General features: G+C 37.2%; 4 protein-coding genes, 1 long non-coding RNA gene and 1 other non-coding gene across 6 annotated transcripts; 1 reads left to right on the top strand and 5 right to left on the bottom strand.

Moving 5' to 3' along the window:
- Positions 1–6,713: 6,713 nt before the first annotated feature.
- Positions 6,714–14,269, bottom strand: LOC115926481 (protein dispatched homolog 1-like). The gene is made up of 5 exons (XM_030991231.1): positions 13,893–14,269; positions 13,379–13,557; positions 10,618–10,741; positions 9,858–10,056; positions 6,714–9,271 (listed from the first exon to the last, which is right to left on the bottom strand). The coding sequence occupies exons 2-5, from the start codon at positions 13,516–13,518 to the stop codon at positions 6,714–6,716; spliced, it is 3,021 nt and encodes a 1,006-aa protein (XP_030847091.1). The 5' UTR covers positions 13,519–13,557; positions 13,893–14,269.
- TRNAS-UGA lies at positions 12,724–12,805 on the top strand. The gene has a single exon. It is a non-coding gene; the product is annotated as a tRNA-Ser (tRNA).
- A 5,230-nt stretch (positions 14,270–19,499) lies between the features above and the next one.
- On the bottom strand, positions 19,500–49,512 carry LOC591890 (GATOR complex protein DEPDC5). Its single transcript, XM_030991230.1, has 29 exons — positions 49,326–49,512; positions 48,180–48,267; positions 47,548–47,603; positions 46,975–47,144; positions 46,119–46,317; positions 45,441–45,572; positions 44,795–44,974; positions 44,033–44,110; positions 42,598–42,732; positions 41,943–42,004; positions 41,238–41,378; positions 40,287–40,480; positions 39,692–39,791; positions 38,611–38,767; positions 37,692–37,922; positions 36,113–36,445; positions 33,763–33,948; positions 30,775–30,965; positions 29,921–30,010; positions 28,825–28,916; positions 28,207–28,378; positions 27,559–27,771; positions 26,865–27,076; positions 25,789–25,924; positions 25,134–25,328; positions 24,006–24,159; positions 23,223–23,455; positions 22,393–22,667; positions 19,500–21,339 (listed from the first exon to the last, which is right to left on the bottom strand). Exons 1-29 carry the CDS (start codon positions 49,366–49,368, stop codon positions 20,772–20,774), a joined length of 5,016 nt encoding a protein of 1,671 aa, XP_030847090.1. The 5' UTR covers positions 49,369–49,512; the 3' UTR covers positions 19,500–20,771.
- Positions 49,513–67,307: 17,795 nt separating this feature from the next.
- On the bottom strand, positions 67,308–69,810 carry LOC115926815. Its single transcript, XM_030992211.1, has 2 exons — positions 68,340–69,810; positions 67,308–67,404 (listed from the first exon to the last, which is right to left on the bottom strand). Exon 1 carries the CDS (start codon positions 69,705–69,707, stop codon positions 68,757–68,759), a length of 951 nt encoding a protein of 316 aa, XP_030848071.1. The 5' UTR covers positions 69,708–69,810; the 3' UTR covers positions 67,308–67,404; positions 68,340–68,756.
- Positions 69,811–70,558: 748 nt separating this feature from the next.
- Positions 70,559–73,978, bottom strand: LOC100891598. The gene has a single exon (XM_003729270.2). It carries the CDS (start codon positions 73,976–73,978, stop codon positions 70,559–70,561), a length of 3,420 nt encoding a protein of 1,139 aa, XP_003729318.2.
- An 84-nt stretch (positions 73,979–74,062) lies between these two features.
- On the bottom strand, positions 74,063–75,345 carry LOC115926814. The gene is made up of 2 exons (XR_004065278.1): positions 75,095–75,345; positions 74,063–74,159 (listed from the first exon to the last, which is right to left on the bottom strand). It is a non-coding gene; the product is annotated as an uncharacterized LOC115926814 (long non-coding RNA).
- Positions 75,346–106,053: the final 30,708 nt, after the last annotated feature.

Below are 106,053 nucleotides of genomic sequence, written 5' to 3'. Positions count from 1 at the left end.
GCCTCTGGAGGTGCTGATTACTATGGCAACCGAAGAACAGAAGTCTCAAGTAACGCCTTGCTGGAATGCTCCTCAGGGAGTGGAGATTATGCACACAGTGCAGGCAAGTATTGAATCCAATGACCGGGGTAATAATATGTCTGTAAAGCGCTAAGAGACATATTAAGCGCTGTATAAAAGCAGAGTTAAGCAGAGTTAGTTCTTCAGAACAAATATTAGGATGAGTGCTCTTCAAGGACTTCAGAAGGCTCTGTCCCAACGAGGATAGGGCATCTGGAGGTACTGGTTACCATTGTAACATAACAGCATGTTGCCATAGCAATGAAAAAGAATCAACCTTCTTGCAGATGATAACAATTTTAAGAGTATTCATGTCAGTCTCACGTTGACAAGTATTGCCTTGATGTCCAGAATCATTTGTAGAGAAATATACCAAAACGCATATACATGTAATAGTACAAGAACAAGAGGCTGTTAATTGAGTTATGTATATATCTATATCTTTTTTTTGTTTACTCTGGATTCATAATATTTATGTGCCTTTGTATTTATATGTTCATGTCAAACCTGCCTTGAATTATCTATTGCCAAGTACCTGTAGATATCTGCCTGTAAAAGAATTTCATACGTGTATTATTCTGTTATCTTATTAATATGTTTGGCAACCTACATTGTGTATTTTGATACTGAAGAAAAAGAGGATGGCAATATGTGTACAGTTCATATGGGACTACAGTATGTCAGAGTCTCTTTTCAGACATGTATGGGATGAACCAAACTGGTAGTCTTGTAAAGAAAGGAGGGATATTATTCTGAAAGATATGTTCTATTTGTTGGTAAATTATATGTAAATTCACCCAACGAATCTACATTATTTCCATGTACATTTGGGGAATCATTTTTGTCTCGCCTGCATAGCAAAAGCGAGACATATGCGCCGCTTTTCCGGTGACGGCGGTTGCGTCAACATCTAAAACTTAACCTAAGGTTAAGTTTTGAATTTTTAATATAATTTTGAAAGTATAAGTTCTTATTCAATGAAACTTGAACTAAACAGTTATCAAGTATCCCCAACCATGTGAGTAGAATTTTAGGTCACAAAGTCAAGGTCAAAGGTTATTTCAGGTCAACCATCTGAGAATATGTTGTGGGATCATCATCTAAAAACTTAACCTGAGGTTAAGTTTTTGAATTTTTAATATAATTTTGAAAGTATAAGTTCTTATTCAATGAAACTTAGACTAAAGGGTTATCAAACATCCCCAATCATATGAGTAGAATTTCAGGTCGCAAAAAAGGTTCAGTAGAAATATGTTAAGTGAATCTCTATTAGCTATGAATGAAGAATTTCTGAATCTTTTGTGTCTCGTTTAATGTAACATGTAGTGTAACCGTCGGGAAATCCCAATCTGTTGTACAATTTAATTATGTTTCTTGTCATGTTTTTCATAAATAGGCAATATAAAAAGTCAGTGGCAGTACATGGGTGTTTGTATGTGCCATTTTCTCATGTATTCACACTTGGTTGATATTACTGTTCTATGCACAATTCAACTACAGAAGCAGTACTGTGCTACAAACATTAATTATTTATGATACTGTTTACCTTGCTTTTGTTCAACAAATCTTGTAACTTAATCAGCGTACAATCAGTGTCTACCACTTTAACTAAATGTACATGTTCATATATAGTAATTATTAGCATGGAGAATAATGTTGTTGGTGGTATTTGCAGATTCTGAATAATCGGTGTTGCATAGATTTTATCTTTGTAATTGGTTCAAAGTGAATTTTGTTGTCTTTCTTGTTGTACTATGTTTTTCTTATTGAGTGCCTTGATCCGTTGTATTTCACATATTTTTTTATTCTGGATATTATTATAATATCATTGTTATAAAGTATGTTATTCATACTATATTTTGGCCGCAAAATTATTACAATTTTCTTGCCTACTCAATAAGTGTGGTTTAACCATCCTTACAAATTACATGTGAGTATTGATTTAGCCGGGTTTTGTTTCTTCTCTCAATCATACGGCTGTTGTTCTCGTGTTGTTTAGAGAGAATTTTAGCTTGATTATATATTTTTCTAGAAATCAACTTTTCAATTTGTTACGGTAATGATATTTGGTACTTGATTGTGAACTTTGTAAAGCAAATGATTTGCACTAATAGAAGCACACTTCAATGTACCCCGATTTGCTTTATAAAAATAATACATGAAGGTTTAGATCTGCTAGCATTTTCATTACCAACATTTATTTGTACATGTGTATATCCCTTTTTTCTGTCACTCCTCCCCCAACCCCCCCCCCCCCCTCCCCTCTCTCTCTTTCTCTCTCTCTCTCTCTCTCTGTATAACTCTCTCCCTCATTATTGTCACTGTTTTTCTCCTTCTTTCTTGCTTTTTCTCTATTTGTCTCCCTTTCTCTCTCTCTCTCTCTCTCCCTCTCCCATCTTTTTCTCTCTCACCCCTCTCTCTTTCTCTATCTGTCTATCTCTCTCCCTCATTTATGTCGCTCTCTTTCTCCTTCTCCCCTCTATTTCTCCTTCTCCCCTCTATTTCTCCTTCTTCCCTCTCTTTCTCTTTCTCCCTCTTTTCCTCCTTCTCCCTCTCTAGTTTTCTATTTGTCTTCCTCCTGCCCTCCCTCTCTCTCACTCTCTTTCTCCCTTTCTGTAATCATGTTTGATGACATGCATTACAACCCACTCTATTTAACTAACATGTGCATGTCCCTGATTTGTGAAGGAAAAAAAATGTGAGTTTTGGTCGTGTATGTTTGTTCTCTGAAAGTACATTGTAAATACGTCAAAACTGAGCAAACACAGGGTATTCAAATACATGTAGTATCTCCAACTGCATTTTCTACATGATCTTATGGACTTTTTAACAATGACTTTGTACTATTTCTACTTCTGCCTATTCAGTTACACTTCCCATCATTTTGTATTACGTGTAATGTAGTTTCAAATGTACTGAGTTTTCATGATGTATTGATATTTCATTCAGTGAAGGATTTGATTAAATCAAGTAGCATGTTGTACATGTATATATATAAATAAAATCAATAAGATTAATTGGAATAATATTACCTGTAGGTGTGAAACACTGTAAGATAATGAAGTTAGTATAAATGAAGAAGAATTGATATGCCTTTAAACACATATATTTCATATGACAATTGTTGATATTTAGTGTATGATAAAGAAATTAAAATCTGGATCTTTGCTACACACATGTACAGTAAATGTTTGATTGATAAGCAAATTTTTTTTTGGAGGGGGGAGGAGAGGGCTTCGGAGGAACAATTTCTGTTTTTCATAGAAGGTAAATACTATGACTGTCTTGGTATGACTAAACTCTGTATCAGGTCACATGTTAACAATATAATATGTGCCAGAATGAGTGAATATTTCACTCACTTTCATCTTACCATGAATATTTTCTTTAAAATTACAAATTGTCAAGAGAATCTGTGAGCACTAAGTCAACTTGAATTCTTCTGGTGTAAAGAATGAATATTTATCAGCAATATACTTTTGTGTGTGACATATTCTAGTACTACCACTGTACATGTACATGTGTATCTGTGTTTGCAAAGGATTTATTCTCTGTCAAGGGCAACATTTTCTATTCCATAATTTGCACAACAGGATACTTAGCTCATTCAAGATGGACATTTGTTAAAGCCCAAGTCCACTCCAAAAATAACTTACTTTCAATAGAACCAGAAAAATCAGACAAACCAATCAAAAAAAGTCTGAACAAAATCGGATAACTAATAAGAAAGTTATGAATTTTTAATGACATGAAAAACTTTGAAAATCACTACAAAAATTGGCAAATTACTCATGAGTCTGTGACGTATGGTCCTCACTATCCACTAATTATTTTCTGTATATTGATGATATAAATTTCCTATTTCACCCTAAGAATATTATTTCTTCACACCAGCATCCAAGTTAGATTGATAGTAACAGGTTTTTGTGTGGATGCACAAATAAAGAGTAATTTGTGTCCAGTTAAATCATGAAAAAATGAATTTTGATAAACTATTTATATAAAAATCAATAATTATGAAATACAGTATTCAGAAAATAGTATCACTTCTTCAAAATTCATAAAAGTTTTTGGGAAATGTCATGCACGCAATAGGATACAAATCATATAACCTGGGCAAAGGCATGGGGAAATCTAGTTTTGGGGGATAAAAAGGGAAATTAATGGGATTAAACTATATAAAGCAATTGATAAGTTGTGAGGACATGACGTCACAAACTGATAACCATCTTGGCAATTTGTGTTGCGATTCTAATTGTTCCATAGTTTTACATACTTTTTCTAAAATTCATAACTTTCTTATTAGTTATCCGATTTTGCTCAAACTTTTTTTGATTGGTTTGTCTGATTTTTCTGCTTTTATTGAAAATAAGTTATTTTTGGAGTGGACTTGCCCTTTAATGGCTGAATTGATTAGTTTTCTTCAAATTGGCAACTGTTGTAATCGATTGTATTGTGACAATCTTCTAATGATAAAAATGTTGTATCAAGAAAGAAATGGATATAAATTATGTCACAATAAAAAGAAAAGTACCTGCCTAATATTGTCTGTAAGGTAATTACATTGATTTTGAACTTTGTATCAATTGTGTTGCCATTTTAGAGATCTTAAAATTATTTTGTGTTTAAAGTATTTAAAAATTCTTGGCATCAAATGACTTGTTAGCACACATGCACACGTACCCACCTGCAAAGAAGCCACGGGTCGTGCATAAAATCTGCTCAAGGATCAGGAGACTGTTTCATAAAACTTGTTACCAATAACAAATGATTAAATTCGGTGACAAATTAGCACCTCCGGCCAATCAGATGCCACGATTTCAGTATCTTATAACAGTTATTGTAACTTGTTATTAATAAAAAGTTCTGATGAAACAGGGCCCTGGCTTGTGTATTTTATAGAACTTTGAATCAATAGTTACTGAGGCAGTTACCACATGAATGTCATTTGGTAATTTGTTTTTAACGGGTTATAAGTATGCTTTTATGTGTTCTGTTCCTCTATGAGACGCTACCGGTTTACAACTTTGAATTCTTCCATCATGGTTTCAGGATTTTTACACTGCTCGATGATTGATTATAATAAAAATGGAGATTACTTGAAATACATTGATTAATTATAATTATATACCTATGTACATGTTTTCTTCATTTTAGTTCACCTTATGGTGCCGTCTTTCTATTTTTTTTGTTTTTTGATTTACCCCATGCATGTAATTTACACAAAGTATCAAAGATGATTATGGTGTGATGTGTTGTGCTGAGAGTAGACAAGATAAGATCAAATTGATATAAAATCTTTTTTAATGCGTACATAGATAGAAATATAAAAAAATCATTAATGCATTGCAGCCTCACAATCATTTATGTTTCAAACACAATGGCTACTACTTTTGAAAAATCAACTTATTGAAATGTGCAAACACTACATGATTTCTCTGGGGCATACGATAGGGTATTGAAATCGCCCTTTAGTCGATTTATCAAAAATAGTTGCGATCTTAATATCTAAGCAAATTAAGATGACAGGATAAGTAAAGCAATATAATATTTATTTTACTGATTGTATTAAAGTACAATATAAAACGGACCAAGTACAATGGTTTTGTAAAATCATTCAATATGTGCATTATATTTTCATCTAAATATATTTTTGATTTGAGAGTTCAAACCTTAACAGTACAAACGGTATAAACATTACCTAAACATTTATTATATATTTCCCAAGAAGAGACATAATTATTCCTCTATCCATTTATAGTCCTTAACCCGTCATGGTTGCATGTTTCAGATTTTCAAGTTACACATGTACAGGCAGGCCTGCACTTTAAAAACGGAGTTTAATTGCATCTGTGTAATTTGTTAAATGAAAACGAATTTTCCATGAAACATCTATAATGAGGTGTAGATATATATATATATATATATATATATATATATATATGACGTCAGACTGTCTTTCGTAGACAACAGAAAATGATAATTTTAAAGTATACCAATCTCCCAAACATGTTTTGCTCTTGATGTGATGGGTTCCATGTAGCTATACTGTATTCAATATATATATATATATATATATATATATATATATATCTATATATATGAGCTTCAATTATTACTTCTACAAACAGAAATTGTAATCTAAATACATTCCCACCTAAAGTATTCCAGGTAAAGTTTACTTTGCGTTGGTTTTTATTAAATCTAGATATACACAAATATTTCCCTTTTTCAGATGATTGGTACACAATAAGTATATATATAATTATATAATTATATAATTATACAACATATCAAATTTTCCTTTGTATCTCTTTCATGAATCATAATATGCAGAGACGAAATATATATAAATCCTATCTAAGTGAATTCACTAATGTTGAGACTTTGAGTATGATCTTTTGTGAAGGCCCCGCCAAAATACTTCCTTTAATAAATTGATCACGTTATATTCAAGGTAAAATACATGAAGCTATCTATAATGGGGGAAATAGGAGCTTATGAAGATAGGATGTTGCAATGCAGTGCACAACTTTACAGTAGGTACTCGAGTAGTCATATTTGCGATCATTGCAGTAACTTGATTTTTAAAAGAACTTCCAATACATGGGTTGAATAATTGTTTTGATCATAAAAACAGCTTGAAAGTTCACTTAAATAACGGGAGTAATCGGCTTCCCATCACTCTTTTTACAAAAAGAAGACAACTTGCCGTGATTTTTTTCTGGTCCAATCGTGCGGCAAAGCGATATGAAGAAGAAAGTTCCAGTCGCCCAACTACACACCATGATGATCTGGAGAGCGATGCCGAGCTGGGTAAAGATGATGACATCGGCTGGGAGCATGAGAGACCCGGCGACGAAGCTGGATAACGCCGCCATCGAGTTGGCGCGCGAGATAGTCGAGATGGAGTAGTGGCTCCGAGACCGACGATCGGTGTCGGGGCCGTGAAGATACGCGACGCCGTAATGCAACGTGAAGTCTACCGTCAGACCGACGATCAGTGCCATCATCGACGATTCGAAGACGTTAAGCTCCCAGCCGGCGAAGACCAGAGCCGCCAATGCCGTGATCACCGCGCCTCCGATCGACAGGATAATCAGGAGCACCATGATGATGTTGCGGCTGGTTAGGAGGACAACACCTGCAGCAATGGCGATGGACAAGGCCAGGGAAGTCCGGGCTCCTCTTGCGAAGCCTAGGGTGTTGTCAAGAAAGTAAGGTTGTTTGTCACTGAAGGTCACAAACCAACCCTTTCGGAGTCCTTCCGGGGCAGATTGCATTTGGTCATTGACCCAGGATGAAGCATTGTTCCAAAACTCATTCGTCTCTTGAAACTCGAATCTTTCAAGAACGGAACTTTCGAATTGCACATAAAGGGCACTTATCGAGTTGTTAGGGCCGAAGCGCGGACCAGGAATTGGCGAATTACAGGGATACCTCTTGCAACGATCTGCTATAAATAGCGGTAGACATTCATCGAAGAGAACTGATGGCAAAGGAAAGGTGTCTTGATTACAGCATCTATCTATCTGATCCCCTTCAATTGCAGGTTGTACACAAGGTTGTTGCATGAATTGCCCAAAGGATTCAATAAAGCAGTCTTCGGTGATCATCGTCGGTCTTTGATAGAAGCCCTGTCGACGCATCTCCTGGCAAAAGTTTAATAGCCACTGTTGACTGTCTTGGCTTGACAGGTTCAATGGTGCTTCTAAGAGAACATGACCCCTGTCGTCGGGGTCCCAATGATCCCCGTTGTCTAACGGAATGATTCCCCAAACTACAATGATCGGGAGCTGAGAAACGCTTGCATTTTCAAAGTCGAATTTCCACTTAAGAACTTGATCGTACCTTTCGATGGGATGCGCTGGTTTATAGAGCATTATATCACCACCAGATGGTAGAGATAGCCCTGGCTTGAAGAAAACAACAACTAACGACCCAATAAAGAGAATGGGAAACAAAATCAGCCAGACGAAACGAAATCTTAGAACAAACTTCGGTAGATGAACCCTAAAGAAAGAATGAATGATATCACCCAATTTTCTCTTTGTCTTTGCGAAGAAAACTTTATGCTTTGCAGAAGAGGGTTCGGACGTCACCTTTCTCCTGTGGATATACTTCTCTGATATCATGACTGCAGGTGGAAGCCAGATGATCGTAAGACAAAAGTTTGCTAAGATCACCATTCCGGAGTAGATGGAGAAGAGACGAACAGTTGTAACATCACTGAAGGCGGTCACAAAAAGCGCAGCGGCATTGGTGAAACTCGTGACGAACATGGTGAGTGTGGCCTCCTTGAGAGTTGTCCTCAAGTCGTTCACTCGAGACTGGTCTGTGGATAGTTTTAGATTCTTCCTCCAGATGTCCATGAATATGAAGGCATCATCTGCACCTACAGCTATCACAAGGATCACCGCCAGGAGCGACATGAACGGGAAGAACGCGAAGCGAAACACAACAAAATGGAAGAAGTATCCGAGCATCAGCGACAGTGCCATCTGCAACAGGACCAGGATGGCTGTGAGCAGAGACTCCATGTAGATCCAGATGATGGCCACAATGACGGCACATCCTATGCCGACGTAGAGGAAGTCTCCTCGGAGTGCATTGGAGTAGGTGCTTAACTTGACCTTCCGGGTATCCACTCCGATGCCTATAACCATGGTAACCCCATCATCCAGAGATTGGTGGTAGATGTTTTCCAGGTAGATCATCTTCAGTGCGTCTGCATCATCACTCAAAGGATACAGGTGAAGGTTTAGGGTTAACTCGGCATCACCGGTGTTCAGAGACGATGAGAATGATCCAGGAGTCAGAGCATAGAAGATAAAGTACACCGCATCATCATATCCGATGCATTCAACAGGTACCCGCGATGAGCAATTCTGTTCTTCACTGCACCCGGGTTGCAGATCGCCGGAACTGTAAAAGGGTGCGCAGTGCTGAAGGAGAGCCATCATGCGATCAACGTCATCACCCGTGATGCCAAAGCAGGAAACCCTGTTGTTCATAGTCACGATGTAGTTGGCGAGAGACCATGTGGCACAGCAGGAACCCGATGCGTCTTTCTTACAAGCTGTTTGAAAGTGGGACGTGTTGCGAACGATAACGTCATCATGACGACACATTGAAATCAGGTGCTCCCGTGTGAGAAGGTTGGGGTTAGATGGTGATGAAGACTCGCAAACCATTCGAAATCCACTGAAATCTACGTTCATAAGAAATTAGAGGAAATGGGGATGGAAATTAAAAAAAAGCAATAGATAGATAAATAGAGTGAGGGGAGAGAGAGAGGGGTGGGTAAGAGAAGGCGATGAAAGACGAAAAACAATCGATGATAATGGTATGGAAATCCTCGTCCTTGCCACAAAAGAATTTAGATTAAATTACCCAAACATCGGCACATACTCAAAATATGATACTAATAACTAAACATTTATTAGCTTCTCGTCTTTGTATTTTCGATTTACCTATTGACACGTTTCTGTATTTCACTACTGAATTTTCCATCATCTATAACACTTTTTTCACTTTCTTTAATTATAGGTCATTTTTTGTTGTTGCACTTTTGCTATTACGTGATGGATGTCACCTTTCCACTATATTTGTATTTCTTTTGTAAAATTGGTGTGAGGAATTGATTCAAATTCCAATCAAAAGTCATTCTCCAAAGCACGATCAGAAGAAAATTGTTGATTCGTGTTGGCCTGTTCCTTCCACATTCATTTCAATGCAAGCATTACAAAGAACATGTTACGGTACATTAAATTACGATGTTATATTTGTACCAATACCTGGAGTGCCACAAAAGTTAATAGTGCCTTCTGGTTGTGTGATGTCTTCGACGGATTGTGTTGATGACTGATCATCGAGTTCATCCACGGATGCGATGTCGACTCCGTTTGGTAAGACAGAAAAGAGTTCTTCCTCTCTCAGAAGATTCTCAAACGCGATGAGGCGATCGTGGATAGGGGTTCCTCTGGCTTCAACGCCCTATGAAGAAGAAAACAAGAAATAGTGGTGTAGCCAGTCATATGGAGAAAAACTACGGGGTGGGGTGTAGGGGGTGGGAGGGACGGGGGAGAGAGAGAGAGAGGGAGAGAGAGAGAGAGAGAGAGAGAGTCGTATAACGGGAGAAGGGAGAGGATGCTACAACCCCTAGCTCTCAAACCCACTAAAAGTGGTCTTGCCTGTCAATTTGCCTTTCATATATCGAGGAAAACCGGGGCCGCCCCGCCGCCACCCCTACCCCATGGCGATGCACCCTCTTTATTCCTAGACCTTTACCATGTCACAATCATTAAGCAAAGATTCGAGTAGGCGAAAATTGATTGTGATTAAATTATTTCCAGTTTTGCCTATGAAAACATCTATTTGTCGACTTGTACATTGAAATCCATATCTATATATTGCCCACCAATAAAAAAAAATGAAATAAAAAAATATGCAAGCTCAGCCTATCCTTTTATCGCCGGCATGAGCAATAGTGTTGGGTAAATATCATTTTCATACTGTCATAAAATCATAACGTAATTAATATTAATATTCTAATACCTTTGATGCATCATCAAAAGCAGGCGAACCATATAAAGAGACAACCGTAGCACCCATTAATATGAGCAGCACGAACTCAATGACACAGACTGTCACGGGAAAGCTCCAAAAACACTTGGCCAATCTGAAATGAAACATGAAGAATAGGACAGAAGAATGGAAGATGTGATGACACTTCATTTCTACTATTGAATTGAAATGAATTCATTTCCACATTTGCATTAAAAATACAGAAACACAGTTATATACAAAAGAAAAAGTAAACAAACATCAAATACATGCAAATTAAGAAGATAAAAGGGCAAATTTACACGACTTAAAAAACATACAATGTAAATGTGGGGGGATCCAACTATGATTCCGTACTGTTTACAAGCATTTATAGCAGTTTAAAGACAGCATAAAGCACACCAAACAACGATACAAGATATCGATATTAATAAAAGGCAAGAATGTTATTGCACTTATACAGATAGTGACATAAAAACTCAGATGTTCTTCCTATTTAAGTCTTTTTCTCTTGCGTATTCACACAATTTGATTCCTTGGTTTTGTTGCTTCCCCAACAAGCCAACTTTTCTCCCCTCGAAATGTGTTCAGAGAAATAATACTTCAACAAAGTATACAGGCATCAGTCAGTCACTCTATCACTCCCTCGCTCACTCAATATCACCCACTCATGCACTCACTCACTCAATCAATCAATCGATCAGTCAATAATTTAATCAATCTCTCAATCTCGTATAACCACTCACTCAATCACTCAATTAGTAAATCAATCACCTAATCAATCAATTAATCAATGACCCACTCACTCAATCAATCAATCAATGACCCAATCAGGCAATCAATCAGTCATCCACTCACTCACTCACCCACTCATGCACTCACTCACTCACTCACTCAATCAATCGATCAGTCAATAATTTTAATCAATCTCTCAATCTCGTATAATCACTCACTCAATCACTTTATAAGTAAATCAATCACTTAATCAATCAATAACAACCAATCATTCACTCACTCACTCAATCAATCAATCAATCAATGACCCAATCAGTCAATCAATCAGTCACCTACTCACTCACTCACTCAATCAATCAATCACTACCTTACTCAATCAATCAATCAATCAATCGATCAATCAATAATTTAATCAATCTCTCTATCGTGTATAACACTCACTCAATCACTCAATTAGTAAATCAATCCCTCACTCACTCACTTAATCAATCAATGACCCAATCAGTCAATTAATCAGTCACCCACTCATTCACTCAATCACTCAATCAAACACTCCCTTACTCAATCAATCAATCTATCAATCGATAATTTAATCAATCTCTCTATCGCGTATAATCACTCACGCAATCAATCAATCAATCAATGGCCCAATCAATCAATCAATCAGGCAATACATGATAATAATAATTGGATGATATATAGCGTCTTTTCCAAAGGATACAAGGCGCTGTCTCTTAGACTATCAACCATTTAAGAGGAGTTGTACATATCAGTTGTTTTTTGAAGAAATCTAGTAAAATACAGTTTCTGAAGAACGAGGAAAGTGATACAATATTCGGGGTAACAATGAGATAATACCACATCACAACAATATTGTACCAATTCAATACTTTGGAATATATTTGTTTTTATAATTAAGAACATCAATATTTTCCCCATGCATAGTGATATAGTTTTCAGAATAACACCCGTGTCATCTATACAGCTGAAAAAATTCCTTACATTTCGATAAGTTCTAAAACAGAAGTTACTTTGAAATTTCTGTGGTCGAATACTGAGTTACAACATAACAAAACTTTACTTGTGTAATAACTCCCCTTTCCAAATAATTTTCATCTCTTTTTTTTTAATTTACGTAGCCCCTATTAATTTAATGAGAGAAAAAGAGAAATAGTTACATGGTTTCCCTAATTTGTATAACTATTTTCAGAACTACATAGCCTGTGTAATGTAAATATGGTATGTTTAGTAAAATAAGATGTAACTATATATTACAATTTCTCTTTACCCCCTAGTTTCCCTGATTATAAGCATGTTAAGTTTGGTTAAAGAGAATGTTGGTTACTGAATTGTACACAAACAGCTGCGATGGCCGAGTGGTTAAGGCGTTGGACTTGAAATCCAATGGGATCTTCCCGCGTAGGTTCGAACCCTACTCGCAGCGTATTAAATGTGGTTTCCTTTTACTTTTTATCTCTGTCAATGTCATTTTGACAAATATTTCGTTATACGATGACTGCTAAGTATGCTATTGTAAGATAAACAGTATTGGGATGTGATAATTCCATTGTAATTTGATTACCATAAATTCATTAGGGTTTTGTTGTTCGAATGATTTACAAAACCTTTGGTATGTGTCATTAAAAAAAAAATCCAATGTAACATTAAGTTGACAGTGCAGTACAGGCTCATTTGATGCAATATGTTGTGTTAATTTCTTTAGTAATGTTAGTAATGTTTGATCTTCTTGGTGATTGAAGTTACGTTAATTTGTTCAGTTATGTTAGTAATATTTTATTTTCTTGGTAATTTAAGTAATGTTAATTTCATTAATAGTATTGATTTTTCTTGAAGTAATCTTGATTTATGTACAGCGCTTTGAAACTTTTATGTCACAAGCGCTATATGAATTGTTCGTATTATTATTATTATTATTATTATTATTATTATTATTATTATTATTATTATTATTATTATTATTATTATTATTATTATTATTATTATTATTCCAACTTACATGCCGAAGAAGGTGTTGTTCCTTTTAGGTAGCCCGCTTTCGTCCTCGTCACTTAAGCCATCCCGCCATTGTGATATAACAGAGGGAGGGGAAGGTGGAGGGATTGAAGTAACCACGATTGATGAAGCTTGATTCGGCATGTTAATGGAGTCTTCTGTGACACCTTAGCAGAAGAAGTACTAAAGTATAATGATAATAAAGTCAATTTTATATAGCGCATAATAATACATTCTCTATGCGCCTTATAAACAGTCAGTTACACAATATATTACATGATTAATCTAAAGATTTAAATATGCATGAATTAACATAAATATATATCGTATATAATGATGAAAAAAATCAGATATAATATAAATGGTATAATCTTATGAGCACAATTATAATAGTTAAATAATTACGATCTTATTGTAGTCAGGAAATAACATTACTTGACGTAAACGAGTCATATAATTAACAGACTATTGAACGAACATAAATGTCTTCAGAAGTGATTTGATATGGAAGTACTCACAATCCCAAAGTCTTGGAAATTGAATGGCACTGATGGTGTCGACTCAAGCCACGGTATGAACATTTAAAGAAATTGGTAGCTATATCAAGCAGAGCGTTCCATTTCGCCTTAGCAATCCCGCTCTGAGCGTTACACCTTAGCAGAAGAAGTACTCACAATCCAAAAGTCTCGGAAATGAAATGGCGCTGGTGTCGTTTCAAGCCACGGTATGTTTATCTGAAGAAGTTGGTAGCTATATAGCAAGCAGAGCGTTTGATTTCGCTTAGCGATCCCGCTCTGATTCTCAAACACTCATATATTTGATTCCAACAAACTATTTTGCTGTGTGGGATAATAGAATAAAAGCATTCATGCTCTTGCAAGGGATTGCTAGTCTGGGGGGTGTTTCACAAAGATCCTAAGTTTAACTTATTCTAAGTTGGACTTAAAAATTATGGAAAGCCATTAGCATCTTTGAGAATATTTTGTAAAAGTTATTTTGAAAGGCATTAATTGTTTATTCAAATCATTCATATTTTCTATCGTCAAGGAGATTTCATGTTCTGGATGTGGAATTTATAAAAAGTCTAAAAATCTTGAATATATTTCATTTTAAGACTCCAACGGCTGTCCATAATTTTTAATTCCAACTTAGAGTTAAGTTCTACTTAGGATCTTTGTGAAACACCCCCCAGATGGCTTAAATATCAGTGAACCAGGAAGCTAATGCTCCATGAATAATTTTGTTTGGCATAATATTAAGACCATTGATCAATATCATGCGTTATTTGATTGCAAACAATACACACTGTCGTTGCCCCCCCCCCCCTCCTCTCTCCCTCTCCCTCTCTCTTTCTTTTTCTCTCTCTCTCTGGTCTTTTCTGCCTCCACCTCCTCTCTCTTTTTACTCTCCTCTCTATTCTCCACTTCTCTCTCTCTCTCTCTCTCCGATCTTTCTGTCCCTCTAATCTTTTATTCTCCTCTCTATTCTCCACTTCTCTCTCTCTCTCCCCCTCTCTCTCCCTCCCTCTCTCCCTCTCTCTCCCTCCTTCAAATAAATTATGTTCCACTTTCTCTTTCTCTCTCCCTCCTTTTCTCCCTCTCTCCCTCTCTCTCTGGTCTTTCTGTCTCCACCTTCTCTTTTCTCTATGTCTGTATGTCTGTCTCTCCCTGTCTCTTTATATAAATATATTTCTTTCTCGCTCCCTTTATTTTAATTTTATTCTTAAGGGTCTATTGTTGTATTCAGTTTCCTTCAAATAAATAACGTTCCACTTTCTCTCTCTCTCTCTCTCTCTCTCTCTCTCTCTCTCTCTCTATGTCTGTCTGTTTGTCTTTCACTCTCTCTCTCTCTCTCTCTCTCTTTATATCAATATATTTCTCTTTCCCCCTCACTTTATTTTACTTTTATCCTGAAGGGTCTATTGTTGTATTCAGTTTCCTTCAAATCAATTACATTCCACTCGAAACTTCAAACTTCAAACTTGAAAAATAGCAACGGTTTCGATCAAAGTAGTGCAGATAAGTGTAAACATAAGATGTCAAGCGAAATGAATGTAGGTCTCAGGTTATTGAATGATCTCTGTTAGGTTCAAGAGCTCCTTTCTCGAACTTTGGACTTTAATACTTGAATTCTTTGTTCATTTTTTTTTCCTGTAATGTCGAGACCCAAGAAACGATTTTCATCAAAAAGGGCTGAACAATGGAGATCTGGTCTGGTCTCGTTTTATCTATATTCAGTCAACGCACGAACTTTGGTGAAAAACTGAAAATATATTGTTTAAATCTGTTAATCTCCATTCTATCCCTCTCTTTCTCACCCTCTCTTGTTTACTCCTTCCTCCCATTTCACATTTTCACTTTTTCTTCTTCATAGAAAAACCTTTCTCCTTTGCGTTATATTCTATTTCACATAATCCTACATCAACTTTTTCATCAACATTTCCCTTGCACATTACAAGTTTTCTTCTTCTCCGTCTTCTTCTCTCTCTCCATCATCATTATCTCTACTTCTGTCTAGCTAAGTCCTCCTTTCTCTTACCCCCACTCTCTCTACCTATCTCTCTCTCTCTCTCTATATATATATATATCAATCACTCAATAACTCAAATCTACATATATCTAATGTATTCATTTATGTAGCTCACTCCCTCTCTCTTCTTCCTTCCGACTTTTCTCTCCACTTTCTCTATCTCCTTGTATTTGATTTCATCTTCATTTCAGTTTCATTTGACACATTCTCCATTTGTAAACCTGCATGTATTATAAATGAAAAATCAGTCTTCATTTCTTTAGGCATATCATATAGATATAATTCTTTTTTGTATTTTTAAACATAAATATATATCTTTGTCTATACATTGAATAATAGAGTAATACTCGTGTGTAACAAGTCAACCGCTTCACCGAGATGACTCTACATGTACATATACATATATAAAATATTAGTATACTAAGGAAGTTTTATGTCTTGATAAATATGAAGTACATGTAGTACATTCTCCACAAATTACTTCAATAGCCCGGATACGTGCACTTAAAAACTACACAAGTCTGTTGATCCTTGAGTGTACTTATTAAGTAAATATATCTGGGCTATTGAAGACATTCATGAAGAATGAACTACGTCACCATGTACTTCATATTTATTCTAGCCCTTGTAAATACAATATGAATATAATAGACCACAACGCCGACTATCCATGAGTGAGTTTTAACTAAAGAAATGTAAAGTTGAATAATACTGACCTACTGTTTGAACAAGACTGTGTCATAAGGTGTTTTTAACCTTATTTTCCTTTTCCTTTTGATTCAAGAATAAAGTTATGGAAAGGAAAACAGAGATGAAGAGGGAAAGAGAGAGGTGTGGGAGAGAGGCAGAGAGATTGAAACAGAGAGAGAGGGGAAGACAGAGAAAGAGACATGCACATACACACAAACACACACAGACAGAGGGGAGAGAGAGACACAGAGAGAGGGAGAGAGAGAGGGAGGGAGGTTTTTTTTTTCATGTGAGTCTATCAACTGCAAAGCATTGAAATATAATTACACAAATTCAATGGCACCAAAAACAAAATATATCAGAATAAAAATAATGGGATTGTCAGTGATGACTAATTGATTGTCAGGTAATACTTGGTTGACTCTTGTAAAATACTCATTAAAGGCATACACATGTTTCATCTACATGTGCGACAGGCTCAATTCACTCCAAGCAGCAAAAAGCATTTGTACAGTAGATCTAACTCAGGGTTAGAGTGTAGCATTGCATTGCTAGTAATAACAGAACAAAGAAATCACTTGGTAGACATGATTATATGCACATTAAAAGATGGCATTTCCATTTGTTTTAAGTCCCAACAATCAATGAATCAAGAAATGTAAATGTACATACAACATTCGCATATTGGATTTCATTTTCTGATAAAAAGTAAAACTCCCAAACTTTTTGTGCAAAACAAATTTGCATTCACCAATGCAACCCCTGTACAAATACCCTTGCAAATGAAACTATTTTTTAGTCAAACATTTTTGTGGTAAAAAAGAAACATGCAATGATTTGCAGCAAAAAAACGTTCATGTTTTTCAACCACTCATGATATTTGCAAACAAATTCTTTTCTTTTTTTTCACTATCAAAATTCATCAGCACCTATGGATCAAGAAAACATGGACAACTGCTTTGATTCATTAAGGATACAGCGAACTCCTTTACCATTTCAATCTTGCCAACTCCCCCACCCCCCCCCCCTCCCCTCTCCCCCGGCCCCCTTCAATCTCTCTACACCCACAATAAAAATTACAGCACAAATTAAATCAAAAAAATAGTATTGCTTCAGCACCAGGGTATTAAGAGGAAGGGAAAATCAGTTGCTTGACACTTGACCTCCATGTAAGTAAGAGTTCAACGACCTCAAAATATAAAATGTTTGACACATATTCACAATATGTTTCCAGGAAAAGTAACATCATTCTGTAGCACTAATGTCACATGAATTTAAAAATCACATGGCTGTTCTAAGAAAGAAAGAAATGTCTGATATTGGCACCAGATTTAAAGAAAGGGAATGAGTTGCTTTACATTTTTTTGCATGCAAGAAGAGTTCGCTAGATTGATCATATTTGGCATGTATTAATAGTCTGTTTCAAGACAATTAAAACTGATCTGTATCACTAATGTAACATAAGGAAATATTACATGGTTGTTCTACTAAAAGATGTATAATCATTGTATACAGGCACCAAATTTATAAAAGGGGAAAACGTTGCTTTAACTAAAGCAAGAGTTCAATTGACTTATTATTATCTTTGCTATACACTCAAGATATGTTCCGAGACAATCAAAGTTGTTCTGCAGAACTAATGTAAACAAGAAAAGAAAAGTGGACAGAACATTGTTGTTCAACTCAACTAAACAAAAGTATTAAATTGAAACCCAGTTCAGAGGAAGAGAACATCAATTTCAATTCACTTATTTTCTTTGGTATTCACAATATTCTTAAAGACAATCAATAAACAGAATAATGCAGCAATGATGTAAAAAAAAAAAAAAAAAAAAAAAAAATGATACAACTGCTCTACTCATCAATAAAAATCTCAATAATGTACTGTTATGGCAATGTCCAATATGAAAATTAATTCTAAGCTGCAATAAACTTATGGCAAACTCAAATTGAAGTACTTTTATGAAAATAAATTGTATAAATTATTCTTTGTCTTAATTTAACAAGCAATAGGCAAGATCCCTGGCTAAAATCTCATTCACACAACAGAGTAATCAGCAAAAAAGAACAAACAAAGAACAACAAAATATAATTATTGTATGCCAATGAATGGGAATTCAATGGGCCTTGCGCTACAAAGGCAGCCATGCTGATTTCAGTCATCAGTTTGTAATGAGATACAGATTTGTGACATGCACTGGGCTCATATAATTGCATTTTGCTGCAGTAGTTTTCTTTTCAGGTGGTTTACTGTGTCATACATGTATCTGTACAAGTCTTCTATTAATCAATTAAATTTCATTTGAAGAAAAAAAATCAAGAATAACAATTTGGTTAGATGCTGCTTATACGTATCTGCTTGCATGGTGATGTAGATATACATGGTGCAGCCGTAAGCCTACTGTATAACAATTTGGTTGTTTTCATTCACTTTGGTCTTGGATCATGGCTCATTGGCTCCATGGGCAAGAATGGAACATACATGTAAACTGTATACAACAAAACATGTGCAGCATCATAAGCGTAGAGTCACATCGAGATCCCAAAAAGGAATATACAATCAAAAATGCAATAGACATGACTTACATGTACAATACTAACAAATATATTATTAAGTATTTTGCAAGTGGTGTCTTTGGCAGACTTACAAAGACAATGAAATGAATATAAAGCTCTTGTACCTATTAATTAAAGCATTTTGTCCGAACTTCATGTACAGTTGTGGCAAAGTCAAGAAGAATCAACATCAAAAAGTAATCTGAACTGTATTTCATATTCCAGGCCAATTGACATTGAGGAAAGCCAAAAGACAAAAGACAAAAGAGAAGTGAAATGAAATATAATTTTGGGGTGGACAATATTTTAAATAGTATTATTAAATCATGAATTTATCGATTTCATTTTTGTTATCTGTACACAAAAAGTGATAATTTGATAATTTGAATTTCAACTTATTCAAGATGCAGGAAGACAAGACAAAAAAAAATGTGTAAGTGTGCACATCAGAAATATGCACGCAAAACAAGCAATATTTACTGTTTTTAATGTTTTGATAATTGCACTCCAACATTCATGCACATACATCATATTTGGTATGAATAACAGGAACACTTGCTTCAACTTTGTTTCATGTGATTTCTAAAAAAAAGGTTACAAATCAAAGACACACAGAGGTTTATAAACCATTCAAAATTATCATGAATCTCTTGTTATGTTAAAATTTCTTATACATACTATTATAAAATTGTATTTATTATGGCTAATCATATACATGTACGAATTCTGAAAATAACTCCTATGGTTCTATCTTTACAAACAAAGTCCAACTGTGATTGCAATTTGTGTCCTAATTTATGTTTCAACTCCTGTCCAAATTTGAATCCAAACATACGTTTAAAGTTGTGTCCAAACGAATATGGGCTAAAGTCAAGATTACCGGTAGGCACTGAGGTACGGTGGTTCATTCATTTAGCTGTCAGGTAGAGGGTTCAAATCTCTGCACAATACAGATGTCCTTAGAAATAAGACATTACATACAGAGTATGTTCTTGGAGATGGCTCAAAGTAATACTACAGCATTTATCATGCGCCATTGGTCTAGTAAACTATTTTGAGTCGCAGAGGGAGATTATAACCCTAGCTTTAGCACAGCTGCCATTGTGGCGCTCTAGCATTTCAAGGAATTAATTCCTGCCAGGTACCCATTTACATCACCATGTCTTGCCAAAGGATATTAGTGATGCGGCAGGAATCGAACCGCACACCTTGTGATCGACAGTCCGGTGACATATCCACTGCACCCCGACACCTCTACATAGTATTGAAATATGACAGCCTTGTATGATGTATTCATCATGTTTTTGCATATTGAATAGTAATAAAATGTCAGAGAGTTTACAGGGATCTTAAACAACCATCAGTACATTTGTATACTTGTATGTCAGCATTAGATTTTTAGTATTTAGGTTAAAGCTCCAGTCCTAGAACCAGTAAACCTTAGGTGAAACTTTAGTTAGATTTTACATTATCCAGCTCTGTGGAAAGTACATGGCGATTGGCTTCCTGGCACTGGGAATCTATGGACACATGCTTATTCTTTTATAGCTTTGTAGATAAAAATATATTCAAGCATATTGTCCACATTGTCAAATAAACAGCGTTCTTCCCAGGATAAAGGATCAAAATGTCAGAGTCTCTGTATTCTCAAGCCAGAAATCTGTCAGCTTACCCTTTACATTCCGACTCATGCTGATCACCTCTCTCATAATACTGTCATACACTTTCTCGTCCCCGCAAGCGCTACAGCGCCATCGCTTGGTCAGCATGTGGTTCATGGACCAGAGGAAACCTACGTTGTCGAACCGGCCATCCACGTGCTTCTCGCGAACCTCCCTGATGCTCCCACTCCGCATCGTCCTCCTCTCTTCCGTGAACGCGACGTCAGGCTCGTCGTCGTCCATGGTGTCGACGATGTCGAAGCTGCTGTCGCGTCCCACCATGATGGGGATGCCGCCGCTGGAATTTCTCCGTCGAGGGGCCTTCACGACCTCGCAGGGTGAACTTCGACCCTGGCCCGTTGGGGTCACGGAGGGGATGACGGGAGTCTCGTCCGGGGAGTTGATGAGAGAGACGAAGCATACTCCTGATTTGTGGATGTATTCCATCTGGTGACCACGCCTACTGGAATGGAAGCCAAACCCGTCAAAGGTGCCACGCCCCTTATCACGTATCAAGGTAAAACCAAACCTGGAAAACAAGAATGAAAATAAGATGTAGTATACAAATAATACACAGCTTTGAGGGCATTAGTAAAAATTACCCACACAAGGCAAATTTGGAAGGTCTCACACGCCCGAGGCGATAGCCGAGGGTGTTTGAACCGTGTCGAAGGTACCCAATGTGGGTAACTTTACTAATGCCTGAACAAAAGGATGTGTAATATTTTTTTAATAAAATGATGTTTTATAACATTATTTTAAAAATGACCAGTCATTCGTTTTTGCTAATGAATGGTCATTAGTAAAATTGCCTGTTAGGCAAATAAATGCCTGGTCACATTGAACACTCTCAACCAATCAAGTGATTAGGATCTGCTTCATCATCTCATCATAATAACTATCTGTATCTTCCATTTATCTAATACAACTGTTCAGTACTTGCAATCTTATCTCAGCAATCTGTTATTTGTGAATGGTTTAGGGATAGGGAAAATTGTCAGGTAAAGTGTTGAAATCCACGATTGAAGTCGGAAATTAGAAAAGCTATAATCAGACTGCAGCATGACAAGTCTACTTCTAAAGAAAAGCATTTGTGAACTCAATTTCCTCCCAGGTACATTGTTAGTCAAATAGTGGGTTAAGAAATCATAAAAAAGAATAATCTGTTCAGAGCCAAAAGAACGTTAAGTCTGCTTAAGAGCACATAAGTTACCCCCCTTCTGGCTCCAAACAGACAATATCTAAATCTCCATAATTTAAAGCCCCACTGTACTACTTGTACCTACTTGCTCCCTCTATGTAGAAAACAATGCCTAAGCAGTGCCCATTGGTCCCCCATGATCCTCTTTTTCTTATGTTAATTGAGAGCTGAGTTGATGAGATAGCCACCTGTCAGTGACCATGCTGGGTGGTCTAATCCTTCCTGGCCCAACTAGTACAGACAGGCTTAAAGTCAAATACCTTGTATATTCCTTATCATGCAAATGACTATTATACTTGCATAACATCCATTCCCCCCCCCCCCATTATATTAACTGTTGCGAAATTTGGAAATCATCTCCAAAAGAGATTGCAAACTCACTTTTTCATGATGAGTTCTTGGAAGAGGTCTATGGCTTTGTTCCCCGGTTCCAGGCCCAACCAGCTTCCACCACCCCCGGCGACGCCCTCCTCATCCAGCATCTCACCACCGATGTGCCTCCGGTTCACGTCGTCCTTGAGGGACTGGATATCGAGGGGTATGAAGAGGGGGCAGCGCAGGGGGTTGGCAAACTCGGGGTGCTGGTGGAAGGGGTCGGTGGGGGCGGGGACGAGGTGGTAGCCGAACGTGTTGGCCTTTCTCGACCAGCCTTGAAGCTGTGGGGCAGAAATGAGACAAGGGGAAGATTGGAATATAAGAATATTTCTATTTTGTCTACCTCTCATTTGATGGTTCTTCTATGGTTTTAAACACAATGATATAGTTTCTCATATATAAATTTTATATTTTTACAATGTGTGACCAAAACAAATTTCCATGTATTCTTGTGAATTTGGATGTATAAAAAGAATTGAATCGAATTGAACAAATTGAAATGAAGAAAACATTTAAAGTACATGAGATTTAATCAATTATTAAATATATTTCAGATTTAGGTAACGAAAAATAGATAAAATTTAGATCATCCCTTACTTACTATCTCATACATTTATAATAATAGATAATCACTTTCAATCAAGCACATGATTGAAAAACTTGACATCATGAAAATGTTGGTGCCAAACTCATACAACAACTGTCAACTAATTGTTTGTTCTCGTAAAGTTTGTATCGTACATTTCACAATAACAGGGATTAGAACTCGAATGCAAAGAAATAAATGTTCATGTTACCACTAGCACACACTGTCCAAACAAAGACTTAGTTTAGACTCTTATGATGCAATAGGATGATCTATACATGTACATACACATAGGTGTTTGGTTACAAATGCTTACCATTTCATTCAAGAGGCTGGGGGTGCAGACTAGCCACTCCACCTGGAGATCGAACGCCCGATCCACACTGTACTGACCATCATAAGTCACATGACACCACTCTACACGGTCCGTCTTATTACAGTCGATCTCCAGCATGACGTTCCTGATCTCTTGGGGCTTAAACGCTGTGAGAAGAGAGAGATGGTAGAAATGCAAGGTCACGGTTTTCTCCATTGGTAACAAGATTCACCTGTAATTCACACCTATTATTTCAAAGGAATTGAGATGTACATTTTTATTTTGTTTACTAACAAAAAAAAGGAGGGACATAAAATGCATTTAGAGTTACTCAGAAATGCATGGGCAATTGAATAGTCAACATGTACACAACACCTCTTTAATACAATTCAAAGCAAATAAGCTATCACCCAACAACAAGTTTACAGCTAAAACTTGTCACAGAAAGTGTTTGAAGAACACCACTACAAGTAATGCAGATGCATCACTGCTTTCCATATACAGTCAAACCTGTCTATAGCGACTGCCCAAGGGAAACACAAAAAGTGGTCCTTGTAGACAGGTGGTCTGTGTAGTCAGGTGGTCACTAAAGCAGGTTTGACTGTATAGTAAGGGAAAGATTATGACCCCTGCCATCTCCAAATTATGCTCTAACCAAAGGACAGTTGTTTTGCAAAGATAGACATGGAAGTTTAACATTTCTGGCTTGTAACTCACCTCGACTACTAGAAGGCGCAGATCCAAAGCCGGGCGTGCTACCCGACATCTCACGCATGCTCCACGGCGATATGGGATGGAAGTCCTTATCTACACCACTGCAAGGCATCTCATTGGCATTCTGTTTCCATGACAACTCCTCCATCACAGCAACCTGGAAGGTACAGTAGAATGACATATGGTGAATAGACGATTACTTGGTGATGGCAGTTCTTGTTAATTGGCATGAAAAAGCCTGCAGGACGTGACACTGCGTGATGTCAGTTGAGCATGAAAAGTAGCATCCTTCCCTTCTTCCCTCCCTTCTTGCATCCTGTCTCCCTCTTTCCTCCTCAGCCCTCCTCACTACTTTCCTCCCCTGGATCCTTCTCTATTTTCCTCCTCTATATTCTTCCTCCCTCCCCCTATCCTCTGCTACTGTACCTCCTCTTTCTTCTCCTCCTCCTTTTTCCTTCCCCTGCTCCTACCTTCTTCTTCCCTCCTTCCTCTTCCTTCTCCTCCTCCCCTCCGTCCTCACCATCACCATCAATAATAATAAGAGTTCGTTCTTATACATCGCTTTCCAGGACCCCAGGCCCTCTCAAAGCGCTTTACAGAGATATCTTATTACCAAAGTTCTTGGGAATCAGGTTTTACCCGCACACAATATATGCACATTCTCCACTCCCTGGGGAGCATTCCAGCCAGGCGGCATTCACCATCACTATCACCATTATCATCATCATCATCACCAGCACAAACACTAGAACTTGCATCACCACCACCATCATTATCATCAAAACCCCATCATCTCCCTCAATATCATTATAATCACCGGCATCCTCACTATCATTATCAATACCAACGACCATCATTAGCACCAAGTCAATTTTGTTGTTAAACAGTGAAACCTGTCTACAAAGACCACCCAAGTGAGACCAGAAAAGTGGTCTTTATAGGCAGGTGGTCTTTATGTACATGTTCCTTTAGTACATGTTTCAATGAGAACCCATTTTCAAGGGAAACAAAAAATGTGGTCTTTGTAGACAGGGGGTCTTTCTATACAGGTTGCCATTCAAGTGGGTCTGACTGTATATACAATACCAACACGAACTACCATTATCAGCACCAAGTCCATCTTGTTCATACCTCAAACCAGTGGCTAGTGAAGTCATTGTTGATGGGAAGCTGAGGGATGTAGTCACACCACAAGTGTGATTTGGTTGCATCCGAAAAGGGAGGTACATTCTCTGGAAGCATCAAGCAGTAGACGTAGAAGCCGTGGAGGAAGGGGATGTGAGGTAAGCCGGATGCATGCTGGATCAACCTGTTATCTGACATGTTCTGAGTAATAAACACAAACGAGAGGCAAAAATAATAGCGCTATCACAGATGAAATCTCATTTTAATATCATCAGTTCTTGCACGGTAATCCACTATTTCATGACTAGCAATTACACATACATGTAGCTAAGATTTAGAGAATTATACTTTGCAAGAATGGTTTTCGCTTTTACATACATGTACATGTATGAACATGCAGTGTGCTAATTTACACTGTTACAGGGGGAGGCCGACCTTCATATGAATTCAGTAATAATAAAAGTGGAAAATAAGAGAAACAGAACAGTGAAAGTTTGAGGAAAGTGGAATAAGGGATAAAGAAAGTTATGAATTTTTAAATTTGTACTCGATGAAATGCAAATTGGCAACTATGTGATTTGCCTCTTTCATTTGTTTTGGATTAAAAATAAAGAATAGATCTATTTAATATTATAGATAAATTTAAGGCACAGGTACTCACCTTCAACAGATCAAAAGCTTCTACATCGGTGACCTCGTCGCTGAATGACCTCTGAACCCAGGTCATAGCCTCACCAGACATGAAGCAGTTTGGGGGGACCCCTTTCTGTCCAGGGGCAATGAACCTCAACCCTTTACTGGAAAAACGTAGAAAGGAAAGAAAAGAAATTGTCATCATTGCTGGTTTTCAATTTATGAACCCATTGCTTACTGGACCCTGGTAGTTCCTGTATAAAAGCCTATGGGTATGAAAGATTCAGTAGTCAATAAGTTAAGTCAACATTTCACTGAGCCTTCATCTTGGCTACGGAAAAGGGCTTCAATCTTATTCAGATCATTATCAAGTAGTGTACTATAGCAAGCAAAGCCTTTTGCCTAAATATTAACATGAGCGTACAAGTCTATGAAATCTGATGCTGGTTTGTGAATATTGGTTTTTGTTTGACCAGCAAAGTAAAGTACTGGCTGCTTTTGTGGGCAGGTACATGTATATGACCTTGGCAGGCATATGACCTCGTGACCTTGGGCTACTCCAATGGTACAACAGCTGAGGGTTATTTGTGTTTCTGTCTGCCGGCTGAAGATGATGTCATTTTATGAGGTCACAATGAGCAACTGATCAAGTCATAATAACTCTTTAAATATTATTTCTTACCTTACAAATGTGGTAAAACTTACTACTCAAAGGTGGAGGACATAAAATATTTGCAAACACTCGCTTCATTTGAGACACCTGCAGAATCTATGGGGTCTCAAATATCGCAAGAGTACCATTTCTTCTGATCTAAGCCCTTCTGGAATACTGTAAACGATGTTATTTTTGCACGATTAATTTTTCGCGTTGAGCAACCCCAAAACATATTCGGGGGTCTACAAATTCACGTTGCACGCAATTCAGCCCGTTCAAAACATGCATAAGAAGTCATGCTTATATTTTTGCGAGTTCTAAAATTTGCTCTTGCCGATCTTAGCGCAAAATCCGTGAAAATTAATGTACCGCAAATATTTCCACGTTTACAGCAGTTGAAACTAAATTGGAACTCAAGTTTCAGATGAGATGTGTACTTGTATACTGACCTTGGATCAGCCATAGCCTTAGCAATGACTTGTAGTGGAGTGCATATTGTAAGGGATTCTTCACTGGTAGTGGCGACAGCAGGTGCATTAGGAGGGTGTGGCGCTGGGCTACCAGTCCCACTAGCATGTCTCTGTCTATCAGGCACCGGGGAGGACCTACTACCAGGGTGTGTCAGGTCCCCTGCGATGGGTGTCTGGCGACCAGAAGAAGCCTATTGATGGTTTTGGATGGTTTCATGGTGATATAGAAAAACTAAATTATGTCACATTAATGATAAATATTAATATTTGTACAGCACGTATACTTGGAAAGCAGTTTTGTTAAACTGAATGTACCTACCCTCTATTTTAAATAAAACTTGAATAAATAAATAATACAATGTTATGATATAACATTCTAATACTCTTCCAAAGTGCCTTGCAATTTCATTTATTACTCTGGTAGATATATCCTCTTCGATATCCACTTTATGTCTTGGTTGTGAGAGACAGTTGTACATAAATGCCAAACCTCCAAACTTTTATATATTCTAACCCCCCCCCCCCAAAAAAAAAAAAAACATTTGTGACACATTTTCTCTGGACTCATAAAAGACTCATCTCAAAAGTTCTGGCATATGATTGACACAAAAGCAGATATATAGTTGTCCCCCATAAATGGTGGCCCAGAAGGAATAAAATTAAAAAAACATACCTTTGGACCTCTTGATGTACTCGTCTGCCTGCGGATACCATTGAGGATCTCAACAAATCTCAGGAACGCATCGGTCTGGTATTGTCTGAAGGCGTGGTCCCTGTCACATGACACTGCCTCTGTCGTGCTGATCCCGTGCTCGTCTGCAAAACGCTTCACCAGCACGGGCGTGTTGGGGATCAGCAAAAAGCGGGACCTCCAGAATTTCAAGGACTGTGAGGAGGAGGCCATATTTGAAGAGGGTTACTGAACAAGTAGAACTTCACACGGTAAAACTTTTAAACTTTTAAGCACACCATAATTATACGAGGAGGAGAAGGCAGTGGAGGTGGTGGAGGAGGAATGGAAAAATTCTGCTTATGTATAGCAAGTATCTTATCCAACATCCCAATACGATCGGGGGGGGGGGGGGGCTTTCAAAATCATTGCTGGCATAGAGGGTCCTGGAGCCCAACCCCAATACACACTGCAAAAAAAACTAAAAAATAAATTTTCAGGGAACCTTTACCTCATATTCAGGCTGTGAGGGTTTAAAAAAATAGAGAGGCGTCAGCCCCCAGGCAAAATAGTAAGCATATGACTTTAAATCTCTACATACTTAATCTATTCTTGTACATTTCAAGACAACTGATACTCAGTAAAACTTACATCTACCAGTGAGAATTCATTGTCGTGCGAAGAGATGTAGTTATCCAGATAGTTCCAGTTGTATCTCTCTATCTCCTCGTGTCTGAATGTGGTCTGAATGGGTGAGTAGCCTTCATTCTGTACGGACCAGAGCTGGTAGGTGTACTGGATGGGTTCACACAGGGACGGATGCCTGCATAGAACACATACAATGTACGGTCATTATGTAATCATTTAATTCTGTACAGATCATTGCTAGTATCAACACAACATAGGTTGCGATAATTGACCAATTTTTTGCCTAGAATCAGCGTTTTCAAATGCCTTTCAGGCAAATTTTTAAGGTGAAAAACGCAAAGCCTTTTTCAAACGTCTTTAGATATGGGCATATTGTAACACAAAAAAAAAAGTGCATTTTGAATGTCACATACAGCCAGAATCACATTTTCGAGACATGGTAAAAGCAAAGCTGTTTTGAACCCCACATACAAATCGGACCTTCCCAGGTTAATTTCCGGTTCAAAGGCTAGCGCCCACCATGTGTTGTGTTATGTTGTTGTACAAGCATGTGTGTGTAGTTGACTTCTGAGAAACTGTCTGAAATGTTTGAATGCTGAAGGAGGCAATTATGCTACATACCTTGGTTTATAGATCGTGACTGTAATAGTCTTCCTCTCGAGATGCAGGCATAGCTTGTGGAAGATACGACCAATACTCAGCACATACTCCTTCTACAAAATCATGAGTGAAAAAAAAACGCACAGATGGATTAGTATTTTCTAAGGTACAGCCACACTTTCTTGGAATCTCAGTGAATTTAATGGGTATGTTATACCCCTGGGGGGCATTTCATGAAACAATTAGTCGGTGGTTTTCACCGACTAATATCATGTTCACCGACAATTTAGTCAGCACTGAATAAATTTGACCAATCACAGGCCTAGAAAATAGTCGGTGAACATGATATTAGTCGGTGAAAACCACCGACTAATTGTTTCATGAAACGTAGAGGAAACAGGCACTGAGGGTGGACACCATTTTAACAGGTCTTACTTTATAAATGCGAACACCCTCTACAGACTTCAGAAGAACCTCCACGTAATGTAATTCAACAGCATTGATTCCTCATCTGAACTATGGATGAGCCTTTTCTGGTCTCTCACAGGCAAGCTCTGAGTAATTTAAAATAATTTGCAAGTTTTGCTGCATGCATAATTTGTACACATTGAAGATTTCATCAAATCTATGTATAAAGTGTGATGCATTGTGCATGGCGCCCCTAAGAGTATGTCTTTAATCCGCAAACAGACCATAGAGTCCTCATGGTATCACATAATGATAATAAATAATATCTCATAATAGATAATGATATCATCACATATTTATAATAAATCAATAGAGTTGCAAATGCAATTTGGGTTTTTACAGATGTGTATCAATCAGATATGATTATTTACGTCTAGGGACCGACCTTTAACGTCACCATCCAAAAGACGTGACTCAGTTTTGAACCGGGGTTGCCTGAGTCAGTCTGTGGGCAAAGGCGGAGAGCTGACCAAGTAAACGTACCACTAGACCAACTCACATCACATCCAAAAGCATCAAATATTTAATGGAAAACTCATCAAAAAGAGGACATGCTTTAGTTCTGAAGGGTAATGTACGCCAGATTAAATTATTCTCCTGCATCAATAACATTATTTGTGTATAGTTACTCTTGAAAACATCTGCCTACCTTTTCTGGATTAGTGATCAATGGAGGATGACGTTGGCTCCTGGTAACAGATGATAAGTCGAGGCTGGGTAGAACCACCAACTGGAAACCCTGATAAGAAGCAACAATATAGCCACAGTGAAGTGATTAATATATGTCTTACAACTTGTACAAGTATCTACATCATTGGTGATAGTTAGCACCACAAAAAAAAAAAAAAAAAAATCCTCCTCAACCATGCACCCCTTGAGTAAAAAAAGAAAGAAGAGGATTCGGGGGAAAAACTGGCATCCAACAACATTCCCCCCCCCCCCTTTCGAGTAAGAAAATTGGGAAAAAAATTGGGAAAATAGGGGAAAATAGAGAAAATATAGAAAATAAGGGGAAAATAGGGATAACATTGGGAAGAAGAAAAAAAATCAGGAAAAAAATTGGGAAACCGATTTAAATCGGGTAATTATCAGGCCTGCTACATGTACATGTATAAAAAATAAAAAAAATAGGAGAAAAAGGCACCTCATCATCAACATGAGATGCCGTTCTGAGGCAGGGGCTGGCAGCTTAGCAGCTCCAAGTTCTTTGATCATCAATCCTTGTTCTGAACTCGCCATGGCAAAATTCTGTCCACTGCTTGTTGTTCTAAAAGAAAGCGATATACTGGCAACGAACAGTGTATTTCTTGCTTTCTTTTAATCACTCCTCCAAGAAAGGCACCTAAATTTGTTTAAAGAATCTTACTCCTTTTGAGACCATTTATAGATGGGCTTCACGGTCATGAAAGGACCTACATGTATGATGTCCTCATCTGCTAGGAGTTCAAAGTTGAACTCCAGGAAGTCCCTTTCCAAAAGCAACTGAATGAAAAACAAGCTTACCTGTAGGAGTCTTTGGGATATAAGCTCTTGGAATATGGCTTCCACTGTCATAAAAGGACCAATGATGTCCTCCTCCGCTAAGAGCTCATAGTTGAACTCCAGGAAGTCCCTTTCCAAGGATAACCGATCAGGATAGAAGTCTGTGGACACTGGCAGACATGCTGTGGCAGTCAGTGACTTCCAGTCGACACCTGTGTATAGTAAAGGGAAAATGACATTAACCCCTTCCAATCCAACACCATCTACCAACTAGCAGAGCGTCAATAACTCAATATTCAGTTGCCTGATCAAAGATGCTGGTGACTTTAAAGTCGGACTTGTCTACAAAAACCGCCTAGGTTTTTTTTTTTAAATAAGGTCACTCTAGACTAGGTCTTTCTAGACAGGTTCTACAACACATGTACTTCTTTCTATAGAGACAAAAATAAGGAACTATTGATCAATGTTGACAGGTGGTCTTGTATAAACAGGTGATCACTATAAAGGTTGTACAATTTGTAGACCATTGCAAGGCATTTTACTATTATTATGATACACCATTTGGGTTCTCATTCAATGAAACATTGTCAACAAACACCTGAAGGTCTTGGCACTCAAAATTAGCTTTTCTTCCCCCAAACAGACAGAGTCTTTCTCTTGATCTAAGAAGGTAAGTTGGAATGTAGTCATAGCAATAGATATATTGTGCTTGGAATTCAACTTGATTTTTAGCTTGGTTTATTGCAGAGACAACTTATCTCATATTTGATCTTAAAAGGCATGAAAGATGTGAGTTTGTATATCCAGATAAGAGTGCATGATCAATTCACACCAAGTATAGTGCTTTACAATAATTAAAGACGATGTTAAAATACACACACATGCAAATCATACTGAATGTCATACAGATATAAATAGGACACAAGGATAATGGTATATCACATACATACTGTACTGTACATGTAAATGTAAACATGTAGAAATTATTAGTGTATCACAGAATGGAATGTTTCTATTATAAGGCAGTACAAAAAGAATGAATAAACTAGATATAGTGTATAAATAAAAGCTGTCGCATGTTCCACATTATGTAAATGTATGGTGGGCAAAATGAGAAATGTTGAAATATATGCTTTTTTATGCAGAAAAGAAAGCAAAATGATTGCAAAATAAGAGAAGGAAGTACTGTATATAAAGTTAAAAAAACGCAAATCTAAATTAAAGTGGAGTAATAATGATGAGGGAATATACATGAATGTATGGTGCTGGATACAAGACAAAGAAGAATTCTTTTTAAATCAGTGTAAATCATTTGTGAGAAGTGTGAGAAAATGAAAAAGAAAGAAACCCTGCTATTTTTCCAACAAAAGTAAAAGATGGTGATTGAGAAATCTTAATGATACTGATGTGTACACATTGACACTGTATATGCTCTTTTTTTAAAGGACAAAAAACATGTAGCAGACACAGACAAAGGCAAACAGACAAAGGCAAACAGATGAAGGCAGCATTGAAAGGTGAAGAGAAATGAATAAGAACATTTCATAATACACATCAAACACAGCAGTCTCCCATATAGCATTTAAAATCTATTTTTAAAATTAAGCAGCAATAAAATTAGAAAGCAACCATAAAAGGATAAAAGACAATAACTGAAAACACAGAGGGGGAATGTTGGTGGCAGAGGAGGAAATGGATTTGAAATGGAGAAATAGATTCCATGACATATACAGGAAAAACATGAAATATAAACAATAAAACACATATGGTATTAAAAGGATAAGAGAGAGAAAGAATAGAACTGTATTACAATTGCACTCAAGACATAGAATAAAGACAAAAGACACAAGCAAAGTTCTGGCCATTTGAAAGAGGATAAAATGAAGGATGAAGCAGGCACAGAAAACGGAAAAAGTCACTCAACTGCACATTCGAAACAGGATAAAGGATGAAACATACCGAGACACAGGATAGAGGCAGGGACACTTCAAATGAAAGAGGAAAGAAGAATGAGGATAAGGGGTGATCAGACATTTGCCCAAGCGACAAATTGGTGGGGGCTTTATTTCATCCAAAGATATAGGATTAGCAATAATGGGAAGGCGTGATGGCTCAGTGGTCTTGTAACTGTGGGATCCGGGTTCAAAACTAAGTCGAGGTGCTAGTGCCCTTTGATAAGGCATTAATCCTCAATACCAAGTCCCTCGGAGAGGACTTAAAGCCATTGATCCTATGGTTGCTTAATTGAAAGTATACTCTTAGCAGTCAGGTAAAACCAAGCAACCAATCACAATAATATTATGATTGGTCTTTAGGAGTAAATAGGGTTAGTTATGCGGCTAGAGTTTGGTCCAGGAAAGAAGTTGGGAATTTTTTTAAAGCGCAGGCAATTCACCAAGGAAGGTTTTCACCAGAGCAGGTTCTGAACAATGAGACAAAGACAGCACTAGAAATAAATATGAGGAAAATAATAGAGCAGATATGAAGACAAAGAAAGGAGAAGAGGACCAATACCAAACAAAGCAACAAAAAAAAAAACAGGGATTGAACAAACAAACATGAGGAGCCACCATTTAAGAATGAATCAATACAAATTTTCTTTAAATAAATAAAAAAAAAAAAAGAAATGTAAAGGGAGGTGGGGGATGGGAGGTGGGAGGTGGGAGGGGGGTTAATGAGTTCTATGACAGATAATGGTTTGAACAATGAACATCAATAACATGTAGAATGACATCAATAGCAAATAAAACACAGAGAGAATAGAAACTGCATGACGACTGCACACGAAACAGATTAAGGAGAGAGAAACTTTTAAAAGGTAGTGACACACGACAAAGGCACATGAACTCAACAACGAGATTGAAAGAGGGGCAAGAAAGAGAGAGAGAGAGAGAGAGAGAGAGAGAGAGAGAGACTGCATGACAACTGCACACACGACACAGATTAAGGAGAGAGAGAGACACTAGACACTGGCAGTGACACACGACAAAGGCACATGAACTCATCAACGAGTTTGAAAGGGGAGGGGGGCAAGAGAGAGATAGAGGAGGGGGGCAAGCATTGCACCTGTCAGGGTGTACGGGGTCCACTCCTGATTGCCCGTTAAGCTCCACAGGATATTGAGCCTTCGTAGTGAAGGATGCTGCTGCATGAGATGATCCAGGGAGCCTGGCCCATCCAACAGACCGCGTGTGCCTGGGCCGGGTGGAAATGTGTGACATGACTGACTGAGATAGCACAGGCATTATGGCTTAATTCAACGTTAACCCGGTGGTGTGAAAGCTTTTGCGATTTTGTCCAAATCTGGTTAATCCGGTCACACCTCTAAAGCCTCTTTCATACATGAGATGTTAAACAACGTTTTTTTTTTTTAATGCAGTAAATAAACGTTACATACAGTACATGTCCATGTATGTAAGCATAGCGGGCTTCCTATTTCTGTAGCTCCTATCACACAGATATGTAAGATTGCTGGGGGGGGGGGGATTTGTAGCATGCAGCTATTTTTTTTCATACCCAATCTTAATTTATTTACATGTAAAGATGTTTTTATTTTTCCTCAGCAATTTTTCTCAAGGCTGTTTACCATGTAATGTGTTAATTGAGGCTCAACGTTTTGGCAAGTAGAGTGTGCAATCGGACACTAGTTAGGTCTGTCTAATTCTGATAAACTCTAATGTAACCATAAATATTTTGAACCTGTTTAAAACAAATCTGTCATGTGAGCTTCTACAGCAGCCGAGGAGGATCTGCATCCAACTCAGGAGTAGGGATATGTCATTAACATAATTATATAAACTGAAGGCAAACTATACATACCGATCAATATGTACATTCCTAAAAACATTAATTCATTCAGCATTCACTCACTAAATACTAAACCTAGGTTGATAAAGATTATTTGAACTCAGATAACATCCATCAAGCACACATGATGATATGAGCAAGCTGATTGAAGCATATATTACATATATACCGGTAGGTATTTCTAAGAAATGTCTACTTCAAAGAAAATTGATGAAATTAAAGAGCAGCATTTATTTTTGTATTTTTGTTTCCCCCTTCTTTCTTTTACCTCATTTTTGCAAGAAAGAACATACTTTTCCGTATAATTTTCATGACATTTTCGCACATACTTATTCTCTCTCTTATTTGTTCTGGGCCCCCATCTTACACAGAGTAGGAGACTGCAGACTTGGGACTGATTGGAGGCCTTTGCGATTGATTTGGATCAATTGCAACTCTTTGTAAGACGGGGCCCTGATCTGCAAATTAACTGTTTGAAAAAAAGTGATGCAAAAGCATAGCAGACGTGCATATTTGACTGGCTGAAAAATTCTTATTTTGTGCATAAAGCTTGGCATAAATGCTTGGCATAAAAGCTTGGCATAAAAGCTTGGCATAAAAGCTTGGCATATAAAGCTTGGCATAAAAGCTTGGCATAAAAGCTTGGCATAAAAGTTTGGCATAGCTCCTATTCATATTTAATAGGCAAGAATATACTAGAAATCATTTGTATACAATGCAGTACAATATAATGACAGATCAGATGCAGCTATTCAAAGAAGAATCACAGTTTAGTACCACTTGCTTTTAAATGAAAATTTGTTAACCTCAAATAGTGCTAAGTACAAAGAATAGCCCTAGATCTATGAGAAGTGAGAATTGAAGAAAAAAAAAGACCTACCGGTACCCCGTTTCCGATCTTAAGTGTTACATTCCAAGAAACCAAAGCATAAAAGAGTTGAAAATAAACAAAATCACATCAATTTATTCTATAATACGTCATGTACACGTACATCAACTTTTTTCGTTACTCATCTACTTGTGTTAAAGATTTACAAAATTAAACTAAAATTTCACAACAGTTCAAACTTTTGTTTTTTAAGCCCCTTGGTGATTGAAGATCCATTTGAAATCACCCTTTTAAATTTGAAAATAAATTCTTATTTTTTTTCTTTTCACCTCTATATGGAACAAACCAGATTTTGTGTGAACTTGTTTACTTCGACCAACATAAAAACGAATTTATTCAAGAATTACTAGGAAATTAAAGGTATGCACAGCTTTATAGTTTATCTATGGTATCAAATTTATGGTGCATGTATAAAAGATAATACAGCTTATAATAAGAAATAAGGAAAGCCCCATCATTAGAAAATGTTAAATCAAGACTGAAAACCCACTTATTCATGTAGTATGTATAGCACAGCATTTAAAAGGTCTTGCAGCGCAGTAGAATATATCCACATAGTTATTGCGCTTTACAAATGAATATGTTAGTAGTATTATTATTATTATTATAATCAACAAGAGAAATGCAAAGCTGAAAACATGTAGAAGTCCTTTTCTGTCATACCTGCGCTGCCAGGCCTCTGCAAGACTGTGTCTGTACTCGGAGAAGAACCAGTGCTGAAAAGACTGCTTCCGCTAGCAGAGGGGCGGAGTCGATTCTCACTGGCACTACGCGGTAACGACGGCCTCTCGGTGCCATCGGTAGGGGTGCGTGCCCCGCCCCCGTTGATGACGGGGCCAGCCCAGTGGTAGTGGGGGCTGGAGGGGGAGGACCCTAGGGTGCTGGAGTTTCGTTGGTGGTAGGGGTTGGAGGAATTGGACGGATAGTAATGGGAGAAGTAGTAGGACGGAGTGATCTGGTTACGATGGTGGGTTTGTATGGCGCCCCCGCTTGGGCCTGGATGGGTCAATGACATGGGAAGAATGATTGAATGAGTTAAATGCAGGTTGGTGTTATAGTTCAGTATGATACAAGTTCACTGACAATGTAAAAACAGTAATTTTTGATTGATACAAATTCACTGCTAAGGTCAATACAAAATATGTAAAAACATATTGAGAAAACTCACAGATGCTTTATCCCTTGAACTCATTTGAGTTGCAGAAAGTAAAAGTATGTGTATTTTTACATAGACCAACATTTTGAATTTCTTTAGATGAGCAAAATTTACTACGGTATTCATATTTTTACAACAACTGGCAAATTGGGTATAAATTCATCACCAATAATCTCATATCACTTTTGAAAATTAATGTATTACATTGTCAGTAAGTGAGATGGGAATATACAGAATATGAAACCCACAAATATTAGTTATAGTGATAATGACTGAATAGATAATGTATAAATAAAACTAAATGATACAACAAGATAAAAGTTTGAATCTCAGAGGAAGGCCTTACCCTGAAGTGAATAATAGTTATTATTATTCTCAATGACAGTAAACTCTATGCATAAAAAAGGATCAAATGATTATTTGGGATGCCAGAGGATATATCCTCTCATTAAAGCAAAGAACATCTCAATTACTTTGTAAGACATAAAACCAGGAACAGATTTCATAATAAAGGCTATACGGAGGGGCAGCTCTGATATACCCAGGGTAATATTGTGTAAAGCGCCATGAGCGTCAGGGCCTGGCGGATATCGGCGTTATACAAATATCCATATTATCATAAGGACAATCTAGCTCTACATGTATATACTTGATATCTGATAACATACATATAAATAACCATACTAGTTAACAAACACGAAAATTATACATATTCTAAAACATGACTTGAGATATCAAATTGTTCAGAGAAGTTCTACTTACATATACATACATGTACACTGATTTACATTAAAAAAATAAAAATATACATTTGAAATTTTGAATACCTCCAATAACAATACCAGAAAATAAGTTTACTTTAAAATAATGATACCAAGGGTATTTAAAGTTAACGATGCACAAAGCAAAAACATACTATTGGCTTGATATTGAATACAGAGTATCTTCTTACATTTTCCCTGTTATTTCTATCATGGGTACTCTACTGCTATGCTTTTTTTTATGGTATTCATCCAGAACAACTAAGCAATTTTATCTTCTTCTCCTGAATAACCAAAAATAAATGAAAATGGTGTCCTAGCTCACCCTGTGGAAAGGTGTGTGTCCACCTGCGTCTGTTAGAGGTCAGCTTGACCACCAAGCTAGATGTTCCGAAAGGATTGACCAATGCCCTTGGCTGGCCCTGACCGGCTTGGTTGAAATGGGCAGTGGTAGCCCCGGCGCTGCCCACCACGATGCCCTTGGGAGAGGTCGAGGCGGTAGTGCTCTCCGAAGAGTCTCTACGTCTTGCTTCAAAACTATGGCTGATCACGTTGGCTGGAAATACAGAAAGAGATAGAGCTCATTATATATATGCTTAATATCTAATTTACGGTATGCTATTTTGTTTAAAACTCATTATGAAATTGATGTAGATTTGTTTGAGCTGTCTCAAGAAGACTTTATCTGTTTCTTATAACATAAAATGAAGATAACTATGGATGCCAAGTATATACAAAAATCTATCACTTACATAACATTGTTATGTATATGTAGTTCAAAATAATCTCTTACGACTAGAGTAGTTCCTTACTACGACACATACGGATGTTCAATATTAAAGATTGTATGAAAATTAATTAATTCACACAAAATTCATGCTAATACTCTTTCCAAGATATTGCCAATTTGACCATTGTTTATCTCTTATTTTGTTGTTAAATGGGCGGGATTTTGCAAATGAAGAGAAATCGCTAGTATGGATAATAAACCATAGCTTGAGATTCACATATATGCAGCTTTGAAGAAGAAAAAAATGTATAAAACAAACAAATCATTTATATAAAAACAGGACCCTGTCTTACAAACGTTTGGGATTAATCGCAACTTATTTGTGATTGATACCAATCGCAACTACATGCATAAGAGATAGGAAACTGCAAACTTGCGATTGATTAGAGGACTTGAGATTGAATCAGATCAACTGCAACTCTTTATCCAGATTGTACAAAAACTGTCAGCCTACCTTCTCTTTGGATTCTGGCAAGTGGGTTGGCTTTATTGCCCCTCCCTGGAATGGCTATTGCAACATCCCCATCCTCTGAATGGTAGCTTCCCTGCTTGGCACTAGGGGAGCTATTCCTTCTACCTGGATCTATCACGTCTGGCTTGGTCCATTTGTTCTACACATGGTATACAGGGGGAGGGTGGAGAATGTGAACAAGTAAAAGAGGGAGTCAAACCTGACATTTAGTTGGTTTTAACAGAAGCAGAAAAAATGAGAGGAACAGGTCAGTAACGTTTGAGCAAAGTCTTATAAAAAAATAAGAAAGTCATGAATTTTTGAAGTTGTTATCAGTCAAACACAAATTGTCAACACTGTGACATATTTTGCGAGCTCCTCTCCAATTTGCATATTCTTCGTTATTGATGACGGAATAGAAAGCAAACGGGAAGGGAGCTCACAAGATACGTAACAGAGTTGCCAATTTGTGTTTGATTGTTTGCAACTCAAAAAGCTCATAACTTTCTTAAAGTTGATTGGAATTTGCTCAAACTTTCACTGACCTATTCCTCTTATTTTCTGCTTCTATTTAAACCAACTTGATATCAGGGTGGACTTCCCCTTTAATATCAAATCAACTTATCTCTACTGCAGTATTTCACATGGAAGAATTTAATAAGCAATGAGAGATGTACAAAACATACAGAAATTACGACATATAATACTAATAATAATGTCAGGCTTATATAGTGCATAATATGTTGCCATTTCTCTCTACTCGCTTAACAAAAGAACAAACTTGTTTCTTATCAAACGTTTGAAATAGCTACAGTAACTTAATTACATCAGTTAAACCTGTCTGTACTTGTTTGGCCAGGGGGATTACACCTCCCTGCAAGGTCACTGACAGGTGGTCATCCCATCAAATCAGCTCTCAATTAATATAATAAAAAGGGGATCATGGGGGACCAACAGACATTGATTCAGCATTATTTGCTATATAGAGAGCGCAAGTAGCTATAAGTAGTGCAGTGGGGCTTTAAGATAGTATGGCAGTACATGAAGAATCTAAATACAATACTTTATGAGAGATGATTCTCACCTGAGGTGATCCCTGCTTGTCAAAAGTCACATGGCCTACCGATCCAGGTTGCCGTTGACGATGCTGACCACCTGACGATGGACGCATAGAAGCTGGTGTCCTAAAAACAAGGAAACAGACATACCCATTGATACGCATGAACAAAAATACACAATGAGGTACAGTGAAATATGCTCATGAAACAAGCAAGCAATGTTGTCAACCTCTGTGTGGCGAGCCGTGGCAACTGATTTCTGGTAGTTGAACGACCACAACTGAGATAAAAGAAGCAAGACATCTCTTAAAAGTTATCCAAAAGACTTTTCCTATTTTTGTCCCTCGTCACCCTGTTTTACGGTACCGGGCTTGGATGACTTTAATTGATGGGAATTGTACAAGGTTTGAAGTAAATGTATTGTGAAACCTGTACATAATGACCAATTCAAAAGTAATTGTGAAACTTAGTCGTTACATGCAGGTGGTCTTAATGTCCAGGTTTCTTGAAGACAATAAACTATCTAATTCAATGAAAAATTCCTTTTGAGGGAAACAGTTACTGTCATACTGTCTTTCTAGACAGGTGTTACCTCTGCACCAACATGGATGCAGCCATTACCTAGGTTTGGGTGACTTGCCACTGAGGACACCGAAAACACCCTCATCATACTCCTCACACTGGTAGTCTATATCGTCCGGTTTGGGGAGGGAGTGGTCGGAGGAGATGTGACGCAGCAGGGCGTGTCTGCTCATCACCTGCGGGCAGCACTTGACTAGGGTGGGGAGGGGGTCTCCATTCTGAGATGTGTATATCTGGGACGAAATTGAGTGGAGAAGGGGTTGAAATTAATTGGCTAGCATTGGATGGATAGCATACATCTTATCCTTTTCTATGTGCATTCATGTAAAGGCAGTGGTAGTGCACGTATGTGAGAACTTTATCTTATCTTTTTCCGACATAATCTCTACAATATTTACATGTACTTTTTCTCTCTAGAAAGTTCATCTGTATTTAATAGTGGTACATACTTTTCAGAATTAAACTTTTGATCTCAGTACAATAACAAATAAAACCAAAAAAATGATATCAAAAGTTTAATTCTCCCTCATGAGTACTTTAAAAAAAAAAAACATTACAAAACCTGTTTAAATATCATAAAAGGAATGAGACTGTCAATAGTACAATAAGGCATGGTATTATGCTTTCTAAGAAAATCATGAGATCAAACTCACATAACAATCTTGATGATGATCAAGTTATCAAAAAAATAATTCTCTTCTTCTTTCTTATACTGTCCAACTTAATTTCACATCCCTAGGAGTGATTAAACAGGCAGGGTGAGATGTGATTGTTGATATTTGGGCAGAGAGAGAGAGAGAAAGAGAGAGGGGTAGGGAGGAAAAGGGAGAGAGAGGGAGAGAAATAACAGCCTTTTTTTTCTTTTGCTCGAAAAGATGATTGTAGATTTCTATTTTAAACTTATCTCTCTCATAACGCTATGCAGCTTACCTTTTTACACTTCCAGCCAATGAAAAAATGACAATAAGAAAAGGATCACATGAAATTTACCTTCTCTGCTAGCTTGATTCTTGGTTTGAATTTATCATTAATGCCATGTACACCCTCTTTGGTGTAGAAGCTGTAGTTGAGCCAGTGAGGGATGTTGTAGTCTCCTCTCTGGACATGCACATCTTTGGTCTTGTTATGGAACTGCAAAAGAAGAACATATTATTCCAAACAAAGAATAACACAGCGTTTATAATGTTTCCCAGGGCCCCGTCTTACAAAGAGTTGCGATTGATCCAAAATTCCAAATCAATCACAATTCCTCTAATCAATCGCAAGTTTGCAATCTCCTATCTCTTATGTACATGTACATAGTTGTGATTGATACCAATCGCAAATAAGTTGTGATTAATATCAACTCTTTGTAAGACAGAGCCCAGGTATGACATTTTACATTATGAATGGAGATTTGTTAAGAAAAGTTCACTACAATTGATTCAAATATTGCATTAAAATCAATAACAAGTAATTTTATTTAATGCTCATGTCATCTAAAAAAATTCATAATTCATCACTAAAATTGTCATAAAATTGCCATGTTATAAAGCCATTGGAAAAAAGGTAATTTGGAATATCACACTTTCTTACTCTTTTCCACATTCAACAAAAAAACATCTAAAAGATACAAAAAGATACCAACATTGTAACTGACGGAATGCTCTATAAACTTGTGAACTAATATTGTTAATACTTTGCATATGTACTTACCCTAAACAGAGGCACTGCATGTAGAGGCTGTTCAGCTAGACATACTAGATCACTGCCGATACCTGATACAGAAAGAACAAAAATAAGAAACAAATGTTAGAGAGAAACACACACACAAACAAAATAGAAATGAAAATGATTAACAATTAATATATTTTTAACTAAGAAATGCTGGTCTTTTTATTGAAAATTTAGAATATTTTCATGATTTCGAATAGATTCATATGTTGTGAAGAAGCTTGAAGATGCTTCAAAGTAGATACATCACTGGACTGCATGTAAATCACATGGTTCGTGGTTCGAGTCCCGCTGTGGCACTACTATCCTCTGGCATGATGTAAATCTACATTTGCCACTCTCCACCCAGGTGTAGTAAATGTGTACCTGGTAGGAAGACAATGGTCGTAGCACCTTACGGCAGCCAGGCTATACCCTGGGTATTAATAGTACTTTTTAGGTGCCTTGAGCATTCCCTTGGGATGTAAATGTGTGCAATATAAATGTAGCAAATGTACACCATTTAAATATCAACATCAAACACTAGAAAATGAACTATAACGAATTCTTGCCTCATAAAATTGTTTTAGATTCAATATTTAGTTAACTGTTATTATTGAAAATTTAGTGGCACAGTAATATTGGGTTCCTTCCTTACCATTATCAATCATTCTCTGTCTGGTGATTTTGCACATTTCCCTGTCGACATCAAAGACTCCAGCTCCCGGGGTCAGTAACACGACCAGCTGACCGGTGCGCTCAAAGTTACGGTCAACATAATGCTTGTCAAACACTGGATAGGAGGTACAAAAAAGAAAACTGGACATTAACCCTACGTTAACTGGGGGGTGGTCAATTTGACCACCCCCTGTAGAAATTTCGCGACTACTCCGAAACCGCGGCAGATATAAAATTTTCCTCTCATGACTTTTTACTTTCGAGTGTTACGCATCTTTTAAAACAATTTTTTTGAAAATCGGACCTACGGTTACAAGGTCGCGTGACCTTTTGTCTTTGCATGTCAGCCCGAAAATCGCTCATTTTCGTGATTTGTGTACAAAACATATGTAAAAGTCATTTTTCCTAAAAATAGATAAAACATTGGTTATTTAGTCTTGTTTAAAGTTTAGATGTTTGTTTTGGGGTCAAAATAGTTGAATTGTAGTTATAAATGAAATAAAACAACAAAAACAATAAAATACATAAGTTAAAAAAACAATGAAATACATAAGAAATTATAAAAACAAGAGATAACATAAGGAATAACCTGGCTCTTCCAATTTTTTGTGTTGTATTATTATTCCAAATGGTCTAATAAATATATGTAGTGAAAAAGAATACTTAAATATGAATAATCTATGATTTATGGGCCGAAATGTGAATTTTATGACCTTATTTGCATAAATTACCATAAATATGCAAATGAGTGAATTTTTCAAAAATTTGAAATTACCATAGTATTCTATAATAATAATAATAATAATAATAGCTAGTTCTTATATAGCGCTTTTCAGGACTATACACTTCACTTCACTTGACATGCATGCAAATTTTCGCGGCGATCGGCGGTGAAACGGCCGAGATCTTAGGGGGGGGTCAAATTGACCCCCCCCCCCAGTAAAAACCTGGTCTGAAATAGCCCAGTTAAAATAGGGTTAAGACTTGTTCAATATTGACACAGTATAATGTCTTCAAAAGCGACCAAAGAAAAAAGGAACTCGTAGTGCATTTCATATTTCTGTACCTCATTACATACAAATACGCCAATACACTTGGGGGACTTAGTTGTGCACACCGACCGCTTTTTAAATCTCCACTTGCCGTTCATTTCAATGTAAAATGTTTTACATTTGCAACTGCAGTCTTTTGAGGCTGTTTACCTACTTAAGACTGAAAATAGCTTTACACTGCCATTACGATAATATCCTCAATGCACATTCTGAAGCAGTATATCATATAAAGGTTTATTTCAATGGGCATTAAGTTCATGTAAAAAGTAAATACGTTAATATCTTCTGGCTGTCAGCAGACAATATATTTGCAAAATACTAAACTTATTGAACGCTGCATAATTATGATCATCTATTCCTCACCATTGAGAGTCATGTTTAGAGTTTCCAAGAAGTTTCCTTCTGCAGCTGATGAGTTGTAGCCTGGGGGTATTTGTCCACCTAGATGGAGAAAACAAAAAATGGTGGAGAAACACTTAATCTCTCAAGCTTACTATTATAATGATGACTCAACAGTTTTCCAAAGTGAATGTTATGACATTCAAGAAAAAGGGCCCATGCACAATTGGATCTGAATGAAAGACAATGTTTACACATGTACTCTATATCATATATACGTACATTAAAATGTTTCTGGGTTTCACATAAAAGACTCCTTTAGAGAGTTCAATGAGTCTTGAGGGCACTTAACTTGTGTTTCGTATAAGACTCAATTATAGTATACAATTATAAGTGAGCATTAAGCGTGCTTACCTCCTAGAGTTTCACAGAAGACTTCTTTGAAGTACACTTGAAATAAGTTGTAAAAAGTGTAACTTTTTTCATATTATTTAATTTCCATATTGGAATAGTAAATAAAGTAGACTGCATTTGAGGTAGTGAGTCTTGAGAGTGCCTACCTTCTTGAGTTTCACATAAGATATATTTGAGGTAGACTGTAAATCAGGTGTATGTGTACATTCTTTCATCTTACTTGTCTTACAAATAAGATTCCCATTCAATTTTTCTTTGGGGCAGCGAGACTTGAGAATGCTAACTTTCCTGAGTTTCACATAAGACTTTTTTTTAGTTACACTGTACATAAGGTACACTGCAGTTGAAGTAGTGGGTCTTGAGAGTGCTTACTTTCTTGAGTTTCACATAAGACTTCTTTGAGGTAGACGATAAAGTGAGCCTTGAGTGTCTGGAGTAGCCCATGCCATTCATCTCTTCTCTCGTGATGGACGACGGCACGATAGAAATCTTGGTAGAACCGACCGGCGTAGTCAACCTTCACATTGTCTCGCATCCACTTGGGGAACTGGTCTGCTTGAACAGAGATAAATGACAACTCACTGAAAGGGAACACTTGATCAATAGGGAATATACAGATCTTAAATGATTTCAGACATTCATATTTAAGTGTTATGGGCAACAATACAACCCTCCCCCCAAAAAAAATTTCCACAGAAATACCTTCTTTAAAAAAGTTTTGTGAATAACGCAGTTACTGAATGTTACTGGATGTCATCAACAAAAATGAGGGGAAAAGGGTGGGCAAATTCTTCTTTTCACAAAGTAATGGACTTTAATAGAGATAGGTCGGGACCAATGTTGCTGTATATGATATATCATGTAAATTAATGGACAAATTTAACCACAGAAGAAACTTGAAAGATGACCATTTGCTTTAACTTTTAAAAAATAATGGGCGCTTTGCTTTCATATCAGATAAAGTTAGTGTAATCAATACAAAGACAGGAAATAATATTAAAGTCAAGTATGAACTCACCAAGTGACTTAGCTTTGAAGAATGTACGAGAGAAGAGAACCACAGTGGCCTCATTGTTGACCCCTTTATCTCTCCATTTGTTAAAGAGATCTGTCAGGAATCCACCGACAGCCTTCTCCCAGTAAAGGTCACCTATAGGAAACAGTATAAGATAAAAGATAAAGTCTTTGAACACATTAAAAAAGAAAATTTATTAGGATCGCTGTATAAAAGTAGGTAAGAGAACTATGGTGACCTCATAGTTGACCCTTTATCTCTCCATTTGCTGAAGAGTAAATAATCTGCCAACAGCCTTCTCCCAGTAAAGGTCACCTGTGGTAAAATATTGAAATTTAGAAGACTATAATTGATTGACTAATAGATTAATTCATTGCTAGAGTTTGGCTTTAGTGTGCTTCACATACAGTACCTGCTTTTGATGAAAAAAATAAAACTAATTAGATATTTAACAATAGGGTCCTTTTTTAGCACAGTAGCAATATTAGTAGACTTTACTGCATAACTTGTTTAGTACAATGCTAATCTGCCACAAGGTCTAATCTACACATTGATCCACACAATGTTGTTAATCGCCAATATCTTACAAGTTCAGTTTTTAGGCAGTTTATCACATCATGTCTAAACAGGTTTAACTGTTCACAAAATCTTGAACCATTGAATTTGCAATTTTGATCTTACCACATGTATCAAAGTCCCACATCTCTGAGCTCATCTGAATGAAGAGATAGACCATGGCTGTGGCTGATCTGAAGGCTACCCTTGTATCGTTGGTGATGGCTCCGCAGGACACCCTCTCCCAACGAGACCAGAGTTCCTGGACCTGGGCACGGATCCCACTCAGTTCTAACTTCTGCTGGATGTGAATACATGTGTCCACCTGAAATATGGAGATGACAAACAATATTATAATAATAATAATAAGATTTGGGACCTGTCTCATAAAGACCTGTGATGGATCCAGACTGATGGAAAGTCCCCAATCAACGCAAACTTGCAAACTTCTGTCTCTATAGTAGAGAGTTGAGATTGAGTTCAGGTCGCCATCAATTTGAATCAATCACAACTGTTAAAAGATAGGGCCCTCGTCAAATATGTATTCATTTCATCAACCAAATACCTTGGACTCACACAAATATAAAGTATTCATAGCTGCGATTTTACCACACTGTGTTTTGATGGTTGATGTTTGTTTTACCTGACTGCTACGAAAGCATGTGTAACTTGTAAGTACTGTAAGCAACCAGCTGTAAGTCCTCCCTCAGGGACTTGGTAATGAGGATCAATGCCTTACCAAAGGGCATGAGTGCATTGACTTGGTTTCGAACCTGGGACCTCTCAGTTACAAGGCCACTGCTCTACCACAGAGCCATCATGCCTCCTCCTTTTTTAGTCTCCTGATGTCACTCCTGCTGTTGATGTAGTAATTGTTCTTGGAGACCAACTCCACCCTGTCTAAGGCAACATCTGCAGGCTGGACCTATATAACTGGGACATTTTTATAAAACATCCTATCAGAGGAACAGTGTGTACTCACAAGACTGTTCTTGAGTCTCCACATGTCACTCCTGCTGATGTACTGTTCCTTGAAGACCAACTCGACCAGGTCTAAGGCCACATCTCCAGGCTGAACCTTGGTCACCTTGACATTTTTGTAAGCCCTCAGCTGAAACAGGGACGCCACTCCCTGCTCTACACTTATGATTTCTGTGGGAAAATGCAATATTTGTTAGCAATGAAGAGATAATCTAATAATTCAATTATATTACTTGGCTAAAAACATACAGTGTAGCTTTGGATATTTTATCTGGAATTGACAGGGTCATGACTGAAGAATTATTAACCAATGCATTTACACATTTAAAGGTTACACAGATAATGCACATAGGCATCTAGAATATAATGGCATCACATTATACCTAGACAGGTATTATCACAGTTCCAAATGAACTACGGTACAGATTTGAAGATTATTCATTATATTGATGAATGATTGTACCGTCTGTTTGGAGCCAGAAGTACATTAACTTCTGTATAACACAGAGTTAACAGCCTTCTGGCTCTGTGCAGATGATTTGTAATGATGCTAAAGAGGATACATTTTACTCACCTTTACTGTTCTGTTGAAGCTCATCTTTGAAGGATTTGACTTGCAACAGCAAGTGACTGAAAGACAAAATGAACGAAATATGACTTTCTTGTGTTTGACTGCTAGAATTGGACAAGGGTCAGAGTATTGCATGTACTATGAACATACCAAGATCAAAGAGGGATCTATCAAAAGTTGTGAAATGATTCTTCTAAAATTTGTCAGAGTGAATACAATGAATCCTCTGGATGAAAAACTAAAAATTGAAAACTTGTATCAAAACATATTGAACAATACAAACCTTTATTTAAACAATTAGATTTCAGGAAATCTATTTCTGTCCTTTATATCAATGTGCGAGCATTGCATGATAATAGTCTGACTTCTAGAGTAGACTTCAATCACATGGTTAGATTTTTATTTTTATTTCGGGCTTACACCTTCAGATACAACATTTATCTTCAGTTGCAATCACCCCAAGTCAGTTATCCAAAAAAAAAAAATTATGAGATGATATATGAATTGAAATCCTGTAATTGGTCCGATAGGTCATTTGAATTTCTTTTATCCCTTTGATAAATATATAAATCTTCAATGTTTATGTGGGTGGGAAAGTGGATTCTCTCTAAGGGCTTCACAGGGTGCTATCTTACCTGCTTTCTTCATCAGGATGATAAATTTCCAGGATATCACCAATCTTGACATCAGGGAACTCTTTCGGGTTGATCAGTAATTCATTTTCTGTATGAAGAAGAAAAATTATTATAGCTCCAGTCCATTGTAAGGTGAAGCAAAAATGGTGAATTTCAATCCTACACTTCAGTTCATTTGCAAGTAAATATATTCATATTATAATAGAGAAGATGTGCCCTCATTTGCACACCGCAAAAGCTATCAAGGTCTATCTTAATGTAAACAGAAATACTTGATGTGACCTGAAAGACACCCACAAAGAGCCCCGAGTCTGAAATCACTGTTTCCAAAATTATAAAGCACATTGAGATATGACAGTAGTTTTTTAGTTGAAGTGGTACACCATGCATGGCATGTGTTTGTTAAAAACATGTTAGCCCTACATGTAAATGAATGGCAACTTGTTAATGTGCGTAACATATTCGCATACTCACTGAGCTCTGTGTGATCAGAGTTGGAAATATGAAGCTTCTTGCACACGTCTCATGTTAAAGATCATTCCCCGGATCGGAATATTACAATTTAGGTCTAGATCTAGGTCTAGATCTAGATATCTATAGACCCTATGTTTGTAAAAACTAAAAACCTACTCAAAAAACACACACACACACATACACATATTGACACTACTGTTGAGTTGCGTCGACGCAACATATTTGTTAGAGGATGCATGAAAACTGTTATAGAGTTGGATAATTGATCACCGATCATGAAGCCGAGACAACCAACCTGTTCGAACTAGCTAGATCTATGCCGCATTATTGGAATTGTGGCCCGTTTATTTCACAACCCAACTTGGAAAGCATGACATTGACAAGATCTAAGTACCTGTTTGCAGAGTTTATATTATTATTTGTAAAATTAGTAATCAATATGAATCATATTAGGTTCCAAAATGGTAGACGTCGTTGGTCTGACTAAACACAAAATGTTAAATGCACAGTGATGACAGACAGAAAACCAAACAGCTGGGACGCACGTTCCCACGGATTCTCGTTAAATTTCTACGGGAAACGAGCGGCGCAGTGTTTTGAGCTCTCGATGAATCTCACGGCTGGTCGCGTGACTCTGAGCTGAAGATGGCGAGTTTCTGCGCTTTTACTTACCACTAAATGCCTTTTGATGAACCCACAGCTTGAAATTCTTCATCTTGAAAGAGTCTGTCAGACGTCATCTGAATCACTTACCACCAATGTATTATAATTATCGAATAAAAAAACATGTTTTTCGTTGTTTTGATAAATGACTTGCGATCAGCTCTTTGTCGAGATCGATACCGATCGCATTGATTTTATGGTGATCGGATTTTTTTCTTCCTGATTAAATTCTTCTTCTTCTTCTTTTTTACCCTAGTTAAAGTGCAAATGCAAAAATTATCGAAATCATTTCGCCTTTTCACCAAAATCTTAATAGTGGGTACCTTTTTCTCTTCCATAGAATATATAAGCCTCTATCACTTCCAAGTTCTAAACCAAATCTGACTAGCCCCCCCCCCCCCCCAACCCCCCCCCCCCACCACCACCACCACTACCATAGAGTACGCAGGATTTTTTTCAAGGGGGGGGGGGGGGGGGAATGAGCACACTTTTTTTTTGGGGGGGGGTGCCCAGTTTTTGAGGGGAAATTTCGCAACGACTCAGCCGGTCGCTGAATAAGCAGGGGGGGGGGGGGGGGGGGGACGGGGTTGGTTAGAGCACACTTTTTTTTGTCCCGAAATTTTTAAACAATTTATTTTATTTGACAAAAAGTGAGGGGGAGGGGGTTATCCTCCGATACCCACACATTAAACAAATTTGAGGGGGTTAACTCCACCCCCCCCCCCCCCCCCCCCCCCCCCGTCTGCGTACGCGCCTGACAACCACACCCCGGTTTTCGGTGAGGAGTATAGGCAGTGTCTACAGTCTGGGATTCTATTGGCTAAGTTTTGAAATTGGCGAGCCCTGCTTAAATCTGGATGAATGTCATCGCATATGGGGAAAGACTTGAAATGCCTTATGCAGTTTGAATGAAGGAATATAAATCAGCAAAAAAATACGTAAAAGCATTTGCAGATCTCAAGGGGGGGGGGTGTGGGAATTTGTACCCAACTGAGGCAATTATTTCTTTGCAGTTTGTACTGCTGGTAGAGACAAATGAAAATGATAAAAACAAAATAAGAGTAATTAAATGACCCTCATTATAGTTTTGGCAAAATGTGAGATTTCTTTACTTTTTCTTTGCCTCTCTGTTTTTCTTCTCCTGGCTCTTTAATTATTTATCTCATGAGGCTTATTTAGATTTCTCCTTTTTTATATTTCATGTTTTATGGATCCTTTTTATTTCAGATGAAACATCAAATCATTATAAATTATGGTGCATCGTAAAAATGTAAATATAAATGACGTGTATAACAATCATCATACATTATATTAAGAAAACTAACAAAAAACTAGAAATGCAATCGTGTCACAACGATGTGCGTGCAATGACGCCATGTTTCTACATGTCAAACGAAAGAGCTTCTCTCGCCCTATCCAGAGCAATTTGTACGAAGTCTGTAGCTTCTGTGATATTGGAGATAGGTAGGGCGAAAGAAAGGCCTCAACAGTGACCTTGATGGGATGGTAGTGACTATGCCTACGAAGTTTGAAAGAAATTGGGATATGGGAAAGGACGTGGAAAGGGCTCGCAAGCACTGCATGCAAAAACCAAGGGGATTTGGTGCATGTTCGTCATTGCAATAAAGATCGTTCTGGGGGTCAAAAGCGTGAACCAGATATGCCCCATAGACAATGCGTGTAATGCATGAGCGGAAAACGTACAGGATCTGTATTATGACCGGAGTTAAATTGTTTTTTCTCTCTCTCTTTATGTCTCTTTATGAGCCGTATTTGGTATCATTAGAAAGAGAATTTCATGAATGTTATTGTAAACCACTCTCTTTTTTCCCATGATAATCCTATCGAAACACGTGATGTAAAATAGATTTATAGGACAAAATGGCGTCTTAAATAGCCACATTGACCAATTTAAAAAATCCGGCCATGAGGTGCCCTGCGTATTGGAACTCGGCATGTCACTGCAAATTTTCAAGGAAAAAAAAGGACGTTTAAGGGGCGAAAAGCAGTCTGAAAAAATGACGTCATAGCCGATACGTGTTAGATTCGGGCGGAAACTCGGCGGAATTCGTGTAGTGATCTTTGTTCAAATGCGATTTATTCACAATTTTCTGTGTGAACATATACTATACTTGGTATCATTCGAAAGGGCACTTCATTGCGGTCAGTTTGACACCATTGTTATCTTCGCGCAATGTATTGCACGCATTTAACGCGCTATCACGCAATGCATAGTAAATACATCATTTTTTGAGATAACTTTGCGCTGACATAATCAAATTTTACCAAACTTTGCGGACAGTTGTCACGTATATAAATACATGTGTGTGCCAAGTTTTATTGACGTAGGTCAAAGGATCGTAATTTTAGAGCAAGTTGAAGTTATTTTGGAATTTTCTTGAAAATGGCGAATTTGGAGGGCAATTTTCTCAAATTTGGTCAGTGATAGGGTACATAATTTTGTATATGGCTGGAAAGGGCATATCTTCAAGTATCTAAATCCAAAAAAGGGTACGGGTTTGCCAAGCCATTATGGAGATACGGCCACAGAGAGAAAGCCAATTCCCAGAACTTTAGAGGGCGCTATTTATGTTGTGCAAAGTCATTGGAGCGTGAAATTTGGCATGGCTATGTGCAATTATGAGATAAGGATACTGTGAGATTTAAATACAAAACGGAATTTATATGAGAAAGTTATGGCAGTTTTAGATTATTTAGGTGTCAATTTTTCAAGAATTTGAGAGATAGTTGACGGAGTCGGTTTCAGATTTGAATTTTGAGTATGAAGATGGCATTTTGAAGGGCAGGTTATACGTCGCAGATAAAAGAACATCTCTTAGACTATCTAGAGGAATTTGTTAGAAATGTGTAGGATCTAGGATAGTGGAGATAGGAAGGAAGAAAGAAAGGCCTTAAAATGGACCAGAAACGGACAAAATGGCGCCTGGACGGTTATGCATGAGTGATTTCGAAAATCGAAGAATGTAGTGACCTTGAAGGGATGTTAGAGACTATGCCTATGAAATGTGAAAGGAAAAGGACATGAGAAAAGCACCTAACTAGGAATAACAAACATTACGTGCAAAACGAATGCGATTTCCTGACGATAAGGAAAAGGAAAAGGAGGAAAAGGAGAATATTAATGGGGCAGAATGTGAACGAAAACAAGGCAATGACGAAGGTCGTCATTGCAACAACCAGTTGTCGAATTTCATATTTCTGTCTTGCTTGTCAGACATTTTGTCTCACATGTACACATTGATCTTACCACCAGTGGCGTAATGAGTGGAGCCAATAAGCGGCCAATAAGACTTTGGATAGGCCTAAGCATGGTACCGTGAGAATAACAAAGGCAAATACTTCTTCGTATTATTATTATTATTATTCTTTGATCTTTGAATTACCGACAAAATTAAATGTCCCAATATCTACAAATTTAACCTTATCTATAGTATACTTGCGTATGCGCAAATGGTCATTTTCCTCGACGATATAAAATAATATACGAATTATTTCGTCAACTTAGTCAGCATCATAGCTATATAAGCAGGCGCGGAGCGAGGATCTTTTTAGGGAGGGGCGCGGTAGTGAGCAAGCGAATCACTTGGGAATGGGTAATAGGCCTCCCGCGCGAAGCGCGAAGCTTAGACGTTTCCTTGAATTATTAGGAAAAGAAGACGATTCGTTGTACCGTTCTCGACTCGTCTAAATGAAATCCCCCCCCCCCCCCCCGGTGCGAAATTTTGGGCGTTTCATCAAAATATATAGAGAAAAGAAGACGATTCGTCGTACCGTTGTTGACTCTTAATCCTTTGTTCTTTGAATTTAGTTTTCCTGAAAACTTTAACACTCTGAATTCTTTAGCTGATATTATAGAAAAGTGAAACTTCGAGAAAATACAAGTATTGTAGTCGTAGTCACTCTCGAAGTCGTCACAGTTCATTGGGGAAAAAAAACTTGTCGGCCAACGGATAATATACATCTCACCGACTTCAAACCTCTGCATTGATATAGTACTCGAGGATCGAGCAAGAATACCGACACAGCTGACCCGACACAGTATTTACCCGTGTCTTTCTCGCTCCCTCGACGAGGCGACTCCACCCAACAACCCCTCTCTCTTTTACTCCCACTCCTCCTCTCTCAGACTCTTACCAGGGGTACCTCCCCTCTCTCTCCTCTCTTTTACCCCCCGTTTCTTTTGTTTCCCGCTTTTCTTTTGTTTCTTTTGTTATCCTTTTGTTTCTTTTCTTTTTTCCCTTTCTTTCCTCTCCTCTCTCTTTTTTTCCTATTCTTTCTTTCTTCTCTTTCTTTCCTTTCTTTTCCTTTCTTTCCTTTCTTTTCCTTTTCTTTTTTTTCCCCCTTTCCCCTTCTTATTTTCCCTCCCGCCCCTTTTCTCTTTTTTCCCGACGGCAGCGCAATTTTACCGACAGTATCCTGACAGGTGGGGGGGGGGGGGTGTCGCACCCCCACACCTCCTTTGGAGACGCCCCTGCTAGCACCTGCCCATCTGCTTTGAAAAGAAAAAGAAGAAGAAAAAAAGGAGTATCAACCGAAATTAAAGGTGGAAATAATTACCCCAAAAAAGAAGAATGAAGAGAAAGAAAAAGATCGAAGAAGCTAGAAGACCGAAAAGGGTGGAAAAGATTACACAAAGAAGAAAAAGTAGAAGTAGAAGACGAGAAGAGGAAACAAGAATACGAATACAACAAAGGAGGAGGAGTAGGGGGTGGCCGGGATGATTACTAAAACAAAAATAAATTTGTGAAATAAAGAATGAGCAATTATTTAGCACTTCTGTATAGCACTCGAAACGCACGTACGTTTTAGGCAAATTGGTTATCACGCACATCCTCAACGTGTGCGAACACATCAGGAGCAAAAAGCTGACTGCTACAGCATCATTTATCCGTAAACACACGCAAGGAGGGAGGATTGATAACTGGCATTTGCTGAACAAATCCCTGAGTTGGACAGATATTGACATTAGGTAAGAGAACATTTATATCAATTAGAGTAATGTGTAGAATGTATCCTGTATGTATGATCAAACAGCAGCTGGTTCGCATTTATTCGCCTCTAGCTCAAGTAGTTAGCGCTACATGCAGTTTTCGTGCGGCACTCCCTTGGGCGCGATTCGCTGTACTGTATACTGTACTAGCACAGGTAAGGGCTTAGGCTCATCATATTACGTTCAAAGGGATGCATATTGGCTCCGCGATCTACCAGCATCGGCACCACCACCTTGCATCGACGTCGGGTGTGCGGCATCCATCTATGCCCGCCCAAAAGGACAATTACGGAAATAACACATAGGCCTACTCTTCTTCAGCATATTATAAAAATAGGGGATTATAGGATCAAGGTATTGCAACATTTACAAGTAAATGCATGTATGTTGATTTGATGATGATGATGATTATGGTGCTGATATCAATAATGATGATAATAATGATATGATGATGATGATGATGATGATGATTGATGACTATGATGATATTATGATGATGATGATGATGATGGTGATGATGATAATAAAATAATAATGACGATGATAATGATATTAATATACAAGATGATGTTGAAATTGATAATAAATAGATAATTAAGATGGATGATAATGATAATGATTATAGCATTAACAATTACTATCTGGATTTTAAAAAGGCTTGTATCAAATATAAGTAAGAAAGAAAAATGTGATATAATTTTATGGCAAAATTAAATAAGTTAAAGAAGAGCTGAATTATTATTATTGTTATTATTATTAGTAGTATTATTATAATCATGATGACCAATATTGTAAGTATTATTTTTTCCATGATTCAAAGTATTATTATTACCATTATCATTATTATTATCATCATTATTGTTATTATTATCATATTTATTACTATTATTTTTGTCATTATCATTACTATTATTATTGTTATTATTTTGTTCTTCTTCATTGCTGTGGAAATGCTTGTAAATTACAATTAAGGGAAAGTCTGTAGATACAGTATTATGTGTGAAGCAGATTAATTTACTTTTTTTTATTGCAGTCAAATTTATAAATGATTTTTCTTTCTCTTGTCTAATCATTTCAACAGTAGCTCTATTTACAAGATTCAAAATCAATCTAACTTATCAAATTACATCAACCAAATACTATAAAGACCATGGTGAATATTTTACAATTATATACTGTTTTTCTCACTATACTGGTAGAAATATAAGCCTGTACATTATAACTGAAAGTATTATCTATTAAACATGAAATGTTATATGTATGTGTTACAACATATTTGTTTCCAGTGGAATGAAAATGGCAAATGCATAACATTTTGATCATAATATCATGATGTATTGCTTTAGATTATACATCAATTACTAAATGTTGTGTGTAATACAGTTATATAGGCCATAGTGTGCCAAGTTGAGAGACGATAAAATAGGAGGTATTATACTTTATGTACCGAGTATGTGGAAATTGAACGTAAACAATACCTATAAAAGTATCACAATTTTTTAATTTGCAAAACTTGAAAAAAGGGTGTTTGTGTTACGGTAGTAAATTTTACCTTTTCCAGGATAATTGATGCTTGACAATTGATATTCCTCATGATTGTGTTCTCTTTGTGAGCTGCATGTATTTCAGGATTTCGTCAATATGAGTGTGAATGATCATAAAATGATCACACAAAATAGATTACCTGGGAAAGTCATTGAGGGCCATGTTCTCCATGCGCTTCCTGGTTCGGCCACTGCTCGAAAAGAAAGACCATTTTTTTCTTAACAAATATTGCAGACAATAATAAACTTTTGATAATTAAAACCACTTACATGTATATGTCACTTAAAGGTAATAAAAAGTTTTGGGAAATTTTGAAAATTGGGTGGATAGTGAATCTTTAAAGTTTTGATATATTTGGATGCCCCTGTGGATGTATTATAAGCACTACAAAAATTAGCCCTAAAACACTTCTGTTTTCGAGAAAAATTGAATATAAAAATTTACTGGTGCTCCCTGTAAATTTTGATGAATTTCAAATAGCGCCTACGGCCGTACAGTGGTAGGTGTGACCATGAAATTCACAGAATATGTAGTTGTTATATATAATTTCCAAACGGGAATAGCTCAAGAAAAATTGTTTCGTAGCTAAATTAATATCTTGACCTTGAGAGGGAGCTATACAACATAAAGAGTTTATTATTTATAATTTCATAAATTTAGACTCGATTTCAACCGAGACAACGATCAATGAATATTTTAGGAACGCATATGCTTCCAATATGTTAATTTGAACCAAATTCATGACCCCATGCCAACACTTTGTAATACCTTTAAATCTTTATATGCCACAAAAGTATTATCCTTGTTCTCCATTAAATTTGATATACCAAATGCTTACAAGTTTAGTCTATAGATACCGATGTGAATGGGTTGTCATGGAGCTAATCAAGACCGGAAATGGGTAATTGGAAAAAGCAATCCTTCTATCTCTTGGTACCCATTATTTGTTTTGTGCAAATGCTCATGTTTGGTAAACAAGCCACTGTGCAGAGAGGTGGATAAAGCACCCAAAGTGTTTTAAGGGTTAAAGATAAAGGCTGCGAGCTCATCTGAAGGCTTTGCAACAGCCAGTACCTTACTCGATCTGTCTCGCCACTAATCAGCCTATCTTTGTTTTCTGCTGGTAAATGCATCATAGTAAATGTACATGTACATGCCCATATGTATTAAAAAGAGATACCAGTATATTATTCTAGATCCTGTTTCACATTTTACACCTTCCCTGTTAAAGAGGATTTATGACCTTGACATTGGAATAAATGTGTTTTTTATGGATGTGATCTTTAATAGATGTATATTCAGCTTGTGTTCGAAAATGTATTGAAGTCTTAAAAGCAATCAAATTTCATGTTCAGATTTAAGAAGTTGTACACTTTAATGACAGTGATGGTGATGAGAACGGTACAAAAAGAGTAAAATAAGTCCCTCCATTATGTTTATTTTCTTTTAAACACTGTTTTTTGTTGCTTTATTCGCCTCTCTGCACGGTGGCTCATTTTTTTAAATATACAACTATTGACGGAAGGATTGCTTTGTCCAACACAATAGCTTTGGAAAATTACCCTTTTCCTTAACTTGATTGGCTCCAAGACAACCATTTTAGTTAGGTAGCTTAATTAGTGAATTATATAAGGCACTTGTAACAAAACGTGTCCGGAACTGCAAAATGCATATTTGTTAAAAATCATAATTTTATCACACTAAGGGGAGAACCACATCTTTATGATATGGAGCAGGTAACACCATACACCATGTCAATGAGGTATAATGTTAGATAAACTTTGACTCTGATATATGTCATAATAGAACTTTTAATTAAAATAACATCACTGGCTACTATGTATTATGTGTTCCAGATGCGTCTTTTTGTGACAATAAATTTAGCTAACTACCTAAAAAACCGGTATAGATTGATCTTACACTGGAAACAGTTAAATAATATTGAAGCCTTTGGTAAACTTCCATGCTAAATACAATGTTTCACAGGGATATTATTTGTATGCCGTATAAAATATCAACCTTCCCACTTTGGCAGAACGAGAATCATAAATGTCCATTTTGTATATTTCTCTGGCAAATCAGATTCATCAAAAAAGATGTTTACCTGTGTCTGCAATCTGCATGCATCTTTTGAGGGGGGAGCTAGAGGCATGACAGATATAATACTCTTCATGTATTAATGCCTTGCTTGATTTATTTCCCAGGCTCTCAGGTTTCCTCATTTCCCAGCACTGTATTTCAATCGAGACATGACATTTATTTCAAACCATCAAATCCGATCCCTTCATAGGCCTGTCTTCATCATCTCGAGATTGTCAAATAGCACGCTATTTCTGATTTGGCAAATAATCCCGAAGTTACAAATCCCGTCCTCATCAGCTCAAGATTTGACCTTGAAACTTGAAACTCGAGCTCGAGAAATTAGCTCGAGATATTTTGCTTAGCATTCGCGCATAGTGCGAGTCTTTCGGCTGGTGAAGACGCACCGGACAAATAACAGGATATTACGCAAACTAGCCCAAGATATGATTATCTCGACCAAATATCCCGCTAATTGCAACTTTGGGCTGATGAAGACGCAAATTAGACGCAAATTAACTGGATAATTTGCGATCGGGATGTTTCAAATCGCGGGATATTTGGCAATCTCGAGCTGATGAAAACAGGCCTATGTTGCCCTCAAAATATCCCTCCACTCCCATCTTAACGAGTCCTCCTGATCTTGAACAGAGCAATCTGGGATGTAATAATCCCGCCATTTTGTAATGTCATCATCAATCTAATTAAATTGGTTCTCCAATAATATGCCGAGCCCCTCCTTTGTGATGGGTATGGGAATCGTCGACTGTGTGTGCAGTAGCTCGTTATAGGGGAACGTACTCAGGAAAGGTCAGTCTGATAATGCAGTGGCAATGAATGTCGATAAAATATCTATAGATTCTTGAGCATGCATGAACATGTATGCCAAGTCCGCAGGGGATTTCATTTGCGTCAAACTTTATGGAAAGGAAAATCAATGCAGATAGGAAAATCAATGCAGGAAGGAGCCATTTGAAGGGGGATTTAAAGTAACTTAGCTATTTTAAGTTATTGGTTGTATGAAAGAGTTGATCTGTCCCACCATGTGCCGGTTTCTACAGATAAAATATTTATTACTAGCATATAGACAAAAATTAACTAGAAATGAGTTCACCTTAATAAAGGTATAAGACAGCTCAAAGCAAGCAAGCTCTCAGTGTACAATAACAATAACAACACTGCAAAAATTCACTCTTCAATGAGTGTGAGTGGTGTGGGAAGCGTGCGTGTAGTGGCTTGTTATATGGAAACATACTCTAAACAGGTCGGGTTACAGTAATGCAATAGCAATGAATTGTGATAGCCATGGACTATTAAGGCTGTAAATGTGCTCGAGGGATTTCGGTTTGCATCAAAAACTTCCTGGAAAAAGAAAATCAATACTGTGGGGAGCCGTATTCTGAGAGGATGCATCTTTATTTCCTTGTGTAGCAAAAATTGGATACGCTGAAAGTTATCGAGTTCGCACTTGATTTCAACAGATGTATGTTTACATACTTTATAGAAGAAAACAAAACAAAAAGTTATTAATTACATGACTCTGAGAGCACTTTTTAATTTTGCTTTTAAAATATCAAAATCAGCTTTGGATAACAATTGTTGTTGTTGGAGAAACCTTGTCTTAAAAAAGAGCCCCTGTTAAGAAATGTGATTTTCTCCTAAAATATTATTTTTGTATCCATTGTAATTCATTGTATGGCTTACATGTCCGTGAGTAAGATTATAACACAGACTACACTGTACTCCTAGCTACACGTATATGTGTACTGTACATACATGTTAAAATAGTTAAAGAATCCCTAACAAAGTAAACAAGCACACACATACTTTATTAAGTTTACCAGTTTTTGGATTAAACATGAATGTAAGTCTAAGCCTGTACAGTTGAATCTTATCATTTGCTGCCCATCATACAAACATCAGTGACACTGTATTTATATGTGCATATAATTGCACATTCAGTCACTTAAAGGTAAAGACCAGTTATGGTCATGCGATTGCATTGTGAAAGAAACGTTGTGGAATCGATCAGAAAAGGTTGATCATCTAGCATCTAGCATCTGCAAGGTTCTGGAATCATCAAAATGATAAGAAATTTGGCCCATTCGTCTTAAAGTTACAAGCACTATACACAGAAAGATGTATATGGGACTACCCTATATCTCTCACAGACCATGAGAGAAACAAATTTACCAAATATATGAATTAGTAGGCGGTTTCCCGGCAAATTTTTTATCATTTATTAGTCAAAACATATTCTTTCACATGATTGATAATGAGAGCTTCCATTTCATTTTTTTAAATTGGGGCGTTTCCAATACTGGTCTTTACCTTTAAACTGAGCAGCCTTCAATAAATAACCAAAGCATCCATTAATGATTCATCATGAGGCAAACACATACTGTGGGTACACACATAAGTACCGGTAAATCTCTCCATATGTCCTTGCCTTTCGTTATAATGTTAATGCGCTTTTATTAAGGAAACCACAGAAAGCTACATGTTTGTCATACTTTAATAATGAATCTACCGGTATGCATTTTGGAAAGGTCATTAGTTAAATGATTTTTTGTGTCGTTTTGTTCGTTTTTTTTAAAAATAGCTGACAACTTATTGTGTATGTGAAATGGACATGTTTATACATGTATGCACAAGTGATGGGGTTGTTCAGATATGAAAAAAAGTCATAACATTTTGTTAAATGTGTAAAATAAATGGCAACTGCGCAACAAAGCACTGAGCCCCAAGCAGATACACTTTATGTCATCATTAAAACATTGCTCTGCTTTGCTGCGTCATATCTGAACGGGCCTTTAATGATCTAAAAAATATTTGACATTACAGCTATCACCAGCTTTGCAAAGTCACATTGAAAAAGAATGACTCATTATTTATTACCTGATTTAAATTATCAATATAATTTAACAACAACAGTAATATTAGGGAATCTAAACTGTTCTCTATGCAAACTGCACCCATCTCCCCATCTCACGATGATGATGATGGATGCCATATTTCCCTTTGAGCGATTGACCTTCGGGAGCTCCCGTTCAATCCGCTTGGTAAATTATAAATCTATCGCCCTTTATCGGTATACGGTCATCCATTACAGGTGCTCAATCTAAATCGTTGATACCATATATTAAAGGGATTTGCTTGAAAGGTTTCCAGGTGCATGTGTTGGTTCAATTGTTAATGGAGTGAAATCTAAAGTAGATATGGGATTAGTACATGTCATACAGTAATTTATTAATTTGAAATTGTTTATCATAAAAATCATTAATGAACAGTAAACTGCATTCATGCTTTATTTTACAAAGTATATGCTTTAAAAAGAATATATTAAAAGATGTACCATAAACAGTAATTATGGTAATGTTTTATGTACATTGATCATGACAAATATTGGAATGTAATTCTGCATTGATGTATATTTTCAACAGGAAATAATTTCCATTTGTAATATTTTGCAGTCAGTGTAGGTTACTTTAAGGAAAATACCTATTTAAAGCCCCACTGTCGTTCTTGTAGCTACTTGCTCCCTCTATATAGAAAACTTCCCCAATCGGTGCATGTTGGTCCCCCATGATCCTCTTTTTCTTATGTTAGTTGAGAGCTGAGTTAATGAGATAGCCACCTGTCAGTGACCTTGCTGTGTGGTCTAATCACTTCTGGCCCAGTAGTATTGATGATCTTTAAGTTAAATTTCCTCCTTTATATTATTTTTCCAGAACTCATGATTACATGAGCACAATATAGAAATTGTCACTTTCATTCATAACATACATTTATTTCTTTTTGGGGGTTCCATCCTGAGTTAACTCATGCTTAGTATCTGTTTGAACTATTTATAGGAATTATGTCTACTCTCATACGGTTCATCTAAAAATAGCTTGTGCATAAACTTTAACTTTACATCAACTTATTTAAATTCCTATATGGTTTTGATTATGAGCTAAATGCTAATGATGATTTTTACAAATATTTTGAAATTTTAAAAGGAAATATTAATGTCATATTCTCTTAAGTGCATGCTGAATGGATTTTATACGTTTCAAGAGAAATTTGCAATTAATTATAATCAAAGAAATTGAAAAAGGTTTGTAAGGTTCAACACTGTAGAATTTAACCTCATCAAATACTATGCTTGGGGATATATTTACAATTTTTGTAAATTCTACATACATGTGTTCTCAAGGTTTGTACATGTACATGTGCCTGTATTGAAGACAGACATTCATTCATTCTTTCAATTTCTTTCTTATGTAAATGTACACGATTCTTTGTCGATGATGTAATGTGTTCCCTAATATTTTGAAGCGCCTTGAGCATTTAATTAAAATGGATAATGGCGCTATATAAATCTCATGTATTATTATTATTATTACTACACGTAGTAGTACAGCATGCAGTAAATGTACCGGCACATTTAGGTCATATTCTGTGTAGATTTGAAGGTTACAAATCTTAAGCGCTGCCTTCAAGCCTGAACCCGACCGATCGCAGATGTGTCCATAATAATCAGTGCCTGTGTCTTAACCGTCACTGCGCCCGCACAGTGCCCGCACCGCTCCAGACGTTGCCAATTAAGCCTCGCATAAATTACCCATCTCCCCACTGCCAGCGCTAGCTGACAGCTCGGTCTGCTCCCTAGCTCTCTCTCTATCATGCGCTGGGTACATAATCACAACCACCGCGATCAGCAGAGCGTGTATGCTGGGTGCATGTTATGATCCAGTGCTGTTTATGAATATGCTTTGACCGTCCGTCCGGTAGCGTGCATCTTCTTAACGAGCGTATAAGGATTGATCTGGGGCAGGTGGATTATTAGATACTGTGATATTGGACTACCAAATTGGTACATGCACGTACATGAAGAGGTTTTCCATGTATTAAACCAACTGTATTAGGATAAAGGTGATATAACAAGAGTAATATTTGGTGAGTAGACCTGTTTTTGTGGAGGTTTTTTTTTTTTATAATTTGATTCTGATTGATGAGTGTAATACATCCGAGGATATTGTTCAAGAATATGTGTATTGTGCTGTCCTGGATATATTTGTATGTAGTGTTTATACTTGTACCAACAAATTGACACAAATGCATGTATTGTTATAGCTTTGCACGCCCATATACATGTGCATATTTACTGAGTGAAGATGGTCGTTCAGTATTTTCGTCTGGGTATGTAAAAAACATCAGATTTCATATGAGCAGCTCTATCAAATTGATATATCAAAAAAGTTGATTGAAATCACTGATAACAATTGAGCGATAACTAAATCAGTGATTTAGATGAATCAAGAGTGTTGACCTTTTATGACTGTTCACCAAATTTTCATGTAGCATTTCATGATATAAATTCCTGTTTGTTAATGAAAATTATTTTGAAATGAAATGACATTATCAATTTATGAAATAACCATTCCTCAACGAATGGTTGTTAAATAAGATTGATTATGAATAATTAATGTCTGATTTCCCTTCCTCATTTGTATTATTGGTAAGTCAAAGAAAGAATAAAGACCAACCTACTGAGAGATAAATCCCTGAAAATCAAAGATAGGAAAATAATCAAATCTGGTGACCTTTTTCCTGTGATCGATCATTGTCCTTGATATGGAAAATCTGATATTTCATAGTATACCAGCACAATAAACAGAATTCAACCCACATTGGTCTCACTTTTCACTGGCAAAGGTTAAATTTCAGGTCTTTTTGTAGGCAAATCATATATCCTTCTTCTAATTTATGGTGGCCATACATTTACAAAGTTCCCTTTCATCACCTTTTGGACCCAATTTCAGCAGGTATTTTGGATTTATTTTGGATTAAGAATAGCAGTTCTGCTGAAGTGTTAAAAAACAATCTGAAGAAATATCCGTTTAATTCAGCTTCTAATTGATTACCATTACCTTTCATGTCTGTACCTTTCCTATTGCACTTTATATCATGTATTTCATCTTTTGCACAAGCTGCGCCTTGAGCATTTGACTGTCCAGTGGATTTGGCGCCTTATAAATCTTTTGTATTATTATTATTATTATAAGATTTGGAGGTTTAAATGATCGATGAGCCTATACTTTATATACCTTACATATTTAGACAGAATAAGCTGCTTTGCCAGGAACCGTTTGTATTCATATACATGGAGTGTATGACTTGTATGCACACTTGTAATTCTTGAAAATACACCCGATGGAAACAAGATATTGGTTTTATTAAACGAACCTTGAGGCTCGTTAGGATGCAAATTGATCTATATTGATTATGCAGTTTACAAGTAATTATACGGGTTGACTGAGGTCGGGCATAGTGAAGATTTGCAAATGCCCTGTGTACATGTACATTTAAACTGTACATGTACATATAGGCTCATTGGAAAGGGGAGGGGGTTGCAATGGCTTTAGTTGCACTGGATTTTTTCCAGGATTAAAATATACTGGTATCTGCCAAATGCTAATTAATTTTTCATATTTTTTTCTTTAACTTTAACTTAACCCAAAAAAAAAATGTTTGCTTCTGTAACAGTGAATTTTGAATAGTGTGCCCAGATTACCAATCATGAAATATTTCTGTGAATGAAACCTGCGCCCCCTTAAACAAAGAAGAAGCTTTGTTTGGAAGTGGTACATATACATGTAGGGGCTACATGCAGCTTTTGATATGTGCATCAGTGACTGTTAAAATATGCTGTTTGACTTGAAGGATATTATTGATTTTATTAATGAGGCAATATATATGGCAGTGAGCTAATTGCTTAAATGATTATTCTACACTGTCATTGTTTGATGAATCATAACACGTCATATCCCAAAGTGTCAGGGCCCTCTTGTAAAACAGTGATGGAATTTTACTGATGAAGCCCCCCTGGTAAAATAAGACTAAATAAATAAGTACATTAGGTTACATGATGGGTTGGTCACTCATCACCATTAACAACAACTATAACTGTAAAATCAGACTATGCAAAAAATGTATTGTATATCTGTGTTGCTGACTAATGTGCACGCTAATGTGCCTTTTTTTACCAACTTTCTGTTATCCAATACCTGTCCAAATAGACTGATGCAATACACATTTTTATTGGTGATATGGGACCATGCAGTCCTTTTGAAAACTTTTTATCCAGTGACTTGAGAGAGAGAGACAAAAGAGTAGATGTAAAACCATAGATTTTAAATAACACAGGCATGCAAATATGAAAGCATAATCTGATGAAAATTCTAACATTTTTATCATGTAATTTCTGATATTCTTGGTCTACGTGTACGTATTTGTACGTATAGATAACATGGACCCCTGTTATACCAAACCCCTGGGAAGCCGAAGAAATTACTTCGCTGTGTACTGAAACTATAATTATAATTTTATTAACATAAATTACTTGATGGTTCATTCAACATGTAGCACTTTAATACTGTTTTTGTGTATTTACAAATATCTAAACAGCCAAAAAAGGATATTCATAACACAGAGAAGCAAATTATTCTATGTTTGTGCAAACTTTATATTTTTTTAAATTATAATGATCAGGTTCGCTGTACATCATTTGTGCATGAAATTAGCTTGATGATGTTCTCTAAATACATTTGGGACATAACATGTATTAACTTACAATTAAACCCAGGCATGGGATTGTTGTATACACGTGCAGGAACAAGCTATTAGAATCTTTCTTGTTTACACAGTGTCAGTGCAAATATTGACAACTGGAAATGGGAAACCATCCTGGTGGCAAACAGTCGTAATGGTTGTAAACAACAAAGGCAAATTACTAATTTAAATCAAATTAATATTCCAGCCCAATCGATTATTGAATAGACATTTGCATATTTATACATTATAAAAGGTTACTTACTGCAGTTACTTGAAATGAAATGAAATGAAATTTAATAGGGGTTGAGAATTTATAATTATACTATACTGTAATAATGGTTTGTTTATTCAGAAATATACAGTACAGTTCGTGGCTGAATTGTACAACATTTTTACAAGAATATTTACATGATATACCATTGACTAATTTGCAATTTTTAACTGTACAGTTGAAATGTCGAAAAAAGTGTTTGCAAAGGATGACTGTACTAGAAAAAAAAAGTGATATGGTACATGCTCCATCATGAGAGTGAGAGAGAGAAAGAGAGAGAGAGAGAGAGAGAGAGAGGGAGAGAGAGAGAGAGAGAGAGGGGGGGGGGACTGTGAGTAATTAGAAAGAGCATGATATTAAGGTTTGAAATGAATTTACAAATATAATCAATCACAAGCAGAACTTGATTAACAGTATGCAAAATAGACTGATAATGGAAAGACTCACCATCACTTAATTTCCAATCTGTCTCTTTAATATCTAATAGTGTTTTTACCTCTTTCTCATTTTTGAAGCAAAATGTATCTTTAATTCTTGATCTACAGGGCATGGCTATAACACTGAAGTCTATTCCCTCTGATAATTATATATACAACAATTATTGTACATGTAGGTGCAATTAAAAGTCACACGCTAGATAGATTTGTATGTTATCTTGTCTCTAAATCTTAGATATACATCTGTAGAAACAAGATAACATACGATTCCATTTGCAAATTTCAACACCCACCAAGGTTTATGCACCTTCTGCAGCACTGTAAATGTCAATATGATTAATCATATGACAAGTATAATTTCTAAATGTCAAGTGAGGTAAACACTTCATATTCATCATTATGGACATTATTGTTAGATGAGTGGATAAAATCACACCTTTAAATACCGTAGTGGTGTAGCCTAGCTGCATGTCTCCATGACAAATATGCACAGGTGCCAGAGAGCAATTTGGGGACTTGAAATTATAAGGTCCAGAAGAATTGTGCAAACTCAACAGTGGTTTGAAAAACAAAAGATATTAAACAAAAATCTGCAAGGATGCCTCATCCCCCCTTCTATGTTGTACCTAGGCCTATAATCTATAATTCTCAAACATTTGAATGGGTTGCAACGACACATGCTTCAGTGATGATTAGTTCATCAGCAATTTTGTACACTTACCAAATTCCTTACTGTACCCTGGACCAAACTTTATACCTAACCCTAACCCTAGTTGACCTTATCCCTTATTATCTAAACCCCAAACTAAACTGAACCTAAAACCCAATTACAATTATAAAACTTTAATCCTAAGATTACTCTTTTTAGTTGTCCTAGCTCTTTTCCAAAAAAGTGCCCTTTATTTTGTTGGCTCCCTTCCCCCACTTTGCAATATGCTCTGCCGCCCCTGCTCATATAAACAGGATTTTAAAAGGTATAATAGAGGCTAAAAGTCAAACAGACCCTGGTTTGCTGAGAACAAAAAGACGACTCTCTGCACGAAATTGTATTATGGCGTTGATTTGTACTTTAATCAAATGACCAACGATGTGAGTCAAATGTCGTCGAACAACGCAGTTCAGATGTTGAAGAATATATAATTCAATCTGCATAAAAAGAACAAACAAATTGAACCGGAAATTAGACATGTACCTTCAGTACCTTGATTAACACTGAATACATATTTGTCTAGACTATGAAGCTCTGAATTGTACTTCTTATATAAATAATAAACTTGACTGAACTATCAAAACATGTCTCTCTGTGTCATTATTGAATAATAACTGTTGTATCTTATCTTGCATCATGACCACTAGTCATCAGATACATATGTAGTCTAAATCATAATTATCTTCATGAAATATCTGCAATAATTACCTTGCAAATATGAAAGTGTAAACTACTCCAGTAATCCTTTTGTATTGGAAAATAAATCTCAAGCCATGTATATCAAGTTCAACTTGAGCAAAATTCAACTTGCAATATTATTATGCACATCACAACTCTTGCATAACTTTTCTCTAACCAAGTTAAAATAACCTAGCCCAGTTTGATTCATTTCAGACACTCAGTTAACATATAAATCCCTCATGCCTTTTTGATTTCTCCATTAATAATTGTTGTACAGATTTATAAGCTTTCATAAACATAAGCCCCTGACAAAAACACTCATTGATGTAAACAATGCAACAAATTGATGTGCTAACTTCAGTTTTGGTTTCATGCTCAAAACCTATGTAAATTGCACCTCCTTTTAAACACAGGAAAGTAACATTAAATTCTTGAAGAATTATTAATAAAAACAGCTTGACCTCATCTCGATAGTTATTTCCTTTCATACCCTTTTCCATTATAAGGATTATATTTTGTTTTCATATCTCATTTTTCCCACGAAACTTGTCGCATTCTTATATCTTACTGCAGCGACAGGAAATATGCAAATTAAATGCAAATGAACATAAACCACGAGAATTCACTTTTCGTTTCACATTTTAGTAATTTGTTCATAAAGTCATTAAACCTAATATTAAAGCAAACTTACTTCTTGGGCAGGAACTATAAACTTTCTTAAACATAATGAGAGTCGGCCAAACTTCTAGCTTGACGAAATCTGCACATACGGTTGAAATTTCAAGCCTTCGGTCGAAACTTGTGCCTCGGGTTTTCTGACATGTTTCGAAGCTAAAAATAGCCACCTATAAACGGCCGTAAACCGAAAAACCTATGGTATCTTTCAATAAACAAGAAAAAGAGTAAATATCAGCAAATCCACTAGAAATAAGTTTCGATCATCGAAACTTCCTCCCGCCCCACCGGATGAGGAGTCTTTCTGAAAGCTTGAAATTTCTCAAAACAAATACACTGTATATCATATGATTACATGCATGTGAATCATTACATATATTATATCAACAGTCTCAGTTCAAATGAGAACTCATTCTCTATTGTTCAGTTCGATCTAGTCAATATAACCTTCTGCTGGGTAAATTACTGCTAGTTTTGTAATCGGTCTCCGATACTCTCCGGAAACAGTTTTTAGCTTCACATTCCGAACTTTACCATCAGGTCCTGGATAAACCTGAATGATCCTAGCTATAGTCCACTTTCCACGTACTGCATTACTATCTGCAGTCATTACAACATCTCCTACACGAACGTTCCTACGATCTGCGTTCCACTTTCTGCATGGTACTAAAAGTGGTAGGACGTTTTGCGACCACCGCTTCCAAAAGGAATCTACTATCTGCTGAATGAATTCTACGCGATGACGCGGATTCTTGGTTTGCTTAAACGGACCTTGAGGAACATTTCTAGATGACCTACCTAACAATATATCATTGGGACTCAAATAACTTCCATCATCTGGGTCATTGCATTTCCGTCCTATCGGTCGCTCATTCATGAGATTAGCTACTTCGAGAAAACATGTTAACAACTCAAAAGGAGTGAGCACCTGCTCACCGATTGCTTTCTTGATTGCAATTTTAGCACTCTTCACGAGCGATTCTGCGCACCCATTTTGGTGGGGTGCACCAGGGGTAATGAACTTCCACTGTACCCTGTTTTCCGCACAGAAATCTTTGAGCTCATCTTCACTCCATCCCGATATCATCTCGCGAAGTTCGCGTTGAGCTCCTACAAATTGGGTACCATTATCGCTAAGAATCTGAGCTGGTTGTCCCCTCACTGCGAAGAATCTCCTTAAAACTTGGAGAAATTCCATTGTTGAACAATCAGTCGCGATTTCAAGATGAACTGCACGGGTGTTTAGGCATGTGAAGATTACACCGTAGTGTTTGGCCCTCTTGTTACGACCAACTTTAACTTGAAATGGACCAAAATAATCACAGGACGTGTAATAAAACGGTGGAGTATGGGGTGCTACGCGACTGCTGGGCAAATCAGCCATCTTCTGTGTCTCACGCTTACATTCTGCTGACCTGCACTTCACACATCGATGCTTAACAGTTTTAGCTAGACGATGTCCCTGAAGAATCCAAAACTTACGTCTAGTCTTGGCGGTTGTTGTCTCAATTCCCGGATGTCCCATCTCATGAACATGACGTGTGATTAGAAGAGCTATATGATGGCTAGCTGGCAGCAGAGCTGGGTGTTTAGATTCGTAGGATGTCACTAAGTTCTCCACTCTACCCCCTACTCTGATTATTCCTTTGTTGTCAAGGAAAGGAGTGAGAGTTTTAAATTCTCCTTTCTCAAATCTGCTCTTCAGACCTTTCTGAGCCTCCTTCGTCCAGTAGTGCTCAGCCTTCTCTAATTCTCCAGGAGTTAAAGTTACATCATCTTCCGGTATGGATGCTTTCATGAGCTTTGACTTGAGAATCTGCACATATCTGAAAACGTAGGCAGTCACTCTTACTAACTTTCGCCATTTTGAAAAGCGTTCACATTCGATGGGGTTGACTGTCATGTTGATGACTAAGACTGTCTGAGTCTTTCGTCTTTCTAGATTCTCAAGATTCTGATCGATTATAGCTTTGTCCACTGGCCACTCTGGTTCATTGAGGTGGAGAAAGTTAGGACCGCACATCCATTCATCCATTAGTTCCTTCACTGCGATTCCTCTCGAAACTTTGTCTGCTGGATTATCTTCACCAGGAATGTGTTTCCAACTTGATGGGTCAGTGAGAGTCTGAATCTCCCCAACTCTACTTGATACGAAAGGCTTATATACCCTGGCTGAAGACTTGATGCACTGCAGAGTAATCATGCTGTCAGTGAAGAACACTACTTTCTCGACCTCTATAGTCTCATCTCTTCGGTGATTGACTTGTAAAGTCTGGCAGCTAACACGGCAGCTTGTAATTCCAATCTCGGTATTGTCAATGCCTTTAACGGTGCTACCTTTGACTTTGATGCAATGAAGCGAGTCTCATACCTGTCATCTCTGGTTTGCCATCTCAGGTATGCACAAGCACCATATGCAATTTCGGAAGCATCAGAGAAAATGCACAACACTGGCTTGCCTTGAGCATCAGGAGGAGTAAGGCATCTTTCTAGTGATACTCCATTCAATCCTTTCATTTCCTCAAACAGAAGCCTCCATTCAGCATCTTCTTCTGGTGAAAGATGATCGTCCCAGTTGTAGCCTCTCTGCCACAATTTCTGCATACCTATCTTTGCTCTAACAATCACTGGTGCAGCAAATCCTATGGGGTCAAATATGTGGGCAATCTGACCAAGGATCTTTCTCTTAGTCAATTTTTCTTGACTCTCTCCATCTGTTGCTGATCTCATTACACTGTCTTTCAGCTTTACTTTGTAAGAGAAGGTGTCATTTTCTCTGTCCCAAACTACTCCAAGGACCTTCTCTTCAGCTATCTCATCCAACAATTTCATCTTTCCCTGGGTGAGGTCTCCGACATCTGATTCATTAGAAATCCACCCTTTGACCTTGAAGCCACCTTCATTCAACACTTCATCCATCTCGGCACTGAGTTTCCTGGCTTCATCTACAGTCCTTACAGAGTCGCAAATATCATCCATGTACACATTCCTCTTTAAAACAGAAGCTGCCTGAGGATGTGTACTCTCTCCTTGCTCTGCTGTAAGCTTAAGGGCAGTCTGGGCTATCGCAGGTGCAGGTTTGTCACCGAACGTGACAACTTTCATCATATAGATGTCAGGTTCTCTGTGCTCATCCATGTCCCTCCATAGGAACCTGTGAACATGTTGGTCACTCTCTGGGATTGATACTCGATGATACATCTTAGATATATCCCCGCATAAGGCCACTTTGTTTTCCCTGAATCTCAGAAGTACTCCAATCAGATTGTTCAGGAGATCAGGGCCTTTCATCCAGTACTCGTTTAATCGATGACCTTGGAATGATGCTGATGAATTGAAGACTATTCGGAGAGGGGTGCTCTTCTTTTCTGGCCTCACAACCGCATGGTGTGATATGTAATGAACTGGCCCTTCATAATTCTTGATATCTGCTGCTGTTAGTTTCTTAGCAAATCCCATTTCTTCCAGTTCATGAATTTGCTTGTTATAGGCCTCTGCATGCCCTGGATTTCTAGCAAGTCTCTTCTCAGTAGACTCCAGTATTTTCACTGCTTGACTTTTGTTATCTGGGAGTTCATGAGGATCCCGTTGCCATGGATAGGCTATCTCCCATTTCTTTCCTTTATTCTGCGAAGAAGCTCTGATGATTTCTTCCTCTATCTGTTCTTGCTTGGTTAGCTTGGTAGTCTCTTGGCACTGACAACCTACCCCTTGTGATTCCAGTCGCCAAAATTCTGACAGATCGGGGTTCTGGACTGCGACATGTAGCACATTCACACAAATGGTTCTCTTGTCTGTGCCGCCGAAGATTACCCATCCTAACGGAGTCTTTCTTGCGATACAGTTTTTTCTCTTCTTCAGTTTTCCGCCTACAATGTATCTTGGATAGTCAACGCCTATCAGAACTTCTACAGGTCCACTATCTCGATTCAGGTTGGGAATATCGAACTGATCTGCTAGGTCTTTCACACTTACAGCTTCTTCCTCCGTGATTGAAGGTACACCTACAACTTTGATGAACTGATGTTTCTTGGATGTATTCGCTTCCCGAATCGGCAACTTGTATTTGAATGTCTCCAACTCTTCCTCAACTTCACCAAGTTTTTTAATGGTGATTCTAGTTCTGGTACCAGTCAAGTGGAGTTTCTCTGCTAGTGAGTTCTTGATCAAACTAACTTGTGAGCCGCTATCTAGCAGAACATTTGCTCTTGTCTGTAAATCACTGGCAATGTCTATGGTTAGGATTGGCAGAAGTGAAGCTCCGACAGTAGTTGCAACGTTAACGTTGTTTTTACTGCTCTCATTCTCTGATTGGTGACCCACTTCCATATGAAGCAAAGGATGATGGTAGTAAGTACACCCTTGCTCTGGACACCTCTGCCTTCTTCTGCAGTTTGCCATGAAGTGATTTTTCCCTGCTTTTTTCAAACAGCTAAAGCAGCATCTGTTTTCTTTGAAGAACTTAAGTCTCTCTGGGGCACCCATAGATGTCAGGCGCTTACACTGATCGATCCAGTGTTCATCCGTCTTGCAATACCAGCATCGATGTTGTCTTTGAATTCGGTCCGGTGGCTGATCTTCATGACGTCTATCACTGTAGGCTGGTTTATTCTTCTCTTTCATTGACATTTGGTTGACGTTTGCTGAACGGCCTTCGCTTTGGGATCTCAATGGCGCTGAAGATCTAATTCGTGCCTTCATTTCTAGGTTTAACCATGTCAACAAAGTTTGAAGACCTGCAGTTTGCTTCTCTGTTTCTTGGTATCTAAACCAATTCTTTCTGTCATTAGGGCACATCTTTCTTTCTATGGTGGCTAGCATATGACTGTTGTCCATATCGCTCTTCTTCCCCACAAGCTTGAGGATGTTGTAGCTTCTTCTTACAAGATTAACCAATTCACAAAATCTATTATCCTCGTTTTCCTTCAAGGGTCTGAATTTGGTTAAGTCATTGATGATAGTATCTGCTACGATTCTGGGGTCGCCATACATAGAGTCCAAGAGCTCCCATGCCGTGTCATAATCACTTCCTATCCCTTGGATAATATCATGTGCACGGCTCACTAGACAGCTTCTCAAGATTGTCATGGCATCACGTTTTCCATACTGCGATTCAACCATGTGAATGAAGTCTGACTTGAATATCTCATAGTCCCGAACATCTCCAGCAAACTTGGGCAACTTTGGCTTCTCCACTTTAAAACTACACCTGGCAGCTGCCATGCTTGGAGAAGTGTCTGGACTCTGATCTGGAGGTGGAGGCGCACTTGTAGACTCCGGTGGTGTAGAAGCCTCTCTCTCTACCGGCGGCATCTCAAACTGTGATGATACTTGTTCTGCTGGTGTCTTAACGTCTGGGCTTGTTTGAGAACAGTAATCAGTGACCGTTATCTGTAGTTCCATGAATTCCTTCTGGCAATCATTTATCCACTGCTCCTCTGTCTCAAACTCAGCATCATCATCAAGAGTCAAAGCGAAATTTTCATGCGCTTCTTGTAATGCTTCAAATGCTTGCTCAACTTTGTCAAATGCAGATTGAACCTCTGGCTCTACTCGGTTGTTGTCGAGCAACATCTGAAGACCATTGCTGTGTCGTGTAAACCTGGCCTTCGCTCCCCTTCTCTTGAGTTTCAGTGACTTCTTGTCCTCCGCCATCGTAATAATTCAGCGAAGCTCCAGCAGAAATTGAATAGTATGGTTTGCTGAGAACAAAAAGACGACTCTCTGCACGAAATTGTATTATGGCGTTGATTTGTACTTTAATCAAATGACCAACGATGTGAGTCAAATGTCGTCGAACAACGCAGTTCAGATGTTGAAGAATATATAATTCAATCTGCATAAAAAGAACAAACAAATTGAACCGGAAATTAGACATGTACCTTCAGTACCTTGATTAACACTGAATACATATTTGTCTAGACTATGAAGCTCTGAATTGTACTTCTTATATAAATAATAAACTTGACTGAACTATCAAAACATGTCTCTCTGTGTCATTATTGAATAATAACTGTTGTATCTTATCTTGCATCATGACCACTAGTCATCAGATACATATGTAGTCTAAATCATAATTATCTTCATGAAATATCTGCAATAATTACCTTGCAAATATGAAAGTGTAAACTACTCCAGTAATCCTTTTGTATTGGAAAATAAATCTCAAGCCATGTATATCAAGTTCAACTTGAGCAAAATTCAACTTGCAATATTATTATGCACATCACAACTCTTGCATAACTTTTCTCTAACCAAGTTAAAATAACCTAGCCCAGTTTGATTCATTTCAGACACTCAGTTAACATATAAATCCCTCATGCCTTTTTGATTTCTCCATTAATAATTGTTGTACAGATTTATAAGCTTTCATAAACATAAGCCCCTGACAAAAACACTCATTGATGTAAACAATGCAACAAATTGATGTGCTAACTTCAGTTTTGGTTTCATGCTCAAAACCTATGTAAATTGCACCTCCTTTTAAACACAGGAAAGTAACATTAAATTCTTGAAGAATTATTAATAAAAACAGCTTGACCTCATCTCGATAGTTATTTCCTTTCATACCCTTTTCCATTATAAGGATTATATTTTGTTTTCATATCTCATTTTTCCCACGAAACTTGTCGCATTCTTATATCTTACTGCAGCGACAGGAAATATGCAAATTAAATGCAAATGAACATAAACCACGAGAATTCACTTTTCGTTTCACATTTTAGTAATTTGTTCATAAAGTCATTAAACCTAATATTAAAGCAAACTTACTTCTTGGGCAGGAACTATAAACTTTCTTAAACATAATGAGAGTCGGCCAAACTTCTAGCTTGACGAAATCTGCACATACGGTTGAAATTTCAAGCCTTCGGTCGAAACTTGTGCCTCGGGTTTTCTGACATGTTTCGAAGCTAAAAATAGCCACCTATAAACGGCCGTAAACCGAAAAACCTATGGTATCTTTCAATAAACAAGAAAAAGAGTAAATATCAGCAAATCCACTAGAAATAAGTTTCGATCATCGAAACAGACCCCTTTATATATGTCCATCAACTAGGGTGTATTATGATTAAATCAAGGGAAGTAAAGCTCACAGAATTTCCCTTAAAAGCAATTAAGCTCGCATCCTTAGAGTTTATTACAGGTCGTAGCAACACGTCAACATGTACATGTATACCTTGGCTATTCCTTAGATTACACAGTTGACATTTCAGCGGAGGGTAAACTTGTGTTCCATCATGCATATTTATACCTCATTGCCTGATGTACCGTGTGAAATGAGCAATTTAGAGTGTTTTCACACTGGCAATATTTTGCTTAACCCCATACTATAGGTGGGGTTAAAGGGTATTTTTAATAGCCCTACGTATAGTCCGGGGTTAAGCTTATTCAACTTTCTTTTCACACTGGCAAAAATTTGCTTAACCCCGTACTATAGGTGGGGTTAAAGGGGGGTCTTAGCCCTACCTATAGTCCGGGTTAAGCCTATTCCACTTTCTGTTCAGACTCGTATTTACCAAAGTGGGCTAGCCCCACCTATAGTACTGGGTTAGCTGGCCCTGCAAAATAGCAGGGCTAACCTCGCAATTGTGGTGCTAACTCCTGCTACCTCCGCAATTGCGGTTCCAAGCAAATGAATGAGAACAGAAACGAAAAATAGTCCGGGACTACGCAGTGGAGCGAATTAATGAATTCCATGGCCATGGCTAGTACGGGGCTAAGGAATTGCAGTGAGAAAAGCCACAAAAGTAAGTCCGGGGTTAAGGACAGTACAAATTACGGGGTTAAGCAAAACAAGCGTGAAAAGAGTATTAGAGTGTGAGGGTTCATGCTCGGAACATGGCTGCATGCAAAATGGTGATTTATTACGAGGATGACATTTTGTTTTCTGTTACAGTGTGAGTCAAATTTTACTGTTATGGGTTGAGGTTTATATAGTCCATTAATTGGTTAAGGTTTTCGAACTTTGTATTGTTGGATTGAATTGGTATAATAATCTTCTTAAAAGGTTAATGGGTAATTAACTGAAAGAAAAACAAGTAGATATACAAAAACAAGTTCTCCTTACTTTTGTTTAGATGACAAGACTTGTGATTAATCTTGTAAATAAATATTTAATCTGCCTAGAATTTGTTTAATTTGAAATTGAATACATATATGTAGATAATAATCTTTCTAATGGATGAATAATATAATGCAAAATTCATTGAAAAGGTCACATCATTTATTCCTGAATGACTCTATATATGCTGGCTGAATCCTTATAGCTCGTGGAATAGACTCCATTACATGATGGGAGAATAATCATGAGAATCAATAAGAATATATAGTGTTTATCTCATTCGATACCACAGGTACATTCCTAGATACACTAGAGTGCTCTTGTGGTGTCTTAAATTGCAAACAGTATACATGTGTTTGTAGATTGGGTTGCCCTGTGGTTTCTGTGAAGCATTGATATGGTCTTATATGCAAACAAGATAATCAATGAGTAGGACAGTACCACACAGCATTGATGGCATAAGCTTCCAAACTTGTATTTATTTGCAACTATAAAACTTTAATTGTAGATAATTCCACCCTTGTACTTTTTTTTTGAGAGGTCAGCTAGAGCGTAATATAGTTAGAACTCGGTGATAAAGGATACAAGTGAACCCATTGATTACTGAATGCTCCTCTTCCCATGCAAATTAAGCTACCAGATACTCGTTTTGCATTGGCAATACGTCAATGACTCTGTAAGGCACCCGCCTTCACCTTCGTCTAGTGTTGTAATGCCTCAGTCACACCTTTGCGTATTTGGCTTGCGTATTGCTGCATATTTATGGAAGCCGTTTTAACATTTATTTCTATTTCTTGATATCAAGAAATGAATTCTTGATATCAAGAAATTAATTCTGTTGTAAAGCAATGGTAATTCTTGATATCAAGAAATAGGAATAAATGTTAAAATGGTTTAATTACCATGAAAACGCAGCAATATTCAAGCCAAATACGCAAAGGTGTGACTAATACTCTTTTCACACTGGTTTTGCTTAACCCCGTACTTTGCTTAGCCCCGTACTATCCTTAACCCCGGACTATTTTTTTTGGCTTTTCACACTCGCTGTTTTTAGTCCCGTACTAGCGCCTATTCTGGAATAAGAAAACTCCAGCTGTTCTCACTGCATTTCGTTAACCCCGGATATCGTGAATGTTATTATTGGACATACTTCGCATCTGGCCAGCTGCGATACGCTCCATTGCGTAGTACCGGACTATTTTTCGTTTCTGTTCTCATTCATTTGCTTAGCACCGCAATTGCGGGGTTAGCAGGAGTTAGCCCTGCTATTTTGCAGGGTTAGTTAACCCCGTACTATAGGTGGGGTTAGCCAACTTTAGCCCACTTTGGTAAAAACCAGTCTGAAAAGAAAGTGGAATAGGCTTAACCCCGTACTATAGGTGGGGCTAAGACCCCCCCCCCCCTTAACCCCACCTATAGTACGGGTTAAGCAAAATATTGCCAGTGTGAAAACAGTATAAGGCATTTATTAGTTTCGTAATTTTAATTAGAAGACCTGTGCTGTACACTAAAATCTGTACTCCTATAATTTGATTTCTTTATTGTTTTCTTCATCCAGCTCAGTCAGCATCTTGAACAACCGCACCCTGAGCTGAGAGGCGCAACGAGAGGTCCTCCACTGTATCACCTTGATGGACCGCCTTCTCTTATCCGTTACCAAGGCAACCACTTCCAAGCAGGGTTACTGATCAGAGCCAACGGGAACAACTGAGTACTTGATAACCTTGGCAAGATCCCTGACACACTACTCCACAGTGGACGTTTAGAAGACGACTAGAAGTAGAGATAATTTAACTGCCTGTACCGTCAGTACTGCCACTACTACCACTTCCATCCACACAATAAGGATGGGGGAGTTTGCAGGGGGAAATGCTGTGGATAGATGGACCTGTCCAAATGATAGACAGCTGGCTCTAAGAGCAAAGTAAGTATATACAACACTAATCCTAGCCTATCCGATAGGCGTCGGGCTAAACGGCAAGTGTACTAATCGCGTTATGGAGACTGACATCGGCGCAGGCGTCAGCCCGAGCGCCTATCATCACTGGTGAACTCATCATTATTCACATACGTGTATCGTATGTGTGATGAGCGTATTCTCATGCATGATTCATAAGACTAGCCTTATTTGGTGATTGATCACTTTGATTTATATCATCTCCAGGTTCCCCATCGCTCATTTGCCTATTTTGGTCCATGCTACATAAATATTCATGAAAGAGCTTTACAGGGGGTTCGTAGATTTTCTAGGAAACGAAACATGGTACATAAAAGAAAATAAAACTTTTCGCATGCACCAGTGATGATAGGAGCTCAGGCTAACGCCCGCGCTGATGTCACTCTCCATATTAAACGCGATTAGAATACTTGTAAAGCCCGATGCATATCGGATAGGCTACACTAACCATTGAGGGATCCAAGGGTATTTGGAGACACACTCTCCCCTCTAAACAAAACAAAACAATACAAGACAAAAACAAAGCATAACCAGCAGATGTTTTAGATAAATACCATGATTTATAGGATTATAACACCCTCCTCGCTCTCAGTTACTGAAATGGAAATTATAGGGGGGGGGGGGGGGGGGGGAGTGGAAAAAGTTTAAGTGAGATAGCAGAGAGAAGAGAGACAAAATGATAGGTCCAGCTAACAACTAAATTATTAATATTTTGTAAAAGTAATGTTGTTTTTTTTCCCGTAATTCAAGAAAGAAAATTGGACTGGTTGAATTAAGACCTTTGTTAAATACTTTAAGATATAGAAAGCTTTGATTAAAACGTAAACCAAGCGACAAATTAATTTTTCACACACTTAAAAATTGACCTAACTTAATAAGAGTTTAAATAAAGAAGAAAGACAGAGAGAGAGAGACAGTCAGAGAGAGAGACAGAGAGGTACAGACATAGAAAGAGAGGGAGAGAGAGAGAGAGAGAGAATTATGTTTTTTTACAACAAATACATGTACATGTTATATATCATGAGGAGATAACAGTACACGTAAATATGTACCTCCTTTCTGTCTTTCTAACCCTCTTTAGACTAGGGACAGGTTGGTCTTTCCATACTAACTCTGCTAAAAAATTTCAGAAGAGTGAAGGATTGAATCGAGATGAACAAGACACCATCCTGAAGGTGATAGAGAAGGCTGAAAAACTGGAGGTCTCAGAACAGGAGAGAATAGGGTAAGTTATGTTAAATTATTGATTGATTTATTGATTCAGTGATTCATGAACTTTCAGATAGATAGATAGATAGAACATTTGATTGATAAAATTATTGATTGATTGATTCATTCATTCATTGATTGATTGATTGATTGATTCATTCATTGAATTTCAGATAGATCAGTTGATAGATTGAACATTTGATTGATTGATTGATTGATTGATTGAACATTTGATTGATTGATTGATTGATTGATTGAACATTTGATTGATTGATTGATTGAACATTTGATTGATTGATTAATTAAACATTTGATTGATTGATTGATTGAACATTTGATTGATTGATTGATTGAACATTTGATTGATTGATTAATTAAACATTTGATTGATTGATTGATTGAACATTTGATTGATTGATTGATTGATTGATTGAACATTTGATTGATTGATTGATTGAACATTTGATTGATTGATTAATTAAACATTTGATTGATTGATTGATTGAACATTTGATTGATTGATTGATTGAACATTTGATTGATTGATTGATTGAACATTTGATTGATTGATTGATTGATTGATTGAACATTTGATTGATTGATTGATTGATTGATTGAACATTTGATTGATTGATTGATTGATTGATTGAACATTTGATTGATTGATTAATTAAACATTTGATTGATTGATTGATTGAACATTTGATTGATTGATTGATTGATTGATTGAACATTTGATTGATTGATTGATTGAACATTTGATTGATTGATTAATTAAACATTTGATTGATTGATTGATTGAACATTTGATTGATTGATTGATTGAACATTTGATTGATTGATTGATTGAACATTTGATTGATTGATTGATTGATTGATTGAACATTTGATTGATTGATTGATTGAACATTTGATTGATTAATTGATTGATTGATTGATTCATTCTTTCATTGAATTTGAGATAGATCAGTTGATAGATTGGACATTTGATTGATAGAATGATTGCCTGATTAGTTGAAAGATTAGAGTGTTTGACTGAGTTTAGTGCTTAATTGATATATTGATGCTTAGATGGATCAGCAATTAATCAATTGAATCGAAGATTGATTATCATTTATTTCATTGGTTGATACACATATTGGCAGCTCAGCAAATTGATTATTGTATTGATCGATAGACCAATATATAAAGCGAATCACATAGTTTATTGATTGCTCCAATGATAGAGTGATTGAATGAATGATTAAGTGAGTGATTGGTTGATTTATAGAGTGACAGATTCATTGATCAGTTTATTAATGAATGGACTGGGCAATACTTGACTAATCAATCAGGGAACCTACAGCGCCACGTCCTGTTTTCTTGACTGCACTTATTGACACATAATGCTTTATCAAATACTTTACATATTGTTATGTTCTGGCTTGATGTCAAATCCTGGATCAATGGAATCTGTTGTTTTCTTTGAATAACGTAACACTAGTTGGCTCTGCATTGTAGACATTTTCATACTTTAAAAAATAATGATATATTTGTGCGGGCTCACAAAAAAAAAGGATTCCATGACATTTGCTCCGGCGACAATTGCTCCGCTGTAAATTTCATACACTAATCGAATGGCTAACTTCAACCCTGGATTCAACACTATACCCTACCCTAAACCTAACCCTAAACCTAACATAAAACCCTATTGAAACCCTAACCCTAACCCTACATCTTAGACGAAATAAAGCCCGGAGCAATTGTCGCAGGAGCAAATGTCGTGTCACCAAAAAAAGCCCTGCCAATAGTACAGTTTTAATATGACATTAATAGGTGAGAGCGAGACTTTGATTCTTATTTAAGTAAGTTTCCTTCGTTCAAAACGATGCTCAAAATACGTTTTGCTGCACATGATATTTGTTATACAATGTTTTGTAATACATGACGCAACTTCAGACCAGAAAAAAATTAATTCAGCATTGTATAGCTGTACGTTTTTTTTACAGTCTGTTTTTGTCTAAACAGTCTGGAACTCTATACCAGTTGGATCCCTATACCAGTTGGATCCATGTATTTAGGTTGTAAACCCTATTTCTTGTTGATGAGTTTGTAATATTGTTCGGGTTTAGGAGGAAAGGAATTGGTGATGATGACTTCTATCAGTGCAGACTGTAAAGCCAGAAACACAATGAATATTTTATTGATGAACTTTCAAATGCATCCTGTTTCTTAATCTGTTTGTAAGGTCTATGCTATTTTAGGGGCAAATCCATTTAAACAGAAATGCATTAAACTGTCAAAATGGAGGCGGTTGAATGATAGTGGGATTACTTAACGTGATGTGCTTGTTTTATTTCTTTCACCAAAGTCCATTTAGAAATTTCTTTAATATGAAATAAAGTGAGAATTACATATTTAGATGGTGCCAAAGAAAAGGAGACGATGAGAGAGACGGAGAGAGAGAGGGGTGGGGAGCTATTGGGAAAGAGTTGGAGAGGGAGGAGCAAGGGAGGTAGAGAATGAGAAACATAAATACATAGAGAGAGAGAGAGAATGAGAGAATGAGAATGAGAGGGAGAATGAGAGAGGGAGAGAGAATGAGAAAGAAAGGGGGAAGGGGTGTACAGGAGATTTAAGTATGGGCATGGCAGCTTTAGAACTACTTGTTTTGTCTTTTGCCTGTAGATATACAAATATCGTCCTTGTTTTCACGAAGTGACGGTAGTGAGGAAAATCGTCACGCAAAGTGAATGCAATTTTTTTTCACTACCGTCACTTCGTGAAAACAGCGACGAAATATGGTTACTTTTACTTCTTGTATATCTTTATTGTGAACAAATTGTTTAAAATAAATATTATAGTCACTCTCTACCTCATATTAGGACAAAATCCTAAAAATCATATGTTCAAATTCTTTCTGCTTTAATTGTTTAAAATGAATCAATCTTTTAAATAGAGGGGAACTAAACAGGATGCGAGAGAATATGGGCATTTTTTTTGAAAGGTTTATACCAAATTATGTAAACATATTGAGCATTGCCAGAAGGACTATAACATGTATCATTTTACATATTACACTCCACACTCCACAACAGATGATTTAGGTAAATACCGCCATTCCTTTTTGTTTCACAACATCTTGAATTGCCATCAGGGATTGTTTTCTCCTCTTTATTTGAAGCACTTAATGTTATGCCATAAATGGAAGCACAATCTCTTAATTCTTCCCAAGGGAAGGCGAAACCTACTTTTTGGTTGAACCCAGAGCTGTCAAAACAGAATGAAACAAAATGTCCGTAAAATGCCCAGATAGGCAATTATTCATGAGGTTTTATTACGTGACAGAGAAATCTTTTTTGTAAAGCAGGCTTTGGTGTGGAGCTTCTTTTAATAGATGTTCTCTCGATGGTAGGGCCCAGGAATAGAATCAATTTATATTATCCTGGGGACATTTTAAGTTGAGAAGGAAGCATGATAGATACAAGAAAACTGAAAATGACATTTACCGCTTTATGACATCTTGCATTCTTAACTAGCTGATTCTTTTGATTCTGCAGTAAAAATTCATGATGGTAATTTGTGAATTACTTTTTGTGGGTGCTGGTAAAATGCAAATTCCTTTTTTTTCAAGAAATTCAATGGGGAAATGCTCTGTAAGAGTTTGCACTGTATTCGCTTGTGATCTTTCTAAGTTTTCTTTTGTTACTTGATATATGCTTGTTTGTTTTCAATTACAGTTGTGTGGTTTCAAATGGGAATAAAATAATGGCTCGAGTATTTGGGATATAGCTCTCTTCATCTTATAGAAAAGCTATTATTATATATTTTGATATATAAATTATATATTATTAAATTTTACGAAGATGATAAAATTGGTCTCAATTCTGTTGTGGTTTTAAATCATTTATTATACAAGGTGATGTTTTACCCAAATATCCGAACTTTAACAATTCTTGTCAGCAGGGGAGGGAGGGAGGGGGGGGGGGGGGGGGGGAGGGGGAGAGGATGAAAGCCCCCTTCTTCTTACTCCATTTACTTACAGAGCATGCTTAAAAGATATAACATTCCATGAGACAGGTTTTCAATCGCAGTCTCTTTCTTTGAATAACTTTGATTGTTTATCTTATATGTTCAGCTGTCCATGAAAAGGCAGTTACTGCTCTTAACAAGACATAGCCTTTTCTGTCTTCCCTCTTGCTGGAAGTTGACATTAAAATACACAAATTATTTCATGATAGTTATCTTAACAATTGATAAAGCTGTTTTGAATCGCAACAAGAATGATACATTCTTTGACTGAAATTACTAGATATATCTGATTCTTCTATTATTCTTAGTCGAAAGTGACTAACTTCACAAATCATGTACATGGACATATTTTGAATTCCATAAAAAATGACCAGAATTTCTTTGTCCAAAAATACCAAATGCAATACAAAACAAAACTGCAATGTAAACCCCCTGTAGCAGTGAAAATGTTAATGGACAAAGAAAGCCAATAAAGCCTCTTGGTTTGATATAGATGTAGACCAAGGAGGCAAAATGATGCTAAAAGCTTTTCCTCATGAACATCAATCTTTTCAAGTCCTTTTGGTTTTTTCTCTCGATCACCCTATATTTTCATTATTTTGACTGCACATACTTAAAAGTCATGTGAGTAGAATAAATCCATTTGCAAGCGATGATGAAAGGCTTAGATATTCATCTGAGAGTATGCTATGACATTTTTTTCAAAATCCTGTTTTCCTTTCAGCTGACATTCAAAAGTTAGTCTGCATTTAGATCAACAGTACTCAATTGCTCTTACGTGGCTTGCTTAGCAACAGGTTGAAATCAATTAAAACTGTTGTTTTGTAACACTCTCGATTACGTAAATTGTGAACACATTTGGATTAGTAATTTTCCATAAATAGTGTCGTGATCAGTTGGTTTCAAAGTTCACTTTTTTATCAGAGTTTGAAATGTTATTCCTCAATCTGTCATGTGGGTTGATGAAAAATTATAAATAAAAGACGAAGAGATTTTTTCTAGTTAACCAACATCCAGAACTTTTTCAAAATGATTTCAAATGTTGATGCAGGATTTGAGGTAAACAAGTAGTCATATTTATAGATTCAAACACAAATAATTCACTTATGATGGCATAGAATGTAGTTGTGTTTTTGGATTTGAACACAAATAAAGCACTTACATCCTTTGAATTTCCATGAGGACAGTCTATCCCTAATGGTTTTTAACTTTTAAAGCTGTCAGTCTGACGTTGAGAGCACAGCCCCAGGCGATGACGGCACAGACGGTTTTTGAAGAGGAGAAACATTTACTTTAGGGGGCCGGAGTAGACGTAGTCACTGCTAACGTATAATCTGTGCACACACTTGAGTCTAACCAGCAACCTTTATTGGACCCCATCGAATGGCTTGCAAGCCTCATCCTGGTTCTGTTGGAAATTTTAAGTTCATTTTTTTTCTCCAATATTTAGATTCACAAACACATTTAGTTGATTAGGGATGATTATTATTTAACACACCACTTTGAATTCATTTTTTTTTAATTGTTTGTTTAATTGCAGTTGGACTAGATCATTTTAAAGAAAAAATACAAAATTTGTCTTCTACAGGATATTGAGTGAAATGTATAGCAATATCCTTTTATGTTATTAAGTTGTCACTTTACTATTTGAGCAAAAGCACACAACTGGTGCATCAAAAGATCTCAGAATTTGTGGTGAGTAGACAACCAAAATTTTAATCCTGCATTGAAAAAATAAATTATTGTTGTTCGATCTAGTCAAACAACAGCTTTTAATGTAGACCACAAACTTTCGAAGAATTTTGCCTAAGTTTTGCCTGGTCCATGCCTTAATGCATTCACATCTTTGGTAGATTTCTGGTACACCGTATAACACATGGTAAAGTGTTTTACAATTTACATTTTCCTTGTTTTCAATTGAGAGAACATTTTTTTGAATAAAAAACTAATAGAGCTCTGTGTATCAAATAAGGAGTACTTAGAAAAATCCTGGAATAGTCTGTTGTTGACTGCAACTTCTATTCTGAGTGAAATGCCCCATCTTGATCATCTTCCTTGCAATGGCTTGGAATACAGTAAAAACAAGCCAGAAATAACATCCCTCAGCGGCCATGTAAACACTGGTCCATGCAACTCTATCTCTCTGTTGTTCAAGTGTGTTTGTCCATGTGCTTTGGATTTGGAAAGGGAAGAAGTATTTGAACATGTAGTTAATGTTCAGTGCGTGTGCCATCCAGATACAATTTTCTCATATTTCCATTTTAGCAGGGCTCCACATTTAGTATGTTCACAGGATGTCGGGCTTGACCCCTCCCCCCCCCCCCCCCCCTCCTCCGCCTTACACTTTGTGGCCCGAATTCACAAAGGAGGTTTGTCGACAAACCTTGGTTTTCATCCGTCATATGACACGTTTTTACACATTTTTTTTACAAACCTGGTTTGTAAAAACAAATGACGCACAAAAACCAAGGTTTGTCGACAAACCTCCTTTGAGAATTTGGGCCTTAGGGTTTGTTTGCCTTGTTTCCCTATTCAAATTTTCAAGTTTGGGAGCCTTGAGATTATTCTGAAGGCCAACAAGGTCCAGTGTTGAGCAATATTAGATGTTTCATCATGCTGTAGACAAGTTGAAACATTAATACTTTATTTTCATGAGAGAAGATTGACAATATGTGACTGTATGACAGTAGCAGTTGTTCTCTCGTTACCATCTAACATGATTAATAATTGGTTGAATCCTTAGACCTTACTCTATCTATCTGTATCTTCTCCCGGTTTGGAGGTTGATTGCAACATCTCCAATTTTACTCTATCTTCTACCATTCTGGTGCACTCTTGAAGTTTTAGTCCACTCCAGTTCTCGACATTCTCTTCCCAGTTGATTCAGGGTCTCCCTCTCGGTACAGTTTTCTGAAACTATACCTGTTCTGAAACTATACCTGCACCTACCCATGACCTTAATCTTAAACTTAAATCCTAGCCTAAATCCTTACCTAAAAGTCCATTTGCAATCATTATACCGTATAAGAATATGATATCTTTGATGAAATACAGTTTGGAGTAAAATGTAGCCTGACTAAGTAAACAAGATTTTTTAAAATTTAATCAAAATAGAAGTGGGAAACCTTCATGTTGTGTACAAGTTGTAAACAATACTGTAATATCCCGAGAGACACTAATCTGTTCATGCGCAATTCAAAGCCCCGTCAATCAATGATTGTCAGATGCCAAAAAGCACTTCTCTCTCAGCTTTTTCCAATCAAATAAATAAAATCCCTGTTCATCCTGGTTTGATCCATGTCTGGGCCCTCTAAATTCTCTTGAATCCGAATCTATACTTTCATCCCTTCTCATTTGTCAGTCCCACATCTTGAGGTTGATGTCAAGAACGAGAGAAAGCGGAGTGATGCTAGATCTAACCGTCTTGTGTATTTCCCACAGGTTATAAGAATCAAATGTCAAAAGAATTTATGATAACAGAGGCACTTGTCAATGTCTCCTCTTAAAAAGCCATTACAGTGTAACTTTATCGTACATAATAATAATAATAATAAGAATAGCCTAATAGTCCACTCCAAATTTTATTAAACCAAAACAGAAATTCTCTTTGCCCAATTGATCGTGAGCCCGGCAGCCACTGAGCAGCGCGAGATCGAAGTTGCTCTATCCCTTATTGTTGAACACCAAACAAGGTAGCAACAACTCCCATATTTTAACGTCTTTTGGTATGACGCGGCCGGGGTTCGAACCCACGACCTCCCGGTTGTGAGGCGGACGCTCTACTGACTGAGCCAACACTCCGGTAACATATAGGTGAAAATGTCAACAATTTGTGTGACCAGCATTGTCCAATAAAAAGAAAGAAAATCTTGGTGCATCCAAGTTTGAAATGATTTCACGAAATGTTGCTTACTCTATTCTCTCGACACTTGCACCTGTCTTGTATTTCCTCTATTGCTTATTGGAGCTTGATACATGTTCAGTTAGTAGTATTAGTCGTCAATCATTTATTCAACAAAGTGCACTCCATGATATATGGGTAGAAGTATGATTTAAAAGGTAGAAACAAAAAATATTGATAGAGCAAATTCATTGCTTTGGGTGTGGTTATTCTAAAATATGCAAAGTAGCCCCTTTCCATGTTTAAAATATATCGTCTGCATTTTTATGAACCAAGGAATCCATTATACATGTGTATCTGTACGGATTTGTGAGTTCTTAGTAATGCCAACGATATGTGAATACTGTGGCTGATTTGTTGTTCCATATAAGCATCGACACAAGTCATGTACTGGGCTCTGTTTCACAAAACTTATTATAATAAATGCTCAAGTTCTATGACAAATTTGCAATGATATGCCCTGATTTCTGTTGCTTATTGATCTACTGTGTAAAAAATAATACAGAAAAATTATAAATAGATAAAGATGAGTTGAATTAGATCCCTATTTGTGATATTCTAATTGGATATTGGTCGATGCTAGAACATAACTTTAGATGAACATCTGGGAACTAGAGTATCGGGGAACTAGAGTATCATGCTCTGGACTTGTGTCACATACTTACATGTATTATTCATTACTGGAACCTCATTTTTAAATGGGTTTTTAATACAGTAATTAGGCCATGCGATGAATCTTTTGGATGGGAGCTCAGAGCTGTGTTGAATAGTGAGTAGCCCAATTAGCTTTAGCAGGCTAATGAAGGAAATGAGGATCTCATATAACGAGAGAACATACGTGTGTGCACCTGTTTATTGATTTCAACGGCAAGATGCTGTACTCAGCATATTAGGTACATGTATGCTTATGGATAAACATAAGTGAGAACGAAAGTGAAGTGAGATGAAATGACTGAATCACTGTTGCTTAATTGTTCTGAAGATTTCTTAATCTGTGAAAATTCAAACACGCTACCATCTCACATTACATGTGCTGAGAGCATGAAGGGCATCAACTCATTCATGAAGTAATAAATAGATTCACCACCATTTTGGTTACCATTTTGGTTACCAGCAGTTACAATGTAGTACTGTACCGTATCTGTAATTTTTGTCTTTGCAGCCTTTTTTTCTTCTGGAATGATTAAGTAACTATTCATGCAAATTTACAGAATACAGAATATTCATGCAACATATACAGAAGAAGATTATAAAAAAATATTAGAAATAATACTATTATGTCAGAGAAATAATGAAATGCTGATTTAAAACTCTCATATTTTCGAGAGGCATTCATAACAACAATTGAAAGCTACTTCAGTTGTTTGCCAGATGTGACACAATCCTGATTTTAATAAAAATTATGAGAAAACTAGTAATGTCCTGATAATCAAACATAAGCAATCAGCTCGGCAATATTCATTCATAAATGGTTGAGAACCAAATGCAATCTTGGGCCGATGTGGAAACACTTTCAGTTAGGCTGATAGTGCACGTCACACTCGTACACATTCTGCATCGTAATAAGATGGAGAGGAGAACATATCATTACGATCTCATTTTATGACATGCATAGTGCTGTAGTGTTGGTAACTCTGCCTTTCAGGTTGCCATACTTATTAGGTACTGTTATAATACAGTCCAACCTAATGTCGCAACCACCTGTATAGAAAGACCATCTGTCTATAAAGACCACATATTTTCCCCTAGAAATGATGATTCGTATTGAAACATGTCGAAGGAAGCCTGTTAATAATAATTCCTCTAAATTTTTCTTTTAATACATGGTGTACCACAAGATTCTATCCTAGGTCCCCTACTGTTTTTTTTAATTTACACCAATGATCTTACACACACACAAAAAAAACCTCAGCAATTTTTTTTTTTTTTTTTTTTTTTAACTCTTAAGCTGCCACCCATACAATGCACCCAGTGCCACAGTGCTAATCCCTATTGTGCCACCCACAAATCTCCTGTGTGCCAAGTTAATTTTAAGGTTGGTTCAAACGCGTGTTATTTAAATCTTTACAAAAAACAATTCGCTAAATTGCTCGAGAAAATCCAATCTGACTGTTGTATACAAAGATGCGTAATCCAAAGCCGATAATCTGATGCAGCGATGGTACTTTCAATAGCGCTGCAAAAGCACTCAGCACGGTGCAATGGGCATGAACAATGACTGTTATTACATATGCGCCCTTGCGTGCACAAAGCATAGTAGCGATGGCTCGCTAGCATGAACGTGGCGTTCAATCGATAGCGCGCTCGCGTGCACAGAGCACTACAGTGTGTCTCTAAAAAAAGTAAACCCAACTTCAACGGCAAATTTTCAGAAAACTATAAAATATTTACACATTATTTTTTATGGTTAGATAGTCCAATAAGTCCTCTGTCCAATGATACCACGTAGGTTATGTAACTCTCATGCATGACTGAGCATGATTCAACTTAGTGAATGGGTGTGAAATCATCACTGTGGCAAGTTAGAATTGCACTGGAAGTTCATCAATCAAATGACATAGGAAATGTCTGATTTCTTACAAGCATAGCTTAGGGATGTGTACCCTCGACATGACCGCCATTCCTTTCCATGCAAAGCTCGCAACGCCTCCTCATGTCCCTGACAGCACGCCTGATCATTCCCTGATCTTGTCGTAATCGGTTCACTTCACCTGTTATCTGTTGCCTCAGCTCCTGAATTGTGGCCGGTGGGGTTTGGAACACTTTTCCTTTAAGATACCCCCAAAGAAAGAAATCGCATGGTGTCAGATCTGGTGAACGTGCAGGCCACTCAACTGGGAAATGAAGAGCAATGATGCGATTGCCAAAGAGTTCAGTCAAACGATTCCTCACAGCAATAAGTATGTGGGCTGGGGCCCCATCCTGAGCCCACCAGGCCCTGCGGAATGCTCCACGTCGTTGTCGGGGGAAGATCTGTTCCATCTCAGGCACAATAAAATTGTTCAGCATGTCAAGGTACGCCCTGCCATTGATGTTGCCTTCAAAAAAGTAAGGTCCCACCAATGAACCATTGCCACAAAGACCAATCCAGACACTCACTTTCTCCCTGCTCATGTTCTTATTAAAAGCATATCCCGGTGGATGATGGAGTTCAGCATACTCGTGCTCATTGTGGGTGTTTACCATTCCATCCATGGAAAACGTTGCTTCATCCCCGATGGTAAAAAACTGGAGGAACTGTCGATCTCGGTTGCACCGGTTCACAAACCATTGTGAAAATTGAAGTCGTCTGGGAAAATCAGCTGGTAGAAGTTGGTGCTGAACATGAACATGATATGGATGGAGATGCAAATCCAGTCTTGCTATTCTGTTAAAAGTTGCGCGTGGTATTCCAGTATCATTTCTCCTGGTGCTTATGCGTGGGTTGGCTTGGATGGCCTCTCTTACCACTTGGATGTTTTCAGCAGACCTCCCAGTTCGTCTGTGGCCAGAGTGTCCTTTATTCCTGTTCAAACTGGTTCCGTGATCAGCATACTTTCTCACATTGTACCAGATGGCTCTTTTTGTTGGAGGCTGCCTCTCGGGGAAGTGCACCCGAAAAGCATCTTGAACTTTCACGAAACTTCTTGTTTCCTGGTATCGAGTTACCAGGAATACTCTCTGCTCAATTGTCAACTGTACCATGTTTGGAAAGCATGTGAAGTGTGCCTGTGTTAGGAACAACCTTTGCTGAAGTTGTTATGTAATCATAGGCCTAACATGTGACAAAAATTTAACTTCAAATAGGCCCTGAATGCATGACAATAGCAAGAAATAACTTGCCACAGTGATGATTTGACACCAGTTCACTAAGTTGAATCATGCTCAGTCATGCATGAGCGTCAGATAACCTAAGTGATATAATTGGACAGAGGACTTATTGGACTATCTAACCATGAAAAAATAATGTGTAAATATTTTATAGTTTTCTGAAAATTTGCCGTTGAAGTTGGGTTTACTTTTTTTAGAGACACACTGTATAACAATAGCGCGCTAGCAGTCTCATGGCAGGATATGAGTTAAGGGCGAAAAAGGGGGGTGCAGTTAATACACAAAGGCGGTTTATACAACGTTAATTACGGTACATGTTTTTTAATTTTTTAAAAGGATTGGGTAACTTTGTCTCAGATTCTGAAACAAGATCCTGGATTTAGTTCATGCTGCAATGATATTGCTTGTCTGATTATCAAGATCAAAGGGAAAACGAGTAAGGTAAAACCGGTCACTCAAAGATTTTTACTTTTTGATGCACTTCTTGGTCATTTTGAAGAGCTATTTTTTTTAGGGCTTCAATATTACACCATATCACAGACACTAATAACACGTAAGGCCGTGCATCTCAGATTTAACGTTGTTAAATGATGCCTGTAAACAGAGTGGCCATATGTTTATTTGTAAAACAGAGTGGCCATGAGGATTGTTTTTGTTGAGTTGATGTCATAATTGCATTAGGGGATACTCAGGAGATAGATTTCACATTTATACCTAGTGTACTTCTTGTGTCACCCCTGGCAACATAATGTCTTGTTTTTTTTTTTAAATATAGAATGACTGTTTTTGCATCCTATAAAGTTACAGGCATGAGGCGACAAAGCTTCTGTTTTGTTTTCGAAAAACTGAAAATAGTCACCCTGACAGACTTTTAATAGTTTTAGTCACTCAATGATAAATTACATCAGTCCATATGGATATTATTTCTTCTAACGTGGAGATGGATTTTATGGATTTACAATTTTGATTTTCAGATGGAAAAATAAATAGTTGATTAATATATACATGTACTGTATTACCAGCAATTCTGAATGACTGCAATATTGTTATTTTTCCTTCTGAAGTGCAGTTTTATAAAGTAAATATGACATGTACAATGATTTATACTGCCTGAATGCACTACATATAGAACTTTGTTTTTCCTTTATGTAATTTTTTTCTCAATTTGTTTCATCTGTAGTGAATGGGTTTTCGGTACATGTGTAAGTATATTTATGAAGGTGGCTGCATTCAATAAGGTCTCACGACTCCCTATTTCATGTGTCCATACATGTATTTGACTTGCTATTATACCACATGAAACATGAATTGATACAAAATATAGGCCCTAGCTAAGAAGATTCATTTCTTGGAAATTGATACTACAGTGTATTAGTGATCTTTTTCATTAAAGCAAATATTCCGTGCTGCCTGTGCAATAGCAAGACTACTTGAGATGAAATTATAACACCACTTTGCGCTTAAAGAGAAGGTGGAGTTCTGAGGAGAGGTGAAAAATAATTTGTGAGCGTTTTCATTGTTATTATGCAAGTGTGGAGGAACATCAAAGGAAAAATGTTCCCTTAAAAGAATGGCTCTTCAAATGCCTAAATATGACATGTCACAACTTAAAAATTAGGACCTCATTTGTGTACGTCCCTTGATAGACCAATGCCAGGAATGGTTAGAGGAACTAGTGGCGCGAACGGCCTGCCATAGTTCAAGTTCAACTTAAGTCGATCTTAGTCTTTGTGAAACACCCCCGTAGACTCGATTTCATGAAAGTCTTTGTGAACGTGTTCATTGCAATTTTCCGGTCTGAATAATGATATCATGGAGCCACCCATTAGACTCAATTGATGATTGAGAATGACTTGTAGACAATATCTCTCCTTTTAATGTCCCATCCCTGCGGTTTTATGCTTCTATCACCGACGTCCCCCGAGTCGGCGGTTGCAATAATGGTTGCCAGCCTATTTCATTTATTTTTCGTTTTCAGACAATCCTCAGAAAGCATACATGTGACATTTTGGTTCGAGTACATCAGGTACCTTAATGGGGCCCTCTCTAGTGCATTTAGAAGACTTTGTTTCATGTCATGTTGCAGTAATGAAGATGAAAGATGAGACAAATGAGTTCTGGCAGAATATGGAGAGAGAGAGAGAGAGAGAGAGAGAGAGAAAGACCTATGTAGAGACTCTCAGGGGTCGATGCTAAGGGGTGGAAAAGCAAGAGAGAGAGAAAGAGAAACAGTCACAAAGGCAGAGCATGAGAGAAAGAGAGAAAGAGAGAAAGAGAAAGAGAGAGAGAGAGAGAGAGAGAGAGAAAGAGAAAGAGAGAGAAAAGAGACACAGAGAAAGATAGAAAGAGTGAGAGAGAGGAGGGGGGGGGGGGGGGAGAAAGGGAACTACATGACATTATTGGAAGAGAAACACTGACAAAGTGAGAAAGATTGGAGCGCTGCTACAATTAAATAGAAGCAAACGTGTGGATGATTAAACAAGATGAGAGTAATGTCTTTTAAATTTGAAAGAGTGACAAAATTAGAAGAAGGAGTGAGTAACTCAATAGTAGATGGGGAGAAGAGAGAAGAGATAGAGAGGCAGGTCTAAGAGATTTTACACAAACAGAACAAAACAAAAAAAAGAAAAAACCTTAAAGGTATAGACCAGTTTTGGAAATGCCACCCTTTCAAAAATAGAAATGGAAGCTCTTATTACCAATCATGTGTAAGAATATGTTTTGACTAATACGTGATGATATAAATTTTGCTGGGAAATTGCCTACTAATTGATATATTTGATAAATTATTGTATCTATCCGGACTGGAAAGATATAGTGTATTCCCATATACATCTTTCTGTGTACAGTGCTTGTGACTTTACCAAGACTGGGTTGATTTTCTTATCATTTTGATGATTCCAGAACCTTGCAATACTTAATGCTAGATGATCAACCTTTTCTGATCGATTCTACAACGTTTCTTTCATAATGCAATCGCATGATCAGTCCTGGTCTACATCTTTAAAGGAAAATTTCAAAGTGGATCGACATGTACGCTCTATACACACAGATTCAAGTCTTCTATAAATGTACAGGTCAGTTGTCACCCACTGAGCTGTGGCAAATAGCCACTCTATATATGAAGACATGCGGTAATGCCCTTCTGGCTTTCAGCAGATGATCTGAAGTTTCCAAGGTGATGACACCCTAATTATCATGGTTGATGCACCATCAGCAGACCTTAACCCCACTTAATACCATAGACTCTCCAGAGCCAGAAGGGCATTAATTTACTCTGTGTTAGAAAGGTTTGAGTTAACACCCTTCTGGCCATAATAGCAGACAGTATGAAAGTATAAAGATTAGTGTTACATTAATAAACCTCCTTCATGAGCACCTTTTTCTGTCTTGCCTTCTTTTTAGAGTCAGAAGGGCATTGTAGAGTTAATACCCTTCTGGCTCTCAGCTGTATGTCTATTGAAGAAATGCCAAGCTCAAGGTCATCTCAAGATGGGTCACATGCCTGACTGAGATATCACATTCTCTTTGGAGCCATAAGGGCATTAACTCATATCATTTTACTCAGAGTTAATTCCCCTGTGGCTCAAACCGGACGATATCATATTTGGTCCTTTAGATATATCTGAGAAGGAAGGTGATACAAAGTGCCCTCAATATTGCTACATAATTCTGCCTTATGACACAGAATGGCAGTAGGAAAATTCAAGCGACACTTTTTCACCCTAGATACATATACGGTTTTCAAAGACGTTAAGTTCCAAACATGGTTGCATTCAAGCGATTTCAAGTGATTTTTTGTCGGTCATAAAAATAAACATGTTTCAAAACGCAAACGTGAAACGCTGACAAAAAAGAAGTTTTGTATCGTGATTCTGCAGAATCATGGTCTCTAAAAATCGCTTGAATGAACAGAGATCTCATTCTATGATGTCATTATCGTGGCTTTTTTATGGTTTGGCCCACAGTCAACCGTAAAGCAAAGTTAACCTATACTTCCTGGGTCAAACTGCGCAGTGTGATGAGCAGTGGCTGGGCTTTAAATGAGCGAGAATCAGCATTAATGAAAAATTGCTTAAATGTGGCACTGCAAGAGTTAAATTGCCCTAAATGCCCTGAGGTCAATGCTAACCTTGCTTATAATTATTGACTTTTATTTAGGAGGAGATGAAGATGATTGATGAAATAAATTAAAAAGCTTGTAGCAATATGGCTCCTATTCCCGGGAAACTTCGAGGAAAAGGTCACGTCCCGTTGGCGTTGCATAGCTTTCTACATGACCGGTTCTGATGATTTGCACTTTGCTGTGGAATGCATCATTCTGATTAAACTGGAGCGGAGAGGTTGACAGCAGGCAGATTATTGAGGTTAAATGGTGTTCTTAGCTTCATAAATATCCTTATACACATCACTCAAAAATCATGTGGCCTTCTGTTGTTTGTCACTGGTGACATATTTTTTTAATTTTCTGTCTGTCAAAATTTTAAGTGTTCAAACATTATTTGTTTATTTTTTAATATTATAGTAATATATTGAGAAAGAGAGTAAAGGGAACAAATAGAAAGGAAGAGTGAAAGTGAGAGCAAACTTATAATAATAATAATAATAATCTGTTTTTTTATACAGCGCTCAATACACCGATCCAACGATGTGCGTAAGCGCTTTACAGATATATTATTACCCCGGTCATCGGATTCAGGCTTACCCGCACACAATGTGTGCACATTTTCCACTCCCTGGGGAGCATTATCTGGAGCCAGAAGGGCATACTTGTATAGCACATATCACATTATTAACGTCCCTATGCACTTCCAAATTAAGAGCTTTGGAAATTATTACCCTAGCTTTAGCCCGGCAGCTGTTATCAGCGCACGTTGCATTTCAAGGAATAATCCTACTAGGTACCCATTTACCTCACCTGGGTTGAGCGTGTGGCAAATGCAAATTAATGTCTTGCCAAAGTACATTCGTGCAGCGGTGGGACTCGAACCGCAGACCTTGTGATCAAGAGTCCGGTGGCGTTTCCTCTCGACCATGACACCTCTAACATCTTTCTGGCTCTGAAAGACAAAATAAGAAATCAGCGACTATGTTGTTTTATGATATGTTATGGTGTGGGAGCATTGTGGTTTATTTGCTTGATTCTCAATCAAAATGTTAAGGGTTCGATTATCTGTCCGATTCTACCTGCTTAGACAAGGCATTTACGATCTACAGTCGTCTCTCTCAACCCATGTCTTAAATGGGTTTCTGGCAGGTTTTTTGTTTGTCCTCAAAATGCATAATGCACTGTCTAATAATGGCACTCGCAGGAGTTTGAGCTAGAGTATATGTATAAACCCCTTGGAAGTACATTTGGATCGTAATGTGATATGTGCCAAAAAAGCAGTTTATTATCACAATAATTTCTTCTTTCCTGTATATATATCATTCTGATGTGCTCAACAATCATTGACAAATTAGCAGGAGAGCATTAACAATATAACATATGCTTTGAAGATGTCTCAGGCTTCATGTTTTACCCTGGAATTATTTTTTCTGTCATGCTTGTCAATTATCGATATCATCATGCACAATTGAATAGGAAACCAGTCATATTCTTCGACTTGAGCTGAAACTGAGCTGGGTTGAAGCCAACATGTCCATAATATTCCGATCTCTGCAGTATTACCTTACAATGATGAAGGGTTCTTTGCACTTTACTTCCTCCGTCGTTGACAGTGTAGACGTGGGGGTGGGATTCGAGGGGAATTAAATGTTCGTGAGGGACATTTTGTCGAGCATCTTTGTTGTTATGAGGTTCCTTGTATGTTTTTCCTTCTGCTGGTTGGGTGGTCACGAGGGAAAAGTGCATTCTTGGAAGAATCTGTTTGATTTGGACCATCATGGGAACCTGAATATAGGTCAGGCATGCTGCTCATTTTGAGGGTAGCCGCATCTAACAAATCCAGGGACGTTCTCTCTATGTAGAAGTTATGTAGAAAACATGTTCCCTTATAATATCTAAGAAGAAAAATGTGTTAATTAAGAAGGGCTCACTTTTTCTTCTATATATATAAATAGTATCTGGTCACACCTTGACATGAATGAAGTTTATTGCAATTAGAGATATCTCTCTTCATAAATTAATGCAGAATAATGAATATTTAAACTAGAAAAGCCTCTTTAAAATGGGCGTATTTCAATAATTGCTCATAAAGTTGAAGGTATAGTCAGGGCTTAAATATACCCAGAGTAAATATGAACATAGATTTGTGGGCTATGCACATTTTCATTAAAAATGTTGCTTTCGATCTGTTATTCGTTCCTGTACTTGAATGTCTCCTTCAACATATATTGATCACACATAGACCTGTATTGGTCTGAATGTCAGGGACTTTGTCCACTCTTGATTCGCTGCAATATCTTGCTATTGCAAGTTCAAAAAGGTGGAATTAATGAACATTGATCCAGTTTGCATCGATCAGAAGTACCCTGAACAACACGTTTTGTCACCAGCATACAAGAAGACGATCACTGCCATTGAAAATACATAACTGTTACAGCCTTTTTGCAGACAGCCACATCATCTGTTTGGAGCCATATATGAAGACAGACTCAACGTCCTATTGTCTCTGGTAAATTATCGGCAGAAGCTTTGCATTAACCTATCCTTTGCTACCACATTTTGAGACAATTGTCATATATAAAAGACCAAGAGTGATTTTGTTGTTGATGAAAGATGCTTTGTTCCAAAGGGAAAGTGGGCATGAGTTCTCTTCAATCAATGTAAACTTAATAGAGCTATCAGGTTTGGTTTTTGAAGAAGCACAATCTTCATATCTTTTATTTATTTATTTATTTAGAATTTTTTTGTTTTGTTGGGAGAGGGGGATACAGAAGAGGTTACAATTCTGATTTAGTTTGAGGTTATGATGACAAATCCAGACTATCTCTCTCTTTTGAGATCAGAAAGGCAGAAGTAATGAGTATTGATCCAGTTTGCATAGATTAGAAGCATCCAGAACAACAGGTTTTTGTTGGATGTACGCAAAAAGGTCGTCAGAGCTAAATATTAGCAAGGGCAGTAATGACCTTCTTGCAGGCACCCGACAATTCCCTTTAGAGAACTTGTGCCATAAGTTGTGGACTTGCCCTTTAAGTGACTTGCCCTTTAGTTATAAAGGCATCGTTTAACAATGTTAAATCTGAGATGGCCTACGTGTTAACAGTGTCAGTGATTTGATGTCATATTGAAGCCCTAAAAAGAATTGCGCTTCAAAATGATCAAGAAGTGCCTCAACAAAGTAAAAATCTTTGAGTGACCGTTTTTGACGTACATGTACCATACTTGTTTTCCCCCATAGACTGTAGTGTTGTGAAAGCCATTAGGAAAACGTAAAATTTGGTTTCGATTTCCAATCATAAACATCTTGATAATCAGACAGGCGATCGGCTTGTAAAAGTCGTGGGGTTCCTGACTGACATTAAGTTTTATAATTATCATTGCAGCATGAGCTAAATCCTGGATTTTGTTTCAGAATCTGAGACAAAGTTACCCGATCCCTTTAAGTTTTAGCCTGGTGCAGAGAGAGAGTACTATCATTTTCCTCTTGTGGTGGGTAAGGCCTGTTTTGTGAGCGTCGCCAGGCTGTGACATTTTGCTGTATCATCACGTATGCATACCTCGTGTGGTCTTCCAAGTACCTGTCTGATTGCAGCGCCCCGTGAATTCAAATTTATTCGTTTGTTAGGAATCCTCTGATTTCATCTTACATGCAGAGAGTGAGTGAAGTAGATGAAGAAAGTGCCTTGCATAAGGTAGACAGGACAGGACATTTTTTCAAGCTCTTAAAGAGAAGGTTGAGTATTGGGAAGAGGTGAAAAATAATTTGTGAGCGTTATCATTCTTATTATGCAAGTGTGGAAGAATATCAGATAAGACATGTTCTCTGAAAAGCATGGCTCTTCAAATGCCTTCATATTCTAAATATGTAACATCGTAAAAATCCAGGGTAGGATTTTTACGCCACATGTTCGTGTAGTCCCATATACATCTTTCTGTGTACGGTGTTTGTAACTTAACCAAGACTTGGCCAAATTTCTTATCATTGTGATGATTCCAGAACCTTGCAATACACACAAATTTTTATATGCTAGATGATCAACCTTTTCTGGTTGATTCCACACCGTTTCTTTCACAATGCAATCGCATGATCAGAACCCAACTTCATCTTTAAAGGGATTGGGCAACTTTGTCTCAGATTCTGAAACAAAATCGTGGATGTAGCTCACGCTGCAATGATAATTATAAAACTTTAGGTCAGCCAGGAACCCCATGACTTTTACAAGCCGATCGCCTGTCTTATTATCAAGATATCTATGATGGGAAATCCAAATTTCGTTTTTCGTTTTCCTAACGGTTTTATAAACACTACAGTCAAATATTTTTTTTTTTGAGGCACTTCATGATCATTTTGAAGCGCAATGTTTTAGGGCTTCAATATTACACCATATCACAGACACTGATAACACGTAGGGCCATGCTTCTCAGATTCTAATGTTGTTAAACAATGCCTTTTAAGCTAATCTTGAGCTCTGGTATGGGAATCGTATGTTGAGAGAACATGGCTATAATTCGTTCCTGTTTTCACGAAGTGAGGAAAATCTGCACGCAAATTGTATGCGATTTTCATTCACTACCGTCACTTCGTGAAAATAGGGACGAATTCACTCCGGATCGTTTATTCTGCAGTAGATTGACTGTTTGAACGAGTCAAATAAAAACAAACTCACAAAAACTTATGCTATTCTGTTTTTCTCATTTTCTGATTTCATACAAATGAGATTCTTACAAGGGTTGGATCGATTGTCCTTTAAGCACTTGTTTTCCTGTGTCTCTGGCACCTGAAATCGAGTGCAAGCAAATTAAACCACTTCACCTGACGATCAATAATCCACTTTTAGAAACAGACTGTCACCAGAACAAATCAGATGAGAACTTTTTTCTTCTTTCTCTAACTACTTTTCACTTATTTCAATGTGTGATAATCTTAACACTCTCAGATAAAGAACTTGTTCAGACAGTACGCTTCAGTCTCAATGCATAACAGTCCTCTGAATATAATGTTTGTTCTTTGTTAGTTTCAAGTACCAAATGAATACATTAGTAGCAGACATCTACAAATTAAGATCTTATATTTCTTGAATTTAAGTAGCGAACCCCTTACATGTACTTTATAGTGACTTTTGTCTCGGGAATCTACGATCGTGATCCTTGAAAAAAACAGCTAAACCCCACCTTTCAGACAAAGAATTCATGAGACTCTAAGGGTTAACAGCTTGTCTTCCCATGTCTCGAGCACCTGAAAGGATTGCAGCAAATTAAACCACTTCACCTGACGATCAATAATCCACTTTTAGAAACAGACTGTCACCAGAACAAATTGGAGGAAGACTGTTTTGCTGTTGTTGTTGTTGTTGTTCTCCTTCCACATCTTTGACAGCTATACCCAAGGAATAAGTGTATACATCTTTTTCTTTTCGAGACAAAAGTTGATTATGTAATATTTAATATATTTCAGGAGATAAATACTTATCTCCTCCTTTTGCCTTCATCATGTTTTGGAGCAATTATCAACCTTCCAGTTTTAGGAATTATATGATTTATTTGAAATGTTCGGTTTATTTGCTTTTAAAATCGGAAATAGGATGTTTAATGAAGTTACTTGCTTCTGTTTTAATGAAGAAAAAGCCAAAAAGAGTCCAAACTAATCGTTCAAATCTCAAAAGATTGGGCAAAGTTTGCCCCTTCCCCCCTGGCACAGATGGAGTTGTTAAAGATGTTCATGCATGGGTATATAGTTCGTGAAGTAGGCAACTTGGCGATAACTACATAACACTAATCTAACGGGTATTACGCTTCCGTGCATACATGTACATCTGTGTGCTGCCCTATGTTTACCCATGCTTAAGCAACTTTAAGCAATGAATATATGTGCACAGCTCAAGCGCAGTTGGTAATGTACTGTATACTGTATTAAGTTGTACCTTGTTTTGTTCAGCGCTTTATAAATGTAATTTATTACTATTTCATTATTATAAGATATCCTGTAATATTAAATAGAGCCTTCAAGTATAACGTCATTGCTGAACATATCAACTTTCTGGATTGTCAATATCTGTTTTGACATACTGCCGTGAATTTTGGGTTATACAAAAATATATACCGTAAAAACAAGGGGCTCACATGAATGAAATTGGAAAATAATCTTGAGCTAGAATTTATATCAAGATTTACTATCTGGATTAATCAAGTACGGCATGCGATCATGTGTAAAATTAGCATGACGGTCTGGTTCAGCAGTTTGGCAATTAAGGAACTTGGTAATGATAATTGATTGCAGGAAACATCAATCAAGGGCTTGAGAGTTAATTAAAAGTTGCGGCAAAGGCTAGCTCTATCACATGAGCTTGGAAGTATGTTCCATGAGGGTTTTGTATTGGAGATCGTAAAGTGCATGCATGACTAACAATTTACTCATCTTGTTAAACAAATATTTGTTTATTTAAAAAAAACTGCACTACTTGCTATTTGGTTGAATTTCAAGTCATGATACAGTGTACAGATCACACCGTATTTGTTTATTTTATTTCAAGAACCTAACCTGCAGATTTTGTTATGATTTGTGTTTTTTTGCATTGTTGATTTGTAAGAACTAAGGGGTCATAGGCACAATTTTGCGAGGGGAAAAATGAAGTGACCCTTGCTAAAAAAAAGTGAAAATTCCCGCATTCCTTCAGGGGAGAGGGCTGCAGCCCCCTGTTCCACATGCTTCATTTGCCTGTAGATGCCAAGAACACCATGAATACCAGGCTTTTTGAAATTCAGCTGAAACAGTCTTCACCCCCCCCCCCCCCCACTCATTGTTATTTAGGGTACGCATATGCATGTTTCCTTCTTTTGAAAACACCCCCCCCCCTTAGTCCGGTGTGTGAAGTCCATACGGGCCAGATTTTTGTGTACTGCACGTCGGACTTTGGTGCGTGAAAAGTATCCCTTTACCGGACATTTTGGTAACACGCATGGTATCCCTTGCATTCACGGAGTGAGGGGGGGGGGGGGAGGGGGGTGGGGGGCCGGGCTTCATCCTTTGTAAACTGAAAACTTATTATGTTGTCATATTTTTTCATGACAGTAATACAAACAAACAATTACAAAACAACTGTGATAGCAACATTGATGCTCGTAAGGATAAAAACAACCAACCTCGGTTGAGACGTGGTTTATATGACAGACAGAACTTCGGCTGCCTTTAGGCAACTTCTCCAATTCCTCATGGCAGGGTTTGTAGGCCCGAGAGATGCAACCGCACTACATTCAAACCATTATTCATTCAGCCTTTTCAAACGTCAAATCCGAGAATTAATGCACCGGCAGTAAACAATTTAGAAAGAAGTAGGAGGCCGTGAGAAAGGTTGAATTTACAGTAGAGGATTTATTCCTTCAGTTCACTAAAAAACACCTCGGTGATATCATTGCATGCAACCAAAGCTTTCTATTTGCTCTTTTAATCTAGAGTGATTATCGTATAATATCATTGATTGTATTCTCTTATTCAGTTTTTGAAATACAGTATACACACATTACTTAGTAATGCATTGTATGAAAGTAAATTCCTTTGGTTTACTGAAAACACCTCAGTGATATGACTGCATGCAACCAAAGCTTTTTATTTGCTCTTTGAACCTAGTGTGATTATCGTTTATCCTTGATTGTTTTCTCCTTCAGTTTTAGAAACACAGTATACACACAGTGCTTACTAATGCTTTGTATGAAAGTAAATGTTTTCACATTAGGGTTAGGTATAATTTGATAATCGTTTCGTCTTGAGTGTTATCTCTTCTTCATGTTTTGACACCCAGTGCTTTTAATAGTGTGACTGCATATGAGATTTTAAGTGCTCTCATATAAGGTGTAGATCAAATTTGATTATCATTACACCTTGAATGTTATTACACCTTTGGTTTTAAATACCCAGTGCTTAGTTATGCACTTTATGATATTTTACATGTTCACATCAGGTGTAGATCATGAGTGATTATTACAACACCTCTTATGTGACACCCATTGCCTAATGATGCATTATATATATGATTGAACATGTTCATGTCAGGTGTATACTTAGTGTAATCAGTATGATATCCTTAACACTTTTAATGTTATCTTTCTTTCGGTGTTAACAACCCAGTGCTTTATGATATTGGATGCAGCATGTTCATAACAGGTGTAGATCTATAGTGTATTTATCATAATGCCTTGAGTGTTATCTCTTCAGTATCAGAAACCTATTGCTATATATGATTTAAAGTGTTCACAACAGGTGTAGATCTGTTTTGATTATCACTACACCTTGAGTGTAATTGGTGTTTAACACTAGGTGTGTAATGATCATTCAACCTGTTCACATCAGGTGTATAGATGTAGATTGAATATCAAACACTTGAGTTTTATACCTCCTCTTCAGTGTCCAACACCAAGTGCTTAATGATTCATTATATATATTTCAACCTGTTCACATCAGGTGTAGATGTAGATCGAATATCATAACACTTTGAGTGTTATACCCCCCCCCCCCCCCGCCCCTTCAGTGTTCATCACCTAGTGCTTCACGATGCACTACATGAAATTCAGCATGTTCCAACTAATGTAGATCTATATCAGCTATATTTACTTTGGTGTTATCTCAGTGTATGACACCACATGCTTAACGATGCATTATATGGGATTGAATGTGTTCATATCAGGTGTAGATCTATACATTTTGAGTATCAGCTATCATTACTTTTGTGTTATCTTGATGTTTGACACCAAATGCTTAATGATACATGATACGGTATGGGATCAAATGTTTTCATATCAGGTGTAGATCTATACATTTTGAGTATTATCTCCTATTTATTGTTTCACACCTTGTGCTTATCTTTTTGTAAATCATATAAAATCAAATATGTTGATATCAGATACAGATCTACTTTGATTATCAAAACACCAGAGGAGTGTTGAATGTTGACTTGACTATGGCAGGCCGCTCATGCCACTGTTGGCTCTCACCATTATGATCTGAAGATAATATTTTTTACTTTCATAATGAATTATCAATAAATGCAAATTCTGTAGATCTGTGACCATGATTTGTACATTCCTTGAGAGACCAATGCCAGTAAATGGTGAGAGCAAACAGTGGCATGAACGGCCTGCCAAAGTTTAGTCCAAATTAAAGTCGGAGTGTTATCTCTTCTTCAGTGTTCGCAATCCTTGGACAACCAGTGAAAGTCTACACACTATTTGTGCATATCCTACTTATATCATGCCAGTATAGACCGAAGGACATGCATGTACTTCTTTGCATCGATTTTTGGATCACACCAATCGGAAAACAAACCGAAGCTGGTTTGTTTTCCAGATATAATGTTCCATCAGACATATTGATCCCCGCATTCTCATTGGACTAGCGTATAATCCTTACTCATCTGGGGATCGTATCGGTAAACAGATCGGGGCTTCTAATGCATTATCCCTTCCATTTGAAGTTATATGCGGAACATTAGTGTGTGTCAACAAACTGTGTATTTGAAAGTAGTGCAGTTTGTTTAAGAGATGAACACAAAATTAGGACAAGGGTTAAGAGGGATTCATGTGAAAGAGGGGGAAAGAGAGAATATATTAATTCATACAGATGAGAGGGAAAGAGGGGAGAGAGAGAGAGAGAGAGAGCAAGTGTAAGTGGGGAGCAAAAGAGAGGACAGGAAAGCCAGCAAACAGGAGAGACAGAGGGGAAAAGGGAGAGAGAGAGGGAGAAAGATAGAGAAGGAAGTAGAGGGAGATGGAGAGTGGAATAGAGGGAGGTAGAGAAAGACAAGGGCAGAGAGATGTGGGTAGATATCATAGAAAATGGAGGGGAAAAATGTGGCATTGAAACAAGAAAAAAATAGGAACAAGAAAAAGTTAACATTCATGAGAAAAGCAGAGGTGCAATACAAAAAAAACGAAATGAGGGGGACTTTAATTGTTCAAATTTTATAAGAAATATACAGCGGTACTGAAAAAGTCAAATGATTGACGTAGCTTTTCCTCAGCGAAATATAGAATTATTAAAGTCTACTTGAAATAAGCCTGCACATTTACAGCAGCATGTGATGTACAATTTAAGAATGTGTGCATTTGAGAAAATCAAAGGGGCAATATTCAAAACAAACGGAGGGGGATTTTAATTGACTTTTTGGAGAATTATACAGTCTTACTGAAAACGTCACAATTGACGTAGCTTTTCAATATGTAAAAATAGCAAAAATATTGAAGTCTACTTGAAATAAGCTTTAACGAAAAGTTAATAATGTATGCAGGTGAGAAAAGTGAAGGGGCAAAATAAAAAAAAAATGAGGGGGATATTAATTGACTTTTCTGGTAAGTACACAATCTTACTGAAAATGTCACAATTGACGTACCTTTTCATCAGCAAACAAAAACAAAATATTAAAATGTCTCCTTAAAATAAACCTGCACAATTGCAGCAGCGTGAGGGATTTATGCAATGTCTATAAACATTTAACAACGTATGGAGGTGAGTGTCTCGGTGCTGCTAGTTACCAATGGAGGCGTTTGGGATCAATTTATTCAACGAGATTTGCAGCTGAGCCTTGTGCAAACAAGGCCTGTCTGGCCCCCTCCTACACGTTCTTTATATCATGTAGTACCTTACATCATCACATGGGGTGGCAGACAAACTGAAAGTAAAGGA

This window comes from Strongylocentrotus purpuratus, unplaced genomic scaffold (assembly GCF_000002235.5).
Source record: "Strongylocentrotus purpuratus isolate Spur 01 unplaced genomic scaffold, Spur_5.0 spur5_scaffold_2, whole genome shotgun sequence".
NCBI lineage: Eukaryota > Metazoa > Echinodermata > Echinoidea > Camarodonta > Strongylocentrotidae > Strongylocentrotus > Strongylocentrotus purpuratus.
This window is presented reverse-complemented; position numbering and strand designations above follow the sequence as displayed.

What these genes read in the sequence shown, in the direction of transcription:
- LOC115926481 (XM_030991231.1), bottom strand. Translation starts at nt 13,518, where the DNA reads ATGCCGAATCAAGCTTCATCAATCGTGGTTACTTCAATCCCTCCACCT. An exon ending in AACAACACCTTCTTCGGCAT is followed by an intron (nt 10,742 to 13,378) that starts GTAAGTTGGAAT and finishes GTTTCATTTCAG; the next exon opens with ATTGGCCAAGTGTTTTTGGA. An exon ending in CTTTTGATGATGCATCAAAG is followed by an intron (nt 10,057 to 10,617) that starts GTATTAGAATAT and finishes TCTTCTTCATAG; the next exon opens with GGCGTTGAAGCCAGAGGAAC.
- LOC591890 (XM_030991230.1), bottom strand. Translation starts at nt 49,368, where the DNA reads ATGAAGAATTTCAAGCTGTGGGTTCATCAAAAGGCATTTAGTG. An exon ending in TCATCAAAAGGCATTTAGTG is followed by an intron (nt 48,268 to 49,325) that starts GTAAGTAAAAGC and finishes TTCTTCATACAG; the next exon opens with AAAATGAATTACTGATCAAC. An exon ending in TCTAAACATGACTCTCAATG is followed by an intron (nt 42,733 to 44,032) that starts GTGAGGAATAGA and finishes CCTCCTATCCAG; the next exon opens with TGTTTGACAAGCATTATGTT.
- LOC115926815 (XM_030992211.1), bottom strand. Translation starts at nt 69,707, where the DNA reads ATGGCTGATTTGCCCAGCAGTCGCGTAGCACCCCATACTCCACCGTTT.
- LOC100891598 (XM_003729270.2), bottom strand. Translation starts at nt 73,978, where the DNA reads ATGGCGGAGGACAAGAAGTCACTGAAACTCAAGAGAAGGGGAGCGAAG.